A 144,179-nucleotide genomic window follows, 5' to 3' on the forward strand; every position below is an offset into this window, starting at 1 on the left:
TCGAGCTTGAACTTAGGGCTTTGACCGTGTTGGATCGGCGCTAAAACCCGAAGGCAAGGGAAGAAGGGAATCCTAAGTCGACTTAGAAGTGATAAGAATTTTATAATAATATATTAATAACGAAGGTATGCATTTTGTGAGCAAACATCTGTAGCTTTTATCTCAGTCACCAGCAAATATAAATTTCAGTGACGAACCCTGACTACGTGAGTATACCTTAGCCTTAGAAGCAAAAATCGTTACAGTTGTACCCATATTGTGTGAATATTTTTATAGTTTTTAATTTAAAGTTGGTGACCTCAATAAGGTCCTCCATATAAATATAAGGGAAATCCAGATCCCCTGATGCATGTATCTATGTTATTCATCCATCTAAATGAAGGAATCCTCCTTTCTAGTACCATCTCTCAAACTCAAATACGGTCGATGTCGAGTATTTGTCTGATTCGTGTTCACCCTCTCCGGCGTTTTCCTTACCGGATAAATGTTTCAACTCATCAAAGAAGCTGCACCTAGAGAACAAATTGAACTCTATGAGAAAATGAGTGCTCGCCGCACAATTAACCGCAACATATTATAAACACTTTCTTACAGTATATTGGTGGAATCAAAAATAGAAAATACAGTGAACTCTCGATAATGTGAACTAATTAATGTCGGGGTAGTTCAAATTTTCGAATTTGCTCAAATTTTCGATTCGACCAGCTTAATTTTATTGGTGTTGACTATTGTAACGGCACATTGATCTGAAGGTTTTGTTTGTGACTGTTAAATTTGTTTTCATATTTTTTTGTAAGGCATTTGTGGTGCCTTATGGTAAGCTTGCATGATGCATTAACAATTTATAAAAAAAACTCAATATTTATATGTAATTTTTCACATTAATATCATTTTGTATAAGCTCCAACTTTTTTTATTATACCAATTTTACATAAATTTCTATAATGATGAGGATTTATGCCAAAAGATTAATTGTTAACAAAAAAACATATTTAACGAATGGTATAAATCATTGAATTTCCTTAAGCCAGAGGTAGAGTTATATGGGGGTTATTTCTCCTATACATTAGCAATATATATGCAAAATTTCAAGTGTCTATATCTACGCATTTTAAAGTTATTAATTTTTCCGCGCTAGATTTGAATTCCGATCACAGTGCGACGTTGCCATATGTTGCTTTTTTGTATCCATATGTGTAAAAGTTGATAACGTTCGCTGTCAGATTCTCAAATAATAAAAACTGTATACGACTTTTGACAAAAAAAAATCGCCCATGCCTGGTGGAAAAACAACGAACGGCATTGATTTTGCAAAGTGTTCTTCCCTCAGTACACGCACTATATAATTAAATTTAACACACATCAAGTAATAAATAACTTAAATTCGATAAAAACAATACTAGTATTGTATTGACACTATTATAAATTTTGCTATAAATAGTGTCTAATAACGTACTGGCGAGAAACTGTTCTATAAAACGATGCCTGTAATGTAATAATTCGTATCAACATAAAAAAATAAATATAACAATTATTAATCTATGTATGGGCAATATTGCCATTTTTTAACATAGCTGAAGCCAAGGTTCGCCCTTTTATAACTCGGAAATTACTAAAGTATATGAAAAAAGTGAATAGTTTTGGGTTAATTGATCTGTCGTTGCAAACTTTCCATGGTATTGACCTCCAAACTTTATCTGGTTGAAAGCTGTGTCTACTTTAATGTGAACAAATGTTTAAAAACAGCATGAGGCGAACCAGTTTTTCTATGTCCTCTATCGATTTGTGACTAAGCCACTCATTTCTTGTCAAAGTCAAACTAGGAGCCTACAAAATGAGGACTACGTCTCTCATGTATAATTTTTAAAAATTTTATCTGCGTCTACCTTTAAATGCTGACATTTTGAAGCTCATTTTGAGTGTATTTTTTTCAATTTTACTTCTAGTTTTAATACGCAAACAGGAATACGCAAACAGGAATACGCAAACAGGTCATCTATACATACACCAACCCCCGGGAACTTTGTTTTTGAATTAAAAAAAGTTTTATTCTTCACTTTTTCCACCTCTTTTAATTTCGAAATAATCCAAATTTTACTCAGTTTTGTCCGGCTCTATTTCCTCTATTCGGCCAAAACCACTGACATTGTGGGCTGAGCCATGCCAAGGTTGAAGTCATTGCCATGGGAATGTTCAATCAACTGCTCATTTTAGCATTAAGGCGTATTTTTGGCTGCCAAAAGATGCCGTTGTGTACTTGTTTGAAACATTAAACCCTGATTTTCGAAACGTCCGACGGTCAACAGCAATTCTCCCTCTCTTAAAAGTGTGTGAAGCTCTGAGGTTTTTTGCGGAGGGAAGTTTTTAAAAGTCCCATGGCAATCACTTCAACCTTGGCATGGCTCAACCCACAATGTCGGTGATTTCGACGAAGTTTGCCGGCTAATAGAGGAAAATTGTGTAAATTACTATAAATATCAGAGGAGGAAAAAGTTAAGAATAAACATTTTTTTCGAAAACAAAGTTCTCGGGTGTTGTCGGATGTATAGATAGCACACACGTACATATCATGGTTCCAAATGAAGATGTTCGCCACTATCTGCCATTCATTTGGAATGCGTATTGGTGGCCTATAGCAGTTAAGGTCCTCTGAAATGGCCTTCCACACATCATCGATAGTGGCTTTGGTTTGACCAAAAGTCCGCGCGCCGCGTGCTACATTTGGGTGAGCTTCCATACGGGCTATTAAGACCTCAAATTGTTCTTTTGCAGTAATTTTAACCATTACCTAGCCTACAAATTTCAGTTATTATTGTTAAACACGACTAAACAGCAACCAGAAATAAATGGTTGCCGAAAAATTCTGTTTGAAGCAACTGATGTTGACAACAGTTGCCATCCATAATTCAAATTTGGCAACTGGCAACGCCACTAAACTATGGTTACCATCCGTAATTGACCCATTAATTTGATTTTTTGTTTGTTTACAATATTATGCCATGTACAGACGAACGTTGTTCGCTCTCTCATTCGTTGTTCGACCCTTAATTATGAAGTAATTACTTAGTTCCCCATACAAAATTGTCTGAGCGAACACCGACTTTTGTACGTTGTTCAATTCGAATCACTCTCTGAATCACCAAGAAATTTGTCCCATCCCTAACAACAGAGAGCATTTATCGAAAATAAATTAATTTTGACAGCTTGAAAATGTTTATAAAATTTTCAAACTTTTTTTAGTAATATTGAAAATGATGAATGAAAAGTAAAAAAATTGTCTAGTTTTTATATGTGCAGCAGGATGTAAATTTTGATATCTACATAATGCAATATGAATTTCTTTCCCCATGGTTCTAATTAGCGTACAAAACAAGAAACAAATTTGGGGACACTCAAACAAAAAATTCTCAATTTTTTTATATGTGACATTTGAATTTAGAAAATATAAAAATGTATGAAAACAAAAATATTTTCAGAAAAAATGGAAAACATGAATTAAAAGTAAATAGATATGGGTTCATACTATAGTCAGGAGAAAGATAATTCATTTTTCTATTTAGATCCATATGTGATTCATGTAAATATGTTAGAATTTTGGCGTAAAACAAGAAACAAAAAGTTTGAAATAAAAAACTCTGATAACATGAATTAGGAATAGTGTTGTATGAACGGGTTAATTCATGTACGTAATTCTGAGAGCGAACTACGTTGTTCGAATGCCCGTCAGAACATGGCATTATATAGTTGCAGAAGTGTCAAAACACTATTATCGACGGCAACTGAGAAAAGTTGATATTCATAACAGTTCTGTCTGTTTACTCGATATTTGGTAACAATTGTTACCAAATGTTACTAAAAGTTGTCTGTTTACACAAAAATCCAGTAAAGAGAGTCAAATGAGGGAGTAAGTTTGACAGTTCGACAACAACAAACTTACTGGAGTTTACTGAAAGAATTTTATTCAGTAAGATTTTGTAAACTCAGCATTTTTCGATCAGCTGTGTTATGACTGTGCAGTTTAGTGAACTGTACGTCATTTTGGAGTCAGGTAGTCAAATGGAAATAGTTGCTTTCTAAGATTCTATTTATAATGTAGATCATAAAATATGCTATTTATGACTCTCACGCATGGTGTGTGTGCAGGTCTCAAGTGGAACGTCAATAGTGCGTTGGTAAATAGAGATAAGATTGCTGCACACGGCGCGCATAAGAATGCATTTAGAATATTTCTTGTCTGTGTGTATTTTGGGTGATCGTAAATAAAGACCATAAATGTGTCCAAACCCAAATCTATTTACACATTCAATATATGTATTTCAAATGCATTGTAGTTCTATGTATTATTAGGTTAAGAGTTAAGAAAATATTAGAAATAAAATGAGTTCACCTCGAACGACGGAACCGTCAACACCGTGCGTTTCTGTTTTCTCCAATTTCTCCCGTCGCACATTTGTGATGAGATCAGGAGTCATCTCAGACGTGATAGGCGCGTAGTAAAGGACAAACTACGTTGGTTATCGCGTAGTATTTAGTGAAGTGATAGGCCGTAAAAGAAAAAAAAAATAAAATCGGTTTTTTCACATAGTGTTAGTGGCGTGATAGGCGCGTATAAAAAAAATACGTTTAGTTTGTCGCGAAGCGAAACAATAGACGCGTAGTAAAGAAAGAACTGCGTTATGTCTATTGTGAAGTGTTTTGTGAAGTGCTAGTAACGTGTTAGATATGCAGGTGAAGGCAAACCGTGCTAAGTCTACACGTATTGTTTTGGAATAGGCGCACTGCTGAAGCAAAGGCAGTGTTAGTCGTTTTCCTTTATTGTCGTGGTGAATACGTAGTGAAAGGCACTACCAAGGTTTACCCGGCAAATTAGTGGAGTAGGACAGTCGAAGGAAGGACAGTTCATATTTCCATAGCATAGACTTAGACAGATATAGTTTCGTTAAAATGAATTTTGAACAATTCATTCAACATCAAAGGATGTTGGGCGAGTATATCGTGTCTATTTATTTAAAGCTGAGCAAAATTGCTCAAAAAAGTGTGACAGAAGAAATTAGAAATTATTGTTTAGGGTTAGCAAATTCCTTCATAGAAGCAAGGAGGGAATTCCTAGATAATGAGGAGAAGCTCCACCGTATGGGAAAGGTTCCATACAAACATATATTGTTTGGTTTGGGAGTACGGTATGCTTTTGACGAGATTGAAACCCGTATGTGGGTGAGGGGTATTTTCATACCCTTAGAACCCTTAGAACAGCGTAAGTTCATCAGGAGAGTATGAAGATAGCGATATATTTTTCCTATCGCCACAAGAAAAAGATACACTAGTTAGGCGACTAAGTTTTGCCTTAGAGGAGTTAGCAGAAGAGGTTGAGAATGCTCTTCTGAGCAACTCAAGAATTAGCTTTCATAAGTATGTAAACGCTGAAGGTAGATATTTAGAATATGGCTTGAATTTACCTGTAGATAGTGTTCTTGCTAGAAGATTTTTGTTTCTTGAGATTTGCTATGAAGTATTAGAAAAGGATACTAATTTTAGAAGAGGATACGAACTGATTACATATAGGGTCGTGAATGAAGAATCTCGTTTAGAGAATGAATATGACTTAGGGACGAGTGAGACGGAGACTACAAAAATTAGAAACGGTCACGTTGATGTTCCGCGAGTCGGTGTGGAAGTCGAAAACAACAAACCACAAATAACGCGTAAACTGAAGCATAAAATCGATAACGCGAATTTCCAAACAATAGAGACTGCAAAGAAAAAAGATGCAGTTGAAGAAGTGCTGTCATCACGAACTTTAAATAAAACATCTGGAGAAAAGGTGCTGCAAATGAAAGAGCCAGACACAATCCTCAAGGATAAAGATCGAAAGAGTGGCTGGGAAGATCCTATAAAGAAAATTGTTGCCGAAACCCTAAGAGCCCATAGTGAAACTGCAGAGAATACCAACCCGACGGTAACAGTCACTGGTCCAGCGGTTGGCGCTACCGACGGCTGTCCTGCTGTCCAAAATGCACTCATAGATAAAGATGAGTCACTGCCCAAAATAGGAAAACACGTCGATGAAAATGACTTTAAGGAGTTGAAAACGGATACGAGTAAAAATTCATACCAAGCTGCGGTGAAAATAAAAACGACTTTACCCACAAAACTTCAAAATGACGATCAAAAGGACATCGTGAAAGAATATGCTTGTAAAAGGTCGAATAATGAAAATAAAGAAAGTGCCAAATGGAATACGCTGGAACACAAGGGTCCTGTATTAACTCCTTCTTACAAGCTTTTGCCAGGAAATGTTTACTGCTGCAAGCCATTAAAGCAAAACAAAGAACCTGAGAAAGCCGCTACATCACATGCTAAGATGTTGCATAACACAAAGAAAATCATCTGTAATTTCATGACCACTGAAGAGAAAAATAACTTCAAGGAAGAGAAGTACCCATTAAGAAGAAAAAAGTTTTTCCTAGTTTTTCATCGGTGGAAGATGGAGTCATGCTGCAACTGGCTGCTGAATGTTGCGGGTGCCATAACCTAGGTGTAAAGAGCATAGTGAAGCTGTTCCTATTTTTTATCATCTCTATTACAATTAGAACTTATGTTTAGCATTTTTTATATATTTAGAAATTTTAGAAATTCAACCGATTGTTAGTATTAAGAAAATTATGTGTATTTCATACATTTTATCTATACATGTTTTGTTAAAAGATTGGGATCTTTTAAGGCCCGCAGTCTGTGCAGTTTAGTGAACTGTACGTCATTTTGGAGTCAGGTAGTCAAATGGAAATAGTTGCTTTCTAAGATTCTATTTATAATGTAGATCATAAAATATGCTATTTATGACTCTCACGCATGGTGTGTGTGCAGGTCTCAAGTGGAACGTCAATAGTGCGTTGGTAAATAGAGATAAGATTGCTGCACACGGCGCGCATAAGAATGCATTTAGAATATTTCTTGTCTGTGTGTATTTTGGGTGATCGTAAATAAAGACCATAAATGTGTCCAAACCCAAATCTATTTACACATTCAATATATGTATTTCAAATGCATTGTAGTTCTATGTATTATTAGGTTAAGAGTTAAGAAAATATTAGAAATAAAATGAGTTCACCTCGAACGACGGAACCGTCAACACCGTGCGTTTCTGTTTTCTCCAATTTCTCCCGTCGCACATTTGTGATGAGATCAGGAGTCATCTCAGACGTGATAGGCGCGTAGTAAAGGACAAACTACGTTGGTTATCGCGTAGTATTTAGTGAAGTGATAGGCCGTAAAAGAAAAAAAAAATAAAATCGGTTTTTTCACATAGTGTTAGTGGCGTGATAGGCGCGTATAAAAAAAATACGTTTAGTTTGTCGCGAAGCGAAACAATAGACGCGTAGTAAAGAAAGAACTGCGTTATGTCTATTGTGAAGTGTTTTGTGAAGTGCTAGTAACGTGTTAGATATGCAGGTGAAGGCAAACCGTGCTAAGTCTACACGTATTGTTTTGGAATAGGCGCACTGCTGAAGCAAAGGCAGTGTTAGTCGTTTTCCTTTATTGTCGTGGTGAATACGTAGTGAAAGGCACTACCAAGGTTTACCCGGCAAATTAGTGGAGTAGGACAGTCGAAGGAAGGACAGTTCATATTTCCATAGCATAGACTTAGACAGATATAGTTTCGTTAAAATGAATTTTGAACAATTCATTCAACATCAAAGGATGTTGGGCGAGTATATCGTGTCTATTTATTTAAAGCTGAGCAAAATTGCTCAAAAAAGTGTGACAGAAGAAATTAGAAATTATTGTTTAGGGTTAGCAAATTCCTTCATAGAAGCAAGGAGGGAATTCCTAGATAATGAGGAGAAGCTCCACCGTATGGGAAAGGTTCCATACAAACATATATTGTTTGGTTTGGGAGTACGGTATGCTTTTGACGAGATTGAAACCCGTATGTGGGTGAGGGGTATTTTCATACCCTTAGAACCCTTAGAACAGCGTAAGTTCATCAGGAGAGTATGAAGATAGCGATATATTTTTCCTATCGCCACAAGAAAAAGATACACTAGTTAGGCGACTAAGTTTTGCCTTAGAGGAGTTAGCAGAAGAGGTTGAGAATGCTCTTCTGAGCAACTCAAGAATTAGCTTTCATAAGTATGTAAACGCTGAAGGTAGATATTTAGAATATGGCTTGAATTTACCTGTAGATAGTGTTCTTGCTAGAAGATTTTTGTTTCTTGAGATTTGCTATGAAGTATTAGAAAAGGATACTAATTTTAGAAGAGGATACGAACTGATTACATATAGGGTCGTGAATGAAGAATCTCGTTTAGAGAATGAATATGACTTAGGGACGAGTGAGACGGAGACTACAAAAATTAGAAACGGTCACGTTGATGTTCCGCGAGTCGGTGTGGAAGTCGAAAACAACAAACCACAAATAACGCGTAAACTGAAGCATAAAATCGATAACGCGAATTTCCAAACAATAGAGACTGCAAAGAAAAAAGATGCAGTTGAAGAAGTGCTGTCATCACGAACTTTAAATAAAACATCTGGAGAAAAGGTGCTGCAAATGAAAGAGCCAGACACAATCCTCAAGGATAAAGATCGAAAGAGTGGCTGGGAAGATCCTATAAAGAAAATTGTTGCCGAAACCCTAAGAGCCCATAGTGAAACTGCAGAGAATACCAACCCGACGGTAACAGTCACTGGTCCAGCGGTTGGCGCTACCGACGGCTGTCCTGCTGTCCAAAATGCACTCATAGATAAAGATGAGTCACTGCCCAAAATAGGAAAACACGTCGATGAAAATGACTTTAAGGAGTTGAAAACGGATACGAGTAAAAATTCATACCAAGCTGCGGTGAAAATAAAAACGACTTTACCCACAAAACTTCAAAATGACGATCAAAAGGACATCGTGAAAGAATATGCTTGTAAAAGGTCGAATAATGAAAATAAAGAAAGTGCCAAATGGAATACGCTGGAACACAAGGGTCCTGTATTAACTCCTTCTTACAAGCTTTTGCCAGGAAATGTTTACTGCTGCAAGCCATTAAAGCAAAACAAAGAACCTGAGAAAGCCGCTACATCACATGCTAAGATGTTGCATAACACAAAGAAAATCATCTGTAATTTCATGACCACTGAAGAGAAAAATAACTTCAAGGAAGAGAAGTACCCATTAAGAAGAAAAAAGTTTTTCCTAGTTTTTCATCGGTGGAAGATGGAGTCATGCTGCAACTGGCTGCTGAATGTTGCGGGTGCCATAACCTAGGTGTAAAGAGCATAGTGAAGCTGTTCCTATTTTTTATCATCTCTATTACAATTAGAACTTATGTTTAGCATTTTTTATATATTTAGAAATTTTAGAAATTCAACCGATTGTTAGTATTAAGAAAATTATGTGTATTTCATACATTTTATCTATACATGTTTTGTTAAAAGATTGGGATCTTTTAAGGCCCGCAGTCTGTGCAGTTTAGTGAACTGTACGTCATTTTGGAGTCAGGTAGTCAAATGGAAATAGTTGCTTTCTAAGATTCTATTTATAATGTAGATCATAAAATATGCTATTTATGACTCTCACGCATGGTGTGTGTGCAGGTCTCAAGTGGAACGTCAATAGTGCGTTGGTAAATAGAGATAAGATTGCTGCACACGGCGCGCATAAGAATGCATTTAGAATATTTCTTGTCTGTGTGTATTTTGGGTGATCGTAAATAAAGACCATAAATGTGTCCAAACCCAAATCTATTTACACATTCAATATATGTATTTCAAATGCATTGTAGTTCTATGTATTATTAGGTTAAGAGTTAAGAAAATATTAGAAATAAAATGAGTTCACCTCGAACGACGGAACCGTCAACACCGTGCGTTTCTGTTTTCTCCAATTTCTCCCGTCGCACATTTGTGATGAGATCAGGAGTCATCTCATCAATGACCAAACACAAAAATTATTCAAAACATTTTTTTAATTTGCAAAGTTCAATTTGAAGTTAAGTTGTATAAAAATTACTGTAAATGGAAGAAAATTCGTAAATAATGCAAAGTTTCATTAAATTAGAAACTAATTATATATATATATATATATTTTTAGGCAAGTTCCTAGAGGACAATGTATTGATGCAGGAAGCTTAAATGTTCCCGGGGAACATACCAAATCAATTTTTCTTTTATTGTTCATTTTATTTTTAATATTAAATGCAAGACAAATAATTGTGTTTGTCCCTTGTTTGTTTGTTTATTTTGGCGCAAATCAAATGTTTTCTTGAATCAGCTGTTTATTTGCTAAATCTTACTAAATGTTGTCTGTTTACTTTTCTCAGTACTATCGCAAAAGGGAGTAAAAACGGCTTACTATCTAACTAGAACTTACTGAATAAATGTTACTGGAAAAGTAACCAGACACACCTAATAGCTCTGTCTGTTTACTCGATATTTGGTAACAATTGTTACTAAATGTTTACTGAATGAATTTTATGCAGTAAGATTTTGCAAACTCAGTCAATTTCGGATCAGCTGTTTTATGATCAAACACAACAATTATTCAAAACATTTTTTAATTTGCAATGTTCAATTTCATGTTAAGTTGTATAAAAATTACAGAAAATGGAAGAAAATTCGTAAGTAATGCAAAGATTCATTAAAATAGAAACTAATTCCTTATATATTTTTAGGCAAGTCCAGATAGAGGGCAATGTATTGATGCATGAAGCTTAAATGTTCCCTGGGAACATACCAAATCAATTTTTCTTTTAGTCAAATTTTCTATATAGTTACAGAAGTGTTAAAACAGTATTATCGACGGCAACTGAGAAAAGTTGATATTCATAATGTTAAGTTTTATTTCAGTGGCGTTGCCAGTTGAAATCGCAACTGAAGTTTGGTTGCTATACATAATCGACCCATAATTTTTTTCCACGAATTTAAATATTAATTAATGTATATCCACCGAAACTCTAGAATACAAAAATAGCAACAAAACTCGTTCATAAACATACAATTGTAGATAATCAGTAATGTATTTTTATGTGTGCTCTGATAAATACCATGGTATTACAAAGATCTGTACACTCCACCTTATGGTGTAGGGTATACAAACAAATCTAAAACGCCAAAAATTATACATCAACAATATTGCTAGGCAAGACGTTTGCCGGGCCCGCTAGTAAATTATAATAATATGTTAGTCAACTAATTTTATAACTACACTAAAAATTACTGGAGCACTAAAATCATATTGGTCCTAATGCTGTAGTTACGACATCGCACTACAGATTTGAAATTGCAGTATATTTTCATTTGTTTTGTATTTTGTTTTCCTTCTCCGAATCCTGGTTCTGACAGTGGCACACAACATAAACTTACCATTTTTGTTATTTTTTTTTCACTTACAATAACCAAATATGTTTTTTATAATTATTTTTTTTTTCAAACGAATGATATTTGCAATTCGTTTGCTACCATTTGCGTTCTTAAATAACGTAGTTTTTTGTTGCAAAAACAAATAAATGACCAATGCTCAAATCTATATATTTATCATATGGGATAGAGTTTATATTTTTGCAATGTACATTTTATTAAATATATCCACGATAATTGTGACAAATCTGATTTATGGATTATTATTTATATGATAATTTAAATTTATTTATGAGAAAGTTATCGCCATGTATTATTAACCAGATAGATCTCCATGGTCAAAAAGCGACTGATCGTATAGTTCGGCAATGACTTTGCGACCACCGAAAAATCGACCATGTAATGCTTCCTTGCCACGTTCTGCTTCTGCCGCAATAGAAAATTCGACAAATATTTTTACAATTATTTCTGCTTCGTCGTCGTCCTCGTTTTCAGTTTGCTTTTCATTGAATATAATTACACGGCTTACTGTTCCAAATTTACTACATTCTTCTTGAATTTCTTCTTGTAGGGTTTCATCAACGTCTTCTGGTCCAACCATGTTGCGGAGGATTATTACTCGCGATTCTTGCGGTCTCATTAAGCGTTGCATTACGAATTGTCTAGCACTCTGTCCCTTAATTGACATGTTCTCTTGCTGCTGTAACGTTTGTGTTTCTCCTTCCTCGATAAGCTTTTTTTGGAGTTCTTCTTGTTGCTTTTCTTGCACCTTCTTTTGATTGTCTTGTTGATTACCAACTGACAGAGCAGATTTCGCAAGTAAGGCGTTAACAACTCCTGCCTGTGGAGTTGCTACAAAACCTTCAGTCGTTATAGATCCAATATTACCTACAACTGGTACAGTCATGCCTGGGGGATTTGCAATTATAGCTTTGTTGGCAGAATTAATTCCTTGAGTGGTGACGGCTTGTAAAGTAGATGCGGTTGCAGTTAGTAAGCTGGGATTTACACTTTGATTTTGAAACATACTGGCCGCCAGGAATGCTTGGCCTGTCGTTACTGGCAGAGCTATTGAAGGATGAAAAGTGCTTGGAGCGGCTGTCAAGGGTAATGTCCCTACTTTAGCATTAGCAAGCGGAGATATTCCTAGGGCTGGCGTTGCGGCAGACAACCCAAGAACGGCGTTACTAGCTACAGCATCCAAAGCTTGGATTTTTGCAGTTGCTGCCGCAGCTGCGACTGCAGCTGCAGTTGGCATTGTGGAATTGGTAGCCGGACTGACAAGTGCGTTTGGAGGTGTAATTGAGCGACCAACTCTGTAAAAATAAATATGTAAATAAAAACAGTGTACGTGAAAAAAATATTTTAAATGTATTCAGAAGTAAGGAAAGTTTGATGAATTCTTACCTCAACAACTGACCACCAAGATCAAAAAGATTCATGCTCGCGATTGCTTCATCCATTGCTTGCTTATTAGCGTATTCAATAAATCCGTATCCCTTATGTGTATGGAGAGATGTTCCTTGTGCTAATTTGCAATACATTATGGGTCCAAAAGCTTCAAAAACACTTTTTATGTCTTCTTCTGATAAATCTGGATGAATAGATGCCACGTAAATTCGATTGAAGCTTTTAGCTTCTTCTTGTATTTCATCTATAACTTGCTGGGCTTGTGGCATATTACTTGGGCGTCCAACTTTAATATTACGTCCTCCCATTAGAGCTCCATTCATTTGCTCTAATGCAAGTTGAGCTCCTTCTGGAATTTCATACTCAACAAAAGCGAAACCCTTATGTTTCTGTGTTATTGGATCCCATGACATGTTTATGGATTTTATAGGCCCGAATGGAAGAAATGCCGCACGAATAGTATCTTCTTTTAACTCGAAGGATATGCTTCCAACATAAACCCTAAAATAAATAAATGTTACGTAATAATTTGGTAAATTATTGTATTTGGATAATCTTAAAAATTCTCTTATTATTATATTAATACAACGGCTTGGCCGATTTTTGTTACATTTTATATTTAGAGTAAGAAAGTCAATTTCCAAAAAAAAAAAAAAAAAAATAATAATTTTTTTTGCTTTTATTATTCATTTTATTTTTAATATTAAATGCAATAAGAATAATTGTGTTCGTCCTGTTACAAGGACGAACCTGTTACAAGGTTGGCTGTTGACGAAAGTTCTTTCCTGAAAAATGTTGATAGAAGAAAACGGAAGGAAAAGGAAAATATATTAATTAATTAGGAATTCTGATTTGAAGAGGGTAGCCGGAGAAATTGTGCCACCTCTCACTCTCCGAAATTGCAGGAGGATGTTGTTGTAGGACTTTATTGCATCTGTTGCCATTTATGGCATCGGAGACCGCCAGTTGATGCACGGATTTCATCGCGTTCGCTATCGACAATCTGTTGACGTCCGATGGAATGACGTCTTGGATGTCATCACGATACACAGTGTGATGGTTAGGTTACCAGCGTTCCTTTATCCTTGCCCCAGGAGGTGCCAGCCAAAGCTTTCAGAACTTTATTCCTAGCTTTCACCTTCTGGTTGATGTAATTGGAATGCGAGGAGAAATGAAGGAGGCTATCGAAGACCACCCCAAGGATTTTCGGATTATCGACGGTGTGGATGCGCCTACCTTCAACGGAAATGTCAAGTTCTAGATTGACTTCTCGCTTCAGGAGGTGAAAAGTGACACGGTAGAGTTTGCAGTGGATAATTTTAGATTGCGCTCCCGGAAGATGTTGGCTAGATAGTTGGAAATTCTTGCACTTAGGTCGTCAATGTTAACGCCGGACGAAATAATCGTACAGTCATCGGCGTACGACACCACTGAAACATCTGGTGGAGGAATGGGGAGTTTCGCAAGATACATGTTGAACAAAATGGGAGAAAGGACACCGCCTTGCGGTACTCCCATTTTGATTTTGCGATATTTGGATTTTTGGTCACGGAACTCAACGAAGGCCTGCCGTCCTTTAAGGTAGTTGGCAAGCCGACGTTTGATATCACATGGAAGGGTGGAATTTGTGATATCAGAAATCAGCTCGGAATGATCGACCGTATCAAACGCCTTGGACAGATCTAGAGCTGCCACAGTGGTCCGTTCAGGTGGTCGTCGCTGATTGAGGCCATTCGCAATCTTGGAAATAATTTCTTGCAAAGCCGTTGTTGTGCTATATGATTCCCTGAAACCATGTTGGTGGGGAGCAAGAACGAAATGCTGTTACAGGGACGGAAGCAATAGAGACTCTAAAACCTTGGCTACTGGTGACAGAAGAGAAATCGGGTTGTAGGATTCCCCATTAGTAGCGGATTTATCAGGTTTTAGGATTGGAATAATCCGGACAACTTTCCAAATGTCAGGAATTACCAACTGTGACATCGATAACTCGAGGACTTTGGTCAGATAGCCCAGTCCTATTGCTCCAAGCTTCTTTAACATGAACATGGATATGCCGTCTGGACCAAGGGCTTTGGATGGTTTGGATTTGGAGATAATTGCCTCTACCTCGCTGGATGTAAATGATAGTGGCTGCAAGTCTCTTTTAAGATTCTTGGATCTCCGGATAACTGCTCGCTTGGTCCTGTTCTGCGAAGATGGATGCTCAATGAATTGGCGGCAGAACTGCATTGCACATTTTTGGCATCGGAATGTTGAATGTTATCGAAGGATGTAGCAGGGAGATTTTTATTTCTTTTGGAACCAGATAGACTCTTAATTGTGGACCATAGCTGCTTGGAATTTTTGTTGCAGTGGTTAAGGTGTTCTAACCATTTGGAGCGCCTGTGCTCAAGGACTAGAGCATCTATTTCAGCGCTAAGCTGCGGAATTCTGTCGTCAGCGGGGCTTTCAGCACGGAGTTGGTCGCGTTGCTGTGCCAATCTGGATGCCATGGATGGATAATTTGGTCTCGCGTTTTGCCGCTTTTTGAATAATTTCTCGGAAAATCTTCTCACCCTTCCTGGCACATACGTGTGGCGGCATAGGACTTAAGGAGTCCTCAATGAATTTTGTGAAGCCGTGCCAGTTGGCTTTATTATAATTCATGAAAGAACGCTGATCGGGCTCCACGAAATCGCTGGGTTTCTCTACCGTGACCAGGATGGGAATATGGTCTGAATTTAAAGCGACCTTGGTTTGCCAAGTATATGGAAGGAGCGATGGACTGACGATGGAAATGTCCGGAGAGCTCGAACACCTGGCAGTGACTCTGGTAGAGGATTCCTCATTGATGGAAGCGAAATCGGACTCGTCTATCTGGTTTGCAATAAGAACACCGCGAGGATCATTTGGAAGTTGAGAATACCACATATCATGATGAGCGTTGAAATCGCCAAGAACAAGTTTATTATCTCCCTGCAGCAGATGGATGATGCTTGGATGATAACTAGCCCCAATGCTGTTGACGGGCGGAATATATACATTGACAATTTCAATTTCAGCATCGTCGGAATGAACTGAAATGCTCAAAACCTCCAGGAAAGGATCAGACTGGGAAGGAGACGGAGGGGTAGTCAGAGTATATCTGACATCTCGCTGGACGATGAATGCGAGTCCCCCGCCATGGTCTCTATCTCTGTCTCGCCGAATGATATTGTAATTCCCGGAGGAGGATAAGGAACAACTACTGGTCAGCTTCGTCTCTTGCAAGGCAGCAATGAGGATGTTGTTTTCATGCATGAAGTTTGTGATCTCACTTACCTTATTCCTAAGACCATTACAATTAAATTGCATGATTAGGAATGAGGTATTTGGATCACTCCCCTGCATGGACTGCTGCTGTGGAGCAGGCGGGTGGAGTTATTCGGCAAACGGAAAACCTGCCTGTAACGCTGTTGTCTGGATGGGAAGTTTTGAGCATTCGTTGTTGGAATAGGATGACTAGAAGGAGTGCCAGTCGGAACAATAGAATGAATTCTACTTGATGAATGGCTAGACGGAGTGCTAGCCGTAGAATAGGAAGAGAAGCTAGTAGAATAACTAACTTCACTACCAGTATGAGCACTAGTGGTCGTACTACTGGATGGAGAACTAGACGGAGTGCTAGCGAATCACTAGTAGAATAACTAGTGGAACTACCAGCATTGGAACTGGTAGGAGTTCTGCTTAACGGAAAACTAGCCGGGGAGCTAACAGCAGAACTGGAGGAAGAGCTAACGGAATAACTAGCTCTACCACTAGTACTCACACTAGTAGCAGTACTACTGGATGGAAAACTAGACGGAGTGCTAGCCGTAGTACTGGAAGGACTCCACTGGATTCCAGCGGATATTGCTGGATTGTTAGTGCAGCAATCGGCTACAAAGCCTGGATTCCAATTCCTGTGTGAACGCAGGGTGGTACATCTTCTCATATGGCACCTGTTTCTGCAACCATTGCACCTTACAGATGTCATATTTCTCCGTATGATTTCCCCGCAAACCGAACAGTACCACTTGGAGTTCTGGGCAGGTTGCTGAGAAAGGATGGAACTTCTCGGGGCTGTTGGAGTTAAGGTGCTAGATGTCGAAGGCTGCAGGCAACAGCTGGCAATGAAGCTGCGTGACCAGTCGCGGTGTGAGGTGAGACCTGAGCACCTCCTCAGGTGACACCAATTGTTGCAAACATTGCATCGCACAGAGGTGGAATTTGCAGCTATGCGTTGATGACACACTGAACAAAACCAGACATCAGGGCCTGGGTTTTGTTCAACGCCGGCACGGATTAAAAGTATGACGAGCAAAGCTGCCGACATGAATTACTCACCTGTGGAAAAAACTTTCGTTTTGTACAGCTGTCGCTGAGTTGACAATCCCTGGTCGAGTCGAACTCGGGTCGTTCCGGAGCGTAGATCCGATTGTCGTGGGAACGTCCTTTGTTTGTTGTTTATTTTCTTGAATCAGCTGTCTTACTAAATGTTGTATGTTTACTTTTCTCAGTACTATTGCAAAAGACAGTAAAAACGACTTACTCTCTGAAATGGAACTTACTGAATAAATGTTACTGGAAAAGTAGCCGGACACACTTAATAATAGAAGGTAACAGAAAGTGTTGTTGCACAACAAACGATACAACAACCACATGGAAATTTGTTGTTGTAAGTTATACTAGTGTCAACGTCATTTGACAGAAAAATGTAAACAAACAAATTATATTTATTTTGAAAATGAAATATTTTCGAATCCTCAAAATAAAATTTGAAAAACATGAATGAAAATCTATCAAATTTATTTTTCGATCGCTTCCACATCTTTCCTATAATTGAGTTATTGCCACTTATATGTGTAACACATATGAAAATGCAGGGAATTGCGAGTTATTCCATGAAGAAAGATTTGTTTCGTAAAACATTCCCAGCAGGCAGATTGAGTAAATTGAATACGGGAGCACATTTAATAAAGAACAATTTCAAATTGTATGCGTTCCCAATTTTCCTGTTGGGTAATTTTTAAAAACATAATTTGCCAAATTCATATTGACTGAAGAATCCTGGCATCAACTCAGGATCCTGCTGTTTGGTTCCCAAAAAAATGAAACAAATTTCCAAATTTTGTGGGATATTTCAAAACTCCTCCTTTATTGAGTTCTTATCTAAGACTAAAAATAAAAGTGATGGTTTTACAAAATGAAATGGCGCTTCTAGCGCTATGTATGATGTATCTTAAAATATATGTGTGAGTGCTAGAAAAGTACTAAAATTAAAAAATCGATTTCGATAACGATATGAAATAAGATGAGTCAGGGGGACATCGATGCTGTTGAACATGGCTTCAACATACTCCCGGCAACAAACAAGGTGGTTAGGCAGAGTAGTTTTCCTTTGGTATCAGCGGGGAAAGTGTTTTCAAAAATGGAATGTTGCTCCTAGCACAAGATCCGCCAAAAACTAAGCCAAAAATAGTCTCTCGTAGCAATACGTTTGGATTTCTCTCGGATTTTACCCATGGACCGCGAACAACTGCCTCTACCAGATCTCTGCCAATGACTCCATCAATGTTTTTATAGGTGAAGGGCTCAGGGTGAGCTAACATTCGGCCTTCGGCATATATGATGAGGTCAAGACGATTTATAGGGGGAGCAATGTAGAAAGGCGAAGTCTCCAATAATACAAACCGTTCATCAATAAGTTCTGGCCCATGTATAGCAAAACTGCAGTACGATAATGTACTGGCCGTTGATCACTTTAAACTCGTTTACGCTATCATAAAGGACCCATGACTTCGGCACTCGTTCACATAAGTGAAATATCAGCAATTTGGTTTGGTTTCCTGCAGACAATTTGCACTCTATAACCGGCTCAATCGCGGTGTTCATGCCCACTGGGGAAATCCGTCCAACTTGTTTGGCTCCTTCGTATGTTGTGAGTTGTTTGTGGAAAGGAACAACATCAAAAAAGGCGGTATGAGTCGTGGGGACATCATTTTGGTGGTCACTTTCTTCAACCACATTTTCACGGCTGGAATCGTGCTTTATTCGGTCACGGTGTATCATTGAATGATGCTTTGCTTTGCACCGCTCGCATCTATTGACCGAAGGACATGCTGACCGGGTGTGTCCGTGTCCGAAACAATTGAGACATATATCTTGTCCTTCTAGTGCCTGACGGCGTTCTGAAAACAACATTTTCCGGAAGCGTAGGCAATATTTTAGGGGATGGTTACGTCCGCAGAGAAAGCATCTGGGTTTGGGATTGCCATCAGCCATGGTGACACTGAGGAAGAAAAGGAAAGGAAAAAACAGACATATACTGTGAGAAACTTGCATCTTACATTTAATCATTGGTTTTGAAAATTTTGTCGAATTTTTGTCAGTCTTGAGATCTTGAAGCGGTTGCGGTGCGGGAAGAAGGCACACCTCAACGATTGGGCGTACAATAATACCGTTCTTGGTTTTAATCTCCACTACTCTGACGTTATTATCTCTACCGCTAAAAACTTGAGTGAGGAGGTAGTAAATCATCTTTTACGATGACTAGATCACCTTCTTTCAAATTATTTCTGCAAGTTTTCCATTTGTATCTTCTTTGCAATTCTGTGACATATTCTGCTTTCCATCTTTGACTAAATATGTGGTGTAGCGTCTTTAACCTTTGCCATCTATTGACATATGAAAGAGATTCGATGGGTATAGATGGACAAGGCTCTGGTGGAGCTGTGAGGGGAGCTCCTCGCAAAAAATGACCAGGCGTTCATTTGGATCTTCCGATATGGAGCTCAACGGTCTCGAGTTGAGAACAGCTTCAATGCGTATGAGGAGCGTCGTAAATTCTTCAAAAGTAAAGTTCCAATTTACGGTCACCTTTTTTAAATGTGATTTCATACTCTTCACGGCAGCCTCCCACAGGCCGCCCACGTGTGGTGCGTATGGGGGTATGAAGGTCCAAGTGAATCCTTGTTCGCTGTAATTAACTCACAGTTTTTCTCCTAGAGCTTTTAAAAATTCAGCATGTTCTTGTAGGATTTTGCGATTGGCACCGACAAAGTTACGTCCATTATCTGAAAAGAGTGTTTTTTTAACCCTTGCCTTCCAACGAATCTGGAGAATGTAGCCAGGAAGGCATCTGCAGAGAGGTCCGAACAAGCCCCTAGATGAACAGCACGTGTACTGAAACACACAAAAACTGCAGCATATCCTTTCAGTAATTTGGCATTTTTTAGAGCTGACGATTTAATGTTGAATGGGCCAGCGAAGTCCACGCCGGTGTAAGTAAATGGCGGAGAAAACGTGACTCTTTCCCTCGGAAGAGCCTGATTAGCTGATTCTGAAACTTCTGTTTATAAATAGTGCATTTCATACATTCTCTTATGCATTTTCGTACAATATTACGCAGTCTTGGTATATAATATGCCTGTCTTACCATTCTAAGCATTACGTTGTGTTCAGAATGGAGCAATATTTCATGTGTATGTCTAATTAAAAACATTGTTAAACGACAATTTGATGGCAAAAGGACTGGATGTCTCTCATTGTAACTGAATTCGGAGTTATTTATTCTTCCTCCTACCCGAATAAGACCCTCCTTGGGATTTAGGCTTATGATTGTGCTCTTCTTACTTATAGGCTTATAGGCAAGTAAATCTTCATACTCTCTTGGAAAATAGGTTTTCTGTGCCGCAGCCATTATTTTCCGTTTAGCATCTATAATTTCTCCAGTTGTGATCGGATCTTCAAATGTGAATGAAGTCCCATGATGAGATCTGCACCGTCGTCGTTAAAAAAGTCGGATTATTTGAACTATGGCTCTTATAGCTCTATTGAAAGAAGTAATACGTTGGAATATATCGTTTGCTTTAAGATGTAAATTGAAATTAGACGTCCTTTTCATCTCGAAAGGCCACGAGTACCAATATCTGCTGGGTTTTCATCTGTATCACATCACATGACGCTTCTTCGTTGCAGATTTATTTGAGTACGGAGATACGATTTGCTACGAAAGTTTTAAGTGATTGTGGATCTTTCTTAAGCCATCCAAGCACGATTGACGAGTCTGTCCAATAAAACCTTTGGTAATTATATCTAATGTCGAGACAATTCATTAGTTTTGCCAGCATTACTGCTCCACACAGTTCTAATTTGGGAATCGTAAGAGTCTTTAGTGGTGCTACTTTCGTTTTCGCCACCAACAGGTTGGTGATTGCGTCTCCGGTAAGGTGTTCGACTCGTATATAAATAGCTGCACAATATGCTTTTTCTGAAGCATCCGAGAATCCATGTGTCTGTATTATAGCATCAGGCGAGTGTCCAACCCATCTGGGTATGTTCAATTCTGCAATGTTTGGCAAATTATTGATAAACTTATCCCATAATATCATAATACTAGGCCTAAAAGCTACGTGCCAATCAACCTTCTCTTGCCAAAGATTTTGCATTACAAGCTTTGCAACTATTATAATGGGACCTATCCAGCCAAGCGGATCGTATAACCTCGCAATCACGGACAGTATATCTCTTTTCGTAGCCACCAAGGCATCACCGACAGATTGGAGCTTATAGAAAAATGTATCGTGCTTTGCGTTCCAGCGAATTCCTAAGGTTTTAGTTGTACTGGTTTCTTCAAATTTTAGAAAATCTTCATCCAGAAGATCCTCCCGGGCAAAATTTTTAAGTAGAACACCGCAGTTGGATGCCATTTTCTTCAGGGGGAAGGCTGCACTCTTTAAAGTCTTAATTAATTGTGTTTGTTTATTACAAGCTTCCTCGATACTATGTCCTCCTGACAAAATATCATCTACATACGTTTCATATCGTAAAATTTCGGATGAAGAATTGTCTGTCGATTTACAATATTCTACAAGTTGAAGTAAGGTCCGCAAGGCCAAAAAAGGTGCACAGTTAATTCCAAAAGTAACAGTTATTAATTGGTAGGTTTTTACAGGCTGATTATAATTTGAGCGATGAAGAATTAGCTGGTACGTTCGGTTATTTGGGTGAACTAATATCTGACGATACATCTTCTGTATGTCACCGGTGAATACAAATTCATAAAACCGCCAAGAAATTATTACTTTCATTAGATCCGTTAACAATGTTGGTCCGGGTCGTTTTCATTGATCCATTAAACACAACTCTTACTTTAGTAGTTCTGGTTTTACGACCGCATGGTGAGGCAAATAGTAAGAAGATTGTTTTTCATCCGGTTTCTCATAATGTGAAACAGGTTCCATATGATCCAAATCGATATATTCTTGTAAAACACGGTTATATTCAATTTTTAGTTCTGGAGACTTATCCAAAGTTTTCTCCATCCGAAAGTATTGCGCAATTGCCTTACTTCTTGATGCTCCTAAATAAATTTCTTTTGGGTAATCTGGATGAAACGGCAAACGAACTACATACCGACCGCTACAATCACGATATGTCGATTTCTTATATAATTCTTTGCAATATACGTCGTCATCATTTGAGCAAGACACTTTTTCAAAATTCTCAACTTCCCAAAACAACTTCATTTGCTCATGTAGAGCTAAGTCTTCATTGTCGTACACAGTTGTCTTAAACGTACTCACGTTTACTGGTAGCGGTCCAGATAAATACCATCCAAACCTCGACTCTCTTGTTTCTATTTTGTTTGATTTGTCATAATGAACACCTTCCATATTAATCTGCGGCAAATAATCACTTCCAATAATCATGTCAATCGGTGAAGGTCTATAAAAATAAGGATCAGCTAGTTTCAATTTCGAAACATCACTCAAATGTTCAATACAGACTTTCTTTGCCGGTAGGAAATAAGATAATTTTGAAACAATAATCAAATTCATCTTCAGGGTGAAGTCGTCATCTCTTGCTTTCACTGTCGCACTGCACATTCCTTGCGAGTTACCAACTGTAATCCCTAATCCATAAATCTGAGTGCTGTATTTAGACATCGGAATGTGAAGTTGTTGTTGTATTCTTTTTGACAAAAAACTACGTTCGGAACCTCCATCCAATAATGCTCGAACTAAAAAAGTTTCACCAGCATGACATATCCCAACCAACGCTGTTGGGAGTACAATTGTACTACTATTTCGAGAACAATAAACTTTCACTGAATTGTTTTCCGAGTTAATTCTTCCAGGGGGGGAGTCGGTCGGCTTTTGAAAATTCTCGCAGCTTTCATTGCCTCTGTTATCAGAGTTCTCGCATTTAGTCTTACCCAAATGAAGCATAGTGTGGTGTTTTTGTTGGCATTTGGAACACGTTTTATGACTATTACATTTGTCTCTGAAGTGATTTGGCGATAGACAATTTACACAGAATTTATTTGCATAAACAAATTTCATTCTTTTATAAGGCGATAGTATTTTAAATTGGCTGCAGTGTTTAAGAGCATGATTCTGTTTACATTTCTTGCACACTATTTTCTCATCATTTGACTGGGTATGAAACGATTGCATTCTGGAGGAATTCTGATTATCTTTGAAATTTGGATTCTCTAAGTCGGTTATAGTTTCCAAAATTTCAATCCTCTTACTTAAGAACGAATCTAACTGGCCCCAGGATCGCTGCTCCTTATGCTCGCTAAGTGAATCTTCCCATGCTCTCAATGTATCCTCTGCCAATTTGGTTGAACACAAATGAACTACTATAGGATCCCAATTATCCGTATTAATCTTGTAGGAGTTGAAAATACTTATACTTTCATTAATGCAATTTTGAATTTGGCGTATCGATTTAGACGTTTCGCATGAGGCTACTTGTATTCCAAAAAGTTTCTTCATTTGTTGATGTACAAGTATTTGAGTATTTTCAAACCTATTTTTTAATGCTTCCCAAGCAAGCCGAAAGTTGGTGTCACACAATTCAAACCGTTGAACAATCTGCAAGGCTTCTCCTTTGGTTTTACTCCTTAAATGATACAGTCTTTGAGCACCTGTTAAACCAGGGTGGTTGATGAAAACGGCTTGAAAAATGTGTCTGAAAGCCGGCCAATTTGAATATCCTCCTTCGAAATGTTGAACATTACATGGTGGTAGTTTTAACCCTGAAACACCATTACCAATCATAGTTGTCTCTACCGTAGTGCTTTCATGTATCTTTGGTTGTATTTTGGCTTGACTTGCTTCCATAACCTTCACCTTGCATTCCTGATACAATTCGGAGGCTTTATCAAATTTAGCTGTCATACCTTCTCCATCTACAGGCGAATCACCATCATCATCATCTGTCATACAATTTTCAAAACTTTCCACCAATTGTTCCATCTTCTTTCCAGCTCTTCATGCTGTACTTCCAAAGCTGCTGCGCTGTCACATTGCTCCAATTTTGATTTTAATTTTGTGCAAAATGATTTTAGTTGACTATAGTCAAATGAAAAATTTCGACGAATAATTTTTTCTTTCCTTTTCGTCATTTCTCAATTTAAAAAACTCTTAGTTTTTATGTTATTCAGTTAATTAATTTATATTAGATGTATTCTGCATTAATGTATTTATTATTTCAGGTAGAAATATATAATCCCCCAATTATATGAAATTATCACACTGTGGCAACTCTCTTTCTGTTTTGCTTTATGTGTTTACTTATGTATGTACATATGTAGTTGCGAACCGTTACACATTTGCAGTCGAACTCTCAAAAAATCCAAAAACTCATACTTTTCTTCTTCTTCCTTGTGAACTTGAACATGCTCTTTATATTTTTACAACAACAACTTACTTTTTAACGGCACTGTTTAATTACTTGTACGTTCATATTTTTTCAAATTGTCATATGTTGACGATCGTTGTTGTTGTTTTTGGTTTTGGCATTCACCGTTTCATAAACCGCAATACTGGAAGAATCATATATTTTTCGACGATGTATGTCCAAAAAAAAAAAAAAAATATGTAGAAATAATAAGAAATCACTCGTAAACTCACCAAACAATTCCTTTGCTACTCGTTGATGTTGTTGCTGCTAATCAGGGAGATTGCATTTTTTCCACAGTTTTTACTCGTTTTAACGTTGTCGACGTCACTTAAAAATTTTACTGATCCACTTTTTAATTATTATTTTCCAATTTTCTATTATTATCCTTCAATTTTTTTCTACTTTTTAACACTTTTTTTCGGCGCTATTTGTCCATTTGCCTCGCTGTTTTTAAATTTTGCTTTATTACTGATCCTCTTTTACATCAGTGACGGCACATCGTTCTATCGATATGTCAGTGTTGGCAATATATTATCGAAATGACAGTGCTGGTAAATCGTTAATATCGATAGTTTATAATGTAATATAGTTGAAGATTGATTTCTAATTCCTTTTAATTATCTTATGAGATTTTCGATGAATTTAAGAATTTAAAGGAACGTGTACAATTACACTTATTTTTGTTTGACAAATTCGTTTTTTATCGAAGGTACCAAATGATTAAAATTTAGTGACAATGCAAATTCTCATTGTACATACCTGAATTCCTCATCTTTTTAATTCTCTTTTGTGATTAGCTATTCTCCCGTTTCTCTCTTTTATCAGAGTATACTTCTCACAAAGATTCCTTATCTTCAAAATTTACCTTTTAAGGTGTATTATATGCACCTTTTGGAAACAAATGATGAGTCGAATTTTTCTTTTGAGGATAACGATGGCTTCGAAGGCTTTTCCTTGTAACAGCGGCACACACTACGACTGAGTTAGGGGAACTCTATTTTCCCAGTTAATTATTAAAAAACCACTGAATGACGACGAGATGCGTCCACTGGATCTCTCCAAAACCTAGTCCAAACTAGGAACGCTCGAAGGACCATGAAGAATCCTGGCATCAACTCAGGATCCTGCTGTTTGGTTCCCAAAAAAATGAAACAAATTTCCAAATTTTGTGGGATATTTCAAAACTCCTCCTTTATTGAGTTCTTATCTAAGACTAAAAATAAAAGTGATGGTTTTACAAAATGAAATGGCGCTTCTAGCGCTATGTATGATGTATCTTAAAATGTATGTGTGAGTGCTAGAAAAGTACTAAAATTAAAAAATCGATTTCGATAACGATATGAAATAAGATGAGTCAGGGGGACATCGATGCTGTTGAACATGGCTTCAACATTGACACTAGTATTACGTTGGAATCAAATCAGCTGGGATTTGCTGTTACCTTTTGTAATTGTGCCATGATTGCCGGTGAAAAAAAATATTCTGTGAATAAGTCTTATTTTTCTTTTACAGTCTGTTTTTGTAAAATTCTAAACGAACGAATTCGAGTGACTTACGACCAAACTCCTTGGTTTTGAAAAATATGTCATTTATTTTTGTTTTGAATCAAGAAACATTTTTTTACATAAATAAAGGTTTGGTAGTAATTCGTTCGAATTGTTTGGTTTCGAATTTTACAAAAACAGGTAGTAATTCGTTCGAATTGTTTCGTTTCGAATTTTACAAAAACAGGCTGTTAAAGCTATATAAAAAATCGTTATATTAATAAAAACAAATGTTTTTTTTTCATTTAAAACCAACAAATTATTTAATGAAACCCGGAGAATAAATTATTTAACATATTTCTAAGGACCTATAAAATATGATATTATCACTCATCGATTACATTATGCATAATGTGAATAGTATAGAGGAATATATTATTTTCGTAGGACATGCAGCGTGTTACGGATAATGCATAATGTAATCAATAAATCATAGTGGCTGTGTATATATAGTATATGATTTTTTTCCTTGAGGCGTATAACATTTACGCGATAGTCGTTACTAAACAGAAAAATTTATTTTCATTTCATTCTTCCATAAGATAATTTTGTCTATTTTTTCTGCGTGTGTACGGAACAGCCCATATTGTTGTTATCGAAGAATGCCGCTATCAAAAACTTTTTTTATTCCGAAGAAGTGGATCTTTCTTGTTAATGATTCTGTCATTTACCTGTATCGATCAGATCGTTTGAATATAATATGTCAACAGAAAGTACCCGAGAATAATTGATTGAATCTCTTTAGCGAGAGCAACAATGGGACTATCGATTGTTGTCGTTGTCTTTTTAAGCCTACAGTGAGTTTCTTCAGATTTGTTTTGTTTGATTTCAATGCATTTTGGATAAACCCACTGGCCTTTCCGGAGATTTGGTTAGTATCGCTACATTTTCCTATCATTACTTTCTTTTTATGTGGTTCTTCTCTCTTCAGGACAATAATGCTGATTTGGACACATAAATCAGAAAATTATTATGTTTTGTGTTTTATAATGTTAGCACAGTTAAATTACCAATCTTTGTAAAAATTTACTCGATTATAGGTAACTATTAAAAAATCAGAAATATTCTTATTTATTTATTTTTTTGCCAGCCAACATTGGGACATTTTCACAACAGTCTTGGAACTTTTTCATAAACAGTCGATGGTCATGTGTGTATATACGGTACATACGGTACTTGTTGGTCCACTCCTCCTAGAAAAAAAATTGTTAATGTCTGCTTTGATCTGAACTATGCCAGTTATAATATATTTTCAAACCTACATGAAGTCATAAGATGGGGACCCTATTCTGGTAACTTATATAAAGCGAATAATACATATGTACAATTCGATAGACGTCCGTAAACCATAGGCTGACGGTATATATCTGTCACCAACACCGACTGACACTTTTTTACTACCTATTGTTTGTTTTTCGGATTATTTTCGAACTAATTTCGTAGTTTAGTAAATATTAAAAAAGAGATTGTTGTTAGGTGAGAAATTAAGGAGCGTTGAAGATCAACGTAAAGGTAAATCTATAAAGTCTTTACAAACACAAATCTGGGAAAAAGGTTCGTTTTGGAGCAATACTAGCAAAAAAAGAAAAAAATAGTCCTGATTTATATTAGGCGAATTTACTTGCGGCAATTTTTATCGTTCTTTTTTGAACTTGCTTCATTCGTCTATACAAGGCAATTCGATTTAAAAAATATTTTTTTTGACAATGTTTAGGATTGGTATTTTAAATTACTGACACTTCAAACAAAATTCGCAAAGCGAATTGCCAGAAAATTGCCGGTACGAGCAATTTTTTCACTTTCTATTCCCCTTGCCCCCCTCTCCTTCAAACAAAAACTTGCCGCAATTAAACTCGCCTAATATAAATTGGGAATTAGAGTTGGGTAGCTCCGGAACGAACTAGTTCATTGGAACTATTCCGAGAAAGCAACGATCGGAACTAGTTCCAACTCCTTAATTAATATAGTTCCTTTTTCTGATCTCGTTCCTTTATTCCCATATTCTTCATTCCTTCGTTTTTCAAACGCTGTTACATTGTTAACAATATATAAAAATACGCTCATCAATTTATTATTGTGTAAAGAGTTAAATGTTATTTTTTAAATATTTTTATTTATTTATAAAAAATAGTAGACGATAAGCATCCTGCAGTTGAATTCTGTAGCTTCATTTAATTTTTGTTCATTTTTGCACAATTTTCAATCATCTATTAACAAATCAACACGGAACTATTACAAAAAGAACGATGAAAGAGAGAGATTCAAAGGAACTATGTAGGAGTCGGAACTATAAAAAGCAAAGGAACTGTATGGAGTAAACGAACTACATTAAGGAACTAGAATGCCCAACTCTAAAGAAAATATGGTAACTTGTGATGGATCAGAACGTGAATTGATTACTAAAACTTCACAATAAAAATTGTCTGAAGACCTGTAGCATAAGAAATGCAGGTTGTTTTACACTTTTTAAAAAATATTATCAATAAACATCTTTTAAATCTTTATCTGAGGCGCCAACTGAAAAATGCTGGAACTAACTTTTTATTCAGAATCGTGATTTTGAAAAAGGTCCATTCTGTTGTGTGGCGTTTAAGGTCTTGTTGGAAACAGAAATGGAGTTCAAATTATAGTTTTATACCTGGAAAGACCACTTTCATATACATTCGAAATCGTTTTTAACGACACCGTTTATAACGACAGTATACAAAGTCTCGAGAAACGGGTTTCCTTTGTTTATAACGATATATCACTTATAGCGATCACTTTAGCCGGTTTCTTGGCCGTCATTATAAGCGAATTTGAAGAAGACATAATTGAAGAATAGACATAAAAATAGAAGAATATTTCGGTTAAAAGGAATACTACTCAAAAACAATTATCTAAAAGAAACTTTAAAAAATCTCAAAAAATAAATAAATAACAATTAGATACTAAAAAGTCCAATATCATAGACAATAACAATACAGAATTTGTCAGTGTACTATACATTTCCATTGACAATCAAATACTGCGATCAAAAAACAAAAACGCACAACTCAAATAACACTCCACTATATATATATACAGGAAAACCGACAATGTTGTTTATGTAATAACATGATAAGAAAACTCATCACTCTTCCAGAAATGAGAGCATTTATAATGTAAATTTTTCAAATGTAAGAATCAGTGTTGCTGTTAAAAAGTTTTTCTGAAAGCTGTTTTAAGAATTTGTGTCTTTTCTTTTAATTACAAAGCTTCCGCCAGACATTTTGTGAAGCAAACACATTTTTTCGTGGAGCCTAATTTTTAAGACTGTTAAGTAATTTTGTGTACACATTTTTCTATAAATGTTAAGCACTTTTCGGTGCTTAGTAACTGTGAAACTTACGTATATAAAGAATTTTTGTAAACTGAAGTAATTTTGTGTTAAAAGCAGTTCGTAAAATACATAACCTCTGTGAGGTTCTGGTGTATGTGTGGCCATTGGTGATGGCCCATGCGGTTGGTGTTGATGGCACTTCTGTGTCTGGTTCCCTCATTATATGTCGCTTGGATGGTGACAACGCTGATGGAGGGGGAAAGTGGAAAAACGTAGTGACCAGAAATAAATCGAAAAGAATGTTGGTGGCCTGTGAGAACTTGACAGCTGCTGGTAAAGGCAGTACCGATGAAAAAGCAATGGAAATGGAAAAAGGAATCAGTGGTAGTAGAGGGGGCAGGAGAAGCAGCCTGAGTGAAGACAGTGGAAAGATGGAGTACAAAAGAAGGAGAATGAATGACGAGAAAGTGGAATACAGCAAGGATCATGCAGGTGAGATACATGTTCTAGTGGACACATTTGAGTCAGAAAATTTAAGAAACAAGAGGGTTAGAAATGGTCTATACTTTGTGGAAAAGATTAAGGACCTGAAGGCAGAATAATTCAAACGGATTATCAAGATTGTGGCTATTGGAATCACGCTCTATAAAGTGACATTTGATGATATTAAGGCAGCGAATGCTTTTGTTAATAATAATGATCTTAAGGAGAGGATATTAAGAGCATTCATTCCAAGGAATTTTATAGAGACCTTTGTTGTAATCAGGGATGTTCCGTTATGCTGGTCTGAGGAGGACATCCTAGGTGGTATTGTATCTTCTAAGAAAATTGCCTCAGTCAAATGATTTATGAAAAGGGACCCGAAATGCCCAGGTAATTTCATTCCAATGGAATCTATAAAATTGGATTTTACGGTGATGATCACCCAGAATGGGATGTTTTCAACTGCACAGTTCTTGTTGTAGATACGTACTATCCGGCTTTAAGACAATGTTTCAAATGTGGTAGACCGGGTTATACCAGATTGGGATGCAGATCTCAAGAGAGGTGTCTAAGATGTGGTTTGGGCGAGGGTAAATGTGATGGAAACTGTGAGGTGGTAAAATACATATTGCCACTGATAGAAGGAAGTGCCCAGTTTGGAGGAAGTAAGTGGAAACGAATAAAATTATGACTAAGAAAAGGGAAGTTCAAAATCTTTATGGGAGATGAAATAGATTTGACCTATTAGTGGATGATGTAAATGATCCGGAGTTACCTGAAAGGCCTACGAAGGATAGAAGTGGTAGGTAGGAATGCTGCGAAAGAGGACGTTGTAAATGCTATTATGACTCCGTATACCTACAGTTCTGTAATGAAGGTACCAAAGAAGACGTACGTGCATGCCCCGGGGGCTAAAATGCAGAAGAGAATGTTTAGTCAACCGTCCCCAACAGTCCCTGTATTTCCTAGAGAGAGTCAAAGAGTATCGGAGCCCGAGAAGGTGACTTGTGAATTGTTAAAATTTATGCATGACTTTTTTTAAAGTAAATGGTAACTCAAATGGCATTGATGCTGTTAACCACTTCTCCGACAGGTTGCAGAAATGCGGTGTATCTACTGGCAATTGGTCGCAAGACATGTCTTCCTCCTATAATCATGGGTCTGAAGATCTTACAATATAATATTCAGTCGTTTCATGCTAACAAGCAATATGTGGAATTCTTGTGCAATAACTACAACGTTGACATTTGCAGATTTTTTCTGCAAATAGTACAAATAAAATGATAAATTATAATTTGATTCAAAAATTTAGATCGGATGGCTATGGAGGTGTGGCCATTGCTCTAAAGGATACGGATATAATACGGAGTACCATGTGATTATTGCTAAAACGCTTAATCAATCTCCTAATTTTCATATTGCATCTATTTACTTTCCCCCGGCTATGAGAGTGGAAGAGTTAACGAATGAAATGAACAGATTGTTGACGTTTTTAGAAGACAAAGGAGAGGTTTGACTTCAACGCCAGAAATGAAGTTTGGGGTGATGCTGTCTCTTCCAGGAAAGGCAAGGAGTTGGAAAATCTGATGCTTACGTCCGATTTGAGGTGTGTTAACAATGGTTCAGTAACATTTAGAAGAAATGCTACCTCTAAGGGATCAGTTCTGGATCTGTCTTTCGTTAGTAGTGGTATTGCGACGGAGTGGAGTGTTTATGATAGTAATCTGGGTTGCAGTAGACACTTTCCGGTAATTCTACTGTTGCATGGCCCTAAGATGTGTACAAAGAAGTTTTTATCAAAGAAGAAATTATACGCATCATTAAATAAGGTTGAGTTGGAACCGAATTTTACTGAAATAGAGGATGTATTGAAGTCGGAAATTAGTCATGCAACCCACACACTGAAAGAAAACAGGGTTCCCAAAATCTGGTGGAATGACAATTTAATGATCTTGTATCGAAAATATGTGGCTGACATATCCAAAAGGGATATTCTTAAGGCAGTTAATAATGCCATTGAATTCAATTCCATTCGTGACTGTTGGAGATGTATTAATATTGTGCCGATCCCTAAGCCCAATAAGAATCATGAGCTGATATGTAATTTCAGACCAACTTCACTAATTCCTGTCCTGATGAAATGTTGCAATTTGATGATAAAGGAAAAATTTCTTGATTATAGGTTGGATTCTGGAGTTTTTCCAGCTAGATCCTTTGCATATGTTAAAAATCGATCAACCTCTATGTGCATCAATGAATTATTACACAGGCTTGCTCTGCATAAATCCAATGGTTATAAGACGTTAATATTATCTCTTGACATTAGCAATGCTTACAATTGTGTCAGGAATGATATTCTTGTAAAGAAACTAAGACAATATGGAACGAATGAGGACTTCTGCAGATGGATACATAATTTTTTGTCTGAAAGAACTTTAGTAATGGGGAGTGCGAGAGTTACTGTTAAGGATGGTCTTCCACAGGGCAGTTGTCTTTCGCCTCTTCTCTTTAATCTATATACAGCCGAATTGCACCAAATTGAAGATGGCAACACTAGGGTGTTCCAATATGCTGACGACTTTGTTATTCTATCATACAACAGAGACTTTGACTTAGCAGCACAGAATCTACACAGAAAAGCTGACCTTTTTAAAAAGCGTTGCAGGAATTTTAATCTCTCCTTCAATCCAGCGAAATCCCATACCATGTACTTTGCCAAAAACTCAATAAAGGAAATCAACCTGTATGTGGACGGTCATTCCGTCTGTCAGCAAAGGAAATTAACCTTTTTAGGAAGAGTTATAACTAACACTTTAACTGGTCGGGCTCATTATGAAAAGATTGGCCCTGATGTCCGAACTAGATCCAATATCCTCAAATGTCTTACATCTATCAAAGGGGGTCTGCATCCTAAAAATGCTCTGAACATCTACAAAAGTGTCGTCCGGTCGAAATTAGAATATGGAAGAACTTCCACTGCGAATGCTCCTGACTATGTCAATAAAAAAGTTGAGACCCTCCAAAATTATCTGCTGAGGCGATGTCTTTGGGTTACCAAATTTACGCCGACGCATGTAATCAACACCCTCGCCCAGGAACTACCTCCCAAATATAGAGCCATGTGGCTCACCTCGAAAGAATTGATTAAAGTCATGTCTAATAACGATGTTTTATATGATCTAATTTCAGAAAACTCGTTGGTCAAATCAAGTTATAGCCATGTTTACTACGAATTCAAGGACATCTTTGACAGCATCATGAACGTCCCTGACTTTACGCGACATAAGTGTCTACAAATAAAGTTCAATGTTCTTCCTAGTATCAAAAAGAATACGCCTGTGGATGTCATAAGTTCTGTTTTTAGGCAGGATATTGCTTATTACAATAGTAAGGAATATACTATTTTTGCAACTGATGCGTCTGTTTCAACAAATGCCACTGGATGTGGTGTATTCAATTATTCGCTTAACCAAAGATTTCTATTTAGAATTGGCTTTAAATCATCTTCAATGTTTGGTGAGCTTTGGGCTTTGATCAAAGCTCTGGATATAGCGATTGAGGATGGGCGTAAGAAATGTGCATTCTTTACTGTCAGTCTTTTGGCATGCAAAGCACTGGGCAGTAATAGTTGCTATAATTACACCGTGGCTCTGTTCCACAAAAAACTGTCTGAATCCGAAATTGAATCATGCCACATCATGTGGACTCCTAGCCACTGCGGCATTTATATCAATGAAGAAGCGGACTCGATTGCTAAGTTGGCAACCGTGGTCGGGGCCCCCTAGATGTCAAACTATCTGACAATGAAGCCCTCAGAATCATCAAAGAGAGAATTAATATTGCCTGGAATGATGACTTCGTATCTAGGTCAGAATCCAAAGGAAGGAGGTTCGCATCTGTCGTCAATAACGTTTTTGAAAATCCTTGGTATCTTGATCATTCTTTTTTTGAATAACTTATTTCCTTTATAAAGGATTTATATTATTATTTTTTTTTTTTCTTTCGAAGAGTACAATTTTTCCTTTCAAACAAGATATATATTTGGTAAATCGGTTGAGGATTGGCTGAGTTACAGCGGTTGAAATGTGAAAAAATACGCATAAAATGACAACATTTATTTTTCTTCGGACTGTACGATGAAATTATGATATCAAACCATATAAGTTTTATTATAGTACGGGGAAGAAAATTAAATTAACTTTCGAAAATGATAAAAATCAAAAAAATCGGTTAAAAAATGGATGACTTATACACATTTTTGTATTGATTCTATGCATATTCTCTAAAGGAACTATGGGTCTATCTCGTTTCCTTTTGCCTGTTACAAACATAACGGTTTGTAACAGGAAACGATACAGACCCATATTTCCTTTAGAGAATATGCATAGAATCAATACAAAAATGTTTTTCTCTATATTTACCGTTATAAAATTAATTTTCGAAGTGACCCAGAAAAACCAAAGGTATTTTCGTGTCCAGGGCCTCCAACTAAACAAAATTGGTACATTAGAACCCCTGAAAAAAAATGTTATTTTGTAGCACAGTGTTATTTATCGACTAGAACTAACTGCGATACACCTGTGGTGCGTGTCACCATCTGTTGGATCAAATACTACTTTCAGCCTAAATCTGCGATCGTTGGTGTCAACATTGAAGACATAGAGTTGAAATTTGCATGATTTTGCATTTGTACCACTTTTATATGGTTGTCAATGATAAAAGTTTCCCTGCCTAACCCCTCGGCAAACAATACCATACATTCCCCACTAATAAAAAGTTGTTTTTATATAATAAACAACAAACTGGGATTCAGCCTGGCTATTTTGCAAAAACAAAATACAAATGGTATCCCAAATAAACCGCCAACACTACTGAAGTTTCAAACAATCTCATTCAAAAATTAAATAAAAAACTACAAAAATAGTTTTATTTTTTTTTAAAACAACCAACATGAAAATATCTAGATATCTCTCCACCAAATAAATCGGAAAACTCTTGACCTTAAACCAATAGCTACATGTAAGTAAAAATCACACCAACATGTTTTTGTTCATAAATAATGCACAAATTATGTCACATATTTTGAAAAACGTTCGAAGGATTTCCCTTGTTTTTGTGGTGCTTTACAGGTAAATCCTCATTTGAAAAAACATATATGATTTAAATCAAAAAACTTGTACACATTTTCATACATATATCATTTAAACAGATGCCTGCCGATAACTTGCCTCTAAGGATGTAGATGCTGATCTACGCTACACTCTTAAAATAATAAAAACGAGTGGCATACATGACACGTGCATCAAAAATAAATTATTTAAAACAAATGTACAAAATATCTATACAAATCGGTTTTGATGAATGAAGTTATCTTTTTTCTGTATGAATAATTTTAATTTAATAAAAATGTACTTTTTAAAGCTCAATTTATTTCAGCATGTTAAAGCTAATATGCAAACAACTTATTTTCGCTGACATAAATTTGACTTACAAATATATAGCTAGCTACAATAAGTTAACAGCGGGATAACTAACTATAAAGTTAACTGAAAGTAATGCAAAGTCGGACTATTGACTACTTCATAGGACATCACAATGTTAAAATAGTCAGTTGACTCCATGTAAAAGGCCGAAATATCAACCACCACTAATTTAAAAAAAGTTAGCTTACATTTAATTTAAAGTTAGATGAATGTACGACAGGGTGGGTTTTCAGTTGTTTCAATTGAATGTGTGTGAGAGTATAGCATAGCGAGAAAGCATGCGTACGCGGGTTTGGTGAGAGGATGACAATGTGTGTGATTAAGCGGGGTTTTACACTGTTGGTGATTGGGATTGGTGTTAAGAGTTTTTTCTCTCTTTCATTCATAAAATGGGAATAAAGTTGGAAAACATTGCCACATGTAGGAACAAAAAAGTACGAAAAGGTACCTAATATTTTACTTCAAATGATAATAAATAATTTATACCAGTTGTTACCATAAAAATATTTGTTATAATTTAAGCGTAAATGCATTCACTTCACTTCACGGGAAGAGTTGTACCATGTCCGACCACTAGAAGTAACATAGGCGTTAATGTTAGTAGTGACGCAGGTGTGATACAATTCTTTCCGTGAACTTCATTATTTTCGATAAGAAAGCGATTGTCGCCGACGATGCAATCACTGAATTCAAGTGACTTTTAGTTTCTTAGGCGATTATATTCTTCAAGTGCTTTTGTCTATGCTGTAGGATATGCCTATTAATTTAATTTTTATGTTGTGTTTTTTACTTTTACCATACTACCAGTATAATTAGATCTCACTAAAGGAATATAAAGCGGTATGTAATTACGAGTAAGACGTGAAGGTACATTAAACTTGATTTCACCGATTAAAAATTTCGAATCAATTTGACCACGTAAAAGTCTTATTAAAAATATAGATCTTAGCATTGACGCCTTGGTTCTGGTTTTGGAAGATTAATAAGTTTTAAACGATCTTCATAAGGGGGGAGTGCTTCAACTGTACTCCAAGCTAAATTAAATCGCAATTCATCATCTAAGAGAACCCCAAGGTCAACAAAGGAGTCAACATTGTCTTATTTGTAAGATCCTATAAAATAATCGGTAGGAATTGAACGACATTTGGATAGGCATACTTTTTTACATTTGTTTAAGATTTAGTGACATACCGTTAATACTACACCAGTATTCAAGAGAGTACAAATCATTTTGTAGAGTAAGGGCTTGATTTTGTGAGTCTAAATTTCTGAAACGTTTTACATCATCAGCAAACATCAACACTTTAGAAAATTGAGTCACTGATGGAAGATCATTAAGGTATAACACAAATAATAATGGACCTAAATGGCTACCTTGAGGAACTCCAGAATGAACATCAATATTTCTAGAGCAAATGTCATTATAAGAATCCAGGACAAAAATTTGCATGGAAAACCCATGGCATCCTATTTAAATAATAAAAGTTTGTGTAACACCGTATCAAACGCTTTACTAAAGTCCCTTTTATGAAACCATGTTGACAAGGTGAAATTATTGGCGAAACGAAATGAATTATTCTACGTGATATGAAGTTCGAAAAGTTTTGGAATGGCGCTTAATTTTGCAATACCCCTATAATTTTCAATAACATTTCTGCTATCAGACTTATGTAAGGGGATAATGAAGCTAGATCACTAGAGGAAAGTATCCTGTAGGCAGCGAAATATTAAAAAAAAATATTAAAAAATATAAGCCCAAGTTTTCAATATATTGGCAGGTACTCCATCAGGACCTGGGGAGCAAAAATACTTTATTGATACTAAACCATTCAACACTTCATCTTCTGTTAGAAGAAAATTAGGGAGATTTTATTTTTTATCAATATTAAAAGCATAATTTGAGTTGAATGGTAATGTAGAGTATGTACTTTGAAAGAAATCTGCAAACATGTCTGCTATTTCAACCATATCGCCGTACTTCATACTACTAGGAAATTCTCTAACTTTTCTTTTAGAATTAAGAAATGTATAAAAGCTTTTAGGATTTAACAGAAGGTTTTGTCTCATTTGGTCAGATGATTTGAATCTTCTTGTTGTTTTTATTTTTGGCTTACCTAAAAAATAAAAAAAAATAAATATGAGAAATGAGAGCAAACCAAAAATTAAAAAAAGTGTTAGGAAGATATGGGAATTTTTATGGATGTGAATCGATTTTAATTAAACATTCTCAATTAAGGGGACCTCCCCCATTCTCTAACGTGTAAAAATTTGGAACCGATTGAAGTTATCGTGCTGCCTCGAGAAAAATGCATTTAAAGTTTGAGAATCACTCTTGCCGTCACTTGATGCTGACACAATAAATCTGCTATATCTTCAAGAGTTCTTGAGATTTTCACTTGAAATTTGTAGTGACATTCTTCAATTAGTTTAGAATCGAATTAAAGCAAAAAACTAAATTATTTTTTTTGACACCGATAATGGGGGTCCCTTAAATAAAATATACGTAATTCATTACAAAATAAGAATGAAGTATGTAATTATGTATGTACACAATTATGCTTTTGTTAGTTACGCCTTTTTGCATTTTAGCTAACGATATGTCAACCTACACAACAATATCGACCATTTCAGTAGCACATAGTACCTTTGTTCTCTTATAGTATGTATTGCAAAAACTGCCTCCATACCTGAACCACTACACACCAATTATAATCCAACAGAAATCTAGCTCTATACCAAATTTCAGTGTTCCAGCTCTATCGGTTCACATTAATCCAAATGATTCCAAATTTAGTACCATGTAGTACACTTTGGTAGAACTTCCTACCAATCCAATCCTACACCCCAACAGTGATCCTAACTCCAAATTTCATGATTCCAGCTCTATTAGTTCACCTAAAAATTAAATTGTACAAAATGTTGTTTTGCTGTTAATTACATGCTGGACTAATATATTTTTTTTAATTTGTTTTGTAGATGCGAATCTATTCATTTCTGTTGCTTAGATATTACCAACAATAGTCTTTACTGCTTTCTTTTTACATGGCTGGGGAACCTTTTCTGTTTTCTAGTTTGTTAATAAAAATTCATATATTATATTAGTATACGAACGGTATAGTTTTAAAATAAATTTAAAATTGGTCTGAAATTTGTTACTTAGAATTCATAAATTATATTAAGATATACACTGTATAGCTTTAAGATACGTTTTATAATGCGAAGTACACGTTTGTAGTTTTTGGCATGTTGCGATATTTATTGGCCAGATGGCTTTTTCGTCGCAATGAATAAAATAAATACATGTAGTACACATAAGTACGAATTTCCCAAACAACCAACATATCTTAATTCTACAATGCAGTGCTAATCTTTCGTAAACGCATTCAAAACCACCTTCTTATATTGGCCCTTATCGCTCAACCTTAATTCAAATTTTAAGTTTCAAGTTTTTAACTCCATACATTCACAAATTGTACCAAATTTAGTACATTTTGGTACTGTACGGAATTTCCATCTGTTCTACACTTCATCAGTTTTCAAAATACAAATGGGACCACATTTAGTACTTTATTGTGCTTTTAGTGCCGTTCTAGTACGAATTTCCAACAACTCAGCCGTATCTTTGGACCCCAAATTTCAAGATTTTAGCATCAGAACATTCGTCTGGGCGCTGATGAATCGTTAAGTCAGTCTGTCTATCAATCACTTTACTCTTTATTAGATGATCTAAAATTGACTTTTATTTGGTTAAAATTTCTGATCATTTTTTTAATTATAGCATCTTTTTTTCAATTCGGAGAGTATTTTTCAGTCTGTCTATCAATCACCTTACTCTTTATTAGATGATCTAAAATTGACTTTTATTTGGTTAAAATTTCTGATCATTTTTTAATTATAGCAGCTTTTTTCAATTCGGAGAGTATTTTTAAATGACATTCAATGCCGTTAATTCTATGTATATTTCATAAAAAGGTATATAATAATTTATGACTAAAAATGTAAATATTAAATTACACATGGACAACGAAAAATTATACTCGATATGAGTAATGGCTACACTAACATCGAGGGTGTTGGCGTTGGTGTGTAAACAAACGCAATAGTGCACTTAAACGAAATATATGAGAGAAACTCCTGAACAATAATGCCAAGGAGATTTACTTTGGGCAGCTAAATCCAAAGTGTAGATATGCATTTATGATTTGAATGAACATGGAGATATGGGTATTCTGGCTAATATAAGCACGGAAAACACAGGGAATTTTAACATCTTAAAGTAGATCAAATGGATATTATTCTCAAGAAAGCATCATTTAGAACAAGTAAAAAATATGTTGTTATGATCTAATTTTATAACATACTGATCATTTGTGAGGGAGGTACCGGAAGGAGAGAATTACTGGGCCCCATCTTCGGACTTGATATGGATTTGAAAGATCCTTTCTATGCTTTTGCATTTTATTGGGTTGAAACCCAGTATCAGGAACAATAAACGATGGCAATACTGTTAGGCGTTATGTTTAAGTGTTAGCCAACCTGGCACAGTAGCATCTATATCTGGCGTTCATTCTTTCAAAATGTCAACATGCAGAACTGACAATCAACGAAAACATGAATAATTAGTATGGCTATCGCTAAAACTATGCATGTTGTCATAATATAAATGCAATACATTGAAATGAAAAAAGTTATCCTCTGAGTCCTAACAGTTTGATTTCACGTCATGGGTATTAACATTTACTACACTGAAAATACCATTATATCATGACATATAAAATGAAAGAAAGATAGACCTTTGGAAGTATTTTTGGAAATCGCTATAATTATATGTTAGTAAATTTAAAAACAAGATCCAAACAGATTACAAAATTTTGTCAGATAAACTATTGGTTATTGGCATAGTGTTTCCTCAGATCTTATCAGCTGTTGTATAAATCACAATATTGTTGTGGAAAAGTGGTTCTATAACTTGAACCGTTCTTTGCCATTCACAATTTTCACAAACACTATGTATCATCATTGGGTCACATTTTGCAATAACCAATATATTGACAATATATAGTTCAAAACTTTACAATTCGGGAAATATTATGGATTAATTCAAATCTATATGACAAAGAGCAATATCAAATAACTTCTTTTGTCGGAGCAAGTCGAAAACACCACCAGACGAACAATCTCATTTAGTTTAAAAAATAAAGTGCAATTAATGTCTTGACCGAATTGAAAATCGCACAAGATGGCAGAATGAAGATAAAATCAAATCATGTGATGTGGAATTAATAATTTTGAATTTTGAAATAAAAATAACATGTAAAAAATTAAAAATACGTGTTCTGTGCATACATACATTTCTTAATTTTTTAAATTTATTCATCAATTCATAACATTTGTTTGAATCTCGATAAATCATTAGTTATATTATATGAATATTTAATATTTATGTCAACAAAAACTTAACATATTTTCTAAATTTGTTTGGGCATTCACTTGTATGATCATAATTGTTGTACAAAAACAATATTTGAATTGAGTAGGTCTTGTTAAAGAATGTTTTGAACATTTTATATAACTATAAGTAACTACAAGTTTTTGGTAAAATTGTGGAAATATATTTGGTTAGAATCACACACAAAATAAAAATGATTGCACTTACCTACACATTAACGCCAGTGCTTGTTGCCTTTGTACTTGGGTACGTTGTGATGCGAGTTGCTGAAAATAAAATTATAGAAAGAATTACAAGATATTTATGAATCGAATATGAGTATGTTTATGCACATATACAATATGTGAATATTTTTAAAATATCAATTCAAAAATCCAATAAACATCAAAATTTCGTAATAAGTATTAGAACTCTGTACGAACTCAAATAAAACAACCACCTTTTTATTGTGGAGAATATAAAGACTGTTGCCTTTGCATTTATAGTATTAGCTAAACAAAATTAAAAAATAAATTTTAAAGGGAAATTTTGGGAAAATTTATTTAATTTTCTATAATATTGATTTTTTTAAATATTTTATTTTTCCAAAATTACGCTTACAACGAAGACAACGAAGATATTTTAACCCTTTCAATGTTTTTGTCGAATATATTCGACATTCTTTGCGATTTTTCGGTTATCCTATGTACCGTTACTATTGATGTTTTTGTTTTTGCTGGATGACAGACGAAACTGTCCGAGGGTTAAAATTAAAATTGCTATTTTTTCTAAACTCTATGGCTTTATATGATTTTAAATACAAAACTTTAGATTTTTATTCCGACAAAAAAATTTTTGACACTGAAAGGGTTAAGACATTTTGTTCACAGAAATCTGAACTCTTATAGAAAATTTCTTTTATAACGCAATATTTAATCGGACCCAACTTTTGTCTTACCTTGGATATAACGAACTATTTTACTTGGTCCTTACTAGTACGGTTTAGAGAAACCCAATTTGTTTGTTTTTCTTTTGATCGTCTTAGGGAAACAGGCTTTCTGTCTATTTATGTGTGTCTTTTGCACTGACATTGCTAGTATTCCTAGGACGTTTGCTATTGCAAATAGGATATATCGGTCCGCGTTTGGTGTAGTCCCATATACTAAAAATTATAATATTAACCCACGTTAATATTGACTACCAAAAATTATTATTCATATCGATACCCATTTTGGTGTAGCCCACAATTAGGTATTTTGAGAATTTAAATCATATTCTCTCACGTCTTTTTCGGTATGTTCAAAGTCCTATCATAACATGAGTTTCTCCTAGGAGTCTCCCATTATTTTTGATATTTTGAATGTCATCCTCATTATAGAGGGTATAAAAAGTTCGTCTAGTCCGAACATAACATCATTTTCACGATAGATATCTAAATAAGCTTTGAAATGTTGCACTAAGGTTATTGTTACTCCCAGGAAGTATGGTATTGCAAATGGTAATCGGTCCACGTTTTGGTATAGCTCTCATATAATTGTCCCGCCCAATTGTCGCTATTTTGGGAGTTTTAACCACATTTCCAACATAAAAGCCTACAATTTGGCTTTTCGTTCGTATAACGAATTTTTAGGTTTTCGACTGTCAAAAAGGCGATAATGTCGAAAACGTCATTACCTGTATAAAATGTAACAAATGTAGTAAACGTCATTTATTTCAATATTATCACCATATACATACATATATTTTCTTGAATATATATTTTTTTATTTCTTTACGTATTCCTCTCTAGAATTGATAAAAATTTTAAACTTTTTTGAGAAGAAAACAAATTTACGCAATTTCCAAAATGATTAATGGAAATAGCTATTTCCATTAATGTATGTCATTTACGTCGGAAATGTATGTCATTTACGTCACTGACGTCATTTACGTTTCTGACGGACCATCTCTGATACCTGATACCTTTTCAAGAAACCGACGGGTCTCTTATCTATCTAAAATAATAATAAGAAGATAATTTTCTTTTGATGGTTATAACGATTCAATGTTTTTCTAAAGGGAATCCTTTATATTGAATATTTTAGACGACTATTCCAACGATTTCGTTATTTCATATATTGAGTGACAGAACTAAATATGAAAGACATGTATATTCACAGAAATAGTTCAATTGCATACCTTACTGTCCATTCATGTACACTATTTCGATAATCACGCGTTATTGCCTCTCTAGAATTGATAAAAAATTTTAAACTTTTTTGAGAAGAAAACAAAATTACACAATTTCCGAAATGATTAATGGAAATAGCTATTTTGTCAAAAATGTAATGGTTTTGTGCTGGTTTCCGACGGTTCTGACGTATGTATTATACGTCGGAAATGTATGTCATTTACGTCACTCACGTCATTTACGTTTCTGACGGACCATCTCTGATACCTGATACCTTTTAAGAAGATCATTTTCTTTTGTGTTTAAAATAAGAACTTATCACAACTTATTGTAGAAAAATAAATTAATAAATTAAAATATTTAGCAGTCCCTCTGTGCCATTGTATACTAAACCCCTGTTTCATTGTAAAAATATAAAAAATAACTATGCATATTGTTAGCCATTAACATCTAAACTAACTCTTGATTTATGGAGTGAGTCAATTTATTAACTATATATGCATCTACCGTTAAATGATGCAAACACTTTGAAGCTCGATTTTGAGTGTTTTTTTATTCTTCTTCTAGATTAAATGCGCAATCAGGAATTTCCTAACATGAATTATATGATTGTTGTACTCGCGAATCTAAGTAACTTTATATATATTTTGGGTAGTAATATACAGAGCTTCACAGCAATATCCATCCAAAGTTGAAAATTTTGTGCGATGACATTTCTATAAAAAAAACTATTTATCGGCGAAATTTGTATAACTACATTTGATTCATAAGGGTACTCGCGATCAGTAAGCTGTTTTACAAAACCAAATTTGAATAAAACTGTTTTTGAAACTATCGCGGAGTTAATTGCATTTTCACATTCATGATTTTTGGTACATAGGCTAAGGAAAATATGCTGAAGATGCGCACAGAAGTTGTAGCGGTTTTAAATCTTGTATTTCAAATATAAATTAAATGAATTTCCATTTATTGTAATTCGCGAATTTCTTCACAAATGGTTAAACACATTTGTTTTCTTTGCATGCTTGTCGAATCATTAATTTGACAATTAATAAATTTTTTAATTAAAACAAAACTATTTTTAATTTTCGATCTTTTTAGTATGGTTAAGGGAATACGTTTTTGACGTAATTTTCTAAAATATGTGACGCTTTCTTCTTCAAAATCTTTTAGATGATTGTTAAATATCGGTAGATTCTTCTGATAACAGTTTCGACTTTAAAAATGGGCAAATATTTTGCAATTACAATACATAAAAATGATAAACATTAAAAAGCATGCAAATCGCGTATTGGTTGAAATCAGTTGTTGTACATGCGTTGCGTTGTTTAGCGACAAATCAGGAAAGAACACAAAAAACTTGTTTTTACTTGTTACCACGATCACACGCTTCCAATTTATTTATTACCAATATTTTAAGATTTTGACAAGAACACTTTATTTTATAGAAATGCATTTAAATTATATGCAATATGTTCATATTTCGCGAGTTATAAGCTATATTCACATATGTACACAGGAAGTGATTATTTTAATATGTGTTAATTTTTTGGGTGAAATTCAACTAATACAAAAGAATAAATCCAATATTTTTTTCTGAAATTTCTATTATTATTAAAAAATAAATATGATGGCATTATTTTTTTCAAGCCAAAAACAAATAATTTTCCACAATATCTTGCTTTGTTGTGGCTGTAATTTACAAACCGCTGCACATATTTGTGTGATTTTGATACCGTTTTATTGATATGTAGCATACCAATTTTAGTTATCACGAAGACACTGTTCAATTCTACGTTGTCAAATCCACTTCGATCCTTTTGTAAGTACAAAAGTACATAAGAAAAATTGGATTTAAAATTGATATGCTACCAGAAAACCATTTATTAGCGGTGTTAATATTCAACGACGTGTTTTTTTTTTGCAAAAAGCACCAAAATGTTTTTACGGATGAGAACAAATTCTATATAAAAAGATTGGATGGAGAACAATAGGAACATATCTCGTTATAATCCATCCATTTTATTGATTTATTTACGACAGCAAAGGACTATTTAAACATTCTAAAGCAAAAATTGAAGCAAAATATAGTCCAAATGAGGATCTCGCGGGACGTTATCTTTCAATAGGATAATGATCCCAGACGTATCACGCTAGATTCCAGACTTTGGATCCTGTACAAGATCTTAATCATATTGCAAATTTGAGTTAATTGAAATGGAAAATATGAAACATTATAGCATCAGAATCGTGAGGGACCTCAAAACAGTTTAAAAGGCGGAATGGGATCAAATATCACCCGGGTTAACCTCCAAACTAGTCGAATCCTTCGCAGTCATAAAAAAGCATCTACAACTTTATATTTTTTTGTTGGTATTTTTACACTATACGGCTTTTGTCATCCATAATATGAAAACTTCACCATCTAGTGGCTGAAAAAATTAATTTGGTATACTTAAGCATGTTTTTTTCATAAAAATTATAAATCTAGGTGCAATTTTGAATAATCCGTAATCTAGCGTTAAAATAGTTTGTGGTTTATAAAACAATTCCATTTAATTGCATACCATTACAAAATTACAATTGTTTTGCTAAAAATTTTCATTGTAAACATTGTAAAAAACAGCCATAAATATGTACCGTTATTCCCTTTTGACTAATTATACCGAATTATTTTTTATTTCCTTAAATGCAGTCTACAGTTTAATATCTCTCATTTTATCCCATTTTTATGTCAACATAAAACTGTTACGAGACGTCGAGCATATTTTTAGTAAAATAACACTAATAATCCGAAATTTTTATTTACACTCGATCCGACAATCGTTTTGACAAAAAGAGTTCAAAAATTAATTAGTCTCTTAACTACTTTTAGCCAATGTTTGTAGGATGTGTACTCATAATATATATTAATACTACCTGTTGTTGGTGGGCAAGAGTTTGCTTCATGAGAACCATTTTAATACTCTGCTCCATCGCGTATTTCTTTGCTTTACTGACGGCATCATGTTGGTCCGATGATAGTTTTGGAAGTGCGCCGCCGAGCAATCCCAATAATGGCGATCTGGTTCCAGGGCCAAATTTAACATCACCTGTCTGCTTAAGATCGTATACAGGCTGTGAAATGTAAGGAATTTTACTATCTGATTTTCCTGAAAATAAATGAAAGCATGTGCTAATTATTATGTGAACATCAACAGTGCTTTGGCACGTACGGTGAAAGTTTAAAACTTTAACATCTAAAGACTATTATTTTGTTCACGTACTTCTATTCGGATAAAGCAGATTGCCACACAATTTTTTGGAAAACAAGTAAAATCTTCAAAACTATGTGGTAATTGTTCTAAATCAGAAAAACAGTATATGAGATCTTGAAACCAATATATGCGATAAAAGTTTGCGTTTCAACGGTTCTTTAACAATAAAAACTAAAACAATGTGCATGAAGTTCGGATTAGGACAGAAAATAACAAAATACTACATAAAATGTTGCTAGAGAATGTATGTGTGAGTGTGGATATATGTCTCCAACTAACCATTTTGTTGGCTATTAATAATGACATTGTGTAAAGTTTCAAAAATGGCTGAATGCAATTGCACATATTCAGACATGTCACATATTCCGATAAGAATGGTTTCTATTGCATATTTCCATTCTGATCGTTTTTATTTTACCTTCTCCAAATTCCGATCGATTTGATGAATTCAGAAAACTGAAATTATATCCCTTTTCATATTTTAAATAGGACAATATTACTTTAATCGAAACCAAAACCATAAAAATGTATATAATTTAAAACAATAAAAAAATAATACAATTGTTTTTGTTGTTATCATTAACCTGTGATGTATTATTTTACTTGTTGGATTCGTTCCGGCTTTAGATTAAATAAAAATCAGTATTTTGTTTTCTATTTTTTATTTTCCTATATTTCGACTGTCTTCGACAATCATCTTCAGGGAAATAGTTATGAAAGAAGCAAGAGATTTGTTACACCGTCTATGCTAAACTGCAACTGCTTTGGAATAACAGATTTTGAAGAATTTTGTTTTATTTAATTTTTCTATTTTTGTTATAGTGTTTCATTCGTATTGTAAAATTCAAGGTCAATTAAGGTCGTATAAGAAGCGAATATTATCGGCAATTGTGGTTGGAAATCCCCCATACTGTCAATTGTTTTGCTTACGTACGGAGAAGTACAAACTCGGGTGAAATCATCTAGCCTTATTAGCCCATACTAAAATTATTAATTATTTTGGTTTGAAGAAAATTGGGGTTTAACGAAAAAATGTGTGGAAACACTTCGTCAAAAAGTGCTTTATTTTTTTGATAAATAACTATAGGTAATTAATTCCACTTTCAATCGGAATTCATGTCTGTGACTTGCCTGACAGATTTTGTTTTGATTATAGCAGTGTTGCCATATTTCAACTATACAAATGGAGTTCGTTTCAGTTTTCAGAATTCAGCAAATCGATCGGAATCTAAACAAAACTAACGAAATGTAATTACGGAATTAAAATCAAAACTTTTGATAATAAAACAATAACAAAAAAGAATAAGATAAAACAAAAAATTAATAGTCAGATGTATAGTATTTTTTATTTTCTATAGAACGTTGTGACCTGCTGCGACTTGTTTGGTCCATTTTTCAATTTTGTTTTGAAACGCTGTACTTAGATTTTTGTCAAAAGTTGCACCAAAGGTTGAATTAGTACGTCAAGAATGATTGATTGAAAAAATAATTTTTCCCCAATTTTGTTAGTAATAAATATAAATGTTGTTTTATGAAATAAAATATTCGATTTTAACACTTATAGTATAATAGTAACATTGAACACACATTTGCATAGTTTTAATATTTTGTATGGCCGCCCTGTTCTTTGGTTGCCGTTTAGCTACTAGGTCAACTACCGATATATTAAATGAAAATCGAACTTTTTATACCTCTCAATACATAGATTCCTTAAATAGGTCAGGACATTTATATGGGGACTATGTTAGAGCATTATGTGGTAGTAAGTTGTCCACGCTCTGAAAAAATAATGGTCAAATTATAGACACTCAGGTTAGAAAACGGGGGAAAGAACTTCAACATACCAAAAATTAAGCGGGAAATATGTATGACGCCTTTTTAAAACATTAAGCTATTGTGTATAATTTCTGAAAATACGTTTCTTAATCAGTTATGACAAATTATAGCCTATGAAAATATTGGTCAAAGTCGTTATAATACCGAAAATGAGGTGGAACCTGTATATAGGAGCTATATCAAAACTTGGACCTAAATAGAAAAAATTTCGGAATATGTATTTTACCCTCCAATATTCCGGAATGACATATTACAGTTACTACAATGGGAATGGAGGTATATTAGTTTTTGTTTTGAGAACTAGGGAGGATACCAGTATATGGGGGGCTACGCGGAAACGTTGACCAATGTTGATCATTTTTGGTAAGAAGATTATATGGGGCCTTTTCGTAAGCTTGGGCGAATATAAAATTACAGCCAAATACCGAATATTGAGGAATGTCATTATATGGGGGTTATCCGGATACTTGGGCTAATATAGATAATTTAAATATGGTGATTTTCAGCTCTATTAGTATCCCAAATCTGTTGAAAAACGTGTCAAAAGGCTTCAAAAAAGCTAATATTGGGGGGTTACCCTAATATTATTATGGGAGCTAACCTAAAGGGAGGGTACAAATAGCTTACTTAATATTGTGCTACGGTTATGTCGAAGTCTTATAAATATATTGGGAAAATTTTATTAAATCCGAAAGTCAAACTTATGAATGCATTTGAATTAATTTTCCACGAATTCAATTATTAATAATATTATTAATAACTCTATAACAAGGTATTACAAACGATCTGTACACTCAACCTTATGGTGGAGGGTATAAAACAAAATTTAAATGTCGAAAATTATACGTCAACAATATTGCTAAAGGAAGACAACGATTGCCAGGTCAACTAGTTATTATATACATACGCCATTGTGACATGTTCCGAGTGTTTTTGAATAATCATACTTTTATAGATTCCCATTTTTTTTAAAATGGTGTGCGCAATTCCGATCGAAAGTGCGGTTCGAAATCTAGTTTCGTTCAATGTGTTACGAACTGTATTCAATAACTATCAACAAAAAACATATGTTTTTAATGGATTTGCTATTTGTTTAACAACAAAATGAAGAAAAAATGCCCAAACGTTTGCTGCGCGTAGGAATGCATTGTTTATAAAAAATCTGCCATGTCTGCCATATAGAGGTCACAAAATTCTAGCCTTTACTATAACACGCTGTTATTAAAATGATCCTTTTTATTTTCTTTAATTTTACTAGAAAAGCTAATCTGAATACTGAATACTTTTAATTAAATATTGTAAAGATATGTTAAATATTAACTCTGCATTATTTTTTTAACTTTTAAGTGCTCAGAAATAACACGTACAATCTTATCTTTTTCGATCCACAACGCTATAGTGGGAAAATGTTGCACATTCGAGCAAACTCAAAATGCAGCACATGGGTGATAAAAAGAAAAGACTTAGTTACACCGCTTATAACTCAAGAACGGCTATACCTATTTTGGTGATTGGTGAATTTAGAATGGTGCATGATCTGGGTAGGATAATATCAAAAAAAAATCGCGAAAATCTGCGAAAAATTTACAAAATATATATATATATATATATCGTCAGATAAAATGCAAAAAGGAATAACTAACGAAAGCATAATTGTGTAGAAGAATCAAAAAAAAAAAAAAAACAGGTTTGAATGAAAACTATAAACATGTCAAAAAAAGTATGCCCGGCAGGGTGATATTGCATATCGTTAGCTGAAATGCAAAAAGGCGTAACTAACAAAAGCATAATTGTGTAGGAGAAGCAAAAAACAGTTTTGAATGAAAATTATAAACATGTCATGTGAAATGAAAAAATATGCCCGGCAGGGTGATATTGCATATGACGAATAATAGACTATATTTTTTTTAACAAATTTAGTTATTTAGTTTAATGGCAGTCATAACAATTAAGTAAACACGTGAATTTTTTGTTAGTTACGCCTTTTTGCATTTTAGCTAACGTATGACGAATAATAGACTATAATTTTTTTAGCAAATTTAGTTATTTAGTTTAATGACAGTCATAACAATTAAGGGGACCCCGCCCCCATTCTCGGGGTCAAAGTTTTTTTTGATTTAAATCGAATCTACACTAATTCAAGAATGTCCTTACAAAATTTCAAGTGAAAATCTCAAGAACTCTTGAAAATATAGCCGATTTATTGTGTCAGCATCAAGTGACGGCTAAAGTGCTTCTCAAACTTTAAACGCGTTTTTCTCATTTGCGAATGGCAGGCACGATAACTCAAAAACTAATAACACAATCGATTCCAAATTTTTACACGTTTCTCTGTGAGTGTATAGCTATTGTATGAACTAGGATAAAGCCAATCGGTAAAGATCTTCCTTATTTTTAAACTTGGTTTTTGGTCAAAAATTGGCGATTTTCCAAAAATATTTTTTCAAAGGTCCGCCATTTTGTTAATTTTAGAGCGAAGTCAATAATCCTAGTTCAAACGAGAGCCAGACATGTACTCTTTCTAACACCGTTGGAATTTTCGGATTCTGATGTTCCAGCGAGGAGTTATCATGCCCGCCATCAAAAATAAGGACTTTTCTTTAATTACAAAAAACAACAATAAAACAATAACAAAAATTTTTTGTAAATTATTTTTCTTCTCTTTTAAATCTTCAAATATATATGTGCAAAGTTACAAACCTTAACATGCATTGGTATTGATTTACCAGCCCATTGAAAATTTTGAAAAATTAAAATCGAGAATGGGTGGGGTTCCCTTAAGTAAAAACGTGAATTTTTTGTTAGTTACGCCTTTTTGCATTTATCAAATAAACCCACTTGTAGTTACGTCCTTTTGTTTTTTGTTAATTAATAATTTTTTGACCGCAGACGTGTAAAACTTTGTCAACACATGTAGTTTATTGACATTCACAATATTTATTAAAAAAAGTCAATTTTCAATTTTTTGTTATTTACGCCTTTTTTTCATTTTAGCTAACGTAATATGTATATATATATATATTGTTGTTGTGGCGCGATAATATCTTTGAAAAAATCGATTTATTTTGCACTGTTTGAATGCGCACAATAAATTTAAACACAGCACTGATTTTATTTTTTAATAAAAAAATGCCAAGTATCAGCTGTCCTTACTGGATGACCTAAAATATGGGAAATTACAAAATTCTTTTAAAATTCCATACAAAAAATGATAAAAATTTTTTGTGAGCACATTCATGATTTTTGGTACATAGGTTACGAAAAATATGCTGATTCGAAATATGTCCACGTTCACAAATTCGGATGCTGCGCACAAAAGTTATAGCGATTTTAAATCTTGTATTTCAAATATAAATTAAATTAATTCCTATTTGTTTTAATTCGCGAATTTCTCCACAAATAGTTAAACACATTTGTTTTCTTTGCATACTTGTCAAATCACATTGAAATACGGTTTAATAGTCGCGAAAAACAAATAGAAGCATGAAGATAACTGAAAAGAAAATAAATTAATTTTTTAATTAAATTGAAATGTTTTTTCAATTTTCTTTAATCTTCTAAAATATGCGACGCTTTTTTCTTCAAATTCTTTTAGATTATTGTTAAATATCGGTATATTCATCTGATAACAGTTTCGACTGTAAATGACTAAATATATTGCAGTTACAATACATTAAAATTATCAATATTTAAAAGCATGCAATTCGCGTATTAGTTGAAATCAGTTGAGGCGCATGCGGTTTTCGTATAAACCGAATCAATGTCTTTCAATAATTATGAATTTTTCGACGTTTAATTTAGGGTTCATAGTGTGCCGCTCGATGCACTTTACTATGCAAAGACCCTAAAAATGGCTTAAAATCGCGCAACTTGATAACGATTTTTATGCGCATCCGATTTCAGTAATCTCCTATGAAAATACACAAAAAGATACCTATTTTAAAAGGATCGGTTAAGAACCGCGGATGTGCCTCCACAATCGTTTTTTGATAAAATACGCATATTATTCGCGTATCGATATATTCTTTTCCTATTTTCACACAGATTCGCAAATATGATAACACAAGAATGAATGTATGTGAAAACAATTCGAAGAAAAACGCGATTATATACGCGAATTTGTCAAAATAAGTTTTTGCAGTTTTTCCCACATTCAAGGTACCTATATCCGCCGTTTTATTGGGCGGAATTGAACATGGATGACCTCATTAGATCCGGCACGTAAAAAAACTAAAATCACACGGGGTTCCACGGAATTTTAATGGACTTTCTTAATTTTAGACCCAAAAAATATGTTTTTACAAAAATTTACGCACCAAATTTTCGTCTTTGGAATCCAATTGCAAAGAAGCTACGGTGAGCACATTCATGAGATATACACTAAACGAAGCAAAATCACGAGTTCTACAATCCTATAATTAGTTTAGTCCATTATCTGGATGCGCATCCTAATTATAAGAAAAAAAAAACAGCAAAAATCCGGCTTCAAAATATCAGCAACCTTTTTGGGTGGAGGCAGTGATTATATCGAAAAATCATACATTAGAACCATATTGTCCATGGGGTATTCTGCAACTTAGTCACTGATCACATGTGCGTGCGTTGTGTAGTTTAGCCACAAATCAGGAAGGAACACAAATAACTCGTTGGCTTCAACACATTTTCACCCATTTTTTTTTACATTACCACCATCACAGCTTCCACGCAACTTATTATTTATTACCAATATTTTAAGATTTTGACAAGAACACTTCATTTAAAAAAAAGCATTTAAATTATATGCAATATGTTCATATTTCGCGAGTTATAACCTTGCAAACCTCAACTTCAAGGAATTTAAAAGAATTTTGTAATTTCCCATATAAACCTTGAAACTATTTTATGTGAATATGAAACAAGTAAAAAAGTGTCAGTCGGTGTCGCCGACAGATATATGCCTTCATCATATGGTATGGTGGTCCCCATATAACGGTACCCCAAAATTAAGGCTTTTCTTCATTTTTTTGTAACTAATCAGCTATAACAAGGAATTTTTGTTTCGCACTGGGTGGAAAAGTACCCTGTGCAAAGTTCTATCGCTATCGGAGAAATATTTTATGTCTTTAGTGCAGAATTTGTATAAAATCGTCGAAAATGTATCGAAATTTCAACCGATTTTCACGAAACTAGACTCAATTCAGTACGCTACGCCAAATTTCGTGCAAATCAAAATGCACCATTACATAAAATCGGACGATATTATCAGCCTTATTCTGGATGTCAATTCCACGTGAATTTACTCGCTCTTCCCCTTCGTCTTATTCTGAACAACATTTTTGTGTGAATTTTTTCGCATTCTCGCTTTCGCCTTATTCTGAATGAAGTTCGAAAGCGAAAAAATCCGATTTGGGAAAAAAATAGGTATTCTGGATTACAGGGAGTTGGAGAATGAGATGAAATTTTGTGCGAAATTTTTCGCTAATAAATTCAAAGTGAGTTGACCACAAAAACATAAGTTATAAATATTTTTATGAAAAATATTATGCCAAATTTCGTGCAAATCAAAAATGCACCATTACATAAAATCAGACGATATTATCAGCCTTATTCTGGATGTCAATTCCACGTGAATTTACTCGCTCTTCCCCTTCGTCTTATTCTGAACAAGATTTTTGTGTGAATTTTTTCGCATTCTCGCTTTCGCCTTATTCTGAATGAAGTTCGAAAGAGAAAAAATCCGATTTGGGAAAAAATAGGTATTCTGGATTACAGGGAGTAGGAGAATGAGATGAAATTTTGTGCGAAATTTTTCGCTAATAAATTCAAAGTGAGTTGACCACAAAAACATAAGTTATAAATATTTTTATGAAAAATATTAACACAATACTTATTCTATGACGATTTAGAATATTATAAATGATAATAAGCAAATATTTATCTGGAAAACAGCAAATAAAATGCCTTTGGAAATCCTATTGATAATGATGCATGCTGAACCAAATATTGCCAAGGAATGTATAAAGGTAATAATGAATATTTAAGTCGAGTTTGATGCATTTGGGAGGCGAAAACAGACATTTTGGGTGAGGATCTGTCTCTCAAGAAAAAAATTATAGACAAACCAAATTTGCCTAATGAGCCGCTTAACAGTGAAAACTTAAATAAAAATTATGAAACAACATAAAAAAAAATACAAAAAATATTTTTGTTTCAAAATTATTGTTTGCATTATTTGAAGGAAGAAATAAAGGAGTAGGCCACTTTAAGAATTTGGAGAGATAAAATATCGAAATTAAAAGGCACACAATTATGTGCCTGTGTTTTTGCCATCATAAAAAATGTTCTTTTATTTGTAATCTATTGTCTACAGCTGTTCATTGTTTTGATGCAATTTGGTACAACAACTATACCAAATTACATCAAAACAATGAACAGCTGTTTCACATGTCATATTGTAGGTTGCCATATTTTCAAACTTTAATTAATTTTCTTTTAATTACAAAGAATTTATAAAGAGGATTCTTGATATTTCACATTTGTATTGTTATAAAGTTTAAACAACAATAACAAGTAACAATTTTTAATAAAATAATCAATAAATAAAATATTGAAAAATATTACACAATTAAAATACAATGGGGCAACATACATTGCAACTTAAATTACAATATGGCAACACACATTACAACTTAAATTATAATATTGTTACGAATATAACTTTAGATTTAAGTTAATTTAGATTAATTCCGTTAATTTAAGAATTTAAATTGTAACCTAAATTTCTACTACGCAGTTTATTCGAATACTTTACAACAACTACTGTATAGATTTTTCTACATTCTTCCATTTCCTCTTTCATTTTCTATTTTGTTATTGACGTACAATTCTTGTTAAACGTCATCATTGATGATCGCTTAATTCCTCTTTCTTTGTTACTCCCTCGCCTGTATATGTGTTGTTGTTATTGTTCACTCAATGTAAGTTTGTATGTGTGTGTTGCATTGGTAGATTGTTCGTAATCTAGGTGTTACCAGATCGTCTAGAAACTTCTGTGGCGACAGGCAAGGCTCATATAAATAGGGGAAATGGAAAGGCAGTTAGTCAGTTGTGAATCAGATCGCGAATTGAAACAGTCAAGTAACGTAAAGTAACGTGCGAAGTAAAGTTGTGTCAATAAACTCATTGTAATAATCGTAATCAGAAAGAACCCGCGTTTTATTTGGTACTAATTGTATTGGGAAATAAAACAACGTCTACACGGAATTAAGTAAAATCCAAGAACGTAACAATTGGTGTCGGAAGTGAGATTACGATAATACTACGATGAAGTTTAAGGATCTACGAGTGGAAGACTTGAAGAAGGAGCTCAATAAATTGGAATTGTCCTCTACTGGCAACAAGGGTGAACTACAAAAACGTCTGTTGGATGAGTTCGAGCGCCGTGGTATGAACATCGATACATATGAGTTTGACAGTAAGGATGAAGTGGATTTATCGGAAATGGGCGAATCCAACGGTGGGGAAGTCTCGTCAGTAGCTGCCAGAGATGACGATTTAAGAGAAATGCTGGCTAAAATGTTTGAGGAAAATTCCAGAAGGAGCGGAGAGAATTCCAGAAAGTTAGAAGAAAACACGAGACGAATGTTCGAAGAGAATTCCAGAAAGTTAGATGAACTCAGGGCAGAGAATTGTAGAATGTTTGACGAAAATTCAAGCCGTCAGAGATTGGCCGCAGCCCCGAAATCTCCATGAGCTGCTTTCTGGGTCTCTGCACCTACTACCGTCGATTTGTCCCAAATTTTGCCAACGTCGCCGCCTGTCTACACCGCTTGACGCAAAAAGGCCAGAGGTTTCAGTGGGGCAACGACCAAGAAGAGGCATTCAGAATGCTCAAAGACCTGCTACGCAGAGCCCCCATTTTGGCATACCCTATACCTGGCGGCAGGTTTGCTCTGGGCACAGACGCAAGTGCGTGCGGCATCGGTGGCGTCCTTTCCCAGGAAATCGACGGACAGGAAAAAGTCATCGGGTACTACAGCCGGACATTGTCGAAACCTGAGAGGAATTACTGTGTGACGAGGAGAGAGCTGCTTGCTGTCCTTGAGAGCGTTAAACACTTCCACAAATACCTATATGGCCAGCATTTCCTGCTGAGGACCGATCACGCTGCTCTCCAATGGTTGCTGCAGTTTAAGAATCCGGAAGGTCAACTAGCCCGTTGGATCGAGAGGCTCCAGAGTTATGACTTCAGAATCGAGCAAAGAAAAGGCGGAAAACACGGTAATGCTGATGCCCTGTCTCGTCGCCCATGCAAGGTAGAATGCAGGCATTGCTCAAAGGCTGAGTGTAAAGAGAATATCGTTGATGTCCGACTATTGCAGTTTGAGTCGGGTTAAGATTGGTCGACGGAACAAAGAGGGGATCCCATTCTGGGCAAAATAATTTCGGCCATAGAAACGGGCAAGCGACCTAGTCGCAAAGAAATTACCTCCGAAAGCCCTCTTTTAAAATCCTACTGGGCCCAGTGGGACAGTCTACTTATAATAGATGGTTGCTTATATCGCAAATGGGAAAGTGAAGACGGTAAATCTCACCGGAACTTGATCGTCGTCCCAGACTCCAAAATAAGAGATGTCTTGTCGGAGTTTCACGATGGGCCAAGTGGAGGACATCTTGGCATAGCAAAAACCGCTGAAAAGGTAAAGCAGAGATTCTACTGGGTCGGCAATTGTGAAAGGTGCATAAGAGCTAAAGGTCCAACACGGAAGAGTCGAGGCTACATGCAGCAGTATAATTCAGGAGCCCCTTTTGAAAGAATCGCAATGGATGTAGCTGGACCGTTCCCAATAAGTGACTCTGGGAACCGGTATGTCTTAGTGGTCATGGATTACTTCAGCAAATGGCCAGAGGTTTATGCTATCCCAAATTAAGAAGCCAGGACAATTGTGGATGTGTTCAGCAAAAATTGGATTTGTCGCTATGGTGTTCCATCGGAGGTTCATTCCGATCAAGGTAGGAATTTTGAATCAGCGATCTTCAAGGAAATGTGTGACTCCTACGGAATCAAGAAAACCAGAACGACGCCCCTACATCCACAATCAGATGGCATGGTGGAAAGATTCAATCGCACCCTGGAAGAACATCTACGGAAAGTGGTGGACAGTGACCAACGAGACTGGGATGAGCATATTCCAAAGTTTTTACTGGCTTATAGATCGGCCATTCATGATTCCACATCCCGGACCCCAGCCAAAGATCTGTTCGGAAATAAATTAAAGCTACCTGGCGATTTGATATTCGGTGCTACCCCAAACGACGATATGAACCAAGATGAAGACAATCAAAACTCTTTTAGTAAAGTCCACGATGCAGTTCGCCATCGAATAAAAATGGTTAACAACCGCATGAAGGCAAGGTACGATCGAGCGGCAAATACCGACGGGTTTCAAGAAGGGCAACTGGTGCTATTGTTCAACCCACAACGAAAGAAAGGACTATGCCCCAAATTGCAAACGCACTGGGAAGGACCCTACAAGATTGTCACGAAAATAAATGATGTGGTTTATCGCATCCAGAGGAGCGACAGTCCCAGGTCGAAGATGAAAGTTGTACATTTGGAGCGGCTGGCCCCCTACGGAACGGGAACTGTGCCTATTCGGGACGAACAGGCTTAAGCGGGGGGCAATGTTACGAATATAACTTTAGATTTAAGTTAATTTAGATGAATTCCGTTAATTTAAGAATTTGAATTGTAACGTAAATTTCTACTACGTTTACGTTTATTCGAATAACTTCACAACAACAACTACTGTATAGATTTTTCTACATTCTTCCATTTCCTCTTTCATTTTCTATTTTGTTATTGACGTACAATTCTTGTTAAACGTCATCATTGAAGATCGCTTAATTCCTCTTTCTTTGTTACTCCCTCGCCTGTATATGTGTTGTTGTTATTGTTCACTCAATGTAAGTTTGTATGTGTGTGTTGCATTGGTAGATTGTTCGTAATCTAGGTGTTACCAGATCGTCTAGAAACTTCTGTAGCGACAGGCAAGGCTCATATAAATAGGGGAAACGGAAAGGCAGTTAGTCAGTTGTGAATCAGATCGCGAATTGAAACAGTCAAGTAACGTAAAGTAACGTGCGAAGTAAAGTTGTGTCAATAAACTCATTGTAATAATCGTAATCAGAAAGAGCCCGCGTTTTATTTGGTACGAATTGTATTGGGAAATAAAACAAAGTAAAATCCAAGAACGTAACAATATGGCAACACGAATATTTTTTTCAACCACCATTCTCGAAAACTCGAATCCGCATCTCACATTTTTTGCGTCTCCCTATTCATTCAGAATAAGGCGAGAATATGAAAGCGAAAATTTTTGTACATGCGAGATATCTCCCAGCGAATATCGAGAATAAGGATGTATATGTGGGAGCTATGTCTAAATCTGAACCAAATTTTAATCTCAGTCGGATAATTATTAGTCACTTTGTTGTACTATAATTGTGTTGTAGTTACGTCTTTTTGTTTCAGAAAAGAGCATGTCAAAAGGACGTAATTGACATAAAACCTAAAAAAAATTAGAGGCAATTTGGTGAAGACGTTGGACACATTTTCACCGAATTGCCTCTAATTTTGTAGGAATATCTAAAATATCGAATACTAGATAATTACATAAGAGCTATCCGGAAACATGGGCCAATATTTATCATTTTTGGTAAGAAGATGAATAACACTGTGCTACAACAAAACAACAACAACAATTTATTCAATTCTGTTTGCTTGGAGGCTCTGGACCACGAAAATTTCAAATTGAATTCAAAATTTCTATTCAATTTTGTGTTTGTTTACAATCAAGATATAATAAGGTAAACTTATCATGCCAGCTAATGGTAACATTATCAGCCTTATTCTGGATATTCGCTGGGAGATATCTCGCATGCACAAAAATTTTCGCTTTCACATTCTCGCCTTATTCTGAATGATGCGGATTCGAGTTTTCGAAAATGGTGGTTGAAAAAAAGATTCGTGTTGCCATATTATAATTTAAGTTGTAAAGTGTGTTGCCATATTGTAATTTAAGTTGCAATGTATGTTGCCCCATTGTATTTTAATTGTGTAATATTTTTCAATATTTTATTTATTGATTATTTTATTAAAAATTGTTACTTGTTATTGTTGTTTAATCTTTATAGCAATACCAATGTGAAATATCAAGAATCCGCTTTATAAATGCTTTGTAATTAAAAGAATATTAATTAAAGTTTGAAAATATGGCAACCTACAATATGACATGTGAAACAGCTGTTCATTGTTTTGATGCAATTTGGCACAACAACTACAATAGATTACAAATAAAAGAACATTTTTTTATGATGGCAAAAACACAGGCACATAATTGTGTGCCTTTTAATTTAATTTCGATATTTTATCTCTCCAAATTCTTAAAGTGACCTACTCCTTTTTTTCTTCCTTCAAATAATGCAAACGATAATTTTGAAAAAAATTTTTTTTTGTGTTGTTTCATAATTTGTATTTAAGTTTTCACTGTTAAGCGGCTCATTAGGCAAATTTGGTTTTTCTATCATTTTTTTCTTGAGAGACAGATCCTCACCCAAAATGTCTGTTTTCGCCTCCCAAATGCATCAAACTCGACTTAAATATTCATTATTACCTTTATACATTCCTTGGCAATATTTGGTTCAGCATGCATCATTATCAATAGGATTTCCAAAGGCATTTTATTTGCTGTTTTCCAGATAAATATTTGCTTATTATCATTTATAATATTCTAAATCGTCGTAGAATAAGTATTGTGTTAATATTTTTCATAAAAATATTTATAACTTATGTTTCTGTAGTCAACTCACTTTGAATTTATTAGCGAAAAATTTCGCACAAAATTTCATCTCATTCTCTTACTCCCTGTAATCCAGAATACCTAATTTTCCCCCAAAGCGGATTATTTCGCTTTCGAACTTCATTCAGAATAAGGCGAAAGCGAGAATGCGAAAAAATTCACACAAAAATGTTGTTCAGAATAAGACGAAGGGGAAGAGCGAGTAAATTCACGTGGAATTGACATCCAAAATAAGGCTGTATATGTCATACCAATTTTTTTTTGTTTGTTTTTTTTTTCAAAAACTTATCTAAATAAAATTTTTAAATGATTATTTATAACTCTTTCGAGTCGAACTTGATGATCTAAGTTTTGCAATGAAAAGGAAAGCCAGGAAAAGAAACTACGTGTTGCTCCGAGGACCTAGGTTCGAGCCCTAGCCGTGCTCAGCTGAAATTAATTTTTTTATTTGAATTTTGCCTTGTAAGAGCAGTGATCATTTGAAAGTAATTTTAAGTGATTATTTATAACTCTTTCGATCAAAACTTTTGACTTCGATTTCTCAAAAATTTCAAATGGGCTAATAAGATTACGAAATTAGCTGTATTTTTCACTATATACATTTTTGTTTTCATGTCATTTTATGTTTTAATAAACTTTGATCAGAATTTTTTAATTTTCGAATATTTTTGTATATACTTTTAATAAATAAATGCATTTCTGATATATAGCATTTCCAGATTAAATGAAACCTTTTCCAAATTAAATGAAACCTTTTCCAAATTAAATGAAACCTTTTCCAAATTAAATGAAACCATTTCCTATTGGAATGAAACCTTTTAAAAATAGAATGAAACCTTTTACAAATAGAATGAAACTTTTTCCAAATTAAATGAAACCTTTATTCTTATCCAAGGAAATATAATATTTGCAGTAATTTTAAACCAATATTTGAAAATTAAATCAAAGAATATTAACAAATATAGTTGTATGGCTATGTAATTAACATAAATATTCTTTAATTCGGTGTGATTTCATTTAATATCTTTACTACATAAAACTAAATAAATAGTAATACAAACTGGGGTATTTCTTGACATTTTAATAAATAAATATTTAAGAACAAGAATTGAATACCCGGTCCTAAATGCGAAATACATATTTGACTTAATAAATTGTTGATGATAAGGTAACTGCTTATCTTAATGAAGGGGTTCCCGACTTGCAGCTTGTGGGATTTTCAAAACCATGTCCATAACGTAGTTAGAACAATCTTGCCGAGTAAGCTTTTGAATACTTCGCTCGATTACATCAACAATGTTGCACATAATTTTATTTTTGAAAATGAATTTTCAATTGGATTTAGCATTGGAGAATAAAGCGGTAAGAATTTAAGGTTGCATCTTTTGGATTCGATCAAATTTTTTGTCATGTCGCTTGTGTATTTGAGCGTTATTTTCCAACTCTGGTTTGATTTTCTCAAAAAAATTTCTATAAATAATTTAAATCTGTCTGCATTGACACTGGAATTAGAAACGATTGTGTGATGTACAACTCCCGCGTTGTTTATTGCTGCAATTATAGTGACATTATAGAATATAGAAAGTCAACCTGGAATTACCCTCAAAGCCATAAAAACTAAACTGTTGAGAGAAAATGATATAAATATTTCCACAAGCTGCATAGAAAATGGATTACGGAAATAAAAAATTACGTTGAAGATGGCCTCTATTGAAATAGAACGAATGAATGACTCCAGAACATTAGGCTTGAGACAAAAATATGCTCAAGACTTTACAAAATGGATACCCCAACAAGGAGAAAAATTAATATTCATTGATGAGTGTGGATTTAATCTTCACATACGAAGAACCCAAGCCCGTTCAAGACAAGGAACAAGAGCACACATTGTGTTGCCTACGGTCAGAGGTCGTAATGCCACTATAATTGCAGCAATAAACAACGCGGGAGTTGTACATCACACAATCGTTTCTAATTCCAGTGTCAATGCAGACAGATTTAAGTTATTTATAGAAATTTTTTTGAGAAAATCAATCCAGAGTTGGAAAATAACGCTCAAATACACAAGCGACATGACATAAAAAATTTGATCGAATCCAAAAGATGCAACCTTAAATTCTTACCGCTTTATTCTCCAATGCTAAATCCAATTGAAAATTCATTTTCAAAAATAAAATTATGTGCAAGAGCTGAGCTGTGTGACGTTTCAATGGAACATAACATAGATCAACTTCTCTCTGTGCCTTGTGGAAACCCTGGGGATCTTCGGATCCCCCGTGGACCAAAATGGATCGGGGTAGTGCCCTTAAATAAATCAACTAAGATGGGAAAAAGAAGTAAAAAGAATAAAGTTACGGTGCAGGGAGTTAATAACCAAGTACCAGCGGCAATCGTTGGTGAGGTCACAAGCCACGTGTCGTCGAGATCAAGCGATTGTGATCCGGCTGTTCTAGGTGTGGATGCCTTGGCACCTACAGCCGTACCTGCTACAAGTGCATCAACTCCAAAACTAAACGTTGACGAACCGGCAATTCTTTTGGCTAACGATAATGTCAAGACTGATGAAAATCAGTCCTTGGCTGACAGGACTGCAGTTCTGGGAGGGGACGACCTACGCGGGACTCTACGCGCTATCCGCGATAGTCTAGAGGAACAAAGTAAGGAACTCTTCGACCAGTTAGACAAACTGGTACCGGAAGAGCAATGTGGGGACACACTTCCGGAGGAACTGCTATTAAATCTTACCCTAACTGATGATGAGCTGGACACCACGGTGATCCCAGCCAAGTCTACACAGGGGGATGGCCATAGCAGCAACGAAGGAAATGTGGACCCTATTGTCCAACCGACCTCCAGTCTGTCTTCAGCAGGTCCTGTGTCGGCACCTGCCGACAAACTTCAGAGGCAATCCGCAACAGAGGTGATGTCCGACGATGGGGAATCTGTTGATCCCCCGGAAACGGACAGTGGGTCAAAGGTTGGGAAGGCCCGAGAAGTGACGGATGCGAAGCACTACAAACGTGCTGTTTCGTATCTTCGCAAATTCGTGGGGCGAGACGCGAATTTAATCTCGGAGAGGGAGGTTCACCTCATCAAGGGTAAGATGAGATATGTGAGGAAATTCGAGAGAATTTACCCTCACGCTCTCCATCGCGAACTCGAGATGGACAAGATCTCCCTCCCGAATCTCACTGCTCGCACAAAAATAGTAGAATCGGCGAAGCCCACTGTCTCTGACAAAGGTGCTAAGCCGACTTCTTACCCGAAACTCAGTGCTGATCTGACCCCGAGTAAGGAAGCACAGGAAAAGGTTACTGAGAGTACCCCCAAGCAGAATGTCACCCATAAGGGTAATCAACCTGCAGAGGGCTCTATCTCAAAGCCCGATTCTGCGCCTAACGACAAGGGGGAGGAAAAGGCGCTGAGTGGATCCAAGAGTGGTCGAAGCAGGAAGAAGGGAAAATCAGCGAAGGAACCAGCGTCTCCTGGGAGAGCAGATGTCGCCCCACAGAATAAATCTGTGAAACGTATCCACTCTTCGGAGGGTCCTCAACCCTCACCCAAGAAGACGATGACTTCTCGTCTGGTAGACCCTTCTACCCTACGGAACGGGAACTGTGCCTATTCGGGACGAACAGGCTTAAGCGGGGGGCAATGTTACGAATATAACTTTAGATTTAAGTTAATTTAGATGAATTCCGTTAATTTAAGAATTTGAATTGTAACGTAAATTTCTACTACGTTTACGTTTATTCGAATAACTTCACAACAACAACTACTGTATAGATTTTTCTACATTCTTCCATTTCCTCTTTCATTTTCTATTTTGTTATTGACGTACAATTCTTGTTAAACGTCATCATTGAAGATCGCTTAATTCCTCTTTCTTTGTTACTCCCTCGCCTGTATATGTGTTGTTGTTATTGTTCACTCAATGTAAGTTTGTATGTGTGTGTTGCATTGGTAGATTGTTCGTAATCTAGGTGTTACCAGATCGTCTAGAAACTTCTGTAGCGACAGGCAAGGCTCATATAAATAGGGGAAACGGAAAGGCAGTTAGTCAGTTGTGAATCAGATCGCGAATTGAAACAGTCAAGTAACGTAAAGTAACGTGCGAAGTAAAGTTGTGTCATATTTGGTACGAATTGTATTGGGAAATAAAACAAAGTAAAATCCAAGAACGTAACAATATGGCAACACGAATATTTTTTTCAACCACCATTCTCGAAAACTCGAATCCGCATCTCACATTTTTTGCGTCTCCCTATTCATTCAGAATAAGGCGAGAATATGAAAGCGAAAATTTTTGTACATGCGAGATATCTCCCAGCGAATATCGAGAATAAGGATGTATATGTGGGAGCTATGTCTAAATCTGAACCAAATTTTAATCTCAGTCGGATAATTATTAGTCACTTTGTTGTACTATAATTGTGTTGTAGTTACGTCTTTTTGTTTCAGAAAAGAGCATGTCAAAAGGACGTAATTGACATAAAACCTAAAAAAAAATTAGAGGCAATTTGGTGAAGACGTTGGACACATTTTCACCGAATTGCCTCTAATTTTGTAGGAATATCTAAAATATCGAATACTAGATAATTACATAAGAGCTATCCGGAAACATGGGCCAATATTTATCATTTTTGGTAAGAAGATGAATAACACTGTGCTACAACAAAACAACAACAACAATTTATTCAATTCTGTTTGCTTGGAGGCTCTGGACCACGAAAATTTCAAATTGAATTCAAAATTTCTATTCAATTTTGTGTTTGTTTACAATCAAGATATAATAAGGTAAACTTATCATGCCAGCTAATGGTAACATTATCAGCCTTATTCTGGATATTCGCTGGGAGATATCTCGCATGCACAAAAATTTTCGCTTTCACATTCTCGCCTTATTCTGAATGATGCGGATTCGAGTTTTCGAAAATGGTGGTTGAAAAAAAGATTCGTGTTGCCATATTATAATTTAAGTTGTAAAGTGTGTTGCCATATTGTAATTTAAGTTGCAATGTATGTTGCCCCATTGTATTTTAATTGTGTAATATTTTTCAATATTTTATTTATTGATTATTTTATTAAAAATTGTTACTTGTTATTGTTGTTTAATCTTTATAGCAATACCAATGTGAAATATCAAGAATCCGCTTTATAAATGCTTTGTAATTAAAAGAATATTAATTAAAGTTTGAAAATATGGCAACCTACAATATGACATGTGAAACAGCTGTTCATTGTTTTGATGCAATTTGGCACAACAACTACAATAGATTACAAATAAAAGAACATTTTTTTATGATGGCAAAAACACAGGCACATAATTGTGTGCCTTTTAATTTAATTTCGATATTTTATCTCTCCAAATTCTTAAAGTGACCTACTCCTTTTTTTTCTTCCTTCAAATAATGCAAACGATAATTTTGAAAAAAATTTTTTTTTGTGTTGTTTCATAATTTGTATTTAAGTTTTCACTGTTAAGCGGCTCATTAGGCAAATTTGGTTTTTCTATCATTTTTTTCTTGAGAGACAGATCCTCACCCAAAATGTCTGTTTTCGCCTCCCAAATGCATCAAACTCGACTTAAATATTCATTATTACCTTTATACATTCCTTGGCAATATTTGGTTCAGCATGCATCATTATCAACAGGATTTCCAAAGGCATTTTATTTGCTGTTTTCCAGATAAATATTTGCTTATTATCATTTATAATATTCTAAATCGTCGTAGAATAAGTATTGTGTTAATATTTTTCATAAAAATATTTATAACTTATGTTTCTGTAGTCAACTCACTTTGAATTTATTAGCGAAAAATTTCGCACAAAATTTCATCTCATTCTCTTACTCCCTGTAATCCAGAATACCTAATTTTCCCCCAAAGCGGATTATTTCGCTTTCGAACTTCATTCAGAATAAGGCGAAAGCGAGAATGCGAAAAAATTCACACAAAAATGTTGTTCAGAATAAGACGAAGGGGAAGAGCGAGTAAATTCACGTGGAATTGACATCCAAAATAAGGCTGTATATGTCATACCAATTTTTTTTTGTTTGTTTTTTTTTTTCAAAAACTTATCTAAATAAAATTTTTAAATGATTATTTATAACTCTTTCGAGTCGAACTTGATGATCTAAGTTTTGCAATGAAAAGGAAAGCCAGGAAAAGAAACTACGTGTTGTTCCGAGGACCTAGGTTCGAGCCCTAGCCGTGCTCAGCTGAAATTAATTTTTTTATTTGAATTTTGCCTTGTAAGAGCAGTGATCATTTGAAAGTAATTTTAAGTGATTATTTATAACTCTTTCGATCAAAACTTTTGACTTCGATTTCTCAAAAATTTCAAATGGGCTAATAAGATTACGAAATTAGCTGTATTTTTCACTATATACATTTTTGTTTTCATGTCATTTTATGTTTTAATAAACTTTGATCAGAATTTTTTAATTTTCGAATATTTTTGTATATACTTTTAATAAATAAATGCATTTCTGATATATAGCATTTCCAGATTAAATGAAACCTTTTCCAAATTAAATGAAACCTTTTCCAAATTAAATGAAACCTTTTCCAAATTAAATGAAACCATTTCCTATTGGAATGAAACCTTTTAAAAATAGAATGAAACCTTTTACAAATAGAATGAAACTTTTTCCAAATTAAATGAAACCTTTATTCTTATCCAAGGAAATATAATATTTGCAGTAATTTTAAACCAATATTTGAAAATTAAATCAAAGAATATTAACAAATATAGTTGTATGGCTATGTAATTAACATAAATATTCTTTAATTCGGTGTGATTTCATTTAATATCTTTACTACATAAAACTAAATAAATAGTAATACAAACTGGGGTATTTCTTGACATTTTAATAAATAAATATTTAAGAACAAGAATTGAATACCCGGTCCTAAATGCGAAATACATATTTGACTTAATAAATTGTTGATGATAAGGTAACTGCTTATCTTAATGAAGGGGTTCCCGACTTGCAGCTTGTGGGATTTTCAAAACCATGTCCATAACGTAGTTAGAACAATCTTGCCGAGTAAGCTTTTGAATACTTCGCTCGATTACATCAACAATGTTGCACATAATTTTATTTTTGAAAATGAATTTTCAATTGGATTTAGCATTGGAGAATAAAGCGGTAAGAATTTAAGGTTGCATCTTTTGGATTCGATCAAATTTTTTGTCATGTCGCTTGTGTATTTGAGCGTTATTTTCCAACTCTGGTTTGATTTTCTCAAAAAAATTTCTATAAATAATTTAAATCTGTCTGCATTGACACTGGAATTAGAAACGATTGTGTGATGTACAACTCCCGCGTTGTTTATTGCTGCAATTATAGTGACATTATAGAATATAGAAAGTCAACCTGGAATTACCCTCAAAGCCATAAAAACTAAACTGTTGAGAGAAAATGATATAAATATTTCCACAAGCTGCATAGAAAATGGATTACGGAAATAAAAAATTACGTTGAAGATGGCCTCTATTGAAATAGAACGAATGAATGACTCCAGAACATTAGGCTTGAGACAAAAATATGCTCAAGACTTTACAAAATGGATACCCCAACAAGGAGAAAAATTAATATTCATTGATGAGTGTGGATTTAATCTTCACATACGAAGAACCCAAGCCCGTTCAAGACAAGGAACAAGAGCACACATTGTGTTGCCTACGGTCAGAGGTCGTAATGCCACTATAATTGCAGCAATAAACAACGCGGGAGTTGTACATCACACAATCGTTTCTAATTCCAGTGTCAATGCAGACAGACTTAAGTTATTTATAGAAATTTTTTTGAGAAAATCAATCCAGAGTTGGAAAATAACGCTCAAATACACAAGCGACATGACATAAAAAATTTGATCGAATCCAAAAGATGCAACCTTAAATTCTTACCGCTTTATTCTCCAATGCTAAATCCAATTGAAAATTCATTTTCAAAAATAAAATTATGTGCAAGAGCTGAGCTGTGTGACGTTTCAATGGAACATAACATAGATCAACTTCTCTCTGTGCCTTGTGGAAACCCTGGGGATCTTCGGATCCCCCGTGGACCAAAATGGATCGGGGTAGTGCCCTTAAATAAATCAACTAAGATGGGAAAAAGAAGTAAAAAGAATAAAGTTACGGTGCAGGGAGTTAATAACCAAGTACCAGCGGCAATCGTTGGTGAGGTCACAAGCCACGTGTCGTCGAGATCAAGCGATTGTGATCCGGCTGTTCTAGGTGTGGATGCCTTGGCACCTACAGCCGTACCTGTTACAAGTGCATCAACTCCAAAACTAAACGTTGACGAACCGGCAATTCTTTTGGCTAACGATAATGTCAAGACTGACGAAAATCAGTCCTTGGCTGACAGGACTGCAGTTCTGGGAGGGGACGACCTACGCGGGACTCTACGCGCTATCCGCGATAGTCTAGAGGAACAAAGTAAGGAACTCTTCGACCAGTTAGACAAACTGGTACCGGAAGAGCAATGTGGGGACACACTTCCGGAGGAACTGCTATTAAATCTTACCCTAACTGATGATGAGCTGGACACCACGGTGATCCCAGCCAAGTCTACACAGGGGGATGGCCATAGCAGCAACGAAGGAAATGTGGACCCTATTGTCCAACCGACCTCCAGTCTGTCTTCAGCAGGTCCTGTGTCGGCACCTGCCGACAAACTTCAGAGGCAATCCGCAACAGAGGTGATGTCCGACGATGGGGAATCTGTTGATCCCCCGGAAACGGACAGTGGGTCAAAGGTTGGGAAGGCCCGAGAAGTGACGGATGCGAAGCACTACAAACGTGCTGTTTCGTATCTTCGCAAATTCGTGGGGCGAGACGCGAATTTAATCTCGGAGAGGGAGGTTCACCTCATCAAGGGTAAGATGAGATATGTGAGGAAATTCGAGAGAATTTACCCTCACGCTCTCCATCGCGAACTCGAGATGGACAAGATCTCCCTCCCGAATCTCACTGCTCGCACAAAAATAGTAGAATCGGCGAAGCCCACTGTCTCTGACAAAGGTGCTAAGCCGACTTCTTACCCGAAACCCAGTGCTGATCTGACCCCGAGTAAGGAAGCACAGGAAAAGGTTACTGAGAGTACCCCCAAGCAGAATGTCACCCATAAGGGTAATCAACCTGCAGAGGGCTCTATCTCAAAGCCCGATTCTGCGCCTAACGACAAGGGGGAGGAAAAGGCGCTGAGTGGATCCAAGAGTGGTCGAAGCAGGAAGAAGGGAAAATCAGCGAAGGAACCAGCGTCTCCTGGGAGAGCAGATGTCGCCCCACAGAATAAATCTGTGAAACGTATCCACTCTTCGGAGGGTCCTCAACCCTCACCCAAGAAGACGATGACTTCTCGTCTGGTAGACCCTTCTACCTCTTATGCGGCTTGTGTTGGACTACAAACGGCGGAGAAACGACCGAGTACGGAGAAGGCTTCAACCTCCTCTGGAAAGGCGACCTCCAAGGCTCGTGGTCAACGACGTAAGCCGTATGAAAGACCAACTAAGGTAGCCACCGATGAAGACCTTCTTGTGGCAATCATAGACAAAGCTGATCCTCAGGGTAGAATCAGTGAGAGTCATTGGTTGCTATTTGAAGGAGCCCTTCGGTCGGCTATCGTCTGTGGGACGGACCAAGGGGACCGACAGTTTGGTAGTGCCTTCATGCAGAAGGGTGCCAAAGTCATTAACTGCTTAAACAAGAAATCCAAGGATTTCCTTGTGGAAATTGTTAGTGGCTTTGGCGCGCTCTGGGAAGGAGCTAACCTTGCAGCGGTCTCCCTAGCAGAAATCCCGACAAGACGAGTCCTTTCGGCCTGGGTTCCCCCACCTTCTGTGGATAAGGAACTCCTGTTGAAGATGCTGGCGCTACAAAACCCCAGCCTCACTACTTCGAGTTGGATTGTGGTCAACCTAACTCTGTGTAACGAGGATGGTGGTATGGTGGCGAGAGTGGCGGTTGACCCACCAGGGGAGAAGTATCTCAGGGAACGTGAGTGGAAACTGAACTTCGGTTCAGGATGGGTTCGGTTTCGACTGAGCACCTCCACCGAAACTCAGTAGGAGTAGGGAAGCGGCGTAGGCTGCGCATAATGCAGATCAATCTACATCATTGCAAGGCCGCAGCCGCCGAACTACTCCTGTCCCTCACGAACTCGGAAGTGGGCATTGCCTTAGTTCAGGAGCCATATATTTATAATAATATGGTTTCTGGACTAAGGAATGCCAACTTTGATATCTTCGCCACGTCCACGGGGGACAAGGTGAGAACATGCATAGTAGGTAAGAAGAGCTTAAATTTAATCTTTCTGTCTAATTACAGCAATGGTGACATGTGCACTGTGAGGCTGGAGCACAAGACGGGGAAGGCCACCCTGCTCTCCTCAGTCTATATGCCCTTTGAGGAGAGGGATCCACCAGGCACATGTGTACGAAAGATGCTCAATGAAAGAGCACCTGCAATGTTATCTTGGGATGCGACGCAAATGCTCACCATTTTCAATGGGGTAGCAAGGACACAAATATACGAGGTGAGTCCGTTTTTGATTTCATTTTATCCTATGATTTACGTATATGTAATAGGGGTAGTGACCCGACTTTTAAAGTTAAGGGTAGAGAGGAGGTCATCGACTTAACCCTCTCAAATCTAGACGACTCCGTCATCAGGAATTGGAGGGTATCTGATAAATGTTCCTTCTCGGATCATTTAAAGATTGTCTTCGAGTACTCTTTTGACGGAGATAGACAACAGCCTTATCGGAATCCAAGGAGAACAAACTGGGAAAAATTCACGGGGCTAACGAACTCCCAGCTGACTCTTAACACAAATTTAGGAACAGCTGTGGAACTCAACGGGGCCGTGAAAAATCTAACGGACGTTCTCCTATGTTGCCATAAGGAATCCTGTCCGCTCACACATCCTGGAAAGAAATCTCGGCCTGTGTGGTGGAACAGGGAACTTGGTGAGCTCAGGAAAGCGACCAGACGACTGTATAACAGGGCGCATAAGTCTAAACTCGACACTGATTGGAACGCGCGAAGATAAAACGCGCGAAGAAAAAGTCATGGGTAAATTTCTGTGAGTCAATAGAAGGGGTCAATGACGCTGCTAGGTTTCGAAAACTACTATCCAAGGACCCGAAGTCCATCGGTAGTATTAAGAAGCAAGATGGAGCGTGGACAAACTCAGGTTCTGAGACTCTTAATCTCCTAGCCGAGACTCATTTCCCGGGTTGCAAAGACGTGGGTACCATCGACGGTGATCGTGATGACACTCAGCCTTTTGCTACCCCGGATCTGGATCTCATTAGCAGGGTGGTAAACAGAAATAAGATACGATGGGCGTTACTATGGCTACTGGTAATTAATATCATTTTGAGGGAATTGGACGGGGAATGTATCAAAGTTGTAGCTTACGCGGACGACGTGGTGATATTGATTTCCGGAAAATTTCCTTCTACAATCTCTGAGCTTATGCAAAGGGCTTTACTGACGCTGTCACGCTGGGCCAAGGCAAATGGTCTTGGTGTAAATCCAACGAAGACGGAACTGGTAATGTTTACTAGGAAGCGTAAGCTCGGCGTTTTTGTTCCACCAACATTGGATGGGGTGCAACTTCACCTATCTCCCGAAGCAAAGTACCTCGGCACAATCCTGGACTGTCAACTACGATGGAAAAGGAACGTTGAGGAGCGGGCGAAGAGAGGAATGATTGCACTCTATGCATGCAAGAACTCTATTGGGAAAAGCTGGGGGCTTAAACCATCGACTATACACTGGTTGTATAACACTGTGGTGAAGCCCATCTTGTCCTATGGCTCTCTTGTTTGGTGGAACTGTCTGAGCCTCAAGTCGACATCGAGTAAACTAGACAAGGTACAAAGAGCCGCCGCAATCTTAGTTACAGGAGCCAGAAGGAGTACGCCACAAGCAGCTCTGAACGCAATGCTGTACTTCAAGCCTTTGGGCCTCAGCATTAAGTGTCAGGCTGCGCGTAGCGCCCTAAGGCTACACGAACAAAAACTCTGGCGGAACTGTACCTTTGGGCATAGTAGTGTTCTAAATGAACCAGGGGTAGCATTGGACCAACGCGCTAAACTAAGTGACTATATATCACCAATCCTTAGATTTGACGATGTAGATGTCGTTATTCCTAGTAGAGACGACTGGAAAAGAAGTAACCCTCCTCTGGACGGTCTGGCCTTCTATACAGACGGATCCAAGATGGAAGAAGGTACTGGGGCAGGCGTCTACTGTGAAAGGTTAGGCCTTGAGTTGACCTACAAGCTGGATAGTAATTGTAGTGTTTTCCAAGCTGAAATCTTCGCGATCTGGAAGGCAGCGGAATTGATAAAAAACCTGGATGCTGAGGTCGTTGAACCGGTGACTATCTTTGTGGATAGTCAAGCGGCTCTTAAAGCCATCAAATCTTGCCACATCAAATCCGAAGCCGTCCTCAAGTGTAGAGCAGCTCTGGAAGAACTTAACCATAGCTATCGGTTGTGTTGGATACCAGGACATTGTGACATCTTGGGTAATGAAAGAGCGGACGAACTAGCTAGACGAGGGTCTCAATCCACCGATCTAGAAACTGATGACTCAATTAAACCACCCATATGTCTTTTCTACAGAAACTTTGAGGCATTCTTTGACGAAACAGCCCGCGAACTTTGGCACAACGAACCTAGGTGCAACGTGTCAAGATCAATCTGGCCGACTCTGTCTACCAAAAGAACGCACTCACTATTGAACCTGAACAAAGCTGAAATTAGAGTGATGACGGGAATCATCACTGGTCACTGCAACATCAGGGCCCTTACTAGTAAATGGGATCTGGATGCAACTGATTACTGTAGACTCTGTGCTGACGAGGAGGAGACGGAGACAATTGAGCATCTCCTGTGTCACTGCCCAGCCCTGGCTTATAGGCGACACAGACTAATGGGTGCTCATTTTCTACTGGGTCTCAGCTTCTTCTCATCAACCGAACCTGCTCTAATCTACAGCATAATTAGAAACATAAAATGGTTAGGAGCACATAACCTTGGCACGTAATGCTTTCTTCTGTATGACTCATAGGACCATCGACCTTTCACTCACTCTCACCCCTTTAATTTACTACTCCTTTCTCTCCTACAGATCTGTCTTCTTGGTCTCTTCTCTTCACTTCATCTTCTCTTGTGGATGATCACAACGGACCCAACCGGTCTCAGAGTGTTGCAGTCACACATGTGACTGCACATCCCAAAACCTAACCTAACCTAACATTGTTGATGTAATCGAGCGAAGTTTCAAAAGCTTACTCGGCAAGATTGTTCTAACTACGTTATGGACATGGTTTTGAAATTCCCACAAGCTGCAAGTCGGGAACCCCTTCATTACGATAAGCAGTTACCTTATCATCAACAATTTATTAAGTCAAATATGTATTTCGCATTTGGGACCGGTTATTCAATTCTTGTTCTTAAATATTTATTTATTAAAATGTCAAGAAATACCCAAGTTTGTATTACTATTTATTTAGTTTTATGTAGTAAAGATATTAAATGAAATCACACCGAATTAAAGAATATTTATGTTAATTACATAGCCATATAACTATATTTGTTAATATTCTTTGATTTAATTTTCAAATATTGGTTTAAAATTACTGCAAATATTATATTTCCTAGGATAAGAATAAAGGTTTCATTTAATTTGGAAAAAGTTTCATTGTATTTGTAAAAGGTTTCATTCCAATTGGAAAAGGTTTCATTCTATTTGTAAAAGGTTTCATTCCAAATGAAAAAGGTTTCATTTAATTTGGAAAAGGTTTCATTTAATTTGGAAAAGGTTTCATTTAATTTCGAAAAAGTTTCATTTAATTTGGAAAAGGTTTCATTTAATTTGTAAAAGGTTTCATTTAATCTGGAAATGCTATATATGAATACAATACATATATTTGAACATAAACACTTCAAAAAACCATGCCGTTCAAAAATACCAAGCTTTGTTCAAAAGTGCCTTTGACTTCCTCCATTAAAACAGTAATAAAATATGTATATGAAGCTTAAATTATGTCATCTGTATATTCATTTTAAAGGTTACATATTTACCTATTAGTTAAAACTTATAAGAAACCAAAAAGTACAAAATAAAAAATTTTATGAGGCATGAAAGAAAAAAGTGTTCAAAGGTGCCCCCTCTCCTCTAAAATTTTTCAAAAAGTAAACAAATATTTTTCATTTATAAAAATACTTAATTCTGATTGGTTGAATTTAATGTGCGTCGAGTTTTGTATGTCAAGGCGAAATTATTATTCGCCTTATTAGCAATTTTGACATATCATGTTCCCAATTCGCCGATGCGGCTACCTTATATATCTACAATATTTCTAGTTGCAGAAATGTCAAACACTAGTTCCGTTTAGAGATACGTAGTCGAGCGCAAAAGTCGACTTTTATACATTTCGATTTTTGCCTCTGACCATAAAGTCAATTTTTTAGACTTTTGGATTTTTGCCATTGACTAAAAAGTCGACTTTTCGATCTTTCGATTTTGTCAAACCTGTTAAAAATCGATTTTCGACTTTTATCAACTAAAGCGAAATCGACTAAAAATTTATTTTCTTATAATAATTGTTGCCAAAAGATGAAAAAAGTTCTGGAATGTGCAATTTTTGGACAATTTCGGCTTTGTGATAATAAACCAAGAATTTATGAAGAAAATCGAAAGTCGATTTTGCGATTTTCTCAAAGGTCAAAAGTCGACTTCGATTTTTATGCCATGTTCTGACGGGCATCCGAACAACGTAGTTCGCTCTCAGAATTACGTACATGAATTAACCCGTTCATACAACACTATTCATAATTCATGTCATCAGAGTTTTTTATTTCAAACTTTTTGTTTCTTGTTTTACACCAAAAATGTAATATATTTTAGTGAATTACATAGGGATCTAAATAGAAAAAATAATTCTCTTTCTCCTGACTATAGTATGAACCCATATCTATTTACTTTTCATTCATGTTTCCCATTTTTTCTGAAAATGTTGTTGTTTTTAATACATTTTTATAATTTCTCAATTCAAATGTCACATACTGTCACATATAAAAATTTGGAGAATTTTGTGTTTGAGTTGCCCCACATTTGTTTCTTGTTTTGTACGATAATTAGAACCAAGGGAAAAGTAATGCATATTGCATTATATAGAAAACAAAATTTACATCATGCTGCATATATAAAAACTATAAAATTTGTTATTTTTCATTCATCATTTCAGATGTTGCCAAGACCGCTTAACGTTCTGAGCCATCAACACTTCCAAAAACGGTTGCGCAAAAACATGTGTATACCAGGAAGCAATTGTAGGTGTGTGGATTAATTATCCATCGCTACAACAAATCTGCTTTGAAAAGGACTGTTCCTAGAATGAAGACAAATGTCGAACTTTGACAAATTTGAATTTAATTCGCATATGCAAGTTTCGCATCAGGGCGGAATAAATACAAGTTATCAACGTACGACCTTTGTAAAGCCACATAGCCCAATATGCTTGATGAGCCGCTTAACCAACGGCGAAACGCGTCGCATAATGGTGGGTACGTAGGTTCTTCTCCTGGCTTTCCTTTTCATTGCAAAATTTAGATCATCAAGCTCGACTCGAAAGAGTATAAATAATCACTTAAAATCACTTTCAAATGATCACAAAAATTCAAATAACAAAAATTAATTTCAGCCGAGCACGGCTAGGGCTCGAACCTAGGTCCTCAGAGCAACACAGATGTTGCCAAGACCGCTTAACGTTCTGAGCCATCAACACTTCCAAAAACGGTTGCGCAAAAACATGTGTATACCAGGAAGCAATTGTAGGTGTGTGGATTAATTATCCATCGCTACAACAAATGTGCTTTGAAAAGGACTGTTCCTAGAATGAAGACAAATGTCGAACTTTGACAAATTTGAATTTAATTCGCATCAGGGCGGAATAAATACAAGTTATCAACGTACGACCTTTGTAAAGCCACATAGCCCAATATGCCTGATGAGCCGCCTAACCAACGGCGAAACGCGTCGCATAATGGTGGGTACGTAGGTTCTTCTCCTGGCTTTCCTTTTCATTGCAAAATTTAGATCATCAAGCTCGACTCGAAAGAGTATAAATAATCACTTAAAATCACTTTCAAATGATCACAAAAATTCAAATAACAAAAATTATTTTCAATTTTACTGAAAAAGTTTGAAAGTTTTATAAATATTCTCATGCTGTCAAAATTAATTTATTTTCGATAAATACTCTCAATTGTTAGGGATGGGACAAATTTATTGGTTATTTAGAGAGTGATCGAATTGAACAATGTAGAAAAGTCGGCGTTCGCTCATTCTGTATTTTTATTTGTGCATAAACATGAGAAAATAAGTAAAAACTTAGTTAAGATCAACCCGGCCGAACTTTTTATACCCTCCACAATCTGGTGTACATTAGAAAATGGCATTATTGAAACGCAACTAATAGTACACCGGCAACGCAATAAAAAAGTAATTTATATTCACCAAACAAGACATAAACAAAAAAAAAAAAAAAAAAGCACATTCCAAAAAATTTCGCAGGCCTTAAACTGTTTCCTCTTTTGTTTTTGTTTTGCAACTTTTTACTAGAAAACCGTTCCTGAACCCACAAAACTAGAAAAACATTTAAACCAAATGTAAGAGTACACAAAATGGCGTTCTCTTTGAATAATTTTTACTCGATGAATTTGGGGGAGTAAAAATTGTAAACAAGAATACAAACTTGAAAGTAATTGACAACCCTGTATTGATTGTTAATAACATTTTGTGGTGCTATATTGAAAAGTGTTGACAGCAATTAAATTTTGTTTTTGATTTGTCAGCGCTAATTTGTGTTAAACAATAAAAATCAATATAAATACTAATTAGTAGTTTGTGTTGCATTTCACAAAACAAAATTAATTAGTTTATTTTCGAATATTCGTTACTTTTGTGTTGCATATATATATATATATATGCTATATATAGCCGTCGCTGTTTTATTTGTATTGCTTGCATTGTATTTTCTCTCGCAATTGCATGTTATATGCACACTCTCTTTTTTAAAAGAAAAAGAGTTCGTTGCATTTTATGTGTTTTTCTTGTATGATATATTTAAAGAAAATCTTGTGTTATCGTAAATGTTTTGTTTGTTTTTCAGTTAAAAAATATGAAAATAATGTTTAAATATGCAGTTAAGGCTCGTTGATTTTACGAATCCTATGAACACATACAGTTTGCATACAACAACAAACACTAAACAACGAATCATTTTCTGGAATGAATCATGCATTTGCATCACTCGTATGTTTTTAGTACATGACACTCCACTATTAGTTTTTGTGGCTGTTTATGCGATTCATGCAGAACTCTGGTACAAAACTTTATGGATATGGTAGTAGCAAGGTGTATTTAATAAGGTGTAAGTGACAATCATATGTTTTCAAACTTTTTTCTTTTTTGTTTGTAAATTAAATTGTCAAAAACATTTTCAATAACATTTCGATTTCAAAAATGGTCTTTAAATTTAGGCTTTTTTAACAATAAAAATTCAAGAAAACTACATTCATAGAGGCGGACGGAAAGGAAACCTAGGATTAAATCAGTTATAACCCCGTTCGCCGAATGGTCCACATATTTTATGTTATGTGTGGAAATCTGTCCATAAATCCCAGCTACTCATAAAATCGAGGAGATTATGTTAGCCTATATTGGAGTCGGCCCCTTGGTGCTTGTCACTATCCTCGGCGGAGGTTAAATACGCCTATGGAAAGATTTTATACGGTCAACACAATTTCCATGATTTAGTCTTTGACCGGGGATTTATCTTCTTCAATTTTCTTTAAGAAGGCAAGATTTGAAGCCACTCCATAGAAAAAATAGATTGTAATTCACAATATAAACAATATCACAAGGAGCCATGGGCTGCATGTGGGAAACTTAAAATTAATCGCGACCAGGTACCAAGCAACGGCTCTGATTGGCTTTAACATGGCGAAGGTCCAGGCTTATCTTGGTCCCTCATTCATCACCCGATGAAATAGTGAGCTATTATGTGCCGCGAGTTCGCCCATAAGAACTATATAAAATGGGTTAAGGCGTCGGGTTAGTTGCCCACTCTCGGAAAATCCAACCTACTATGAAAAAGCAAAGAAAAATAAAACCAAACCCCCTAATGTTGACGACCCCCGCAAACGTATAAAAGACCACGATCTGCGAATCTGCACTTGGAATGTGCGCACGGTGTACAGAACAGACGGAGTGTTCGGAAATGCAATGGAACTGGCGGGACTGGCGTAAGTAAATCAGATGATTTCGCTCTGTATTATAGCTGCCATGAAACGAGATATGAATTTAGCTGCGGATTTATGGTTAATAGGACAATAAAAGACCTCGTCTCCAGATTCACTCCAGCGAATTGCTATAATCCGTATAAAAGCGAAATTCTTCTACATCTGTCTCATTTGCGCCCATGCTCCGACCGAAGATAAAGATGAACAGACCAAAAACATATTTTACGAGCGCCTAGAAACAGCATATGATCGTTGCCCTGGCCATGACATTAAAATTCTGCTAGGAGATTTTGAATGCAAAAATCGGAAGGGAAAATATCTTTGGCCCCACCGTCGGAAAATTCAGTCTTCATGAAGAAACATCAGACAACGGCATGAGGTTGATTGACTTCGCGGCAGCAAAAAACATGGTAGTTAGCCACTTGGATTTCTCCCGATCGAACAACGAGAAATCAAATCGATCATGTTGTGATAGACGGAAGGCATTCATCCAGTGTTTTAGACGTCCGATCGATCCGGGGAGCGAATATCGATTCGGACCATTACCTTGTGGCAGCCGAGGTACGCACCCGTCTTAATGTAGCAGCAAAGGTGCGATCTAGTGTAACACGGAAATTTGACGTCGGAAAGCAACTGCTTGACGAAAGCACCCCTTGGCCCGATAATAATATAGAAGCACAATGTCAGAGAATTTCCCACTCCCTACATACTGCAGCAAAAGCAACACTTGGGTACCAAAAACCACCACCATGGTACGATCAGGAGTGTCGTAATGCTACTGATATGAAAAACGCAGCGTATAGAGCAACCCTGTGGGCAGTAGCAACACGTAATGCGATGGAGAACTATCAAGGGAAAAGGAGAGAGGAGAAACGTATTTTCAGAAATAGAAGAAAGAGCAAGAAAAATTGTGAGCGTAAGCAAATTGAGATGTACAGGAGTCAGAAAGAAGTCCGAAAATTCTACCAACAGGCAAAACACCAAACCGAAGGCTTTGGTGCAGGCACATCCTCCTGTAGAGATAAAGAAGGAAACCTGGTGACAGATACAGACAGCGTGCTGAGGATCTGGAAGGAGCATTTTGAAAAACTTCTGGTATCAAATAGTAGCAGTGAAATGGATACCCCAGAACCAATAATAGATGACGGTATAGAGTGTATACCATCTAGCCAAGATGAAGTCAGAATAGCAATCAATAATAAAGCAGCAGTTGCCGATGCGTTACAAGCCGAACTATTCAAGACTGGTGGTCAGATGCTGGTAAGGAGCATACACCAGATGATTAGTACAATTTGGCTAGAAGAATGCATGCCCACTGATTTGAACCTCAGCATCCCGTTTCCCGTGCACAAAAAAGGAGACAAGACAATATGTGCCAACTATAGAGGAATAAGTCTCCTTCCCATCGCGTGCTGTGTGAACGATTCAAGCCAATGGTCAATGACATTATTGGACCATACCAATGTGGCTTCAGACCTGGCAAATCCACCATTGACCAGATTTTCACTCTGCACCAAATCCTGGAAAAAACCCACGAAAAACACATCGACATATTCCACCTATTCGTCGACTATAAAGACGCATTCGATAGCCATATCCGTTCAGAGGGATATAAAGTCATATCTTCGTTTGGTATTCCTGCAAAATTACTTCGGCTATGCAGGATAACTTTAACAAGCACAAGATCAGCAGTTAAATTCGGAAAGGGCCTCTCGGAGCCCTTTAATACCGAACGAGGATTCAGACAAGGTGATAGTTTGTCGTGTGACCTTTTAACAGTAGTTGGAATGGTATCTCTGTAAAAATTTCAATGTTTTAATTAAAAAATATTAAAAAGCACACATTTCTGGAGACATATTCGTGATCTACGAGCTATTCGTCAAGAGCAAACACAGAGGTTTTGGACTAATGATGGAATTAAGTGACATCGTTTTTTAAACTCTGCTGTTTGTAGATTGAATGGATTATTCAATTCGCGATGTTTACGACTTTTTATTGGATATCCGCTAAAAGTAAAAAAATGAAAAATATTTCATTTCATTTATTTCATACAATGTAATATAAAAAAAGCCAGCAATAACTTATATTAACTTATATATAAAAAAATAAAAATCCAAACAAAGAATAAACTAAACAAATTAAAAATACATAACAGTAAAAAAAATTCTACATAATGAAATTTAATGCAAACCCCTAACATAACAGATTCCAAACAAGAACCCCAATCCACTGCACTCTACTTAACTGTTGCAAAGAAAAGTGGAGGGGAAAGGAAGCTTAAGGAATCATACATATAAATATACTATATATTCCTCTTGAACCCAAGAGCAATATCAGAACCACAGACATTAAATTCCATATGTATAAATCTATAACATAAATGTTAACGAACTTAAATCAAAATGGCTCCCCAGCCAAAAATTAAAAAAAAAAAAAACAAAGTAACATTATGCAACCTGTAATCAGCGATTTCTTCAAAGCCAACTTCATCAAATACGAGACAAATGCCCAAACAATTCCCTCCTATACGCAAAAGTAGAAGAGGTAAACTTACGAAGGCTCAAAGGGAGCTGATTCCACGATATTACGACTCTAACTACAAATGATCTTTCACAAATTGCAGACGAAAACCTCGGATACAACAACTGAGGGTTCCGAGATGATCTACACATCACAAACCTACTACACAGTGGTAAATCAACATTTCTCATAATTCTATAATAACACAAAAGGATACGATATTCAACATAATTATAAAAGGATAGGCCAAGAAATTTAACAACAAATTGGGAAACATGATGACTACGACCCAAACCATATACATAACGAACAATGGAGTTAAGAACCTTTTGGAGCCGATGCAAATGACCAGAATTAGAGCCCGAAATAACCTCCAAACTATAGTTAACCTGAGACATCAACAACGACATAGCCACCTTCACCCTTACGCCAAGAGGCAAATATGCTTGGACACTATAAAGCCTCCTAAGCTGCAATCGCACACGGGACAACAGAAGATCAATGTGGGTCGAAAAACTAAGTTTGGCATCAATAATTACACCCAGGCACTTCATTTCACCAACAATATTAATAGTAAAGGAACTAACGCAAATATTAGGCATAGAACCGTCATAGCAACAATTGAACAAAACAGCTTCAGTCTTATCCCAGTTTATATCAAGACCATTGGAAGAGATCCACATAGAGAGAGATTGCAACGTTGTGTTAGCCAGATTCTCCAACCTGGCGAGATCAACACTCCTAAAGAAAACATGTATGTCATCCGCATACAAGAAGAGACTACAATCACTAGCAGTAACAGAATCCATGATGTCATTAATGAACATAATAAAAAGTAATGGGCCCAGTACAGAACCCTGCGGGACTCCACACCGGATTAGACCAACATCAGATTGGACACCCTTGTGCACAACAAACTGGGCACAAACATGTAGTAGTTACAGGTTGCAACCTTCCTGAAACTGGAAACAGAGGAATCAGAACCGGATTAATTTAATACAACAAACATGTAGATAGTTGCTACAACAACAGCAACAAACTGGGATCTACACTCCAGATACGACGAAATTAGTCTACAGGTCGAAATGGAAAATCCAAATTTGACTCTAAGCTTGCGAATAAGCAGCGCGTGGTCAATTGAATCAAAGCCTTAGACAAATCAAGACCAACAAGAAGACCAACATCAGAACCATCAAAAACATCACGAATAACATCAGTAAGGGATAATAAGTGCACAGTAGTACTGCAGCCACGCCGAAAACCATACTGAGAACTACTCAGGCATTTGTGATCATCAAGAAACTCCAAAATAGCATCTTTAATAATATGCTCTACTATCTTAGACATGGCAGGTAATACACTTATTGGGCGCAAGTTAGACTGACTGTATGAAGACCCTTTCTTCGGAACAGGCACCACACGAGCCACCTTCCAAGCTTGCGGGAAGGATGACGTCATAAAGATACAATTAACAAAATGCAAAAAGTGAACAGATATGTATGGAAAACACTCTTAAAAAAATTAATAGGAATGCCATCAAAACCTACAGCTCCAGACTTAATTTTGCGGAGAGCACTGTTAACATCCTCCATAAACACGCTGTAAAACCTAAATGACTCTCGAACAAAGGCACCATCAATTCCTACACTCACACCAGGATTAGATTTGCCCACATTACAAAAGTAATCATTAACAGTATTAACATCAATAAAAGGAACATCATCACCACAATCCAGACAACCAAAGGACCTAAGAGACTTCCATAATTGACTACTGTTTTTAGAATAAAATTTTTCGATTTGTTAGCAACATAAAATATGTTGTTGTCTATTTATGTTTTTATTAACAACGTCGACAGTCTTTAAAAATTTACAGAATACCAAAGTCGATAAAAATATTGTTTAATAGCCTGTTTCTCTAAGACGATCGAAAGGCGTCCTTCGCTTCCATTCCACAAAAAGTCAATTTTGGTTTTCCTAAACTGTGTCCAGACGAAAATGTATTCGAACTAAAGTTTAATCGAAAGAACACGTAAAATATGCCATTTGTCTACAAATTTATTTCACAAATACGAAATGGGTTCTCATTATTCGAACGATAATATCAAAATCACTCACTTACTTCATAGCTTTCGGATCGACATTAAAATCGCGAATTACGCTCCTAAATTCCAAAACACAGCAAATTCCTTGAATAAAATAAAAAATTTTGATACATATTTTTCATATATCTTTTATGTTTTTCATTCATGATTTTACAAAATAAAATTGAACAAATATCTTACAAATCGTCATCATAAATCCAAACGGACGTAACTACACTTTTAATAATTTTACAGGAGAAGCGAAAAACGTTATAAAATCTATAAAAAGTATGGAGTATGGCTGAAAATTTTTTCAAAGTTTAACTGCACTATAGAGCCGTATTTATTTTTTGAAAAAAAAAAAAAAAATATTTTTTATGCATTTTTAAAGGTTTTATGTCAGTTAAGTCCTATTGACTTGATATTTTCTAAAACAAAAAGACGTAATTACAACCCAATTGTAGTACAACAAAGTGCTTAATAATACCAAATTGAGTGTATGTCTAAATCTAAACATCGGTTTAGATTTAGACATAGCTCCCACACATATTTTCATCCGATTTTCTGTAAATGATCGATTAAATCACCAATTTTTGGGGTACCGCTATATGGGGGCTACCGCAAAAAATTGGCGGATATATCTCATTTTCAATACCAAAAATCCCAGAAGTAACATTAATATAATTTCAATTTTTTACAGGAGTGTAGTTTCGTCTTTTTGCATTAATTAAAACATACTATTGTAGTTACGTCCGTTTGAATTTCGTTAATAAGATCGCTGTTTTTAAGACGTTAGATGACTAAATTTTTGTGTGAATATGTAGTTTGATGAAACGAAGAATAATTAAAAAAGAGGCAATTTCGAATTTTTCTGTACTTACGTCCGTTTGCATTTATGATGACGAAATACTGATACATTTTTATTTGACAATTTTGTATACTCAAATATTTGATTTATTTATGTATTTTGTTTTTATTTATCTTTTGATTCTCATTTATTGTTGTAAAATATGCATTCAATTTGCTACTTTTTCAAATGTAGACGTAACTCGTATCGAACGATAAGTTATTTGTTACAGAAACCAAATCGAAAATGTTTTGGTTTGGTATTTCAAATTACTGACACTACAAACAAAATACACAAAACGAATTGCCAGAAAATTGTCGGTACGAGCAATTTTGAATAGTGATTTTTGAATAGTGATTGAAGAGTTTGCCATACACTAGTCAATCTCACATATACACAAAGGGATTCATTGGCATGACGGCATGATTTATAGTGTATGGGGCCCTTTAAATTTTATTTTGTAAAGTCATGAATGAAAAACATAAAAGATAAAAGATATATGTCAAGGCATATATAAGGTCGGCCAGTAAGCACAGGTGAGTATAAAGTTTGCTGTCAAATCATATTTTGAAACCTATACATACATACATACAAAATTATTTTAGACGTAAAAACGAAAATGTTGTCAACATTCAATTAAACTTCAATTTATATCGTCTTTGTGAAGCACATTTGGACTATTTCAAGAGTTTAAAGAAGATTTTCTAGTAAATTATCCTACAAATTATAAATTGTATTGTGTTTTGTCTGTGTTTTTTATTTAAAGGCGAAACAATAAGATTTCGCCTCCGCAAAAATTGACGTTAAACTTAATGGGTCTATTACGGATGGTAACCATAGTTTAGTGGCGTTGCCAAATTTGAATTATGGATGGCAACTGTAGTCAACTTCAGTTGCTTTAAATAGAATTTTTCGGCAACCATTTTTTTCTGGTTGCTGTTTAGTTCAACTGAAATTTGTAGGCTTCCCATAATGGTTAATATTACTACAAAAGAACAATTTGAGGTCTTAATTGCCCGGATGGAAGCTCACCCAAATGTAGCACGCGGCGTGCGGACTTTTGGTCAAACCAAAACCACTATCGATAATGCTATGTCCCACCAACACGCATTCCAAATGAAGGGTAGAGAGTGGCGAACACCTTTTTTTGGTTCCATGATAAGTACGTGTGTGTTATCAATACATCCGACAACACCCGGGAACTTTGTTTTTGAATGAAAACTAATTTTTATTCTTCCCTTTTCCCTCCTCTGTTAATTTGGAAACAATCCAAATTAAAACAGTTTTCCTCTATTATCCGGAAAACTTCGGCCAAAACCACCGACATTGTGGGTTGAGCCATGCCAAGGTTGAAGTCATTGCCATAGGACTTTTGAAATCTTCCCTCCGCAAGAAAACTCAAGTACAAAAGTAACTGTGCATTTAATGACACTTTTTTTTAAAATATGGTGACTTTTTGTACCTCATAGAATTACGTTTATTATAAAAAATTCACCAAATTTAAAAAAAATGTCATTAAATGCACAGTTGCTTTTGTACTTTAAATTGGAAAGCGGTCAAAATGACCGCCTTCGGCGTTCTAGTGTTAATATCATTTTGAGGGAATTGGACGGGGAAGGTATCAAAGTTGTAGCTTACGCGGACGACGTGGTGATATTGATTTCCGGAAAATTTCCCTCTACAATCTCTGAGCTTATGCAAAGGGCCTTACTGACGCTGTCACGCTGGGCCAAGGCAAATGGTCTTGGTGTAAATCCAACGAAGACGGAACTGGTAATGTTTACTAGGAAGCGTAAGCTCGGCGTTTTTGTTCCACCAACATTGGATGGGGTGCAACTTCACCTATCTCCCGAAGCAAAGTACCTCGGCACAATCCTGGACTGTCAACTACGATGGAAAAGGAACGTTGAGAAGCGGGCGAAGAGAGGAATGATTGCACTCTATGCATGCAAGAACTCTATTGGGAAAAGCTGGGGGCTTAAACCATCGACTATACACTGGTTGTATAACACTGTGGTGAAGCCCATCTTGTCCTATGGCTCTCTTGTTTGGTGGAACTGTCTGAGCCTCAAGTCGACATCAAGTAAATTAGACAAGGTACAAAGAGCCGCCGCAATTTTAGTTACAGGAGCCAGAAGGAGTACGCCACAAGCAGCTCTGAACGCAATGCTGTACTTCAAGCCTTTGGACCTAAGCATTAAGTGTCAGGCTGCGCGTAGCGCCCTAAGGCTACACGAACAAAAACTCTGGCGGTACTGTACCTTTGGGCATAGTAGTGTTCTAAATGAACCAGGTATAGCATTGGACCAACGCGCTAAACTAAGCGACTATATATCACCAATCCTTAGATTTGACGATGTAGATGTCGTTATCCCTAGTAGAGACGACTGGAAAAGAAGTAACCCTCCTCTGGACGGTCTGGCCTTCTATACAGACGGATCCAAGATGGAAGAAGGTACTGTGGCAGGCGTCTACTGTGAAAGGTTAGGCCTTGAGTTGACCTACAAGCTGGATAGTAATTGTAGTGTTTTCCAAGCTGAAATCTTCGCGATCTGGAAGGCAGCGGAATTGATAAAAAACCTGGATGCTGAGGTCGTTGAACCGGTGACTATCTTTGTGGATAGTCAAGCGGCTCTTAAAGCCATCAAATCTTGCCACATCAAATCCGAAGCCGTCCTCAAGTGTAGAACAGCTCTGGAAGAACTAAACCATAGCTATCGGTTGTGTTGGATACCAGGACATTGTGACATCTTGGGTAATGAAAGAGCGGACGAACTAGCTAGACGAGGATCTCAATCCACCGATCTAGAAACTGATGACTCACTTAAACCACCCATATGTCTTTTCTATAGGAACTTTGAGGCATTCTTTGACGAAACAGCCCGCGAGCTTTGGCACAACGAACCTAGGTGCAACGTGTCAAGATCAATCTGGCCGACTCTGTCTACCAAAAGAACGCACTCACTATTGAACCTGAACAAAGCTGAAATTAGAGTGATGACGGGAATCATAACTGGTCACTGCAACATCAGGGCCCTTACTAGTAAATGGGATCTTGACGCAACTGATTACTGTAGACTCTGTGTTGACGAGGAGGAGACGGAGACAATTGAGCATCTCAATGGGTGCTCATATTCTACCGGGTCTCAGCTTCTTCTCATCAACCGAACCTGCTCTAATCTACAGCATAATTAGAAACATAAAATGGTTAGGAGCACATAACATTGGCACGTAATGCTTTTTTCTGTCTGACTCTTAGGACCATCGACCTTTCACACATTCTTCACCCCTTTAATCTACTACTCTTCTCTTCACTGTATCTTTTCTTGTGGATGATCACAACGGACCTAACCGGTCTCAGAGTGTTGCAGTCACACATGTGACTGCACATCCCCAAACCTAACCTAACCTTGTGTTGTGTGAATATTTGGAAAATTTAGGAGCATAATTAGCAATTTTTCTGTCTTTCATGAAGCAAGTTCAAAAGAGAACGATAAGAATTGCCGCAAGTAAGCTCGCCTAATATAAATCAGGACTAATAGCCTAGACAGACGACAGCCTTAATTTGCATTAACAGCCTTAATTCAAATTAACTTGTACATTATCCTCATTTTTATGTGTTGTTAATGCACAAACTGAATTTATACTGAATTAGGCAACTTCAATATGGCAATGCTGTCGAAAATTAATTGTTTCTTGTCAAATTTATTTATATTTATGAAAATAAAAATAAGAAATGAAGGCAAATTTCCACCATTTTTTTAATTAGGAGCTGTTTTGCTAAGATCATAGTTGTTATTCCTCCTTTATGCCATGTATCTATTTCCTAAAGATGTAATCCCGAAAAATATCGAAACAAATGTAAAACATTTTCATCTTACACACAGACAAACAATTGTTTTGAAGCAAAAAACTGTTTCGTAAATGCAGAAACTCTCGTCTGTCAGGGGTAAATATTCAAATAAAATTAAGAAATTTTTAATGCAAATTAAGGCTGTCGTCTGTCTATGGTATAACTTTCGTTCGAATAAATTTTCGTCTGGAAAGTTTAGGAAAACCAAAACTGATAGCCTATTATTTTCTAAAACACATTTGTTTAAATATGAATTTTATACCATTGGTAGATAAGAAAAAATAAATGATTTGTGGTTGAATCATTATCTAAATAATATTCCCAACTCGATTTTGAAAAGAAAACGTAACATTTCATTCATTTTCGCGTTTTTAGTAATATGTTAATAATATGTCAAATGAAAGGAACGACTTGTTGCATTTGTTTTTATTTATTTTGGCATTATAGGCCATAACGTACAGGAGTATTTATGTCAAATGAAAGGAACGACTTGTTGCATTTGTTTTTATTTATTTTGGCATTATAGGCCATAGCGTACAGGAGTATTTTTTCTTTAATTACAAAATATACCCTACCTTGTATAATTGTACCAATATTTCTTCGGACACAATAGATATTACTACCATATTTTTAGCCTTATATTCTTCATGAAATGAACCATATATATATATATATATATATATAATCGAATCTGCTTAATTCCGTTCAACTGAAAATTTCGAAATTGAACCCAATAATTTAAAACTTGGAACATTGGATATAAAAAAAACTGGATTTATTACTGATGAAACTTCGGCTAAATGAAACATATGTCAATTACCTGCATTATTGAAAAAATCGCAAATGTAGCATTAGAATCACATAGCTAATCACTACGTCGAAAATGAAGTGAAATATTGCCTCATATTTATAATTTAAAATATTAATGAAAATATTTATTTATGATTTTAAAATATATATATGATTTAAAAATTATTCCAAAGAATGTTTTCCATACCCTAATGTAAAAACCACTAACATTTTAACACACCTGAAGAGAGGAGTCGAAGTGTTTAGTAAACTTAAACACAGTAGATGTTCATACGAATCAATTCGCAAAGTGAGTCCCGAAATCGGTTGTACATATAAATATATGTGAATTATATAAATTTTTATTGATTTCGTCACCTATAATGTAGACGTAACAACTGGTTGAAACCTACAACAAATTGGTCGTATGATTTTTGATGTATTATTTTATTAAAGCAGTTTTTTTTTAACTAATAACTGTAACTCTGGACAATTCTCAAATGATTACAATGTTATCAAAGTTTACAATTTTAGTTTGCCCAATTTTTTGTAACTGGCACTATAGTTTTCATTTAGTTTTTAGTAGTAGCTAAAAGATTTGCAAGCCAAGTGCATATTGGCATCTATATTAATTTATGACGAATTGCATTTCATGTTTCTCATGCAATGACATTAGATTTTAGTGAGTCTCATCGCTATTAATAATTTTATGTTCAACATTATCCTTAATTAAAAAATAGCAACATGAAACACGCCTTTACCAGTTTAATGTAAGAACAATATAAGTATGCTGAAAAGATAATAATAGACAAAAAGAAAAATAGTGGTGATTTTAATAAATTGAATCACTGGATTATTACCCATAAATAGATACAGCAACCAGGTATTACGATGGAGAAACTTGCTTGGACATAATGGTATATTAGAAAACAGGCTCTATATACAGTAAAAAAAATAATATAAAAATAAAAATCCTAAAAAAAGCAAAAAGAAAGAACAAGAAATCAATTAAATTGCCTTTTTATTTAAAGAAAATACGCATCAATTCGTAACACACCCTTTGATAATCCTCCAGTGAGCATGATGTTAGCAACTTTTATATCTGGAATGACGATGGACCTTCTTACTCTTAAAGACACAGTTCCCGGTCGATTGGACATTATTCTATGGTTTAAGGTAGAAACAATGAATAAAAGAGAAACAAAAAAGAAGACAAAGAATAGAAAATCAGTCATATTTCTCAGTTTATAAAATATATAGATCCAGACAAGGCCATTATAAAATGATGTATTACTCCAAACCATACAAATGAAATAATGACAAGTCCTGCTTAAGCTATCAAAAGTATTTTCACGATATTAAAAAAATTAGCTCTTCGCTGCATTTCAACTCATTAAAATGACAAATATAAATTGTAGTATGAAATAAAAAACAAATGTATACATCTGCAAATTATCGTGAGTATGCGTAGGCCTTTGTTACCACAAAATATTTATGTATGTCACTGAATATATTATATTAACTTGCCCACTATTTAAAATACGTTAAGTGTAAAAAGACATTATTTTAACACAATTTAAAATACGTAAAGTTTGATTTTTTATTATTTTATTATTTGGCAACACAGCTCACGCACGTTTAGTGTTTTGTTTTACTGTCAAATATTTTCAGTTTGGTCTAAAACTACCTAAAATTCATGCGATTTTATTCACCCCAAAAGTTAATATATTTATTTTAATGAATGTTAGTCTCGACCCTAATTCAATGCGTTGCGTACTAAAATATAGTAATTATAACGGTAAAAACAAATAAAATTTCAGAGATCACCCGTTTGTACTGTGGTGTTGCTTTAGTTTTGTTCCAAGTAAAAATTGAGTCAGATTCGTTTTCCATATATTACTTTTTTAGTGTATTTTGCATTTAATTTAATTTTTATTCAACAATAACATGTATACAAAGCCTTCAGGCCAAATAAGATGATACATTATGATTAACAATATGAATTAACTACTCCAACAAAGGGACATTTCAGACATGTCCAAACTAAATCCATAAAAAAATCTAAAACTAAAATTCTATACATAAAGAGTTCTTAAATGTTCTTTCTTTATGTTTTTTTTTTTTTTGTGAATACAGAACCCGACATAAAACCGAAAAACCAACACGGCATGTTTATTTTTGAAATATACGCCCACGTGCTGCATTTCGAGTTTGCTCGAATGTGAAACATTTTCCCACATTTAGTGTGCTCCATTCCGAATACCTAAAAAATATTGGGAATATAATTCGAGCACATATAGCCTTAAAAAACGTATGCAGATTTAATATTTAACTTGTTTAATAAAAAAGATAGTATTCAGATTAGATTTTTTAGTTTTATTAAAGGAAATAAAATGGCTCCTTATATTAAGAACAGCGTGTATGGCAGACATGACAGATTATTTAAAAACAATACATTCATTTCAACAACCTTTTCAAGATTATAATGTATGCAGGGCATTGCTTTGCAAACCTCGATATATCTACACAGATTCGGACTTAACCGTTGGTTCTAATACGTCCCTGATGCGACATCGTTTAACACGTTCCAGTATTATTAGCTTCTTCTAGTAGAAACCACGACAATTAACAAGCCAGCAGGCATTTTTTTCTTAATTTTGATGTTAAAGAAATAACAAATCAATCAAAAAACATGTGTTCTTTGTTTGTTAATTACTGAACACTGTTCATAACATATTGAACAAAGCTATTTTTTGAACTGCACTTGCGTTCGGATTTGCGTACACCATTTTGGAAAAAATGAGTATATAATAAAGTATGGGAATTCAAAAACTCTCGGAACATGTCACCTGGGCGATAGTTATTTTTGTGATCTTTCAAATGTTAATAAATTATAGACGGTTGATCGTTATTATGTTGTTATTCCCTCAAATTAGTGTTGTTCCTAATATCTGGAAGAAATCTTACAAGGCCAGTACAATAGGGGTTAGATATTATGTATGATTTTTTAAGGGTGGATGTGACGACATCAAAAAGTGCGTAACATTTAACCTTTCATACTAATAATAAAAAAGATATACATTAATTCTTAATTAATTAAAGAATATGAAGTTATTATTATGAGGAAGGTGAGAATAGTTTCGACGGCTAAATAAATTGGACGTGCTAAGGTTGCTCTTTCCTAACCGCTTTAGGTTTCTAATGTTGTAGATTAAATCAGGTTCCATAGTTGAGAAGAAGCTTATAGACGGTGGAAAGTGACCAGCTAGTCAGTGCCGTCTGTAGGAAAGAACTGGACAGCGACACAGTAGATGCTCAATTGTCTCCGTCAGTGCCGTCTGTAGGCCAGAAGAACTGGACAGCGATACAGGAGATGCTCATTTGTCTCCGTCTCCTCCTCGACAGCACAGAGTATGCAGTAATCAGTAACATCATGGTCCCATTTACTGGTAAAAACCCTGATATTGCAATAAACTGTCAATTATGTCCTGGTACCCAACACAGCCGATCAGCTGTGAGTGTTTCCAAAACTGCTCTACACTCGGGGCCGACATCAGATTTGATATACAGGATTTGATGGCTTTAAGGACCGCCTGACTATCCACAATTATCTATCCAACAAGTAATACCATGTTCTGACGAGCATTCCAACAACGTAGTTCGCTCTCAGAATTATCTTCATGAATTAACCCGTGCATACAACACTATTCTTAATTCATGTCATCAGAATTTTCTTTTTCAAATTTCTTGTTTTTCATTTTACACCGAAATCTGAACTTACTTGTGTGTATTACCTATGAATTTAAATAGAAAAAATATTCTCTTTCTTCTGAATATAGTAAGAACCCATAGTTAATTATTTTTCATTCATGTTTTTCCATTTTTTTCTGAAAATTTTGTTGTTTTTAATACATTTTTATATTTTCTCAATTCAAATGACACATATAAAAATGTGTATACTTTTTTGTTTGAGTTTAACCAAATATGTTTCTTGTTTTGTACGCTAATTAGAACCAAGGGAAAAGAAATGCATATTGTATATTGCATATATAAAAACTATAAATTTTTTTAGTTTTCATTCATCATTTTCAATTTTACTGAAAAAGTTTTAAAGTTTTATAAATATTTTCATGCTGTCAAAATTAATTTATTTTCGATAAATACTCTCAATTGTTAGGGATGGGACAAATTTATTGGTTATTCAGAGAGTGATTCGAATTGAACAATGTAGAAAAGTCGGCGTTCGCTCAGACAATTTTGTATGGGGAACTAAGTAATTACTTCATAATTAAGGGTCTAATAACGAATGAGAGAGCGAACAACGCTCGTCTGTACATGGCATAAGGTTTTCAGTTTTTTAAGTGAGTGGTTTACAGACTTAAGTTTAACGGTATTGAAATCTTCTTCTATATCTAGAAAGGCGGCAAACGTAAAGTTCGAGCTTTCCCTATTCCTCTCAATATATCTAACCACCTTATGCAGTGCAGATTCCACAGACTTGCCTTTTATATATGCGTACTGCGAATTGCTAAGAGAGGTGGTGTCTAATCTCTAGGTCAACAAATCTTTCGAGAGTCTTGAGAAAAAAGGCTGATATGCTAATGGGTCTATAGTCATTTGGTGCAGAGTAGACATCTGCATGAATGCACAAAAACACCACCCATGAGTCACTCACACAAAGTAATGGCTTCTATTCTATAAATTTGTTTGAAATGAAGTGCAATGAGTGAGGGTACAACAAACATGAATTGCTTCAGGTATGAGAGTTTCGAATTTGTTGTATATTCGTTTGATTCATACAATCCACGTTTCAGACTCGACGAACCGGTATTCATTGTGTATGTTTACTTCGGTATGAATGTATGTTGTAACACACAAAGTTTGAACAAATGCTGCAAGTTCGTACACGAACATGTTTTACACAATGAGTGTGTCGAATTATACAGTAGTATTCGAATTACCCGAATTAATTGAAGAGATATTATGTTTTTTTTTACAATCCACAAAAGTATGAAGGATATGTTATGTTTTTTTTTTTTGTTTGTAACTCATCGAAATAGTCATTGTTATTCTTAATAAGGGCAACATTTATGAATATCTAGTAAAGTATCCACTATATAGCGGTACTTCTCTTTTTTCAATATTTAGATGTTTTTAAACGCACTTTTAAACATATAAAAAATCGTTTTAATTTGGGTTCGAATTGGATACCCCATAGTGTGGGGGATGGGTACTACAAATTGTCAGTTTATAACCTATAATATGTTAAGACGATTTACTCATTATTAGTTAGTCCGTATGTACTTCGGTTGTAATATTACTACCTTCGGGGGGTTTCGAGATACAAAACTAAACCGATACGTTCCAAAATGACGTTTTTCAGTCCACATTTAAGTATATCCTCCAAGAAGTAATCAATATTGGCCCCCTTATATGCAAAGCCTATTTTTATACCCTTCACCACATTGTGGTACAGGGTATTATGTCTTGGTGCATATGCTTGTAACAGGCAAAAGGAAACTAGATAGACACATGGTTCCTTTTAGTATATGCATAGAATCACTTTCTATGTCGATTAATGCATGTCCGCCCGTCTGTCCATGTCAAATTGTTAACAAAGTACAGGTCACATTTATGATCCGAATTGGAGAAATTTGGCATAGGTTATTTATTTGGCCCAAGGACGAACTCTATTGAAATTGGGAAAAATCGGTCTAGAATGATGTGTATTAAGTTTCGTGAAAATCGGTTCAGATTAAGATATCGCTCTCATATATATTTTCGTCCGATTTTAAGTAAATGGTGTGCCAAAGTCCCTACATATATTTCGATTTGCACGAAATTTGACATAGCGCACTGAATTAGGTGTATAATGATGTGTGTTAAGTTTCCTGAAAATCGGTTCAGATAACCCCCATTTATATTTTCGTCCGATTTTAAGTAAATGATGCACCAAGATCTCAAAATGTGCCCGATATGGACAAAACTTACTGAAATTTGTATATCTTAACCAGTGACAAGTTTCGATGAAATCTGTTTAGATTTCGATATAGCCTTTATATATATTTTCGTCCGATTTTAAGTAAATGGTGCACCAAACTCCTCAAGTTTATCAGATATTTATCCAAATAATCAAAATAATATGATTTAGTAAAAGTGAAAAATTTAGTATAGGTTGCAGGATGACATGTTTTTGGATCCAATTTCATTTTACTGGTCCTTAAAAAATGCGACATCTGTTAGGATTCATCTGTTGAATATACCCAAAAAGGTGAAGGGTATCATATAGTTACCCCATTTTTCGGTATTTTGGATACGTTTTTCAACCGTGTAGGTTCTAATTTGTTATTTTGGGTTCTCATTGGGTGTCCAATCCTTTTTTTACAAATAATTATCGTTATCTGTCCGCGATTTGGTATAGACCCAACAAAACTGTACACTAAATTTTTGACAATTTGAGGATTTCGGTATGTACAAGGTCCTAGTCCAAATTTCCAATAGCCTCTATTTTTGATATTTCTCTTGGTAGTTATTTACCATGGCATAAAACCCATATAAAAATATCGATCAATTTAAAAATTTGACTGTTCACCTCGCGGCGGTGAGTATAAAAAGGTCGGCCCTGTCGAACTTAAGGACGTTTTAATTATTTTTATTCATATTTTTTAATAAACAATCTCTACTCTACTTAATAATATTAGCATGTAAAAAATCAACAAAAGTACACATTTATTGCAGAAATTAAGAAATGTAATGAGAGACAATTTGTAAGAAAATGACCTACGTCCAAAAAACATAAAAAACAAATGAAAAGTCTTTAAGTCCCAAAAAAGTGCATATGTATTTCCGCAAATACTTATTTGTACTCCTCATATAACTTTGTACTCTAATTTGCAATTTTTGGGGAAATTTTCTGCATAGGCCTATTTTTGTATATCCCTTGAGGAAGATTCCGCCGTTTTTTCTGACGTCATTTCATTTAACTTTTACTTACTTTTCTACAGTTTTTATTTACTTGTATTTAATAGAAAAAAAATAAAAGACATTATTTCTCACTAATAAAGTTTTAAAGAGTGTACAAGGTAAACATTTGCATGTACCTGTACAATAAATGCCCACCATCAATGTTAAGTCGTTGAATGAATACATAGAATACAAAATACAATGCATGATGTTCACTCATTGGACTCATTGAAGTTGTATAACTTGTTCTTGTAATCCTTCATACTTAATGTTGTGCTTTCAAGTTTGATCGTTTGATCGGACAAAGCACAACGTAGAACAACACAACTTCGGTGGTTGAATTCATTTGCACTCATTAAATGTTGTTGTGTACTCTGAATACGACTTAACATCCATGAATGTGGATGTGGATTCATTGTACGAGTACATTCATGCAGATGTCTAGTGCAGAGTGACTTAGTTCCATAGACCCGGAACGCACGAGAGAGTCAAGCACGCCGTATAGATCTTCTCAAGGATCATATATATACTTTGCGTGCGAATTGAAGCATTGCCGTTGTGATGGTCTGGTCCTGATGATTCATATGGTTTGAATGTGTTGATTGCCCATCGTAGCTTATTTCTGTTAACCACCTTGTCAATGAGATCCAAATCTATAGTTGCAAGAGGTTGAGTGTCATCGCATTCAATCCACATCTTTGCAACCTGGGAAATGGGTTTCTGCTAGTAGGTTAAAAGTTAAGCGTGTGATAATTTGTTGGCCTTGGACTCTTGATGCAATTGCATTTGTATAATAACATCATATAGCAAATGTAGTTCCAGGACTTCTCTCTTTCTCTTGCCCAGGATATAGTTGAATATGACGTATTGGTATGGGACCCTAGCTAGGCCATTCATTCCAACAAAATCCATTGGAATACTCGTATGTACGTTCCCACGCCTCACTTTCCCACCCCTGCCGACCGAGGGGGCGACCTCCCCCTTTCGTAGGGATCGCGTACACACCATAATCCGCATTATGATGGGATATGAGAAGGGATAGAAAACCAGCTACAGAAATCTACTTCAACAGCCAGTTTGTTATTAAGTTGTATTATTCATTTAAAAATATAATTATATTAGATTTTATTAGTTCTATATTCATGCAAAAGTCTACGTTAGAATACACAGAATTGAAATCAATACACATTTTACTAAGTGGATCTCCCATAGAATAATTTGTGCGATGAAAATCTACGTATAATGGTTGATAATTCCTACTTAATCGAAAACATTTATTCTAATGGATGAAATTAGGAAGTCTGAGGGTATATTACCGTTTAGTATTTTAATTACCATCATAGTGTTCAACATAACACGTCTACTTTTCAATGTAGGCATTCGAATTAATTTTAACCTGCTAGTGTAAGAATGCAACACAAAGTCACTATTCCAATGTAAACCTCTCAGTGCAAAAATTAGAAATTGTTTCTGCACTGATTCAATTTTATCTGAATATATTGTATATTGGGGATCCCATACAACAGAGCCATATTCTAATATGGGTCGCACAAGAGATGTAAAAAGTTGTTTTGTAATGTAGGGATCAGAGAATTCTTTAGCCCATCGTTTTATAAATCCTAAGACACCGTGGGCTTTGTTTACCATAGAAATGACATGATTATTAAAATTTAATTTTGGATCCATTAAAATACCAAGATCAACAAATGAATCTACAGTTGATAAAACAGTACCATTAATATTGTATTGCCTTGTTAAAGTAGAAGATCTGGAAAAACACATATGCTTACATTTGTTTAGGTTTAAATCCATACAGTTTTATTCGCACCATTGAAAAAAGCTATTTAAATCATTTTGAATTAAATCAGCTTGCTTCATGGAGTTACAGTACGTTTACATTTAACCGGATTTCGTTAACCCAGTGGGTTTCAATTGTCAATTCCTTTGCATATTGTCAAATAAATCCTCACAAAGTAGGTTAACCCGGTAAAAAGTTCTAATGTATATGCCGTTTTATGGGTGATAAACAACTTGACATCGGCAGCATACATTAGCAATTTGGAATGGATTATTGCATTTGGTAAATCATTTATAAAAAGAAGAAAGAGTGGACCTAAATGACTTGGGGAACACCGGAAGGAACATTAACGGATTTGGAGAGACAATCATCAACAAAACTACCTGTGATCTATTTCGCAAATAAGATGATATCCATTTAACTAAATTTATACTGAAACCAATTTGATTTAATTTATATATGGTTAACCCTGTCAAAAGCTTTACTGAAGTCAGTGTAAATTGTATCTGTTTGATTACGCTGAATAAAACCTTTTATGACGGTTGAGGAGAATTGAATAAGATTGGTAATGGTTGAGAGGCCACTACGAAAACCATGTTGATATGGACTTAAGATTGGCTGAACTTTATGAGAAATTACATCAGTAATCAGTTTTTCGAATAATTTTGGAATTGCACTTAATTTAGCAATTCCTCTATAATTCGAGACCAGATTGGTGTAAAGGAACTATATAGGATTTCTTCCAGAAGGTAGGAAAATGACTATATTTCAGGGAATAATTAAACAACAGCGTTAAAGGGATAGCTAATGTATCTGAACAGTACTTTAGGGCCCCATACATTATACATCATGCCGTACAGCATTTATCATAGTATGTGTTATTTTTTGAAAGTTTATTTATGTATGTGTGACACACACAATGCATGAATAAAATCAAAATTGTTTTGATTTTGAAAATGAACCCCTATCAATCTGGTGAATAATATTCATTTTGAAAGTTTTCAGTAAATAATTTTGTGTACAAAAATAATAGAATTGAGTCGGAGTAAAAAACAACTGAATTTACTCAAAATGCAATTTATGGGACAAAAATCGATTTTTTGGACTAGTGATTGAAGAGTTTGCCATACACTAGTCAATCTCACATATACAAAAAGGGGTTCATCGGCATGACGGCATGATTTATAGTATATGGGGCCCTTAAGAATTATGCTAGGAATGCCATTCGGACCTGGACTTTTAATTGATCTTAAATTACGTAGATTTTTAGAAACATATTGACTTTGTAAAAAGGCATAGATATTTGATCTATCGTCGATAATTTATAACTATATGTGTCTTTATTTGGACAGGGTGAATATGAATATGTTGTAGCGAAAAAATTTGCAAAGCACTCTGAAATTTCAGAGTGTTTCTCAAATGTCTGATTATTGAATTTCAAAATGGTGGGCTTTGACGTAGCTTTTCTTTTTATATTAACAAAGTCATAAAAAGATTTAGGATGGGATTTGAAATTATGTTTAATCCTGTTTAAATAAAGATTATAAAGTTTTAGGGACTCTGTCGTATATTTAGACCTTGCGACAGCATATTTAGCATAATCTACTCTTCTAGTCTGTTTTTTATATTTTTTAAAAAGTTTATTTTTATAATTTTTAATACTTGAAAGCCCCGATGTGACCCATGGATATCGTTCCGAGTTTCTAACTCTAACAATGGGAACACATTCTAGAATAAATTTATTTAGGATATCATAAAATTAATATACTGATAATTCTAGATCACCATGACTCATAAATAAATAATGAGCTCCAATTTACGTTTGAGATAAGTGCGTTTAGCTTTCGGAAGTCAGTTTTATTATAATTAGGAACAGATTTAAATGATATTAAAGAATTGTTGGTAGCATCATGGATATGCATAATGTAGGATGGTGGTTATCTTCGGGAATACATACTGGAGGTATTCTAATAATTTCAAAATATTGTGTATAATTCACAAATGCTAGATCTAGAATTCGATCATAACAATTTGATACGCTATTTATTTGATAAAGATTTAAGTCGCTAAAACGATTTACAATTTCAAAGGTATATAAGTTTACATTTGCATCAGATGTCAAGGGTGTTAGAGCCTCAGAATCTGGCAATGAAAGACACTTTACGGACGGCAGATTAAAATCGCCGAGAACTAATATTTTGTCAGAGTCATTCATTTTGTTAGTGATTGAATTTATTGCTAACAGATGCTGATTATAAATATCAAGTTGCGATGAGGGAGGAATGTATGAGCAAGTCACAAATAATTTAAAATTTTCTAATTCAATGGATATGCAAATAAATTCGATATCAAAACAGTTTAATTCAATTAAATTAGTGGAATATTTGGCATCAACTGCAATAAGGACGCCACCACCTTTTTTAACAAAACTCTCTTTTCTAAATTTCACTATTTAACGCGGATGCTTTTAACCAAGTTTCAGAAAATACTATAACATCATAATTAAAACCAATGCTATCAGAGAATAATCGAGTTAATTTTGTGTTTAACCCTCTTGCATTCTGATAGGAAACATTGAGAAACATATTTAGTTTTTTGGCAATATTTCAGCCCTCTGAGGCAAATGAGCTAAATTTTCAGATCTTTCCAGAAATTCCTTTACAAATGCATTAGCAGGCAAAAATTCTCTCGAGATTAGTCGATGAAACATACATTCTTGTACTACGATTTTAAAAGATGATCTACTTTCTGAGAAAGCAGACCGGAGATTATAACAACGTAGAAAGAAATTTCCATCGATTTTTGATTTTATATAATAATTTATATCCTCAGCCGAGGTATCTGGTGCAAACCTAGATACAAATACCATTTTCATGGTGGGAGCTATAGATAATGGTCTTTGACCAGGTTGGAGGGAATTGCTAGTGACAGCTACGGAAGACGCATTAGATGATTGAACTGATGATTCCCGATTTCCGTGATTGGTTTTGAAGTCTTTTCCAGACTAGCACTACTTATACTCACAGATTTTGGATTAGTCATGTGACGCAACACTAGCATATGTCTGGACACAATCAGTTTCCGTTGTATCTGTGATATTGACGGAAGGTGATTGTGGCACTGTATTCCCAACAGAAGCTGTGGATTTGTGACTAGGCGCGACTTTATTGGGAGCCTTTTTCGCAGGCCTTTTACGTTTCTGCTCAGACACAGACGGCGATGATACAAATTCATCCAGCTCTTGGTACTTTTCGAACAAATTGATTTTTAATGTTGGTCTAATACACAATTATGACAAATGAGTAATATGAGCTGGCTGATGAAATATATACTGTATAGGATAATAGATGTATAATATGTATTAACATTTGGTACGGAACATGATGTGTACGCTATCCCCACACGGACGAAAGGTTTTGGAAAAACTCATTCGACCAAGGAAAAACTCATTCAACACTTCATCTTTATTATGCAGGAAATAACGTGATTTGTTAGATGTTGTCAACACGATGATAAAAGTGTCTGTTTTCCTGATGTTTGGAAGATAGCAAAAATTCGTAAAAGAATTGAAGAATGAGATTATAGGCCGACATCGGTAATGCAGATACTCTCTAAACTCTCTCTCTCTAATCAGTGGTAATTATTCCATGATAACCAATATGGGATTAAACCACTAAACAGGTATTCTCTTTTCGTCTCTTTCGGTCAGTAATTTTTGATGATTATCTCTCAGTTACGCTCTCACATACTTACTCTCAATTTAGTTCTGTTCAACTCTGGTTTAGACATCATCACACCAAACACACCAGAAAGGCAGTTAGTGGGGATGGTTGTTGTGTGTTGCTGTCGCGGGACCTTGAAAAGGCATTTGACAGAATTAAACAGTCAACGCTAATAAGTAAGCTGCATCTTTTTTTTTTTGAAGTTTTCGTCCTCACCGTGCAAACTGATATATTCATATTTAATTGGTAGAATGCAATACGTTCGGTTGTTTTAATAGTAGGAATTGTATGTCGTTTGCGTAACTTAAGTGTATTGGTTTGTTGCTTGATAATGGTTTGGTGTTTGATGTTCATATTAATTCTTTGGTGTCGAAGGTAATTTTATTTTAAGAAAGTTATATTGTTTGTTATATTGCTCTCCATAAGGATATAGGAATTCAGGAGGTACATTCGCTCATAATGCCACACTTTTTATATTGTATTGAAATTGTTAGTGGTAGTTCTGGCTATGTTCACGCAAACTTAGGCTCTTGTTTTATCGAGTTATGCGTTATGTGTTTATGTTGAAGTTGTGGGATCACGTTTCATCGTATATTAAACAATTCCTGGGTATTTCATTTGATCACTTTTTATACATTAGATATACCAAACCACTCCCTCCGTGTTGCAGTTGTTCTCATTTAGAAGAATAGCTCGAGCATTCAACTGTTCACAACAGGGTCTCAAGACATTCAGTGGTTCCATTAGAAGTTATGAGAAAGCCCTACATGAATATGCTAATTTGCATGGTTTTTTATGCATATTTTATTGTATTACTTGTCATGATATTGTTGTTGCATAGATGTTTTACTTACATAATAAATTTTTTATTAATTAAATAACTTATATATGTATATTAAGATAAATCTATTCTTCGTTTTAAGATTTTGGAGTAGTAGATGTAGAGTGGTTCCGGGGAACGATGTTGCCCTTGTGGCTAGGTTCCCAAATAATATAATTGCACTGTGCGACACGAAATTTTTTCAGGGGTTCTAATGTGCCAATTCTGTTTAGTTGGAGTCCCTGGATCACGAAAATACCTTTGGTTGTTCTGGGTCACTTCGAAAATTAATTTTATAACGGTAAATATAGAGGAAAACGTGGTTTCATGGATTTTCCATTTGAAACTTGAATAACTTTTTTTACTTTATAACGGATTTATATTATTCTTTTTTTTTCGAAGAGTACAATTTTTCCTTTCAAACAAGATATATATTTGGTAAATCGGTTGAGGATTGGCTGAGTTACAGCGGTTGAAATGTGAAAAAATACGCATAAAATGACAACATTTATTTTTCTTCGGACTGTACGATGAAATTATGATATCAAGCCATATAAGTTTTATTATATTACGGGGAAGAAAATTAAATTAGCTTTCGAAAATGATAAAAATCAAAAAAATCGGTTAAAAAATGGATGACTTATACACATTTTTGTATTGATTTTATGCATATTCTCTAAAGGAAATATGGGTCTATCTCGTTTCCTTTTGCCTGTTACAAACATAACGGTTTGTAACAGGAAACGATACAGACCCATATTTCCTTTAGATATTTTATTACTGTTATTACTAATTATTTACTAATTTAATTAAATACATAGGGGATAGGGGGCTCCTTTGAACAACGCTCTTAAAATCACGTTTTTAAATTTTTTCCGACCCGCATGCCAATTTTGTTCTACATCTGTGTAAACCATTTTGGCTAGCTTTTTCAGTTGCCGACAAAATTTACATTTTACTTTTAATTTTTTGGTGATAGTTTTCTTTCGTTAAACGGCATTTACATCAGAATTTACCGGGTTAACCTACTTCATGAGGATTTATTTGACAAATATGTAATGGAATTTGAACACTGACTTCGTCCATTAAAACTGTAATAACATATATATAGCTTAAAGTATGTAATATGTATATTCATTGTAAAGGTTACATATGTACCTATTAGTTAAAATGTATTAGAAACCAAAAATTATAAAATAAAACATTTTATGATGATTGAAAGAACAAAGTGTACAAAGGTGCCCCTCTCACTACATAAATTAATTTTCTTACAATACAATTGTATGTTAACTCTCACTCTTTTACAGGCCCTACAGTACAAACTCTTAATCCGATAGAAAATTTGTGGGCACATGTAAAACGATTTGTGGCAAATGCCAAACCAACGACAAAAGCCGAACTATGGGATGTAGTTCAAAAAGCATTAGCCCAGATACCAGAACAGCGACCTGTTCTTCGTATCTCCTTTCGCATCTACTTTACGCAAGTGTGGCATCACCGCACTTTGTAATACGAAAACGTTTGACATACGTTTTCGTTAAACGCAAATATAGAAAAATATATATTCAAATCCGAAATAAGCACTTTTTGTGTCATTTTTGGCAATACTTAAGCTGCTTATCTTTTTCTTTGATGAACCTGACATTTTCTGTAACTTTGCCAGCGTTAGCGTATAAATGAACTTTTGTGTGAATTGTTATTGTTAATTATTTTGTGTTTTTATAGCATGTTCGTTATAACCGAATTAAAACAAAAGAAAACTGAAAGATGGGACCGAATAAATAGGTCGTTATAAAAAAAGGTCGCTATATCCGTAGTTTGCTATAAGAGTCAAGATTTGTATGAAAAATATGTCTTAAAACTTCGGGACCAGGAAATGTATTCGCTAAAAGGAAAGTTCATTATAACCGGTGTTCGTTATAATCGTACTCGGCTATCCCCTATCAGTTTGCGTTTCGTTACAATGATAACAAAACGTCTACATTACTAGATATTACTGACTCTGTTAGGAAACAGTTAAATGAGCATGTGAATTGCACTATGGTTTGACTAGATCTGACTTAGACTGCATAAACCATCATATTCTAATTCGTAAGCTTCACGATAACTTCAATTTTTCTAAAACTGTTTGTAAGCTTATTTTCTCTTATTTGTCAGACCGTAGCAAATATGGCACTGTAAATAGAGTTTGTTCTACGTTTGGATTGTTCACATGTGGGGTACCTCAAGGATCGGTACTAAATCATACACTTTTTATTATGTATATTAATGATATTGTAACTGTCATGAAGGATCAAATTTCTCATCCTTTCGTTTATGCTGATGATATTTTTTATTGTTTATTTCAAACACTTCAGAAACCTGTAAAAACTCTCACCTTTATAATATCTTTAAAACAACCGAAGATAATAAACTTAAAGTTGATCCCACAAACACTAAAGCGATAAATTTTAATAATAGAAGATTTTTCCAAAGATTTTTCTTAATGGTATTCATTGATTCCATCAAGTGTCTTGGTATTATACTCGACCATAATTTGAAATTTGACAAACATATAACTATTCTTTCTAATAGAATTTGTCTTAAAGAAGACTTTATAGCCCAAAGTCATATACTCTAGAATAGTTAGAAAGCGTTTGGCATGTTCATTACTCATGAGTCTGATTAATTATGGTATTGATGTTTACACAGGTACTTGGTGATATAATATTGATAATATGTTTATTCTTTAAAAAAATAAATAAATAAGCATGGAATTTACACATGAGTTTTGACGCTGTAATTTCAGGGATTACATTAAGCAGCGAATTATACATTTTTAAAAAATCATGAAGGTGCAGCAACCCAAATTGTTACTTGATAATTTTGTTTTATTCATTCTACGCGAAATGTTCAAATTTACATTCCACTTATACGTTCCTCTATATATAAACACTCTGTTATAGTTCGTGTTTATCGCATTTGAAACCATTCGCATACGCTTATGCTTTATTTAAGCGGAAGCTTAAAGATTATTTAAATTTACTCATAAATGCATGAAGCAAGTTCTAACGAGAACGATAAGAATTGCCGCAAGTAAACTCGCCTAATCTAAATCTGTACCAAGGCACATATATTAGGTAGTAGCATCGGCGAATTACTACAACAAAGCAACTTTTTGGTAACATTATATGTCAACATTTGTAAACAAGACAAATAAAATTCAATTAGCCTTGAATTTTCAAAGTTTAGGCAAGAGTTTGTAGCTGCACGATATATTGATTCTAGATCCTATCATCTCTCAACTAACAGAATCTTTCTAGTCATGTGTGTCCATCTCTCTATTATAATTTGTAATCTGATTATCACTACCCGAGTCAAATGTCGATAGAAAACAATTATTACTTGCTTCATATTGAATATGTACGTTAGTAGTCACTTACTTGCTAGCCATTAAAACTTCATACTATTATATGTTCGGATTATCATACCTTTATAAGATATAGTCATTAAAATTTAATTATTATAGAGAGTATTTAAATTTATTTAAAATCATCCTTTGAGGCTTCAATAAAAATAAATAATCTTCTGAAAACAAATTTTCTGTTTCAGCATCTTTCAATAATTTCCATTTTGCATGCAGATTCGGTTCTTGCCTAAGATGACATCTATTGGTTTTGGTAGCGATTAGTTTATATTTACAGACTACAATTATGACCGGAAACCACGAAATTATACGCAGAAGGGAATCTGTATAACGAATAAGTACGGATGTTTTCATAATGATCGGTCAATATTTAGCGAGTCATATTGACCAAGATTTTGTTTAAAAAATCTCAAAATTGGAACTGTATGGCATACATGTTTGCTACAGAATGATAAAGGTGGAAAAGTTTAATGTATATCCAAGAAGAATGGTTGATCTTTATAATGACTCAATTAAATTGATGTACATATGTACTTCGATGTTGTATTTATACTTAAATATTTACATCGCCTACATATTCTGATATTGTCTAATATTGACATTATAGCTCTTTATAGCGCCGATCGCAACGACTTAATTTTAATTTAATTTAATGGTTCTCTCGAGGTAAAATTGGAAAAAATCTCGAAATTTAAATTTTATTTTCAAAAAATTAATTTTAAAATTTGCAACAATTTGTTTTGACATTCAATGTTGCAATCAACTGGGTCGATGAGACTACCTAATACATGTACCTTGATCTGATCATTTTATGGAAAATAATGCAATTCATCGTTATTTTTGACAATTTAATTTGTAGAATAATCGGAAACACGAAATTTTTTGTAGAATATAATACCAATGTCACTCAAGTCAGGAGAAACGCAGACACATTCAATATTTTTAATTTGCAGCATTGTTTTCAATAAAAATAATCAAAAAATACCACCACAAATTATATACTTTGACAATTCGTCAAATGACAACAAAATCTGCAAAGTCATTTGTAAGAATATAATTCAAAAAAGTAAATCGTAGAGAACGCCTAAATTCGGGGGACCGTGGAAAAATATTTATATTTCTTTTTATCAGTTACCATATAGCGGGCTCAACCTGTAAAGGCAATAAGTCCTGATTTATATTAGGCGAGTTTACTTACGGCAATTATTATCGTTCCCTTTTGAACTTGCTTCATGCGTCTATACAAGGCAATTCGGTTTCGAAAATATTTCTTTTTTCATTTGATGTCAATAGTTTTTTCACATTTAAATAAATATGAAAAGTCAACAAATACGAAATACACAAAACGAATTGCCAGAAAATTGTCGGTACGAGCAATTTTTTCCATTTCTATTCCCCTTGCCCTTCTCTCCTACAGTCAAAGACTTGCCGCAAGTAAACTCGCCTAATCTAAATTGTGACTAAGTCCACTTTCTCTAGAAATTGAAATTTGTCTTGATTTAGATTAGGCGAGTTTACTTGCGACAATTCTTGTCGTTCTCTTTTGAACTTGCTTCATGCGTCTATATAAGGCAATTAGGTTTCCAAAATATGTTTCTATTTGTTGTTTTTTTTACATTTAAATATATATAAAACGTCAACAAATACACAAAACGAATTGCCAGAAAATTGTCGGTGCGAGCAATTTTTTTTCATTTCTATTCCCCTTGCCCCTCTCTCCTACAAACAAAGACTTGCCGCAAGTAAACTCGCCTAATCTAAATCAGGACTTTCAATAGAGCAAGTGATGCAGTGCTGGGTGGATACTCGACCATAATTTGAAATTTGACAAACATATAACTATTCTTTCTAATAGAATTTGTCAATATTTTTAGACACATTCAATATTTTAAATTTGCAGCATTGTTTTCAATAAAAATAATCAAAAAATACCACTTTATTCTACATTAATGGACTGAGCCTGACTGAACGGAATTAATAAAAACATCGCATTTTGAAGTTTCAAAATGTTTTTTCTTTATTTATTTATTTTTTTTTTTTTTTTTTTTGAAATACTATACTTTGACACTTCGTCAAATGACAACAAAATCTGCAAAGACATTTGTAAGAATATAATTCAAAAAAGTAAATCGTAGAGAACGCCTAACCGTGACCGTGGAGTAGTTCTCAATTTTTCTACCTAAACTAAAGTATGTCATCTTTTTTATAATATACAAATTTAAATTCTTATATTTTATACAATGCTGTTTATTACTAAATATTGAATATGTGATATTAATACACTTACTTCAGTAGTTAGCCACTTGCCAAACATTGAAATATATTATTATTTTTAGAATAATACCTTCTAAGATATCATTAAGAAATCTTGTTAAATGGAGTAGTATAGTTTGCAATTTAAATGAAATCGGCCTTAATGGCTTCAAATTGCATTTTTTGGAATAAATAAATAAATAAAATAAATAAAATATTTATATTCCTTTTTTATCAGTTACCATATAGCGGGCTCAACCTGTAAAGGCAATAAGTCCACTTTCTCTAGAAATTGAAATTTCAATAGAGCAAGTGATGCAGTGCTGGGTGGATCCAAGAGTGGTCGAAACAGGAAGAAGGGGAAGTCAGCGAAGGAATCATCGTCTCCTGGGAGAGCAGATGTCGCCCCACAGAATAAATCTGTGAAGCGTATCCGCTCTTCGGAGGGTCCTCAACCCTCACCCAAGAAGACGATGACTTCTCGCCTGGTAGATCCTTCTACCTCCTATGCGGCTTGTGTTGGACTACAAACTGCGGAGAAACGACCGAGTACGGAGAAGGCTTCAACCTCCTCTGGAAAGGCGACCTCCAAGGCTCGTAGACAATGACGTAAGCCGTATGATAGACTAACTAAGGTAGCCACCGATGAAGACCTTCTTGTGGCAATCATAGACAAAGCTGATCCTCAGGGTAGAATCAGTGAGAGTCATTGGTTGCTATTTGAAGGAGCCCTTCGGTCGGCTATCGTCTGCGGGACGGACCAAGGGGACCGACAGTTTGGTAGTGTCTTCATGCAGAAGGGTGCCGAAGTCATTAACTGTTTAAACAAGAAATCCAAGGATTTCCTTGTGGAAACCATTAGTGGCTTTGGCGCGCTCTGGGAAGGAGCTAACCTTTCAGCGGTCTCCCTAGCAGAAATCCCGACAAGACGGGTCCTTTCGACCTGGGTTCCCCCACCTTCTGGGGATAAAGAGCTCCTGCTGAAGATGCTGGCGATACAAAACCCCAGCCTCACTACATCGAGTTGGATTGTGGTCAATCTAACTCCCAGTAACGAGGATGGTGGTATGGTGGCGAGAGTGGCGGTTACCCACCAGGGGAGAAGTATCTCAGGGAGCGTGAGTGGAAACTGTACTTCGGTTCAGGATGGGTTCGGTTCCGACTGAACACATCCACCGAAACTCAGTAGGAGTGGGGAAGCGGCGTAGGCTGCGCATAATGCAGATCAATCTACATCATTGCAAGGCCGCAGCCGCCGAACTACTCCTGTCCCTCACGAACTCGGAAGTGGACATTGCCTTAGTTCAGGAGCCATATATTTAAAAAATATGGTTTCTGGACTAAGGAATGCCAACTTTGATATCTTCGCCACGTTCACGGGGTACAAGGTGAGGACATGTATAGTAGGTAAGAAGAGCTTAAATTTAATTTTTCTATCTAATTACAGCAATGGTGACATGTGCACTGTGAGACTGGAGCACAAGACGGGGAGAGCCACCCTGCTCTCCTCAGTCTATATTCCCTTTGAGGAGAGGGATCCACCAGGCACATGTGTACGGAAGATGCAAGGGATCCACCAGGCACATGTGTACGGAAGATGCTCGATGAAATGACGAGCACCTGCAATGTTATCTTGGGATGCGACGCAAATGCTCACCATTTTCAATGGGGTAGCAAGGACACAAACAAACGAGGTGAGTCCGTTTTTGATTTCATTTTATCCTATGATTTAATCGCCTAATCTAAATTGTGACTAAGTCCACTTTCTCTAGAAATTGATATTTGTCTTGATTTAGATTAGGTGAGTTTACTTGCGGCAATTCTTGTCGTTCTCTTTTGAACTTGCTTCATGCGTCTATACAAGGCAATTAGGTTTCCAAAATATGTTTCTATTTGTTGTTTTTTCACATTTAAATATATATAAAACGTCAACAAATACGAAATACACAAAACGAATTGCCAGAAAATTGTCGGTACGAGCAATTTTTTTTTTTCATTTCTATTCCCCTTGCCCCTCTCTCCTACAAAGACTTGCCGCAAGTAAACTCGCCTAATCTAAATCAGGACTTTCAATAGAGCAAGTGATGCAGTGCTGGGTGGATACTCGACCATAATTTGAAATTTGACAAACATATAACTATTCTTTCTAATAGAATTTGTCAATATTTTTAGACACATTCAATATTTTTAATTTGCAGCATTGTTTTCAGTAAAAATAATCAAAAAATACCACTTTATTCTACATTAATGGACTGAACCTGACTGAACGGAATTAATAAAAACATCGCATTTTGAAGTTTCAAAATGTTTTTTCTTTAATTATTATTATTTTTTTTTTTTTTTGAAATACTATACTTTGACACTTCGTCAAATGACAACAAAATCTGCAAAGACATTTGTAAGAATATTATTCAAAAAAGTAAATCGTAGAGAACACCTAAATTCGGGTGACCGTGGAGTAGTTCTCAATTTTTCTACCTAAACTAAAGTATGTCATCTTTTTTTATAATATACAAATTTAAATTCTTATATTTTATACAATGCTGTTTATTACTAAATATTGAATATGTGATATTAATACACTTACTTGAGTAGTTAGCCACTTGCCAAACATTGAAATATATTATTATTTTTAGAATAATACTTTCTAAGATATCATTAAGAAATCTTGTTAAATGGAGTAGTATAGTTTGCAATTTAAATGAAATCGGCCTTAATGGCTTCAAATTGCATTTTTTGGAATAAATAAATAAATAAAATATTTATATTCCTTTTTTATCAGTTACCATATAGCGGGCTCAACCTGTAAAGACAATAAGTCCACTTTCTCTAGAAATTGAAATTTCAATAGAGCAAGTGATGCAGTGCTGGGTGGATCCAAGAGTGGTCGAAACAGGAAGAAGGGGAAGTCAGCGAAGGAATCATCGTCTCCTGGGAGAGCAGATGTCGCCCCACAGAATAAATCTGTGAAGCGTATCCGCTCTTCGGAGGGTCCTCAACCCTCACCCAAGAAGACGATGACTTCTCGCCTGGTAGATCCTTCTACCTTCTATGCGGCTTGTGTTGGACTACAAACTGCGGAGAAACGACCGAGTACGGAGAAGGCTTCAACCTCCTCTGGAAAGGCGACCTCCAAGGCTCGTAGACAATGACGTAAGCCGTATGATAGACTAACTAAGGTAGCAACCGATGAAGACCTTCTTGTGGCAATCATAGACAAAGCTGATCCTCAGGGTAGAATCAGTGAGAGTCATTGGTTGCTATTTGAAGGAGCCCTTCGGTCGGCTATCGTCTGCGGGACGGACCAAGGGGGCCGACAGTTTGGTAGTGCCTTCATGCAGAAGGGTGCCGAGCCAGAGCGCTTTGGCGCGCTCTGGGAAGGAGCTAACCTTTCAGCGGTCTCCCTAGCAGAAATCCCGACAAGACGGGTCCTTTCGACCTGGGTTCCCCCACCTTCTGGGGATAAAGAGCTCCTGCTAAAGATGCTGGCGATACAAAACCCCAGCCTCACTACATCGAGTTGGATTGTGGTCAATCTAACTCCCAGTAACGAGGATGGTGGTATGGTGGCGAGAGTGGCGGTTGACCCACCAGGGGAGAAGTATCTCAGGGAGCGTGAGTGCAAACTGTACTTCGGTTCAGGATGGGTTCGGTTCCGACTGAACACATCCACCGAAACTCAGTAGGAGTGGGGAAGCGGCGTAGGCTGCGCATAATGCAGATCAATCTACATCATTGCAAAGCCGCAGCCGCCGAACTACTCCTGTCCCTCACGAACTCGGAAGTGGACATTGCCTTAGTTCAGGAGCCATATATTTAAAAAATATGGTTTCTGGACTAAGGAATGCCAACTTTGATATCTTCGCCACGTCCACGGGGGACAAGGTGAGAACATGTATAGTAGGTAAGCAGAGCTTAAATTTAATCTTTCTATCTAATTACAGCAATGGTGACATGTGCACTGTGAGACTGGAGCACAAGACGGGGAAGGCCACCCTGCTCTCCTCAGTCTATATTCCCTTTGAGGAGAGGGATCCACCAGGCACATGTGTACGGAAGATGCTCGATGAAATGACGAGCACCTGCAATGTTATCTTGGGATGCGACGCAAATGCTCACCATTTTCAATGGGGTAGCAAGGACACAAACAAACGAGGTGAGTCCGTTTTTGATTTCATTTTATCCTATGATTTACGTATATGTAATAGGGGTAGTGACCCGACTTTTAAAGTTAGGGGTAGAGAGGAGGTCATGGACTTAACCCTCTCAAATCTAGACGACTCCGTCATCAGAAATTGGAGGGTATCTGATGAATGTTCCTTCTCGGATCATTTAAAGATTCTCTTCGAGTACTCTTTTGACGGAGATAGACAACAGCCTTATCGGAATCCAAGGAGAACAAACTGGGAGAAATTCACGGAGCTAACGAACTCTCAGCTGACTCTTAACACAAACTTAGGAACAGCTGTGGAACTCAACGGGGCCGTGAAAAATCTAACGGACGTACTCCTATGTTGCTATAAGGAATCCTGTCCGCTCACACATCCTGGGAAGAAATCTCGGCCAGTGTGGTGGAACAAGGAACTTGGTGAGCTCAGGAAAGCGACCCGACGACTGTATAACAGGGCGCATAAGTCTAAACTCGACACTGATTGGAACTCCTATAGAGTTAGTTTCAATAAATACAAGAGTGAGATAAAACGCGCGAAGAAAAAGTCATGGGTAAATTTCTGTGAGTCGATAGAAGGAGTCAACGACGCTGCTAGGTTTCTAAAACTACTATCCAAGGACCCGAAGTCCATCGGTAGTATTAAGAAGCAAGATGGAGCGTGGACGGACTCAGGTTCTGAGGCTCTAAATCTCCTAGCCGAGACTCATTTCCCGGGTTGCAAGGACATGGGTACCATCGACGGTGATCGTGATGACACTCGGCCTTTTGCCACCCCGGATCTGGATCTCATTAGCAGGGTGGTTAACAGAAATAAGATACGACGGGCGGTCAACACATTTAAGCCGTATAAATCGCCAGGACCGGATGGTATTCTTCCGGCGATGCTTCAATATGCCTCGCCAAGTATTTATCTGATCCTTGAGAAGATTTATACTGCGTGTCTGACTCTCTCGTGTGTTCCGGATCTATGGAACGAGGTAAAGGTCACTTATATTCCCAAATCAGGGAAACCAAACCACTCTGCACCAAAAGACTATAGACCCATTAGCCTATCATCCTTTCTCCTCAAGACTCTCGAAAGACTGATCGACCTGGAGATAAGGAGTCGTATAGACACCACTTCTCTCAGCAACTCACAACACGCATACATAAAGGGCAAGTCTGTGGAATCTGCACTGCACGAAGTGGTGGGCTATGTTGAGAGGAACATGGAAAACTCAAATTTTACGCTGGCCGCCTTATTAGATATAGAGGGAGCCTTTAACAACGTTAAACTTGAATCCATAAACGACTCACTTAGGGAAGTTGGCATTCCTGATACCCTGACATATTGGATAAATAAAATGCTTAACAGCAGAATTATAAATTCAAGTGTGGGGGATACAAAAATCAGGAAAACGGTAACTAGAGGCACACCTCAAGGAGGGGTGCTTTCGGCGTTACTATGGCTACTGGTAATTAATATCATATTGAGGGAATTGGACGGGGAAGGTATCAAAGTTGTAGCTTACGCGGACGACGTGGTGATATTGATTTCCGGAAAATTTCCCTCTACAATCTCTGAGCTTATGCAAAGAGCCTTACTGACGCTGTCACGCTGGGCCAGGGCAAATGGTCTTGGTGTAAATCCAACGAATACGGAACTGGTAATGTTTACTAGGAAGCGTAAGCTCGGCGTTTTTGTTCCACCAACATTGGATGGGGTGCAACTTCTCCTATCTCCCGAAGCAAAGTACCTCGGCACAATACTGGACAGTCAACTACGATGGAAAAGGAACGTTGAGGAACGGGCGAAGAGAGGAATGATTGCACTCTAAGCATGCAAGAACTCCATTGGGAAAAGCTGGGGGCTTAAACCATCGACTATACACTGGTTGTATAACACTGTGGTGAAGCCCATCTTGTCCTATGGCTCTCTTGTTTGGTGGAACTGTCTGAGCCTCAAGTCGACATCTAGTAAATTAGACAAGGTACAAAGAGCCGCCGCGATTTTAATTACAGGAGCCAGAAGGAGTACGCAACAAGCAGCTCTGAAGGCTACACGAACAAAAACTCTGGCGGAACTGTACCTTTGGGCATAGTAGTGTTCTAAATGAACCAGGTATAGCATTGGACCAACGCGCTAAACTAAGCGACGTCGTTATCCCTAGTAGAGACGACTGGAAAAGAAGTAACCCTCCTCTGGACGGTCTGGCCTTCTATACAGACGGATCCAAGATGGAAGAAGGTACTGTGGCAGGCGTCTACTGTGAAAGGTTAGGCCTTGAGTTGACCTACAAGCTGGATAGTAATTGTAGTGTTTTCCAAGCTGAAATCTTCGCGATCTGGAAGGCAGCGGAATTGATAAAAAACCTGGATGCTGAGGTCGTTGAACCGGTGACTATCTTTGTAGATAGTCAAGCGGCTCTTAAAGCCATCAAATCTTGCCACATCAAATCCGAAGCCGTCCTCAAGTGTAGAGCAGCTCTGGAAGAACTTAACCATAGCTATCGGTTGTGTTGGATACCAGGACATTGTGACATCTTGGGTAATGAAAGAGCGGACGAACTAGCTAGACGAGGATCTCAATCCATCGATCTAGAAACTGATGACTCACTCAAACCACCCATTTGTCTTTTCTATAGGAACTTTGAGGCATTCTTTAACGAAACAGCCCGCGAACTTTGGCACAACGAACCTAGGTGCAACGTGTCAAGATCAATCTGGCCGACTCTGTCTACCAAAAGAACGCACTCACTGTTGAACCTGAACAAAGCTGAAATTAGAGTGATGACGGGATTCATCACTGGTCACTGCAACATCAGGGCCTTTACTAGTAAATGGGATCTTGATGCAACTGATTACTGTAGACTCTGTGTTGACGAGGAGGAGACGGAGACAATTGAGCATCTCCTGTGTCACTGTCCAGCCCTGGCTTACAGGCGACACAGACTAATGGGTGCTCATTTTCTACCGGGTCTCAGCTTCTTCACATCAACCGAACCTGCTCTAATCTACAGCATAATTAGAAACATCAAATGGTTAGGAGCAGGGTTTAAAATGCTAACGCCAAAATAGCAAACACACAGAAAATTGGCGCACTGCTAACTAAATTCATCCTCAAACTATGCAGCACAGCCAAGCACAACTGCAACAAATAGCAATACATTACGAATAATTTTAGCAAGCAAAACTAAAGCTTCTTGATCTTGTCAGCAGCTACAAAATAGCAATGAACAACTACAACATAATTGTCAACGCGACTAACAACCAAAGCTTACAATGAAGACTAAGCACCTTGACTGTGGCTGCTTAGCAAGATTTTTAGCAAACAAAACCCGAGCATTTTTCGAGTTCAGTGTTGCCCATTGAAATTTTATAAATTAAATGAGATAATTAAAAATGGCGATTATGATAATTTCATTTTTTCGAACAAAGACAATTAGTAATACTTGCTAAAGAGTTTAATTTAATATATTATTTAGTTTTTAGTACTATTATTGACAGTTTTAATTGCGATTTGACAAGCTTAAATTAAATAAAAACGCACAAAATGAAATGCCGTTTTTCTAATTCTGCGTTGGCAACACACAAACATAAAAACAACCCTCGGCTGATTATTCGTCGGCAGCGAAATATGAATATGTAGTCGTACTGCCGATTAGTCATAACAAAAAAAGCTCGCATGTGCAATACGTGCTTAGCACGGATGCTACGAACTAAAAAAGCTAGCCGTTTGCTGATTTAGTCATAATGTCAATATTTTTTAGCAGTAGCTCTGTAAGACTAATGCTAATATTTTTTGATGCTGCATTTTAAACCCTGGTTAGGAGCATATAACCTTGGCACGTAATACTTTTTCTGTCTGACTCATAGGGCCATCGACCTTCACTCATCTGTCTTCTTGGTCCCTTCTCTTCACTATATCTTTTCACTATATGATTTTTTATAAATGAATCGGCTTTTAGAATACTTATTTAACATTTTCACCAATATTGAGCCAAAATTATCGAAAATGTGCTTATTTTTCACCCATATGGCGACTATAGGAAAATCGTAATTTTGTTTGTTCCTAAGTGCGGTATGCGTACAAATATAATAATTACAAATATTTCTTAATAATTTTAAATTCTTAAGTCTTCCTCTGCATGTTTCTAACAAGAAAATCCGTGTGAAAAATATATAATTTTAATAAAGTTACGAGTCTTTTAAAATCGGCATGCTCACTATTTTTTCTTAAGAAACATGCACTGTCGCTAGTGGTGAAAGAACCACATTTAGAAAAACTTTAATGACTAATAAATTAACTTAGATTGATGAAATTTTACACAGAGATATTTGACAATGTTATTGAAGATTATTCAAGACAGTTTTCATATTTAGTGAGATGATTTTTTAGTTATTTGAAGTTATATGCAACTGATGCCGAGTACTGGTACATGCCGACATTAGGAGCACTTACCCTACAACAGTACCGTCTTTTTACGTTTTCACAATGGAAGTCAATTTATAGTAATGGATTTTGACAGCAAACTTGGCTGGTCTCCTGGATGCCCTTATTAATACGCCTTGATGCATCATTTTTGAGGTAAGGATGAATTGTTGGGTAAAAAAATCAGATGAACATTTCTTACACACTCTGATTGATAAGCTTCAGAAGCTCATATGTTCCTGGTAAGGTGCGAACCGATTAAATACCTAAAACATATTTTCCGCAAAATCAATTGTTTTTTTTCTGGTAGGATTTCCGATATCCGCAAGGAAAAAAGTATTACATAATAATCGGGGCTGCAAGGACTTCATGTGGTAAATGTTTAAAAAGGATCCGCGAGGGTGCCTAGACACTTGTTCCCCAAAGGTACTGTCGTACAGGATATTTTATAGTTGTGCATAGTACGAAACAAGATAGATCCATACTTTTGAGGATATAAGAGAATTACTTTCTGACACAGTCCTTCCGTTTGTCTGTCAATGCATTTTTGCAAGGAAATCCAATTGTGATATTTGGCACAACCCATTATATTAATTATAATCGGATTTAGATGTTCTTCCATATATATTTTACTAATTACCCATATATATTTTCACGGATTTAACGCAAATGGTGCATCAAATACCAAACAGTTGTTCTATAGAGACAATATTGTGCACAGAGCTCTGAATAGAGTCTAGGTTGCTGTGTTCAGTTTTCTTTTAATCGCTTAGATTTAGATATTGTCTACCTGAACTGAATTAAGTTTTGTGTCAAGTTGACTTTGTATTGTTTAAGATATAGCTTCCCTTCCGAATCGTTCGAAAATTTTACTACAGATTGTCCTCCTCTTGAAGCTCCCGTGGCCAATTTTGGCTTAAATGCACTTTACGGACACCTCTCAGATCATTTTGAAATTTTTATCATAGGTAGCCCTTCTGATGCTGATTACAACAACATACGTTTTTTCGGGGGGAAATCAGTACTTCCCGAGATATGGGGTTCCAAAGTTCAAAAAATACCCCACTTTTTATTAAACATATTTAAGAATACCACTCCGAAACGTTTAATTTTTTACAGCACATAGTCCTTTTGGAGCTAATTAGAACCACATAATTTTTTTTGGGGAACTTCGTACTTCCGAAAATATGGGGTTCAACATTTTAAAAATAAGCTTATATGGTTATTTCTTTGATTTAAGGATTTTTTCCTTTAGGGACACTCGAATTGTTCTGGATCAGCAGAGGTATGTATAATTTACATGATTACATAAATATGTTACTATATGGGAGGAAGTCCATACTTCTTGAGAAATGGGGTTTGGAAAAAATAGGCTGGGGCCGGGGATTTAGTAATGAAGCTTATTAAATATGATTTAATTAATCACGTATAACTTTTAAAAAAGAAATTGAAATTAAAAGAGAATTCCGCTCGCGTAGCCCAATTTTTCACCTGTCCATAGAAGAAAGTCTTAAACCCCGGCCGAAGGCCGGCTATTTATAAAAAAATTGAAATTAAAAGAATCGCGTAGCCCAAATTAAACGAAGGCCGGCTATTTAGAAAAAAATTTAAATTAAAAGAGAATTCTGCTCGCGTAGCCCAATTTTCCATCTGTCCATAGGAGAAAGTCTTAAATCCCCGGCCGAAGGCCGGCTATTTATAAAAAAATTGAAATTAAAAGAGAATTCTGCTCGCGTAGCCCAATTTTCCACCTGTCCGTAGGAGAAAGTCTTAAATCCTCGGCCGAAGGCCGGCTATTTAGAAAAAAAATTAAATTAAAAGAGAATTCTGCTCGCGTAGCCCAATTTTCCATCTGTCCATAGGAGAAAGTCTTAAATCCCCGGCCGAAGGCCGGCTATTCAGAAAAAATTTAAATTAAAAGAGAATGCTGCTCGCGTAGCCCAAATTTCCACCTGTCCATAGAAGAAAGTCTTAAATACCCGGTCGAAGGCCGGCTATTCAGAAAAAAATTAAATTTAAAGAAAATTTTGTTCTCATAACTCAATTTGTTGTCGGATAATAAGTAAGGGTATAAAATGTAGGTTTTTATTACATTTTGATACCCCATATTTCCGGAAGTACGAAGTTCTCCCCAAAAAAAATTATGTGGTTGTAATCAGCTCCATAAGGACTATGTCCTGTAAAAAATTTAAACGTTTCGGAGTGGCATTCTTAAATATATTTAATAAAAAAGTGGGGGTATTTTTGAACTTTGGAACCCCATATCTCGGGAAGTACTGATTTCCCCCCGAAAAAATGTATATTGCTGTAATCAGCATCAGAAGGGCTACCTATGGTAAAAATTTCAAAATTATCAGAGAGGTGTCCGTAAAGTGCATTTGTTCCCCAATTTTTATGCCTTTTAGGGAGAACTTCATACAAGAACAAATTGAATCGTAATATAGTAACATCTTTGCGGCGTCTATAAACTTGCCTTACCCCTAAAATTTGTCTTGTTCCTATATTTTGACAATTCGTTCAATTGTAAAATAATATATTTTTTGGTATACCAATCCTCTCATATTAGGATCTATAAGCAATCGTCTTAACGCAAAACTCAATGTTAATAACTAATTGTAAATTCTTTATCACAGAACTTCACATATTATATAGAGTTCTCTAACACCAGTGAAATATGTTTTTAGAAGTAATCCCAATTACAATTCCAGAACAAATGTTATATTTACCAGATTCTTGTCGAAATTTTTTCGAAGGAGACATGGAATCATTTACACTTTCATCCGACCGCGGAGAACGATTTCTTTCACAGTTTGACTGAAAAAGTACAAACGTTTTAATATTTTACACAATAATTATCTACAAATAATTACCATTTTCTCAAACGATGTTAAATATTTGACGAACAAAATGTGGTATGTTGTTGCGAATACAGACGCTAAGTTTTTGCCGTTCCTAGTAGAGTTGAGTTGTTTAGTTCATGACAGTGTTGCCACCAGAATAGTACATATTAGAAACGGAGGATAAATAAATTACCCATTTGGGGAAACATCGAAAACTAGACTAAAGATAAATGTAAAAAAATGTGGACTTTTTACGTCTCCATAATTTGGAGTCAATTCACAATAATGAATTTTGAGAGGAGCAGCTTTGTGGAACTTTTTTCCAACGTCGTTATAAGCATTTGGGAAGATATAAAAGCAAGTTAATAACTTTTTGTAATGTTGGAAATAATTAAGAATCGAAAAAAGATGTTATAAAACATTAAATAATAAATTACCCATCTCGATAATTGCACATGGGTCCCACATGCAACAAAAAATAAAACATATGAGTAATTACTTATGAGTGGCAACACGAACGAACTAGTTCAATTTAATGATTCTTTGAAATGAGCGTACGAACTAGGTCAATATAACTAAATTTAGTATAGTTCAAAGCAGATTTATTAAGGTAACCGCATCAGCCCAGCTGTTTGAACAAATAAAAGTCAAAAATATTGTAATTCAAAACCAGAATATTACAAAAAACAAAAAAATTATAAACGAGAATCTTCTAAGCCTGTTCGGCAATATATTTATTAACATTTTCTTAATGCATTTGTGTATAAAAACCTTATAAATCGGTTTGTTTTTGCGAAATATTTTTGACATATCAATGTACAACAACAGTCGCAGCAATCCCGTTCAACAGAAAAATTCGTACAATTAAGCAATCAACTTTTATTGATTACAAGTCCCGATTAAAATTATTAAGCTATTGACTATTATTGATCACAAGTCCCGATTAAAATATATGTATGTCTGTACATCTGTCAAAGTGGGTAATTTCTACTAGAATTCGATGTGCAGTGTTGCCAACCATTTGAAATATTATAAGGAAAAATTCATGGCACAATGAATAGGTAGTCCATTTAGAGCAGCTGATGTCTTGATTAACTGTCAAAGTGGTAAATTTTACTTGAATTGGATGTGCAATGCTGCCAACCATGTGAAATATTATAAGGAAAAATTTGACAGATAATCGAGACAAAAAAAATGTTTTTGTTTTGATACATCACCTTATTATTGCATCATGGAAAAAATTATCAGATGGTCGAGACAAAAACAAAGATTTTTGTTTTGGTACATCACCTTATGCTGAAATCAGTAGCATGTTAAGTGTGCTCGTATTAATGCGAAGGTAGTTGATACCATGATATATAGTAGTCCATTTAGCGAAAATGATGTCTCGATTAACTGTCAAAGTGCGTAATTCCTACTTGAATTCGATGTGCAATGTTGCCAATGTTGTTGAAATATTATAAGGAAAAATTCATGATGCAATAATAAGTGATGTATCAAAACGAAAACCTTTGTTTCTGTCTCGACCATCTGTCAAATTGTTCCTAATAAGAATCTAATTAGAATCTAATTATATTTATTTATATTTTTATATCTAACTAGCATATGCCCGCAACTTCGTTAGCGAATGTAGGAAATATTTAAACATGTATTAACATATTATATTTTCACAGCAAACTGCATATAGGAAATTACAAAATTCTTTTAAAATTATTTTATTTCAAATATAAATGAATAAGTGAATTCCTATTCGTTGTAATTCGCGAATTTCTTCACAAATGGTTAAACACCATTGTTTTCTTTGCATACTAGTCAAATCACATTGAAATACGGTACAATAGTCCCGAAAAACAAATAGAAGCATGAAGATGTCGGAAAATAAAATAAATTAACTTTTGAATTAAAACAATAAGAGTTTCGTCGTTAAAAGCGACTAAATATATTGCACTTACAATTCATAAAAATGATCAATATTGAAAAGCATGCAATTCGCGTATTAGTTGAAATCAATTGATGCGCATGCGATTTTAGTATAAACCGAATCAATCTCTTCCAATAATTATGCATTTTTCGAGGTTTCATTATGCGGCCAAAGTGTGCAGCTGATGCACTTTACTATGCAAAAATGATTAAAAATGGCGCAACGTGCATACGATTTTTATGCGCATCCGATACCAGTAATCTCCTATGAAAATGCACAAAGGGACACTGATTTTAAAAGGATCGGTTAAGAACCGCGGATGTGCCTCCACAATCGATTATTGATAAAATACACATATAATTCGCGTATCTATATATTTTTGACCTATTTTCACACAGATTCGCGAATATGACAACACAAGAATGAATGTATGTGAAATCAATTCGAAGCAATCCGCGATTATATACGCGAATTTGTCAAAATAAGTTTTTGCAGTTTTCCCACATTCAAGGTACCTATATCCGCCGTTTTATTGGGCGGAATTGAGAATGAATGGGCTCATTAGATCCGGCACGTAAAAAAACAAAATCACGCGGGGTTCCACGGAATTTGAATGGACCTTCTTAAATTAGGACTCAAAAAATGGGTTTTTTACAAAAATTTACGCACCAAATTTTCGTCTTTGGAATCCAATTGCAAAGGAGCTACGGTGAGCACATTCATGAGATATACACCAAACGAAGCAAAATCACTAGTTCTACAATCCTATAATTAGTTTAGTCCATTATCTGGATGCACGTCCTAATTATAAGAAAAATTCAAAAAACACCGAAAATCCGGCTTCAAAATGTCAGCATCCATTTTGGGTGGATGCAGTGATTATATCGAAAAATCATACTAAGTTGCAGAATACCCCATGGACAATATGGTACTAATATTGTCCATGGGGTATTCTGCAACTTAGTCACTGATCACATGTGCGTGCGTTGTGTAGTTTAGCCACAAATAAGGATGGAACACAAAAAAACTCGTTGGCTTCAACACATTTTCACCCATCACAACCATCACAGCTTCCACCCAACTTATTATTTATTACCAATATTTTAAGGTTTTGACAAGAAGACTTCATTTTATAGAAATGAATTTAAATTTTATGCAATATGTTCATATTTCGCGAGTTATAACCTTACAAACCTCAGATTCAAGGAATTTAACAGATTTTTGTAATTTCCCATATGTCAGAAAAACCAATTCACACATTAATATAGACCATAAATTAAATTTGAGTACCATTTAGTACCAAATTTCATGATTTGGGCTATAAAGTTTTACCAAAATCCAAATTTCCAAAACTTCCTACATACCCCAAACATACACATCGATAGTGATTCTAAACTCAAGTTTCAGGATTCCAACTCCATAGGTTCACCCACAATTCAAATTGTACCAAATTTAGTACACAGTAGTACGAATTTCCAAATCCTCCTTCTCACCCAAACTTACTGTGGAAGTAGTGATTCTTAATCCAAGTTTCAGGATTCCAACTCTATTGGATCACCCACAATTTAAATTGTACCAAATTGTACCCAATCCTACAAACCGACAGTGATTCTAAATCCAAGTATCAAGATTCCAACTCCATAGGTTCACCCACAATTCAAATTGTACCAAATTTTGTACAAAGTAGTACTTATTTCCAAAACCTCCTTCCTACCCCAAACCTACACAGTCATCCCAAATCCAAGTTTCAGGATTTAGTACTAAGTTGTACAAATTTCCATCCTACATACCCAAATCCTACACCCCCACAGTTTACACCCAAATTTAGAACACAGTAGTACGAATTTCCAAAACTTCCTACTTACCCCAAACCAACACCCCCACAGTGATCCAAAATACAAGTTTCAGGATTTCAACACTATCGGTTCACCCACAATTCAAATTGTACAAAATTTACCACACACTAGCACAAATTTCTAAAACTTCCTACATATTTCAATCTTACACCTTAACAGTGATCCTGACTCCAAATTTCATGATTCTAGCTCTATTGGTTCACCTAAAATAAAATAAGCAGGGACGTAAGCAGGGGGTCGGCCCGGGAGGCCCAATTATAGTACGATGTAGTACTTTTCGTACACATAAGTAAAAATTTCTAAAACTACGTACATATCCCAATCCTACACTCCGACGGTAATGTTACTTTGAATTTTTAGGATTCCAGCTCGATTTGTACCACCAAATCAAATTTGTACCAAATATAGTACCATATAGTACTTTTCGTACACATGAGTACACGCTTTCCAAACTCTTCTCATATCGACCCTACTTCTCAACATTAATTTGCATTCCAAATTTCAAGTTTATAGCTCAATTCATTCACATGCTACGAAATTGTACCAAATTTAGTACATTTCAGTACTTTTCGGATATTTATAGTTCGAATTCCCTTTACTACATCTATTCTACACTCCATCAGTGACCCTCAATCCAAATTTCAGAGTTCTAGCTCTACTGGTTCGCCAAATACAAATGATACCATATTTAGTACTTTTCGTACCGTTCTAGTACGAATTTCCAAAAATCCAGCCTTATCTGTCACCTTTGGACCAAGAGTGACACTCACATAAAATTTCAAGATTCTAGCTTCAGCCGTTTCATCTGGGCGTTGCTGAATCGTTAAATCAGTCAGTCATTCACTACTCTTTTATTAGTATAGACTTCGTTAGCAAACGTAGGAAATATTTAATTATGTATTAACATATTATTTTATTTTTAGATAAAACTGCATATGTCTGAAAAAATAATTCACACATTAATATCGACCATAAATTAAATTTAAGTACCATTTAGTACCAAATTTCATGATTCGAGCTCTAAAGGTTCAACCAAATTTTAACACATTTTCCACTTAGCACACATTATTTCCATAAGTACCCTCCTCAACCAATGATTCCAAATTCAAATTTCAGGATTCCAACTCTATTACCGAATTTAGTAGTAGAATTTCCGACAGTTATTTTAGATCCAAGTTTCAGGATTCCAACTCCACAATTCAAATTGTACCAAATTTAGTACGTAGTAGTATGAATTTCCAAAAACCTCTTACTTACCCCAAACCTACACCTCCACAGTGATCCAGGATTCCAATTCTATCGGTCCATCCACAATTCAAATTATACCAAATTTTGTACACAGCAGTGCCAAAATTCACCCACCCACTATTGGTTCACCCATAATTCAAACTCTACCAAATGTAGTACATAGTTATACCAATTTTCAAAAATTCCTACATACCCCATTCCTACACCCCCACAGTGATCCTAAATCGAAGTTTCATGATTCCAACTTTATCGGTTGACCCACAACCCAATTTGTACCACATTTAGTACACAGTAGTACGAATTTCCAAAATTCACTACTTAACCTAAACCAACACCCGACAGTGATCCTAAATCAAAGTTTCAGGATTCAAACTCTACCTGTTCACCCACAATTCAAATTGTACCAAATTTAGTACACAATAGTACGAATTTCAAAAACTTCCAACTTAACACAAACTAACACCTCACAGTGATCCTAAATCCATTTTCAGGATTCAAACTCTATCAGTTCACTCACAATTCAAATTGTACCAAAATTAGTACACAGTAGTACCAATTTCCAAAATATTCTACATACCCCAATCCTACCCCCCACACTGATCCTAAATCCAAGTTTCAGGATTCCAACTCTATCGGTTCACCCACAATTTAAATTGTACCAAATTTAGTACACAGTAGTACGAATTTCTAAAACCTCCTTCTTACCACAAACCTACACCCCCATAGTGATCCTAAATCCAAGTTTCAAGATTCCAACTATATCGTTTCACTCACAATTAAAATTGTACCAAATTTAGTACACAGTAGTACGAATTTCCAAAACTTTCTAAATACGCCAATTCTACACCTCCACAGTGATTCTATATCAAAATTTGAAGATTCCAACTCTATCGGTTTACCCACAATTCAACTTGTACCAAATTTAGTACACAGTAGTACCTATTTCCAAAACTTCCTACATATCCCAATTCTACACCCCCACAATGATACAAAATTCAAGTTTTAGGATTCCAACTCTATCGGTTCACCCACAATTCAAATTGTACTAAATTTAGTATAGGAGGCAGTGTTGCCAAAACTTTGTTGAGGAAAAATGCTAGATTTTGTTGAAAAAAATGCTAGAAATTGCTAAAAAGTGCTAGGAAAAAGTGCTAAAAATTACTAGAACAAAATTGTTAATATTTAATAATGAAATATTAATCAGAAACCCCATTTATTCTTAACGGCTATTCGTTGTCGATTTAGCCATGTCCGTCCGATTGAGGTCGCAATATTGAAGACAGAGCTTTAAAATTTTGCACATACGTTGGTACTACTCCTATGAGATTTGATATTGAAAATGGAATATATCGGTCCTTTTTGGGTACACCATACCCCAATATTTTTTTTAAGCTTTTAGGAACATTTTCAACCTAAATTGCTGTATATTTGTATATTGTGTTCTATCTGGATATATAGTCTTCTTACTAGAACTTATCAATATTGGTCCACTTTTAAGGGTAGCGCTCATCAATTGTAGTGGTTTTAATTTGATTGTTTAAATTTTGTTGAGTAAAAAATTTCCTTATCAAAAATTATTAATATGGCTCCATATTTAGGGGTAGCCCCAGAGAGGGTTCCCTCCCCATTATTCGACATTATTTTTTTGATGGGGTTTGAAATCTTCCTACTAAAATATAAATACTAATAATGTCCACATTTGGTTAAGGTAACTGTAATTTCACATTGCGTACAAAAATGAAGACAATTATCAATTTTCGTAACATTTTCGTAATTTTAAGGGTTTATAAACTCATTCCCAACAGCGACTTTAATTAAAAAAATATGTTTGCCGGAATTTTTCTATTTTGGTCCTAATTCTGGCAGATTCCCAATATAAAGGGGTACGCTGGCCTTTTCGGTAATCTAAAGTGGTTATAACATGGCATTTGGGATTCCCGCTGAATAAAAACATTGTTTTCAGAAAGTTCCAACATAATTCATTTTCATTCACCCCTATTCTGTATGTCGTCGTCGACACGAAACGACGTCGAAGAGAGTCGTCTTTTGCAAATTGGTATTCCCTATGTCGTTGTCGACATTTATCGATAACTATTGAAACATTTTTGGTATTCCGTAACAATATTATAAGAAATCTTCCGACCATTATATAAGAAATTTGGAATGCACGGCACATGCTGGATAGCATTGGAAAATCAAATTCATCGCGTGAAACATAGCAAAAATTCAATGCGTCAATATGAAATCGAAAAACGGGATTTTTTGGATTGAAACCAAAATTTTATAAAAAAAATTCATAAGAAATTAAAAAATGCTAAAAAAAGTGCTTGGTGCTGGATCAATTTTTTTGGTGCTAAACGAGTTCAAAAAGTGCTAAATTGGCAACACTGATAGGAGGTGATGCGAATGTGGTATACCCATTTGTTTTTAGATTGCCAAATTTTTATATTTTAACCGATTAAATAGAAATTTTACACCAAACATGCTACATGTGTTGTCTTTCCATGTATCAATTTGAAAATAATATTATTCTAACAATTTAAGAGATATTTGAGAAAATATTTGAAATTACATTAAAAGTGATTTTAAAAAAAGTGTGGGTAATGTGGTATACCACATTATGTTAATGTGGTATAGTATTATTTTCACTTTCAATTATTATCTTATATAATTTATTGTTTTTAATGAATGCGAATTAGCTCGAGATTTATGTCTGTAAAGATTTTTAACGGATACGTTGAGTGGAATTTTAATTTTTATTATATAATAATGTCTACACATGTCAATATTTAATTTTTGTATGGAGAAGTTGTTAAAACTCATAGCCTTTGTTTTTCATCCTTGTGATTCATGGTAGACTCTCGTAGAGTACATATGTTTCAAAAAGTAATGAGATTTTGTCTTGTGCTGGCTTTTTTCATGCAGACTCAAGGTATACCACATTACTTGCACTTGTGTTTCCTGAAGAAATGTCTAATTTTTTACTAAATTGGTAAATATGTGGTGCAATCGGGCATATTATTTGATTTTTAGTACTTACTAAATATTTTTCATGCTTTTATAATAAAGATTAAAATACATCTGTAAAACAAAAAGATATTTTTCAACTTTAACCGAAAAAAGTCAATTTCATGAAAAATTTAATTTTTGCTACTGATTCTCAACGTAAGTTAAATAAATTAAACAGATCATTGCTATCTTATTTATTTGAGAACAGCAAACTATAAAACATGTTTCAGTTTTTCTAAAATTTTCAGTTTACAAAAACTGTCTATACCACATTACCAACCTATACCACATTTGCATCACTTCCTATACATAGTAGTACGAATTTTCAAACCCTCCTATATACCTCAATCGTACACCTCCACAGTGATCCTAAATCAAAATTTCAGGATTCCATCTCTATCGCTTCACCCACAATTTAAATTGTACCAAATTTAGTACACAGCTGTACGAATTTCCAAAACTTTCTACATACCCCAACCCTACACCCCCACAGTGATCCCAAATCCAAGTTTCAGGATTCCAACTCTATCGGTTCACTCACAATTCAAATTGTACCAAATTTAGTACACATTAGTACAAATTTCTGAAACTTCCTACATACCTAAATCCTAAATCCAAGTTTCAGGATTCCAACTTTATCGGTTGACCCATAATTCAATTTGTACCAAATTTAGTACACAGTAGTACCAATTTCCAAAACATTATACATACCCCAATCCTACCTGATCCTTAATCCATGTTTCAGGATTCCAACTCAATTGGTTCACCCACAATTCAAATTGCACTAAATTTAGTACATAGTTGTACCAATGTCCAAAACTTCCTACATACATCAATCCTGCACCCCCACAGTCATCCTAAATCCAAGTTTCAGGATTCCAACACTATATGTCCACCCACAATTCAAATTGTACCAAATTTAATACACAGTAGTACCAATTTCCAAAACTTCCTACATACCCCAATTCTACACCTCCACAGTAATCCTAAATCAAAATTTCAGGATTCCAACTCTATCGGTTCACCCACAATTCAAATTGTACCAAAGTTAGTACACAGTAGTACCACATTCCATAACTTCCTACATACCTCAATACAAGTTTTGGGATCCCAACTCTATAGGTTCACCCACACTTCAAATTGTATCAAATTTAGTACACAATAGATCGAATTTCCCAAACCTCCTTCTTACCCCAAACCTACACCCCTACAGAGACACTAAATCCCACCCATTGTTTAAATTGTACAAAATTTAGTACACAGTACTACGATTTTCCGAAACCTCCTTCTTAGCCCAAACCAACACCCCCACAGTGTTCCTAAATCCAAGTTTCAGGATTCCAACTTTATTGGTTGATTCACAATTCAAATTGTACCAAATTTAGTACACAGTAGTATGAATTTCCAAAACTTCCTACTTAACCCAAACCTTCACCCTCAGAGTGATACTAAATCCAAGTTTCAGAATTCCAACTCTATCGGTTCACCCACAATTAAAATTGTACCAAATTTAGTACAGTACAGTAGTACGAATTTTTAATACATTCTACACACCCCAATCATACCCCCACACTGATCCTAAAACCAAGTTTCAGGATTCCACCTCTATCGGTTCACCCACAATTTAAATTGTACTAAATTTAGTACATAGTTGTACCAATTTCATACCAATTACATACCCTAATTCTACACCTCCATAGTGAACCTAAATCAACATTTCAGGATTCCAACTCTATCGGTTCACACACAATTCAAATAGTACTAAATTTAGTACATAGTAGTACTAATTTCCAAAATTTCCTACATAACTCAATCCTACACCCCCACAGTCATCCTAAATCCAAGTTTCAGGATTCCAACTCTATCAGTTCACTCACAATTTAGTACACATTAGTACCAATTTCCAAATCTTCGTACATACTCCAATTCTACACCTCCACAGTGAAACTGAATCAAAATTTCAGGATTCAAACTTTATCGCTTCACCCACAATTGTACCGAATTTGGTACACTTAGTACAAATTTCTAAAACTTCCCACATACCCCAACCCTACAGCCTCACAGTAATCATAAATCAAAATCATGATTTCAGCTTTATCGGTTCACCCACAATTTAAATTGTACCAAATTTAGTACACATTTGTACAAATTTCTAAAACTTCCTACATATTTCAATCTTACACCTCAACAGTGATCTTGACTCCAAATTTCATGATTCTAGCTCATTGGTTCACCTTAAATTCAAATTGTACCAAATTTAGTACCATTTAGTACCTATAAGTATTAATTAGTTAAACTGAATCCTGACCCTAATCCTACATCCCTACAATGATCCGAACTCCAAACTTCATTGTTGCAATTCTATCGGTTCACCCAAATCCAAATTGTACCAATTATAGTACGATTTAGTACTTTTTGTACACATAAGTAAAAATTTCCAAAACTACGTACATATCCCAATCCTACACTCCGACGGTAATGTTAATTTCAATTTTCAGGATTCCAGCTCGATTTGTAGCTCCAAATCAAATTTATGCCAAATATAGTCCCATATAGTACTTTTCGTACACATGAGTACACGCTTTCAAAACCATCTCCTTAAATAGACTCTACATCTCAACCCTAATTCGCATTCCACATTTGAAGTTTTTGGCTCTATCCACATGCTACGAATTTGTACCAAATTAAGTACATTTTACATTTTGGGACTACATTTTAGGACTACACCTATCCTACACTCCATCAGCCACCACCAACCAAATTTCAGAGTTCTAGCTTTACCGGTTCGCCAAATACAAATGGTATCACATTTAGTACTTTTTAGTACTTTTCGTACCGTTCTAGTACGAATTTCCAAAAACCCTGCCTTATCTGTCACCTTTGGACCAAGAGTGACACTCACCCAAAATTTCAAGATTCTAGCTTCAGCCGTTTCATCTGGGCGTTGCTAAAGAGTAAAGTGATTGACTGACTGATTTAACGATTCATCAACGCCCAGACGAAACGGCTGAAGCTAGAATTTTGAAATTTTGGGTGAGGGTCACTCTTGGTTCAAATGTGACAGATAAGGCTGGGTTTTTGGAAATTCGTACTAGAACGGTACGAAAAGTACTAAAACGTACTAAATGTGATGCCATTTGTATTTGGCGAACCGGTGGAGCTAGAACTCTAAAATTTGGTTTGGTGGTCGATGATGGAATGTAGGACAGATGTACCAAAGGGTTTTTGGAAATTCGAACTATAACTATCCGAAAAGTACGTAAATGTACTAAATTTGGTACAATTCTGTATCATGTGAACGGATAGAGCTAAAAACTTGGAATTTGAAATGCGAATTAGGGTTGGGAAGTAGGGTCGATATAAGGAGATGGTTTTGAAACCGTGTACTCATGTGTACGAAAAGTACTATATGGTACGATATTTGGTACAAATTTAATTTAGAGGTACAAATCGAGCTGGAATCTTGAAAATTGATATTAACATTACCGTCGGAGTATAGGATTGGGATATGTACGTAGTTTTGGAAATTTGTTACTTATGAGTACGAAAAGTACTAAGTCGTACTATAATTGGTAAAATTTGGATTTTGGTGAACCGATAGAGCGAGAACAATAAAATCTGGAGTCAGGATCACTGTAGGGGTGTAGGATTGGGGTCAGGACTCAGTTTAAGACATTATTACCTATGGGAACTAAATGGTACTAAATTTGGTACAATTTGAATTTTAGGTGAACCATTTGATCTAGAATTATGAAATTTGGAGTCAGGATCATTGTTGAGGTGTAAGATTGAGATATGTAGGGAGTTTTAAAAATGTGTACTAATGTGTACTAAATTTGGTATAATTTAAATTGTGGGTGAACCGATAGAGTTGGAATCCAGAAACTTGGAAGTTTTGGAAATTCGTACTAAATGGTACTAAATTTGGTACAATTCGAATTTTAGGTGAACCAATTGAGCTAGAATCATGAAATTTTGAGTCAGGATCATTGTTGAGGTGTAAAATTAGAGTACTAAATTTGGTACAATTTGAATTGTGGGTAAAACGATAGAGTTGGAATCCTGAAATTGGAATTTTGGAGCACTGTGGGGGTGTTGGTTTGGGTTAAGTTGGAAGTTTTTGAAATTCGTACTAAATGGTACTAAATTTGGTACAATTTGAATTTTAGTTGAACCAATTGAGCTAGAATTATGAAATTTGGAGTCAGGATCATTGTTGAGGTGTAAGATTGAGATATGTAGGGAGTTTTAAAAATGTGTACTAATATGTACTAAATTTGGTACAATTTAAATTGTGGGTGAACCGATAGAGTTGGAATCCTTAAACTTGGATTTAAGATCAGTGTGGGGGGTAGGATTGGGGTATGCAAGAATTTTGGGAATTAGTACCACTGTACTAATTTTGGTACAATTTGAATTGTGAGTGAACTGATAGAGTTTGAATCCTAAAACATGAATTTAGCATCACTGTGGGGGTGTAGGATCGGGGTATGTAGGAAGTGTTGAAATTTTGTACTACTGTGTTCTAAATATTGTAAAGTTTGAAATGTGGGCGAACCGATAGAATTGGTATCTTGAAACTTGGATTTAGGATCATTGTGGGGGTGTAGGATTGTGTTATGTAGGAAGTTATAAAAATTCGTACAAATGTGTATTAAATTTTGTATAATTTAAATTTCTGGTGAACCAATACAGCTGGAATCCTGAAATTTGGAGTGAGGGTTACAGTTTGGGTTACAGTTTCAAAATAGTGCCAAATGTGGATTTGAGTAAGCCGATAGAGCTAGAATCTTGAAATTTGAAGTTAGGATCACTGTCGGGGTGTAGGATTGAGCTATGTAGAAAGTTTTGGACATTCGTAATAATGTGTACTAAATGGTACCAAATGGTGGTTAGGATCACTGTTGGGGGGTTCGAATGGGGTATGTAGGAAGTTTTGGAAATGTCTACTAATGTGTAATAAATGGCACTAGTTTTGGCACAGTTTGAATTAAAAGCTAACCGATAGAGCTGAAATCTTGAAATTGAGTAATAAGATCTTCATTAGATTGCATGATGTAGGTAGTAATGGAAATTTGTACATATGTGTATTAAATGGCACTAAATTTGAAACAAATTGGATTTAAGTGAACCAATAGAATCCTGAAATTTGAAATTAAGATTGGGGTATGTGGGAAGTGTTGGAAATTCGAATGTTAATGTAGGATGTTATGGCAATCTATATATTTATGTTTACTAACTGGTACTTAATTTGCATTTGGGTGAAGCTATATTTGAAATTTGGTTCTAAATGTGTTCATATTGGTTGGTATTGGGTTTTAAATACTTCCCACATTCGCTGACGAAGTAGCGGGTATATGCTGGTTTTTGGATAAAACTGCATATGTCTGAAAAAAAACCAACCACTTTAATATCGACTATAAATTAAATTTGAGTACCATTTAGTACCAAATTTCATAATTCGAGCTCTAAAGGTTCACCCAAATCCAAATTTTAACAAATTTTCCATTTAGCACACATTATTTCCATAAGTACCCTCCTCAACCAATGATTCCAAATTCAAATTTCAAAATTCCAACTCTATGAATTCACCCACAATTGAAATTGTACCGAATTTAGTAGTAGATTTTCCAAAACTTCCTACTTAACCCAAATCTACACCCCGACAGTGATTTTAAATCCAAGTTTCAGGATTCCAATTCCATAGGCTCACCCACAATTCACATTGTACCGAATTTAGTACACAGTAGTATGAATTTCCAAAAACCTCTTACTTACCCCAAACCTGCACCACCACAGTGATCCAAAATATAAGTTTTAGGATTCCAATTCTATCGGTTCACCTACAATTCAAATTATACCAAATTTTGTACACAGCAGTGCCAAAATTCACCCACCCAGGATTCCAACTTTATCGGTTGACCCACAATCCAAATTGTACCAAATTTAATACACAGTAGTAGAAAAATTTCCAAAATTTAACCCAAACCACCACCCCACTGTGATCCTAAATCTAAGTTTCAGCATTCAAACTCTACCGGTTCAGTAGTCCTAAATCCATTTTTCAGGATTCAAAATATATCAGTTCACTCACAATACAAATTGTACCAAATTTAGTACACAGTACGAATTTCCAAAATCAACATTTGAGGTTTCCAACTCTATCGGTTTACCCGCAATTCAAATTGTACCAAATTTAGTGCACAGTAGTACCAATTTCCAAAACTTCCTACATACCATAATCCTACACCTCTACAGTGATCCTAAATCAAAATTTCAGGATTCCAACTCTATCGCTTCACCCACAATTTAAGTTGTACCAAATTTAGTACACTTAGTACAAATTTCTAAAACTTCCTACTTACCCCAACCCTACAAATCCACAATCCAATCCAAATTTAGTACACTTAGTACAAATTTCTAAAACTTCCTACATATCTCAACCTTACACCTCAACAGTGATCCTGACTCCAAATTTCATGATTCTAGCTCTATTGGTTCACCTAAAATTCAAATTGTACCAAATTTAGTACCATTTAATACCCATAAGTATTATTTTCGTAAACTGAATCCTGACCCCAATCCCACACCCCTACTTAGTACTTTTCGTACACATAAGTAACAAATTTCCATAACTACGTTCATATCCCAATCCTACGCTCCGCTCCAATCCTTCCAGGATTCCAGCTGGATTTGTACCTCTAAATCAAATTTGTACCATATAGTACTTTTTGTACACATGAGTACACGCTTTCCAATCTCTCCTCATATCGACCCTAATTCTCAACCTTAATTTGCATTCCAGATTTCAAGTTTTTAGCTCAATCCATTCACATGCTACGAAATTGTACCAAATTTAATACATTTCAGTACTTTTCCGATACTTATAGTTTGAATTTTCAAAAAGTCCTTTGCTACACCTATTCTACACTCCATCAGTGACCCTCAATCCAAATTTCAGATTTCTAGCTCTACTGGTTCGCTAAATACAAATGATACCAAATTTAGTACTTTTCGTACGAATTTCCAAAAATCCAGCCTGTAACTTTTGGACCAAGAGTGACATTCACCCAAAATTTCAAGATTCTAGCTTCAGCCGTTTCGTCTGGGCGTTGATGAATCGTTAAATCAGTCAGTCAATCAATCACTTTACTCTTTTATTAGTATAGATTAAATTTGTACTAAATATAGTACCATATAGTACTTTTCGTACACATGAGTAAGCGCATTCAAAACCATCTCCTTAAATGGACCCTACATCTCAACCTTAATTCACGCTCCAAATTTCATGTTTTAACGCTACCCGTTCACATGCTACTGAATTGTACCAAATTTAGTACATTTTCGTACTTTTCGGATAGTTATAGTTCGAATTTCCAAAAACCCTTTGGTACATCTATCCTACACTCCATCAACGACCACCAAACCAAATTTCAGAGTTCTAGCTCCACCGGTTCGCCAAATACAAATGGTATCACATTTAGTACTTTTCGTACCGTTCTAGTACGAATTTCCAAAAACCCTGCCTTATCTGTCACCTTTGGACCAAGAGTGACCCACACCCAAAATTTCAAGATTCTAGCTTCAGACGCTTTTTCTGGGCGTTGATGAATCGTTAAATCAGTAATCGTTACTCATTTATTAGTATAGATTTGTACTTTTTAGTACTTTTCGTACCGTTCTAGTACGAATTTCCAAAAACCCAGCCTTATCTGTCACCTTTGGACCAAGGGTGACCCTCACCCAAAATTTCAAGATTCTAGCTTCAGCCGTTTCGCCTGGGCGTTGATGAATCGTTAAATCAGTCAGTCGGTCAATCATTTTACTCTTTTATTAGTATAGACTAGCATATACCCGCTACTTCGTTAGCGAATGTGGGATGTATTTAAAACCCTATACCGACCATATTATTATTAATATTTTAGAACCATTTAGTACATATGTTCTCTTTAGTAAGTTTTTCAAATCTACTTCTATATCTCAACCCTACGCACCCATTCCGATCGCAACAGAAATCTACCTTTATACTAAATTTGGTGTCAATTCCTACACTTTGTACTCAAATCAAATATAGATTCACTTAAATCCAAATTGAGTATCAGTTAGTTGAGTACCATTAAGTACAAAATTTCATGATTTGAACTCTGAAGGTTCACCTAAATCCAAATCTTACCAAATTTAGTTCCATTTAACACACATACCCCAATCATACATCCGCACTGTGATCCTAAATTCATGTTTCAGGATTCAAACTCTATCGGTTCACCCACAATACAAATTGTATCAAATTTTGTGCACAGTAGTACGAATTTCAAAAACTTCCAACTTAACCCAAACCAACACCCCCACAGTGATCCTAAATCTAAATTTCAGGATTCCAACTCTATAGCTTCATCCAAAACTTAAATTGTACCAAATTTGGTACACATTAGTACAAATCTCTAAAACTTCTACATTTCTCAATCTTACACCTTAACAATGATCCTGACTCCAAATTTCATGATTCTACCTCTATTGGTTCACCTAAAATTCAAATTGTATTAAATTTAGTACCATTTAGTACGAATTTCAAAAACTTCCAACTTAACCCAAACCAAAATCTTAATTTCAGGATTCCAACTCTATCGGTTCACCCAGAACTCAAATTATACCAAATTTAGTATACAGTTGTACGAATTTTCAAAACTTCCTACATTTCTCAATCTTACACCCCCACAGTGATCCTAAATCCATGTTTCAGGATTCCAATTCCATCGGTTCACCCACAATTTAAATTGTACCAAATTTAGTACACATTAGTACAAATTTTTAAAACTTCCTACATATCTCAATCTTACACCTCACCAATGATCCTGACTCCAAATTTCATGATTCTAGCTTTATTGGTTCACCTAAAATTAAAATTGTACCAAATTTAGTACCATTTAGTACATCTATCCTACACTCCATCAGTGACCTTCAATTCAAATTTCAGAGTTCTAGCTCTACTGGTTCGCCAAATACAAACGATACCATATTTAGTACTTTTCGTACCCTTCTAGTACGAATTTCCAAAACCCCAGTCTTATCTGTCACCTTTGGACCAAAGTGACCCTCACCCAAAATTTCAAGATTCTAGCTTCAGCCGTTTCGTCTGGGCGTTGATGAATCGTTAAATCAGTCAGTCAATCACTTTACTCTTTTATTAGTACTTTTCGTACCGTTCTAGTAAGAATTTCCAAAAACCCAGCCTTATCTGTCACATTTGGACCAAGAGTGACCCTCACCCAAAATTTCAAGATTCTAGCTTCAGCCGTTTCGCCTTGGCGTTGATGAATCGTTAAATCATTCAGTAAATCACTTTACTCTTTTATTAGAATAGATTAGTACCTTTTAGTACTTTTCGACCGTTATAGTACGAATTTCCAAAAACCCAGCCTTATATGTCACATTTGGACCAAGAGTAACCATTACCCAAAATTTCAAGATTCTAACTTCAGCCGTTTCGTCTGGGCGTTGATGAATCGTTAAATCAGTCAGTCAATCACTTTACTCTTTTATTATTAGTATAGTTTATTGGATACAAAAAATTAAATAAAGACTTCAACTTTTAATATTCATTTCAGAATAAGATGGGCGGTATATTATATCAAGTCTGTTCCCGTACTACAAGAATCTACTCGATTTGACTATTTTTTTTCGATATCATAAAGGAAAAAAGTGTTATCGGAGTAAAAAATAGTAGATTCTTGCATTGCGGGAACAGACCAATCATTTTATTTGTAATGTGTACATTCAAATGTGATTTAATGGAGTAAATATATACATTTGTGATCAGTGTAAAATTTATTTAGCCGTGTACATTCGGTGTTAAAAATAATATCTATGCAGAATTGCCTGCAGAACCTCCACAAAATTTCATGATTTCAACTCTATCGCTTCACCCACAATTTAAATTGTAGAGTTTTTTTTAAGAAAAGCGCATTTTGTTTTACTGTTCATTCAAATTCCATTTATGATTGAAAAAATTTAGTATTTCACGGGGTCGTGTACTTCTGTAAGCCAATCTGAATAATGTTTTAAATTAATGTTACTGCATTTTTTTTAATATTGGTACTTACCTCAGAACATTTTGAATATTCATTCAACATTTTAGAAATTTCAATTCAAATGTTGTTGTATACCAATTTCCATGGTACAATTATAAAAGGTAGCAGCAAATCCCAGCTGATTTGATTCCAACGTAATACTAGTGCCAATATGAATTTCACAAATTATGTTTTTAAAAATCACCCAACAGGAAAATTGGGAACGCATACAATTTGAAATTGTTCTTTATTAAATGTGCTCCCGTATTCAATATACTCAATCTGCCTACCGGGAAAGTTTGAGGAAGCAAGTCTTTCATGGAATAACTCGAAATTCCCTGCATTTTCATATGTGTTACACATATAAGTGGCAATGGCTTAATTATAGGAAAGATGTGGAAGCGATAGAAATATATAAATTTGATAGATTTTCATTCATGTTTTTAAATTTTTATTTTGATAATTCGAAAATATTTCATTTTCAAAATAAATATAATTTGTTTGTTTACATTTTTTCTGTCAAAAGACGTTGACATTAGTATAACTTACAACAACAAATTTCCATATGGTTGTTGTTGTTGTTGTAGCAACAGAATACATGTCGTTTTGTCATGCATCGTCTGGTTCTGCATCTTCTACCTCCAAATTCAGGAATGCTGCAACTTCAGCGGGTTGCCTCCAAAGAGAATTCGGCGATAGGTGAGTAGGCTTAGCTGGGCAATTGAAGAGGTGCAACGTGTCGTGTGGTCCTAGTCCACATGCCGGGCATGTGTTAGGTATCGAGTCGTCAATTCTTGCCCAATATGAATTGAGGCGGTTGCACCATCCTGATCTTAGTTGAGCTAAGACTACTCGTGTTTGCCTTGGCAGCTGCTTCTCCTCAGCTGCGATGGATGGGGGGTGGTCTCCAATTATGGTATTCACTCTATATTGCTCTACTGCCAGAGCGACTGCATCCGTGTGAATACCATTCAGACCTGCTTGATAGGCTTCTTGATCTAGAGGTTCACGCTTGTACCTTTGGACCTCTCTCTCTAGATCGTGAAGATCTTTCCTGACGTGCCTGGGTGGGGGAGTCCTGTCCATAAGGCTACCAAGCAGGTACTGCATCGACAACATAGTTCTGACGATGGACGGGTAAGATCTTCGTCTCCTCATGAAGATGGTCCACTGGAGTCATAAGGAGACACCCTGTTGCAGTTCTCAGGGCAGCGTTCTGGCAGGTCTGAATATTCTTCCACTGCGTATCACTGACATTCGCGAACCACACTGGCGCCGCATAGCTTACCACTGACCGGCCTATTGCTTTATAAGAGGTCAACAAGGTTTCTTTGAGGTTAAACAGTTCCGGAGATATCACCCCTCCTTGGGGAACTCCCTGCTTCACTCTACGGGGTTTAGACTTCCTGTTTCCACATACGACTGGCGTCCACACATATAGTTGATTATCCAACGTTTCAAACACGGTCGGAGATTTGTCCTCTCTATATCCTCGAACAGCTTGGCATGGTTGACGGTATCGAAGGCCTTCGATAGGTCAAGTGCCACCATAACTGTTCGGTTGCACGGCCTGTTCTGGTGGAGTCCTCTGCTAATATGTGTGGAAATGGCGTGTAATGCTGTTGTTGTACTATGCATCTTACGGAATCCATGTTGGTATTGGGCAACTGGAAAACTGCTTCTCAACGATGGGAGGAGTAGCGCCTCAAGTGTCTTCGCTACCGGCGACAGGAGTGAAATCGGCCTGTACGATTCACCCTGCTGGCATCCTTGCCTGGCTTCAGTAGCGGGACCACCCTGCCTATTTTCCAGGCTTCAGGAACTATGTGGGTGGTTAACGACAAGTTGAGGGCTGATGTTAGGTACTCAACTCCAGGTTCATCCAGCTGCTTTAGCATTACCATGGAAATTCCGTCCGGGCCCAACGCTTTGGATGACTTAGCGTTATTAATGACATCTGCAACATCCTCCTTCGTAAATTGTGGTGGTTCCTCCTCAGCTCGGAGTGCCCTTATGCGACGTAGCACACTCCTTTTCGCCCTGTCACTCTCGGGGTGCTCTATGAACTGCCGGTTAAAATAACTCGCGCACCTCTTCGGGTCTGTTACAGTTACGTCGTTAAATGTAACAGCTGTCCTGTCATCTTTCCTTCCAGGATTCGAGAGTGACTTGACCGTTCCCCACAATTTACTTGTTCCGGTGGCAATGTTGCATTGCTTCAGGTGGTCTAGCCACTTTTTCCTTTTGTGCTCCCATACTAATCTGTTGACTTCAAGAGTAAGCTCTCGCACCCTTGGGTCTTCAGGAGTAGTACGACGGAGCTCATCACGCTCATTAGCCAATACCGTTGCTTCTGCTGGGAAGTTAGGTCTTACTTCGGGTATTCGACCAGCAGGTATGAAGCGAGCGGCAGCAGTAGCGATGATTTTACGGAAATTCCTCTCAGCTACCCGTGGATCTGAGGGATTGGGCAGCTCTCTGAAGCGGTGATTGGTAAACTCTCTGAAGCCAGGCCAATCAGCTTTCCCATGGTTCACGAAAGTACGGCTTTCAGAGGTTATGAAGTCTGGTGGTCTGTTTACGGAGACGATGATCGGAAGGTGGTCTGAGCCTAGTGAAACGACGGGTTGCCAGGTTACGTCATTTATCAGACCCGGTGCCACAATGGTGATGTCTGGCGAGCTGTGGCAATCTCCTCTTATCCTCGTGGGGGCATCCTCATTAACCGTGCAAAATGTTGAGCTATCAATTTGCTCAGCCAGCGCTGTACCCCTCTGGTCATTACCTAGGACGGAATGCCATAATTCATGGTGGGCATTGAAATCCCCTAGTACCAGGCGGTTAATACCTTCTAAAAGCGGACTGATATCCGGTAAATAACGCGGTGTACAGCTATTCATCGGCGGTATATAAACATTGAGCACCTCTACCTCGGCAGTTCCACACTTGACTGCTACCCCCATACATTCCATGTATGGGTCACTAGAGTCTAGCTCAAGCGATATAGGTCTGTACTGGACAGAATGGTGTAATAAGAATGCGAGTCCCCCACCTCCGCTTCTGGTACGGTCCTTCCGCACAACGTTGTAACCATCGCAACGCTGTAAGCTACAGTTCTCAGTTAGCTTGGTTTCTTGGATCGCACCGACCATTATTCTCTTTCGACTCATAAATTCTACAACTTCGCTGATTTTGTTGCGAAGACCGTCGCAGTTAAACTGTAAAAACGATGCATTTTCAAGGCGCGGAACAGCAATATGTGATGTTAAATGCTGCGCATTTTGCTGTTGGGGAGACTGCGGGGGTGTCTCGTACTCCGACGATGACGATTCGGATGATGAATCGCACGACGACTCTTGAGACACATTGGGAGACGTGCTAGCGCAGCATGAAGCGACGTAACTCCTTTCGCAGTACTCCTGGATCCTGTTCAGTCCAGAGCAGCCTCGAAAATGCACCCATTCTCCACATCCATTGCATCTCACCGAGACAGATCTGTGGTGGATGCGGTTTCTGCAAACACTGCAGAACCAAGGTCCGGGGTTACTTTCAATCCCGGCACGGACCAGTAGGGTTCGGAGCAGGCATTCCGGGATATAATGCCGCTCCCATGACAAAAATGACGAACACGAACATGTAATTGTTGAGGTGGCAGCCTCTGGTCGGAGTACATCTCCGAGTCAATCCGGTACAGAGAACCAGCTGCCGTGGGATTGCCATATGGTTGTTGTATCGTTTGTTGTACAACAACACTTGCTGTTACCTTCTATTATTATACCATGACCAATTTCCATTAAACGCCAATAATTAAATTTATTTATATTTTTTTTATGTTTCGACTTTTCAAGTAATTCTACCTTTAATATAAGGTGTGTCTTTTCCAGTAAGATTTATTCAGTAATGCCATGTACAGACGAGCGTTGTTCGCTTTCTCATCCGTTGTTCGACCCTTAATTATGAAGGAATTACTTAGTTCCCCATACAAAATTGTCTGAGCGAACACCGACTTTTGTACGTTGTTCAATTCGAATCACTCTCTGAATAACCAATAAAATTGTCCCATCCCTAACAATTGAGAGTATTTATCGAAAATAAATTAATTTTGACAGTTTGAAAATATTTATGAAATTTTCAAACTTTTTCATTAAAATTGAAAATCATGAATGAAAAGTAAAAAATTGTATAGTTTTTATATATGCAGCAGGATGTAAATTTTGTTTTCTACATAATGCAATATGCATATCTTTTCCCTTGGTTCTAATTAGCGTACAAAACAAGAAACAAATGTGGGGCAACTCAAACAAAAAATTCTCCAAATTTTTATTTGTGACAGTATGTGACATTTGAATTGAGAAAATATAAAAATGTATTAAAAACAGCAACATTTTCAGAAAAAATGGAAAACATGAATGAAAAGTAAATAGATATGGGTTCATACTATAGTCAGGAGAAAGAGAATTATTTTTTCTATTTGGATCCCTATGTAATTCACCAAAATATGTTACATTTTTGGTGTAAAACAAGAAACAAAAAGTTTGAAATAAAAAACTCTGATGATATGAATTATGAATAGTGTTGTATGAACGGGTTAATTCATGTACGTAATTCTGAGAGCGAACTACGTTGTTCGGATGCCCGCCAGAACATGGCATAAGTTCAATCATGGGCAAAATTTCTCTTAAAAATGTTTAAGAGAAAATAAAAACATGAATTATTCTTCGGAATTTATTAAACTTAATATTTTTAAAGCATAAATATTATCGAAGGAAGCTCAAAAAGTAAATTCATTAAAAAAATTTCGGAAAAAAATTCATGAATGTTTATTTTTGTTTTAACATCAAAAAATGTAAAGAGAACCCATCAACGCTGGTGTGCAAGTCTGTCCAACTATGCATAAGTTCTACTTCAGAGAGTAAGCATTTTTTACTCTCTTTTGCAATAATACTGAGAAAAGTAAACAGACAACATTTAGTAAGATTCAGCAAATGAACAGCTGATTCAAGAAAACATTTTTATTTGCGCCAAAATAAACAAACAAACAAAGGACGAAAACAATTATTTGTATTGCATTTAATATTAAAAATAAAATGAACAATAAAAGAAAAATTGATTTGGTATGTTCCCCGGGAACATTTATGCTTCCTGCATCAATATATTGTCCTCTTTCTTGAACTTGTCTAAAAATATATAGAATTAGTTTCTAATTTAATTAAACATTTCATTGCTTATGCATTTTCTGTAATTTTTATGCAACTTAATATCAAATTGAACTTTGCAAATTAAAAAATCTTTTGAAAATTTTTTTGTGTTTGGTCATAAAACAGCTGATCCAAAAATGGCTGAGTTTGCAAAATATTACTGCATAAAATTCGATCAGTAAACTCCAGTAAGTTTGTTGTTGTTGAACTGTCAAACTTGCTCTCTCACTTGACTCTCTTTACTGGATTTTTGGGTAAACAGACAACATTTAGTAAAATTTGGTAACAATTGTTACCAAATATCGAGTAAACAGACAGAGCTATTGTGCAACTTACGCCTAAGGTAAGGTCACATTAGGCAAATATTTGACGAACACTGCTAAATATTTCTTTGCCATAATCTGACAACAAAATATTTTCAATGGTAAACACAAATCCGCTGGTTTAGGGAAAACGAGCAAAAACTTGAATTATTTGCTCATGGTCCAATAATAAGGTTGTCCGGTAATGATAGATGATTTCACCCGAGCTGTCAAAATACTTTAATTTTTTTACTAATTCGTATGAAAAGGTAAACAAAAAATTAAACAAAAAATTTCAACTAAAATTGCCGATAATATTCGCTTCTTACACGACCTGTGTAGTGGACCTTGAATGTCCCCAAAATGTGAACACATAAAGGCAAATATTTGCTGGTTTTTCGGGCAAACATTTATTTGCCCTTACAATATTTTTGTAAAAACACTCATTGCATTACTTCTCGAATATTTGGTACTGCAAATGGAATATAAAAGTCCATCGTTTGCCATATTCTCATATATGGTTCCTGGTATGTTACATATGTATATCTTTGCAAAAAGTGGGAAATTATTTTTTATTAAATAGGTTTAGTTTTGCCACCAAAAAGTTTTAATTCCATTTATTCTATTTATTTAAATAAAATTCTTGTTTTTTATAAGTATTGGCTGTAATTTCTGTAATATATCCGGTCCTCCATTTCTCCTTTTTTGAAGCTTGCAATGCTAGTTTTGAACAAGTATTCTCTGATATTGAATCTGAAGCTTCAAAATGATAATGGAATTTGAGCAACAAATTTTAAATATATAATAATAAATAAATATATAATTACCTTACCGGTGGCATAGCTTCATTCATGTCCTCCATTGATATGTTTTGAGCTTACAAATGTAATTTTCGCTCCCACATTATATATATATATATAATATAATATGGTATACCTATTTTTTGGCGGTAACTTACAGAATATTAATCGAGAGGAGCTAGTTCTTCTTAGCCGCTACTGTTTATATATAACAGAATTAAAAAAAAGATATCATCAAGTTTCAGTGGTATTAAAAAAAACTTGAGACATTAAGACTTTCTCCTTTGCTGCCCATTTTCTAATTTCAATTGATTTGATCATGATTGTTCTGAATAATAGTAGGAAAAATAGTATAGCCTTCAATAATATACAAATTATTAATAAAAAAAGACTAAGTGGACAAATGGTAATACTTTAAGTGCTATTATCTACAAAAGTCATAGGACTTATGAGTTCCACAATTTGTATATAAAGCAAGCGTTTCTTTGTAAAAAAAACTTTAAACCGTTTTTGGAGCAGATGCCTGACCTGTAATACTCATTGGCTACAATGGTACTTTGGGTGAAATAGCACCATGGCCAGACAAAATTATATATCCATCAATTTCGAGGTTACAAACAGTTTAAATTCCATAATTACAATATAGGATAAAATATAAATTTTAGAGCGACATTTTGAAAACATGTGATCTCGTTCACCCGAGGTTCAGAGATTTAATCCACGCATGTGAAGTATATAGAGAAATATCAACATTAGAGATCATATTTGTTGGTACTACAAAACATTTAAAAACAAAGCATTAAAGTTTTCGTGCCAATAAAACTGAACTGGTGGCATCCGCCTTTTTATCACAGATCGATGTTCAAAAAATGTTTTTTTGTTTATACGGGAGCTTACGTTTCTGTTAATCCAGAAAAAAGACACCCCATAACATTTTCGCTGCAAACGGTAAGACAATAAAAACGTTCGGAATCAGCATTGTCTCCTTGGATCTAGGATTACGGCTCAGTTCAATGTGGAATTTGAATATATGTTGGAGAATGGCATAATTTGTCCTTCCAATCTGATAGATCCAGGAGGTACCTAGTTTTTAAAATATTTTCATTCTATATTGATAATTTTTTTAATAAGACAACGCGTTTCTCTACTAACGAATAAGATAATTTCTACAGGGAC

The 144,179-nt window shown here is 35.6% G+C and overlaps 1 protein-coding gene across 1 annotated transcript; it reads right to left on the reverse strand.

The window, feature by feature from the left end:
• Positions 1-11,662: 11,662 nt before the first annotated feature.
• LOC133325222 (poly(U)-binding-splicing factor half pint) lies at positions 11,663-118,577 on the reverse strand. Its single transcript, XM_061534003.1, has 5 exons — positions 118,489-118,577; positions 45,779-46,011; positions 40,918-40,976; positions 12,754-13,257; positions 11,663-12,662 (listed from the first exon to the last, which is right to left on the reverse strand). Exons 1-5 carry the CDS (start codon positions 118,520-118,522, stop codon positions 11,663-11,665), a joined length of 1,830 nt encoding a protein of 609 aa, XP_061389987.1. The 5' UTR covers positions 118,523-118,577.
• Between the last annotated feature and the right edge of the window lie 25,602 nt (positions 118,578-144,179).

Source organism: Musca vetustissima, unplaced genomic scaffold (genome assembly GCF_032173495.1).
Source record: "Musca vetustissima isolate MV318-11 ecotype Yass unplaced genomic scaffold, APGP_CSIRO_Mvet_v1 utg11272, whole genome shotgun sequence".
Lineage (NCBI taxonomy): Eukaryota > Metazoa > Arthropoda > Insecta > Diptera > Muscidae > Musca > Musca vetustissima.

Coding starts and splice junctions, on each gene's coding strand:
- LOC133325222 (XM_061534003.1), bottom strand. CDS start 118,522: ATGTCTCCTTCGAAAAAATTTCGACAAGAATCTG. Junction 46,012..118,488: donor AAAATTTCGACAAGAATCTG/GTAAATATAACA, acceptor ATTTATTTTCAG/GAAAATCAGATAGTAAAATT. Junction 12,663..12,753: donor CTTGGTGGTCAGTTGTTGAG/GTAAGAATTCAT, acceptor TTATTTTTACAG/AGTTGGTCGCTCAATTACAC.